This window comes from Aplidium turbinatum, chromosome 5 (genome assembly GCF_918807975.1).
Source record: "Aplidium turbinatum chromosome 5, kaAplTurb1.1, whole genome shotgun sequence".
Taxonomy (NCBI): domain Eukaryota; kingdom Metazoa; phylum Chordata; class Ascidiacea; order Aplousobranchia; family Polyclinidae; genus Aplidium; species Aplidium turbinatum.
In genome coordinates this window covers 36564087-36708265 of record NC_137476.1, presented here as the reverse complement: position 1 = coordinate 36708265, position 144179 = coordinate 36564087, and the positions used below count along the sequence as shown (strand labels likewise).

General features: G+C 37.0%; 7 protein-coding genes across 10 annotated transcripts; 1 reads left to right on the top strand and 6 right to left on the bottom strand.

Moving 5' to 3' along the window:
- Positions 1-3635: 3635 nt before the first annotated feature.
- LOC145770333 (contactin-associated protein-like 4) lies at positions 3636-19347 on the bottom strand. The gene is made up of 6 exons (XM_082581937.1): positions 19067-19347; positions 18312-18384; positions 16586-16717; positions 13590-13741; positions 8983-9121; positions 3636-4697 (listed from the first exon to the last, which is right to left on the bottom strand). Exons 1-6 carry the CDS (start codon positions 19298-19300, stop codon positions 4504-4506), a joined length of 924 nt encoding a protein of 307 aa, XP_082438063.1. The 5' UTR covers positions 19301-19347; the 3' UTR covers positions 3636-4503.
- A 7757-nt stretch (positions 19348-27104) lies between these two features.
- On the bottom strand, positions 27105-37306 carry LOC145770335 (contactin-associated protein-like 4). The gene is made up of 6 exons (XM_082581940.1): positions 37041-37306; positions 35588-35660; positions 34328-34465; positions 32335-32486; positions 29423-29561; positions 27105-27833 (listed from the first exon to the last, which is right to left on the bottom strand). The coding sequence occupies exons 1-6, from the start codon at positions 37254-37256 to the stop codon at positions 27634-27636; spliced, it is 918 nt and encodes a 305-aa protein (XP_082438066.1). The 5' UTR covers positions 37257-37306; the 3' UTR covers positions 27105-27633.
- A 5407-nt stretch (positions 37307-42713) lies between these two features.
- Positions 42714-47681, top strand: LOC145771335 (microfibril-associated glycoprotein 4-like). The gene is made up of 7 exons (XM_082583083.1): positions 42714-42964; positions 43377-43520; positions 44117-44256; positions 44627-44723; positions 45319-45415; positions 45614-45681; positions 47194-47681. Exons 1-7 carry the CDS (start codon positions 42814-42816, stop codon positions 47451-47453), a joined length of 957 nt encoding a protein of 318 aa, XP_082439209.1. The 5' UTR covers positions 42714-42813; the 3' UTR covers positions 47454-47681.
- Positions 47682-49887: 2206 nt separating this feature from the next.
- On the bottom strand, positions 49888-92678 carry LOC145770565 (parathyroid hormone 2 receptor-like). The gene is made up of 17 exons (XM_082582251.1): positions 92544-92678; positions 88954-89067; positions 66750-66864; positions 64944-65066; positions 62339-62472; positions 60944-61038; positions 56219-56393; positions 55596-55749; positions 55172-55232; positions 54888-54954; positions 54270-54367; positions 53831-53972; positions 53219-53260; positions 52950-53078; positions 52420-52548; positions 52107-52190; positions 49888-51919 (listed from the first exon to the last, which is right to left on the bottom strand). The coding sequence occupies exons 1-17, from the start codon at positions 92613-92615 to the stop codon at positions 51338-51340; spliced, it is 2316 nt and encodes a 771-aa protein (XP_082438377.1). The 5' UTR covers positions 92616-92678; the 3' UTR covers positions 49888-51337.
- A 7317-nt stretch (positions 92679-99995) lies between these two features.
- Positions 99996-117274, bottom strand: LOC145770544 (uncharacterized). The gene is made up of 21 exons (XM_082582222.1): positions 117150-117274; positions 116486-116672; positions 116153-116262; positions 115792-115899; positions 114819-114962; positions 114262-114502; positions 113576-113837; positions 113332-113460; positions 113012-113049; positions 112375-112476; positions 110828-110898; positions 110095-110240; positions 109652-109728; positions 107956-108096; positions 107401-107520; positions 106594-106722; positions 105938-106087; positions 104169-104325; positions 102992-103131; positions 101614-101760; positions 99996-101022 (listed from the first exon to the last, which is right to left on the bottom strand). The coding sequence occupies exons 1-21, from the start codon at positions 117162-117164 to the stop codon at positions 100841-100843; spliced, it is 2796 nt and encodes a 931-aa protein (XP_082438348.1). The 5' UTR covers positions 117165-117274; the 3' UTR covers positions 99996-100840.
- Positions 117275-124078: 6804 nt separating this feature from the next.
- LOC145770443 (pyridoxine/pyridoxamine 5'-phosphate oxidase-like) lies at positions 124079-126013 on the bottom strand. Its single transcript, XM_082582093.1, has one exon. It carries the CDS (start codon positions 125970-125972, stop codon positions 125262-125264), a length of 711 nt encoding a protein of 236 aa, XP_082438219.1. The 5' UTR covers positions 125973-126013; the 3' UTR covers positions 124079-125261.
- Positions 126014-129957: 3944 nt separating this feature from the next.
- On the bottom strand, positions 129958-140678 carry LOC145770406 (glycoprotein 3-alpha-L-fucosyltransferase A-like). Of its 4 annotated transcripts, XM_082582044.1 has the most exons (5): positions 140349-140384; positions 139887-139991; positions 134522-134632; positions 133650-133766; positions 129958-132683 (listed from the first exon to the last, which is right to left on the bottom strand). In XM_082582044.1, the coding sequence occupies exons 4-5, from the start codon at positions 133658-133660 to the stop codon at positions 131933-131935; spliced, it is 762 nt and encodes a 253-aa protein (XP_082438170.1). In that variant the 5' UTR covers positions 133661-133766; positions 134522-134632; positions 139887-139991; positions 140349-140384; the 3' UTR covers positions 129958-131932. The 4 variants fall into 4 exon arrangements, with proteins under 4 accessions (XP_082438170.1, XP_082438168.1, XP_082438169.1 ...); XM_082582042.1 differs by lacking the exon at positions 134522-134632 and having other exon boundaries at positions 140349-140678; XM_082582043.1 differs by lacking the exon at positions 134522-134632 and having other exon boundaries at positions 140366-140678.
- Positions 140679-144179: the final 3501 nt, after the last annotated feature.

Genomic DNA, 144179 nt, shown 5'->3' with positions numbered 1-144179 from the left:
TCGCAGGGAGCTATTAATTTGTTACCGGTACCTGGTTGAACAATTAACGTTATTTTATGATAATTCAACGTCGCTAGATGTCGAATTAATGTAAAACAAACGTAAATTCCTTATTGGGCATTGTTGTTACGCAATATAACCAATATAAGCCGCCGGGAAAATTAAATTGATATGTGCTGACTCGAACGTTGAATCAACCCAAAATTAACTTACTTTTATTCAACGTGAATCACCGTAACAGCGTGCGTATCGCGTTGTTCGCTTTATCGCTACTTTTGGTATTATTACATCACAACAAATCCAACAGTGCGGTCGTGATAGACTACTCTAGTATATTTTTCGCTTCTCGTTTTACATGTTTTGGTACAGTTTTTTTTCGTCATAAACGTTCACAGCAATTGCCGAGGCAATTTCAACTTTTGCCGTTTGGCCTTGGCAACGTTTTTGTAGGAGTTTGCAGTTACGAGTTAGGGCTGTAATAGTCAAAATATCGAACGATATTGAAATAAATATCGATATTGAAAAGATATCGTATCGTATCGAAAATTCGATATATCGCCCAACACTAGGGTGGATGCTGAGTGTTGTTGCATTGAATGCAGTTTGGTCACTTCTTTGCCATACAGAGAAAGAAAGGAAAAATAACTTTATTTGCCATTCAGAATCTATATTAGTTGAGTTTAGTTTGCTTTTATTTCTGACCATCACAACAACAAACAATATATCCCAAACATAGCAGAGGTTTAGAAAAAGGTAGAAGCCACAAAACGCAGACGTTATAACGAGCATGATGCAAAAGCAGGACAATCAGTTTAAAATATGGCACGTTCGCAACACATTTATTAGTTACACTGACACGCCTTTATTAGATTAACACATATAATATGGAATAATAGTTCACACTTTGGTGGCTGACTCGTTGGTCAGTAAGGTTTATCTGAGATCTGAATTTTACCTTGCTAGTGTGTAGGCCAGTGATTCTCAACCTTTTTTGGCCCATGGACCATATTTTTAAAAAAATATCCGATGGACCACTTTGTTATGTTGACGCCTCATGAACGCCACTAGTCGAAACTGTATTGCACATAATATAGGTAAGAAAACTGAAGGGTGTCTTCAATCTTAGTCCTTAATAAAATAATACGTAATTAACTAATTAAGCATCATCATCATCCGTTCAGTCGTTTACGACTCTCGGTCACTCTATACGTCATCTTTCTCCACATCTCTCGATCCCACGCAGCCTCCTTCAATTCATGCACTTCCATGCCACTGTCATTTACAATCGTGTCAAGCCATCTTGTTTTCGGGCGCCCCCTTCCTCTTCCTCCGCTCACCAAACCAAGCATGATGTCTTTTTTCATTGATTTGCTTCTCATTATGTGGCCAATTAAGCAAACCCTCTTAATTTGCAAACTTAACCTTAACTACTTGAATACACATAATTTTAATTTCAAATTTTATTCAAAACAAACACCATGCACATATTGTTTCAATAAAATGGTAATTTCTCAGTTTTGCTTTCTCGGCAACAGGAGCTTCTGACATTTTGTTAATTTGAAAGCACTGCAGAATACAGTCGCCTACTTAATTTAGCGTCTGAAAAAATATAACATGTGGCATTCATAAAATAATTTAATTCACATTCAGTGAAACAGCGAATAGCTCTACTCTCCCTAAAGAAACTTTGTACCATGAAGAAGCGCAATCTTCGTGCACCGACAACACCACAATTACAGCAACATATGATTTATTGATTAGGCCTGCCAGCACTTCACTTAAGCAACTGCTGAGCTTATGCTTATCTAGCACTTCCAGAAAAATTGAACAAAAATCACGAAGTAAACATGATTATTACATCACGCTGACATACAATCATCATACATGCTACATAATTTTCTTACATCTGTATGCAGTCCTTACATAATTTACTGTAGTAAAAGATACAATTTTGAAGAACGTTTTATAAAGGATTTATGGAACTCTCTGAGGACCAACAGAAATTCCTGGTGGACCACCAGTGGTCCACCTGGACCACGTTGAGAATCACTGGTGTAGACTACCAAAAATATAGCGGCACGTTGCTTGTTAGCATGCCTGCTCTTATACAGTCGTCGATGTGACGACAACACTTCTGGGCATGATAGTGGTGAGAAGTGATCAGGACACGATGATCTTCGCTATTGATTCGTTTATTGATTCATTCCAACAGGTTGACGTTGAGCGACAGAATCCAGGCAACAAGAGACCAAATGAAAAACATTGGAACGGCTGACAGTCCCACCACCAGAAATTAGCACAACACTCTGTCGTTCCACGTTGCCGAGTTGAATTCAAACATTAAGAGTTCTTCTTGAGTAAGTGAAAATGAGTATGAGACTGAGATAAAAGGGCACTACAGTGGGTTGCTGTAGTAGACCGCAAGTCGTGAATGTTGTATTCTTAGCTTTGCTGTTTCGAATACGTTTGCAATAGTTTTTGCACATGACTAGGGAACTGTGTTCCGAAAGCTAGTGTAATTTGATATTGCCAAAAAGAACCCGCAGCATCAGGCTATAACAGATCGTTTGAATCTACACTGTGAAGTAAACAACGATCATGCTGCTAAAAGCGAAATTCATTCAACTACATAGTTTTTAATATTTATACTGAGAACAGTTTTCTTTGTAACGACAACTTTTCCGTCCACAAAGCATGTTGCTTATTCTTGGGGTCAAATTGGCCTTGAACAGTTTGACGTAACATTGCCTGTCGAACATTTACTTCACAACATGATCGATGAGTGGTTGTTTTGGTCTTGTACTAATAAAGGGCTTGGGACTCCAAACAAGACAGCAACACAAGGAAATGTGCAGTAAAATATTCAGTTAAATGCTAGCGCTCTTGAAAAACGAGTAGTTTACTTTCAAAAAGATAATAATTTTCAAAAGAGAGATGCATCTGGAGTGGTAACAAACAAGTGCAAACGCATTTACGTTGCAATAATGTGGATTACTTCAAGATATATTTGCTGTTTTATTGCATCTTCAGGCCTCCTGAAAAAATTACAGGCCCCTTTCATTAATTACATTGTGATGATCTGGTGATTCATCATTTTGCTTTTGTTGGATTCAAATTGGCCTTGGACGATAACAATCGTCACTTGCATCTAGCTTTTAACGTGAATGCAAAAAGTCACTTCCGAAACGAAACTTAATTTTAATTGTACCAATGATGTCATATTGTCAGCTCGTTTAAACTGACTGTAAAACAGGTTTCTACCTCATGAATGCAAAATGTATATTACAAAAATCTACAATTTGCACTGGTGCAGTTAAAATTGCAACTACTTTTCCGCTGGGAAACTTATCGGGTTTACAAATTGTTCCGAATTCGTGGCAACCGTCAGAGTGTAACAATGAAGTGGTGGATCTTCAAAACAAAACCTGGCTTAAATAAATTAGCTTTCTTGAAACTAACAAGTTTACTGCAAAGTCACAGCCATCAGAAAGGGGCATCGTAAACCAGGACTTTTGCAGAGCCATAATATCTGTGTCAAAGGCCACAATATCACACAAGTTTTTTCACCAAAGAAAGTCCCTGTAATTTCAGCCTTCTTACATGAAAAAAAAATACCTCCACAAAATCAATTTCAATTTTATTGTTTTTAATACAAGACAAGCACATTTTTTACATAGCATATTTACAAACAGTCGGTCAAAACCCATCAAGTAACATCGTCTCCTATGTTTTACAAGCAATGTCTTCAATGTTTTAACAGCAATGAACCTGGCATAGGACATTACAAGTTACTGTAACTTATCTTTTTGAAAACGGGGAAGAGTTATCACAATTTTAATGCTGGTACCAACCGAAACAATACCAGCAATTTTAATGCTGGTATTGTTTTGGTTGCTTCACATTTATGTTTGTTCTGTAATACTCAAGTAATGTTTTAAATGAAACACAACACTTAGCTGAAAGTTCATGGTTAAACCATTTGAGAACAATCAAATATTTGCCAGTTTATGATTTTCTTTTTCAGCAGAAGCAAATCTGTGTCACGAACAGCAACGAATATTGGAATAAACAATAAAAATCAAGTATTTTCATTTGAAATATGTTTCAGCATACTGAAAATTTTGGTACAAATCAGTAAATTACTCTAAGGCTTTTTTATACTTTTCAGAAAGTTTCGTCAAAAGCAATGCTTGCAAAAAGTTATAAGATGGCACAAAACAAGCGATAGTCGATACAATGATATCATTAATCTGTAAATATTGTCGCCAAGCACATACAAAACAGAGCAACTTGTTTCATTGAAGTTCCTTTGTTTTGTATGACTGTGGTACAACAAAGCGAACTCTCTATTAAAGCTATTAGGCCTACAGTATTGTTGAGTAAAATACATAGTAATCGATGATTGAGTGAATAAAATGTGGAAAAAGCAATCAGTTTTTTATAATGTCAACAACAATAATCGATACATTCCCTTTAATCTGCATTTCATGCATTGCAACAAATCTAGTCTTGACTACGTCCACTGCATATCAATGGACCGAGTTTGTGCCAGGCTCTCTCATGACTGGCACCATTGTCTCCAAATTGCAATTCCGTCACTGGAAGCGAATCCTTATCCGTCAAATATCCTTCATCCGAAGTTTCAGGAGATTTGTTCTTGCCACAATTACATTTCAATCTGTTGTCCTCACAGGTACCTGCAGCGTATCAAATAATTTGTAAAGTCTATCGGGCTGACTCATGTTTCGTTCACGACTAAATCAAAACATGATTGGAGCAATAGAATAATGCATGACCAGCGAGTTAAAAGAAACATGCGCATCGCATTTACCGGCAGCAGTGGCCGAGTGGTTAGCGCGTTGGGCTCGCAGTCGAGAGCCTGCATGTTCGACTCCAGCCACCCTCACTTGCTGTTGCTTCTCTGGGCAAGAAACTTTACAATAATTGCCTCTACCCAATGATTACTATATATTTTTACACTCTTCGAGTAATGGGTAGTACAAAATTTAAGTCATAAGTAGAGTAGACAACCGGAAACAGACATTGCCGTCGGCTTCAGCATGGGTCAGGTATACGTCGGAAGGCGTACACCGATGCATAGCGCTCAAGTCCGCTTTCCCGCAATGCAGGATAAAGATATAAAAAACAAACAAACAATGCACAAACTACAGAAAATAATAATCAGTACCAAGTTGATTGAACATTCATGAAACCGCATATAATCAGTGTTGGGCGCGATAACTCATTTTTCAGTTAAACGATAACGATAATCGATAAACGAAAAATGCCTAAAGCGATAACGATAAACGATAAATCAAAAAAAAGTTAAGCGATAACGATAAACGATAAATTATCGCCGATAATGTCCGATAACGATAATTTTTTTTTCTTGATTAGCGCTGCCCCATCCCATGCAGCACGAACTGTTTTCATCAACATGACGAAAAATCGAACATAATATACTGTAGTGTAAAGGGACAAAACTTTTTGTTAGTTATGCATGAATAGAATCGCAACAGCGGCAGTAGGTATCGAATCTTCAACCTCTTGATCCAGAATCAAACCACTGAGGTAACCGCCGTACTCATAATTATACCTTCAGATACCAGTTGGATGCTTTTATCAATTGAGTTACACTGCCGCTTACGTGCAGTAGGCAAAATAAATAAATCAAATGAAAATACCATAAAAAATTCCAAACTTTGTATTTTGCTTTCTGCTTTAAAGGGCTGTTTACAGCAAAGTCAGCAATAATTTAAAAAATTCCAAAAAACGCAAAATGCTTGAAAATTTATCAGTAATCTTAAGCGTTATTGGTAGTAAAAATGTGCATAGGCCTACTGTGAAATCCATCAAGCTTGTCAAATTAGTCGTGTTTGTTTTAGAACAATAACATAATTATCGTAATTTACTGATAATTTCAGATAATTTTTTTTGTTTTCTTTGTGAACACCATCATTAAAGCAATCGCAGAACGCTGAGTTGTTGACATAAGAATTACAATATAGGCACTGTATTAGTGGGAATAAAAATAATTGATTGAGGTAGGCTATGTCGCATAGGTAAATGAAAAAGGTAATACTGTATTTAGCATAATTTTACCACGCAACTCGATGCGCCTATTGTCATGCAAAAACTACTACAAGATGCAAAAAATATGATGTCGGTCTGCATGTCAAATGCTTCAAGCAATATCATATTTCGCAATGACTTGTTTCAGTGATGTTGTGTTACTTTGCTAATTTTCATCTTCATATATTTTGAACTTTCATTTCAATAAAATGCTCGATGACAATATTGACATGACAAAACATGAACAAGACATTTCCCATTTATCACTTTGAGCGATAAGTAAAATGTTTGTTTTGTTTTTTTTGCTGCATAGCCGAGTGGTGAGAACACTGGAACGGAAATCGAAAGGGCGCCGGTTCGACACCACTCAAGAGCATGCGGCTGTGTCTGTGGCAGGACACTTGAAGGCATGCCTGAAGGTGGACACGAAGATTGGCTTCCTTGCCTTCTCGTCCCCTAAATCTAAATCTTCAACCACCGGGTGTAAGCCTGGATACGACAAACAAAAGTAAAATGTAATACTAATAACGCTTAAGCATTACGCACAAGAAACTTGTGAAATTTGATAACGGATTTGCCTAGCGTATTATATATAAGACGGCTTTTTTCTCAAAAAGTACAAACACAATTAGGACAAAAATAATTTGTGATATGTTTTTTAGGTCATAATTATGCAATATTTAAATTTTCCGAAATTTTTTTTAAGTACTTTCACTTTCGGCACAAATGGGTTAACTTTTTAAGTTAAATGGCACTTACGCATTTGATTATTATTTTTGGATTAAAGTTATATCACCAAGCTAGAAAAAAATCGATCTTACAGTCTATAACCGATCTTGTGTTGTTATTGTGTATGAATTTTGTCTTTTAAACTGAGTTTGTGACGTAACCGCACGTCTCAAGGCAAGTTCTTACAATTTTAGTTAATCTACTCATCTAAAGATTTAATGCGCTTAAAACAGTAAGTTTCATGTTTTGACGAGAGAGATTTTATTTTTTTACGACAATTACTAAAAACTAACACTTCCAACGAAAAAAGAAAACACAAGAATAAAATAGTTGATCGTGAGGTGGCGCGAAAGATCATGTTTCCGATGTAAAAGCGGCCTCGTATTGCGACACTTTCACAAACCACTTGCCAATTTCTTTCGCTTTGCTTCAAAGGAATCTGTACCGCCCGTGCGCTTACATTTTAATTGTAAAATTCACTCGCGATTGCCGATTGCAGCAAAACAACAAGAGACTTGTTGCATGCATTTCATTGCATTGCAATTTGCAACTCTAAAAATTATTGTGTTGTCAGGGCCGTCGCTGCAGGGGGGCGTGCCCCCTCCCCTGACAACGACCTGTGCACACACACTTCAGGCACTGAAGATGAACTGGTTTTAATTTTAGTATCATTAACTAGTTGGCTAGTAAAAATATTACTTTTCATGGTCTTTCCAGTTGTGTGTTGATCCAAAATAAAATTTATCGGCGATTAATTATCGGCGATAATCAAATATTGCCTTTGGCGATAACGATAAACGATAACTGAAAAAATAGTTAAGCGATAGCGATAAGCGATAAAAATTTATCGCCGATAATTATCGCCGATAAGTTATCGCCGATAATGCCCATCACTGCATATAATGAATGTCCTAAATAAATTGTATGTCCCAGTAGCCAACAAGTGCTTTCGTCACTGATACGACGAGTGGGTGTCAACAACAAGCTCTTGTGTTTCAACAATTCTTCACACAATTTCGATTATGACCTTTATTGTGCTCCTCTGGGTGGAAAAATTATTGCAATTGCAGGGTACTTCCCTTTACTGCAGTGGTTTTTAAACTGGGGGGCACGCCCTTTTTAAGGGGCGTGAAGATTCTCCAAAAAGGGCACAAACGTGTTAGGCTGTTTGACCAGTACCGCATGCTGCTGTAATGTACAAGTTGTGAACAGGAATGTTGGCAACACCTTACTCTGTGTCACGATTATTGGTGATGTGGTATTGTTTTTACTTTAATTTCTATCCCAGCCCTTGTTTTTGCGATTGTTGTTTAGTCCATTGTTTGTAAATAATGGATATTTGTGACGATTTTTGTTTGAAAGTAGCTTTTCTGCATTTACAAGTGTGATGACACAAGGTTGCAACAAACTTAACTGTAAATTTGACATGCGGTGTGCATTGTAATCAACTGAGACAAGAATTAAACTGCTAACGTCGAAAAAAAAGCAGCTAGGCTATTGATTTATACATCATGGACAATCAACTTTATTTCAAATTCCAAAACAATATGTAAACTTATGCCGTCTGGCTTTGATTTATACTTTAAATGAGAAAAGGAAAGCACAAAGTTTTACAAGTGACGTCAAGGGGGGCGCAGCTAAAAAAGTTTAAGATCCCCTGCTTTATTCAGTTGATGTTATTGGTATATTGTTGAAAATTGAAAGTAGGCTATTTTATGTAACAACCGAAGTAGGCCACTACCTAAGAAAGTATTATAATATAGCTACATCAAATGTAGTTTTTACTTTCTAAAACCCTCTACAACCTGTTTCACCCTAAAAGGGGCATCATCAGAAGATAAGGACATGTTGTTTTATTTGAATAAGAACCTTCTGATGATCCCCCTTTAAGGGTGAAACAGGCTGGAGGGGTTTCAGAAAGTAATAACTACATTTGATGAAATTTGCTCTGTTTGGCTTTTTGCTTGGCATTGAGCACTTTTAGTAATATTAATTGTTTAACATAGCTACATATATACAATTTACAGCGCTAGGTTAATGTATCTTATTTTCTGCATATAATTAAACAATATACGACTTAATTTATATGTAATATTAATTTGTGCATACAAACAATGGAACTCAAGACGAAATAATTTCATCATAATCATCAGAACATTTCCATTAATGAAACTATCTCACCAGTTTCTCCACATGCACAATAGCGGTCCCTACGTGACGTAGCTCCTCCCCAGTATATCTGTGCTGATCCATTACGTGACAACCAGGCAGCTTTTGTCGGGTAGTCGTTTAGGAACATGTATGATGCAACACATCGATACTGAAAGACAACCAATAAGTCAGGTTTTAATTTCTTTACTACAAATGCATTCAACAGGAAATTTAAATCCAATCCAAAAGGTAAATTGGATCCATCTTAAGGTAAATTTTAGGATGAAGGGGTTTAAAGTTTTCTCATTCTAAAGTTTAAGCCATGCAAATTTTTAAATTTGACAAAACGGCAATGAATCCAATTGTTATAATACACAAGTGGCCTGCTAGAAATTTATGGCCATAGTTGTTACATTCCACTGCCAATCTCAACAACGACATCTTGCCCTTAGAAGTGAATCCAATCAATCTAATAAAGTGAAGTGTGTGGTCACACGACATTTGTAGCACTATACATGTTAAGGACATACACACCATCATTATTTCATAAACTATGTTTTGTTACAAATTTGCAAGATTGACTCTCCCCTAGTTAAAACTGTTTCTATTTGCGTACCTTTCAGAAATGTCATACAGTGCTCACGTACCATCTGTACACATCACTTCAAACAACATAAAAAGCAAAACGGAAACTAATTATTATAGCCTATTAGGCTAATAATGTACATTAAGATGGATCGTTTTTTAACTTTTTTTCTTAATCGCTTATTAATAGTGCGGAAAAGTTGTGCACTGACATTGTAAGCACAACACAAAAAAAAATTAAAAATTTTAATATCTTGGGTTGCCCCAAAGAAGTTGAAATATTGGAAAAAGTGGAAAATTTCGAAAAATTTTATTTTTTGTTTTAATTTTTAATCGCTTATTAAGAGCGCGGAAAAGTTGTGCACTGACATTGTAAGCACAACGCAAAAATAAATTTCCAAAAAAATTAATATTTTGGGGTGCCCCAACAAAGTTTAAAATTCAAAAAAGAATTGCAAATTTTTAAAAATTCCATTTTTACACATTTGTAACTGCACTACCTCCCCCGAATCATTGTTAAGTACGCAGAAAATCAATATTTACAAGTAGAATTACAAGTAGGACTACATGTAGGATACGCAAACCTATTAAGAACATAATCTAAAATCTTGTTTTGTATTGAGACGTCGCGTGTCTGGAGCGCCGGATTTCAGTGCAAACGGGAGTTTCTCGTGCAAACAGTATACGGGGTATTCCCAGCTCACGCCCCTGTGATTCTTTGTCAATGAGCATTGATAAACGTATGTTTTCGCTGTGGCCAAAAAATCCATTTCTTTGAATAACAGGGTCGACAATGGCCTTTAGTTTATCCGACAGGTAGCGAGATTTGCTGATGGTTTGCCATAGCTGAACAGCACCGCTGATACAGAGTGGATTGTACTTTATTTCGAACCACATAGGAGCATATACCTTCATGACAAAGGTAGCCAACGTTTTTAAATTATCGGAGGGTTCTGTGGTCCCTATAATTATACAACCGCAGAATGCGATTCCCCGCAGATAGCCAGCGTGAGTGATTAAGCTTATACCTGGACTTCTTGCAGCGAGTGAACTGGAAATTTCTCCTGTACAAACGCAATGACAAATGTCCAGGAGGTATCTTTAGTCCGTGCTTAAATCGGTCACACCCATATGAGGAAAATTACTTGGTATTGATTCAAATCGTCGGATAGGCATTGTCACGGTTTCTTTCTATCTCTTACCAGGAAAGAGACTTGGAAAGGTTCAATAACGTAGTATGGGATATTACCGAAAGGCAGTCAATTAAATGTCGAATAGTTCTACTGGTGAAATGATAATGAAAATTCTTGAAGGACTTTAACGAACGGCTTCTCAAATAACTCTAATTTCGAACACAATTTATATCAGCACCAGTTCTCATCTACTTGTATTCAATTACTTCAGCTTTCAATCAACAATAATCTCTGCATCTATTACCCACTACCACAACAACAATCTACAACTCATAACACAACTCTCATAATCCAACTCATAATAATAATCATAATGCAAATTACAGCACTATTTATAGCAGGTTGTTTGGTCTAGTAACTTCGAGAAGGTTACGTAATGTTACACCATAAGAACTCATTGTTCTGTCCAGGGATATCTAGAGAAGGGGATACGAAGGCTCACAGCGATTGCCTTATTCTTATGACACTACCACGGCGGTAGTTTGTAGCGCGTTAAACAAGCGATTCTTCTCAAAATTGCAGAAAGTTTTATAGTGTAGCTGGTACAGTCAACTACAGAAGACAGTTAGTAAATGTTACATAGAGCATATTCACAGAATACTTGTTTGAAAAGACAGTTGAAAAGTTACCAGTAAGCTGTTTTTCTTAACAAAGCCTTTGCAGTAGGCCAGAATGTAAAGCAAGTATACGGGTAGTTGAATTAACAAGTAACCATGAGCATGCAATGAGTATCCAGGCCTGATGCTAATAGCGCAATGCAGGTTATTATAACAAGATTTATTAAACTACTATCGGTGCCAATTGTCATTTTACGGTAAACAGAGATTATTTACGATAAACAGAAGCCCTTCTATTGTCAGACGTATTCAAAGCCTTCATATCCCCTTTTTTAGATATCCCTGGTTCTGTCACGTTGCACTACACGTAAACAAGCAAGTTAAAGAAGCTTCTAGATCTGCACGTAGCAGTAGAAAGATCTGGAATTACGTCACATAATACAGATTTTCTAAATCGCACTATTAATAGGCGATTAAGAAAAAAAGTTAAAAAACGATCCACCCTAATGTACATCAATTAATGTGATATTTCCAAGTTTTGATGCAGATTTCCTGATTTCCTGCGCTGACCAAACCTGTACTTGACAGCATTGTGCTGTTTGCAATAATTTTGAAATCACACGCGGACCTATTTGAGTCGGAATTCTATAGTTTTGTAATTGAACAAAGAACCAGGCTATCTCGATAAGTCTCTGAAGATAACAAACGGGTGGCTCCTGTATAGACAACAGACAGACTCAACACAAAAACAGACTTACAGACATTTCCAAAAGCATCCAAAACTGTCAAACAAAATCTGTCAAGGAAAAAGTAACTAAAAAACGTTTGAGAAACTATAATTGAAGACATCACAATGGATTATAATACCTAACAGGATAATAAAGAAAGACTAAAGATAGATCAAAAACGTTCGAAAAACTTTAAAAATTAAAATCAATGTTAAGAAGTCAATGTTTAAATAACTGTCAATAAGTTGCAGTAAAACAATCAAGTTTGACCTGAGTTTACATCACGAATAAAGAATATGAATCAGACGCTCCTTGTTTTGTTTTTTGTTTTTGTAACAACTTTTATTTGTTCGTTTTTTTACAAATTTATTTTTTAATTAAAGGGACTTTTTTGAAGTTGCTTGTTTGTCTATTATTGTAGCAAACCTTTGAAAATGTTGCACAAATCGGTGCAAACAGATTATTGTTTTCACAACAAAGTTTTGCTGAATGGAAATGAACTGATTTTTATTTACTGTAATACAGCATTATATAGTGAGTAATGTTTTTATACATACTGTATACTAGCATTGTAAAAACAATATAAACAAAATTTTCACAAAAAATATGTTTTTTTCTAAATTTACACTATATGTAAGCAAATAATGATATAAATTTTTTTTTTTCTTTCGCGCGTAATATATTACAATAATAATATTATAATAATATTTTTAATATTATTAAATATATTATAATAATATTTCAATAGGATTCCAAAGAATAATATTTTCTTTCAGTTCCAGGTAACTGGATAATTTCCAAGTAAAATATCATTTTAAGATTTGTGGAATGAAATTGAACCGAATTGCTTGATTGAAATATTGAACGACAATCGATATTATATTGCAATTAGTATACTTGACCAGCCTCATTGGCGAAACACAGTGTCTACCGCTGTCAATTCTTGCTGCAATTGACTGCCGAGAAACATAACTTACATATTGGTTAATGCTTTAATAGCCTATGTCGAGATAGATATTTTTCTTTTTATTGAGATATGAGACCCATGTTCGGATCTTCTGGAGACTCATTCGCCTCACGCGCTGAGTCAAATTGTTGTGCTCACGTCTCGGCATAATTTCTTGTATTCACGCCTCGCTTTATTTTTTTTCTTGCACCTTTACCTGCGGGAAAGGCGCTTTCCCAAAGGAAAGGCAAAACTCTTCTGTTTTCTTTCAGTTCAGTGTGATGTTGGATGCCGTCTGAATGGTTGCAACTTGATCTCAGTTTAATAATTTGGTGTTCCATGTAAAACTCTAATTTCAATCTTAGTCTGGTGGCAAAATTGGAAGTAAATAATCGACAAGTTGGTGATAGCTTGAAGTCTTCCAGGCAAGATAGGGAAACTTATTTGACAAGCTCCCTCAACTCAGCAAGGGTCTTTCGAAGGGCTTGAGGGATGCTCCAATCCACACGAATAGATTTATGACAGTAAATATTTATAAAAATATTTCTCCTATTTTTTCAATGCCAGTTTTAAAGTTGAAGCTTTGATATGAAAAGAAATATCGCAGTTTCAATATCGAGCTACCAACCTTGATAAATTGTCTGCAACTCTGTGATTGTTCGATCAAAGCAATCACATGAGGTAATACGACGTCATATTTAATCTTCCGTTTGTAGCATCTTGCCTCTTCGCACTTGGCAACACTGATCTCATTCGTACTGTCGTGTGAGATGATGGTCTCTGAAATGTAAGAACGTCATATTATGGGAACGGTGTGGTTTCGTCACATAACAGCACTCGGTGTGTTTAAAGGCTTTATATTATTTCTATATATTTGTCAGGTCAAGAGCGAACATCAAATCCAGGCCTCACAGACAAAACAGATGGAAATTTCTGGTGAAATTTTTTTTTTGAGACACAGGTTTTTCATTTTGGATTAAACCGAAGTAAACAAAAATGCGATAATTTACTTTATTTCAGCTGCAGAAGCAAACACACGCTTGCGCTTGGGCAGAAAATGTAGATTTGTATTATTTTGCGATCACGATGGCTTTAAGGCTATTGGATTGTTGCATAAACTCAACTGAACTTTTTAGATCGAAGATTTTGCGAAAGTTATTTCATTTGATTTGAAGTTTTGGTTGAGAACAAAGTAAAGTTTATTCATGTTTTCACCAAATAGTTTTAGCCAGTGATAGCCAGCGGCTAAAATCAAGAAAACCATTTGTACGCGCTGCACAAGACCTTTTGGCAGCCTCTGGTGGAAGTCCTAGCAAACAGTGGTGCAACGCGGAGTAGGTGTGAACAATGGGCAAGCAGCACATCCCCACTTCGCCAATTATTCAGATCCCGGCCCGAGAAACAGCTGGGCCATGGCCTCTCTAGACTTGCCTCATCTAGGCGTAACCGTTTGCTCACTGATGTTGGACGCTATGGTGCAGATATGTTGCGCTGGGGCTTGGCAGAGAGTGTTGCTTGTGAGTGTGGTGAAATGCAGACGGCAGCCCACATTATCAAGTATTGCCTGCTATACAGACCACCTCATGGTATGGAAGGCCTAGTTTCTATCGATGACGACACCAGGCAGTGGCTAACCAACGGATGCCCTGACATATAGCGACAACACGAGAGAGAAGAAGCCAGTGATAGAGGTTTATTTTTTTTATCTTATTTTCAGAACTTTTTCAGGATCTTGTGAAAAGTAAATAAGCTGTTAAGATTATTGTGATAGTAACTATTTCATTTTCTGACGTATAATAGGGATAACATTTGATGCTATCAATCTGTTATGTGGGTATTTTAGACAATTGCTTGATTTAGAATTATGTATGGCTTCTTCTTCTTCTCTCGTTTGACTTGTAGTAGCTTAGATTGGCAATGCATCGTGCAGCCATGATACGGTAGTTGCAGTAGCGTATTTAGAGGGGAGGATAAGGGGCGATGGCCTCCCCCTAATGATCAAGTAAAAAAAATCATAAATTTTGCAAAAAAAGTTGTAACGCAAGACATAATTGCTTGGGTGATTCATCCTGCGCAACTGTGTCACAAGACCTAAGGGGCGATAATAGGCTTTTTTACCAACTTTTTGGCAAGACTTGCTCAGTTTTTGGCGAAGAAATCCGAATGCCGCGGAGAGCACCTAGACAACAACATTGACCTAACATTCCAGCTGAAACCGCGGAGATCTATTTCAAACAAACAGTTTTTCTTCCTTTTCTTGACAATTGCATGGCACAAATTCACGAGAGATCCAATGAGCACTGCTCGCTAGCTTTTAAAGTCAGCACATAATATATCTGCCTTCATTGATTCATGAAGATGAGGACTGCCCGATCGACAAGATTTTCGACTTCTACCATGCCTACCATGAAATGCTGGATGTTGAACCAAGCAATTGCTTTGCAGCTACTATTAAATTACTAAGAGCGAATTGGCTTGCAGTTTCTGTGGATAAAAGACATGCGACTTTTGTGGATGCGTGTCAAGCTGTTGAATAACTCGGCAATTATCCATAAATTACTTCGAATCTTTGCTACGCTTCCAGTTACAACTGCCTCCAATGAGCGATGTTTCCGTTCACTAAAGTTGCCTACCTGCAAAATTATTACCGCACGACCATGACCGAGCCACGTTTGGATGGTCTAGCTCAGATGTATTTAAACAAGGATATTATACTCGAGTATGATGCAGTCATTGATATATTTGCCAAGCGCAGCCATCGCATTAAACTGTAAATTGTCATTGCGAATCGCCGAGAATGTTCAAAAGGTAGGCTATTCGAGGTCGGAAGGACTAACTTATTGTTTATGTTCTGAAGTGTTTGATATCTTTTGTTGGTTCATTGATTGGAACAGTAACTTACTTCTACGGATTCGCTCTTGATTTTGGACCCCCTCCCCTCCTATCTGACGGCTTCAACTAACCCTCTTCCCCCATTCTGACGCATCATATGACATTTTGGTATAGCCTACTCCCCCTATTTAAACGATCAAACAAGTCTAATTTTTACCCAAGTAGAAAAAATTTGAAACAATTAACAACCATTTTCACCAAATTTGAGTTTTCCATGTACTACCGTTGAGACTACCCCTATTGGCCTCCAGCCGCTGAGTCAGCCGCTATGCGGCTGACTGACACAATGTCTTGGCCCCCCCCCTAACAAACTTTCTAAATACGCCACTGGGTAGTTGGGTCCAGTTGTCGAATACCAATGATTCCACTTGGGGGCCGTAAGATGGGGCATTCGTGGAGTATGTGTTGCATTGTTTGTTCTACCGCTCCGCAGACACATATCGGCGTATTATGCAACCCCCACCTAATCAGATTAGCTCCAGTGCAGCCAACTGATGACAACAAACCGACAAGTAGCAAAGAGAAAGCAAAGCTTATCTGAAGCAAACAACATGCAAATGGAGTTGCAGTCTCCGATTAATTCCGACCCCGATAAGCGCCCTTATTAGTGCGGACATCAACGAATGTCGTAAGGGAAGGAATAACCTTGCTGCAGCTCAATGTGGAAGGCTTTTCAAGAGCCAAGTCTACAGTTATAGATTATGTATGGCAATACGTTAGTTAGTATCTTACCCGTGGTTGTTCCAGCGAAATTGCAATGAACATAAAACTGCGTCGCGATTGAACCGTCAGGTGATATCAAGTAGACTCCTGATTGGTCAGCTGTTCCATTGATGTAGTCACATGACTTTGGTGGCAACGATGCTTTAACCATAAATTAAATATTAGCCTATTATAGTTGAGAAGGTTTATAGTGCTGAAAACATCAGTTGAATGTCTCCAGAGCCACTCTGTCTCGGTCTTATATTGAGCCACTCAGTCTACTACAGGAGATAACGTTTGTAGTACTGAAAACATCAGTTAAAGATAAGTTGAATTTGTAGATAATGAAGCGTGTTGATGGAGGTTTAAACTTTTGTAGCACAAATCAAGTAAACGGAAGAAGCATATTTGAAATACGTCTAACACAAACAATGATGTTTACTGTGGTACATAAACTATTCAGTTGCGTGTCTTTCAATGCAAATTTATTTTTATGCAAATTAGTTCAATTTTATACAAGCAAAAATTAAATTTTGATCAGCCAAGTTAGATTATATCTTTAATTTTTAATGAGGCTTATTTAAATAAAACAAATATTTTAATAGAACATATTTAATTAGATCATTAAAGTAAGATGAATTCTAAATCATATTTATTTAAACTTATTCAAACAGAGTATGAGAAGAAAAAATAAAAGAATTTCTTTTTCTCATACTCTGTTTGAATAAGTTCAAATAAATATGATTTAGAATTCATCTTACTTTAATGATCTAATTAAATTTTTAGCTACTGTATATCTAATTATTTATTTGTATCAGACAAGAATGCCCATATTCGAATCACAAAAGAAACAGCACAAAGAAAGTATAAAAATAAGAGGCATACAAACAGCAGCAACGCAAAAGCATTCAAAATGAAATCGCGAGCTCATTTCGATCATACAACCCACCAGTAAAATTCTTTCAGCCATGTCAACCATCAAGACTAGGTAACAGCATACATAGCAATATTGTAATGAAGACGGTAATTTGATTTACGATGGCAGTCAGACCTCACCAGTGAGGCAACAATAGAGTTAAACGACAATTCGCATCTTCCAACAAAAGAAAAAACATATTTCCGAAGTAGTGCATCAGATGTTACAATGTTAAACAAGACTTGATGTTCACGTACGCTATAGTGTTTAGGCAAATTGTGTATAATTCGAAATGCATTATTGAAGGCAACACGCAGGCGATTAATGTCACGTTGATGATAATTTTCCCACAGATGACATGCATACATTGGAGTACAATATGAACGGAATAGAACATTTTTGTTATCACTGGAGCACTTGTGAAAGTTTCATTTTGATTTGTTGGCAGAAAAGTAGATTGATCGCATTTGTCGATTTATATCCTTGTCGTCACACATTGCCGTATCAAGAAAATCACGCAAATATTTAACACTATCTACGAGTTTGATCGCACTTCCATTGAACCGTACAATTGGATTCAAATTTGTTAAATAATTTAAATTTAACTGATGCTACAACATTTATATTTGTAGCACACAAAAGTGAGTTACATAAAAACTGGCTGGTTTTTGGAAGCGTAAGCTACGTTAGATATTATAAGATACTTAATTTCAACTCTGAGCTATTTTCGTAGACCATTTACAACAAAGATTTACACTGCAGTTCTTGATTAATTGAAGTTAGGTAGTTTTGTTTTGAATATTGGTTATTGTCCTATTGGTTTTACAAATAATTATTTACATTTCAATTCGTGTAGTTCCTTTTCAAGTTTTCGTAATCTTTCACTGACATATTCTGGAGTTCCTTGTTCTCCCTGAAAGATTTCAATCATTAAATTAGAATGCACTTAGTCCGATCGAACAAAGGGTTGGAAGCGTGGCCGATTGGCAGTGGCTTCTACAAGATAAAGTCACCATCCTACACAGAAAGGTGACAGTGTTTTTGAGAAGACAACTATTTCTTGGTTAGTTTCAATCTTCATCTTCTGAAACATCCTAACGGATAATCCTGGCAGTTTAGCATAAGCTTACTTATAAGCCTATGCTAAACTGCCAGGAACATACGTGTTTTACATAGTTTAACGGGCTTTAAACCGCTGACGCATGCCAGGTTACTGAGATTGACAAAGTAAAGTTTCCGATTGTCAAAGTTTAATGATCTGTGAATTATTCCTTCCACGAAGCGACGCTGACCGGGAGATGTTCTTGAAATGCGTTATTCAAGCGCACACCTCGAGAGTCGAACTAGCTCGTCTTCATCTTTGGGCTGCTTCGTGTACAAAGTCGGATGCTGAACGAATTAAGCTATCGGACAGAATTACAGTATAACGACTTGAAGTAATGTATCAAGACATTAAAACTTATTAGTTTACAATATGACACAAAATTGAATTTCTAGCCTTTAACATGTAATCACTAAGCAAAAGGATGGATGCGACTAAAAAAGGAACAAAACTTTGTATTGTAATTAGCGCCTTACAAAAATTCAACACTTACCTTTTGTCCTTTCGCACCATGTAGTCCCTGTACGCCCTTCACACCAGTCTTACCCGGACGCCCCTGGACAATATTGCCATTGGAGTGGACAGGTGCTTGACCAACTGACCCATCGTTACCACCAGCATTGCAAATAAAGGTTGGTGGGCCGGCGTAAGAGTTGCCAGTTCCCGATGATTGACATTTCACATAAGCAAACCAGAGAGCAAATATCAACTTTAATGTCAACAACATTTTTAAAAAAATTCTTTATAAAAACTGCAAAACCACTTTCAAACCACGTGCACACTAGGGTGGCTCGTTTTTGAACTTTTTTTTTTAATTCTCTCTGGGTAGTGGGGAAATGGTGCCAATGAGTGAGAAAACAATCATGACAAAATTTGAGATTCGTAACAAATTGTCTTTAGCCTCCTCATGGGGCCCAAAAATCGAAAATTGGGGTCAAAAACGAAATGTTTTACAAAAATATTTTTAGTTTGGGTAGATAAAGTATTGTTTAGATATATCTACAGTAATTAACCTAAGAAAAAAAATTGGAGTCTTTTTTTTTTTATTTATTTTTTTTTTTTTTTTTTTTTTGCGCAATAAATTATTTTTCGCGATAAAAAATTTTAGCATTTTTGTTTGTGGTTACATAACTACAAACTTCGTCAGTGACGTAAATTCAAGTAAAAGACGTCACTTTTTTCTACCAAATTAACCCAATTTCATTAAAAAATCACACAACAGCTCAGGGCAGGTCTATGAAGAGAAATACAATGACGTTTCATAGCTGGCAAAATGTCTAACGCAATTATGTATTATGTAACCACCCACAAAAATGCGAAATTTTTAGCAAAATGGAAATTTTCAGAAGCTGTGAGGAAGCTGAAGGAATAGTTCAAATGACTCCAATTTTTTTTCTTAGGTTGATTAGAAATATCTAAACAATATTTTATCTACTCAAACTAAAAATATTTCGTTTTTGACCCCATTTTTCGAATTTTGGGCCCCATGAGGAGGCTGAAGACAATTTGTTACGAATCTCAAATTTTGTCATGAGCGTTTTCTCACTCATTGGCACCATTTCCCCACTACCCCAAGAGAATTTTAAAAAAAAGTTCAAAAACGAGCCACCCTAGTGCACACTTAAAATTATTTACTGATCACTTGAGCTTGATTATATCTCTGAAAACTGTTGATAAAACTGATAGTGAACAACGTTTTTTTTTTTTTTTTCATATCTTTATCCTGTATTGCGGGAAAGCGGACTTGAACGCTATGCATCGGTGTACGCCTTCCGACGTACACCTGACCCACGCTGCAGCCGACTGCAATGTCTGTTTCCGGTTGTCTACTCTACATATGCCTTAAATTTTGTACTACCCAATACTCGAAATCGATCACTGGGTAGAGGCAATTATCGGTTTCTTGCCCAGAGAAACAACAGCAAGTGCGGGTGGCTGGAGTCGAACATGTAGGCTCTCGACTGCGAGCCATTATTGAAATGGAGAAAAATATGCAATGTAAAGTTTTTTAGGGCAATGTTGGAAGCATACATACAGAATAATGCAAACTATTTGAAATTTCAAAGCTTATTCTACTAATGAAATTTCAAACTTCGATTATACTTGTACGCTTTTCTTTACAATACTTTGAATTTAGACACTTCGCAATTTGAACATTAATATTTTCAAAGAACGATCCGATGACACAAGATATCATGAAACTAGATTTCATGAGCTTTGCAATAAATTAATTATTCAAAGTCACAATCAATTAAAGATCAACAAATCATTAGAAAATCTAGACTTGTTACTTCACTCATGCAGAAGGATTGATGGAGTTTGGTTAGTCATTCGTGTAACTACTAATAACGTGCAAACCGCAAATGCTGTTTACGGAAAGACGGAAACCAATATACCATGGGTTACTTATATCATTGCTGCCACTGCCGGGGCCGACAGGTGGACATAATGCAGAACCAGTTTTCTTAAAGTTATCTTGAAACATTTTCAGTGCACAATGCTGGCGTGATTTGGCTAAACCTAATATCCGCCACTTTCAAGTTTTCTAGAATCTAGATTCTAGATAAACGATTTTTGTGTTTATAGCTGTAAAATTACCAAGGTAAAACACTCGAAGTTGACTTTTATAAGGCTGAAACGGACAACTAAACAAAATTTTTAAAAATGAAATTTGAGCCAGGTTTTTGTTTGTTTATTAAAACATTGCGTATATTTGGTTTTGCCAGATAATTAGTTATAAAAAATGTATTAGGTTTGTATGATAAAACCTAATATATATTTTCGATGTTGGCTTTCACTGCCTTATTGGCTTATTTAATGTTATGTTTTTGTATGGGAAAGCCTAATATAAGCTCGATGTTAACTTTGACCACACTGTGTTGATTTTGTAAGCCTAAATCAAACCTAATACGCAAGCCTCTGGATTTATCCCAGAACTGTGTATCATTTCGTCACTGTAATCTTTAGATAACTTTGCTGATATCACAGAAGCCTGCTAGGTTAAAGGCTGTTGCCGATTTAAAATCAGCTGCTGGTAGCCTACTTGATTACCATGCCTTCCTTTAAGGCTCCCGTACTACATTGGCTACACAGCATCTGGGACGGTTGATTAGAAATGACCAAACACACTGAGTAGCGTACTCCCGGGCCTCTGCTTTAAAATCTTAATAATCGTATGCAAGCTAAGCTGTTTAGCGTACCGTAAATTCAACTAAGCCATCAGTACACCATCAGGCTAGTAAAAATCAAACTGATCGGCAAGACGTAAATGATACGGCATTTAATGAAAAGAAAAGCTAGTGTATTCAGACGGACATTTTTAGGCTACATAATTAAGCTTGCCAAGTGCTTAACAACATTTTAGCCTATTCTACTTTATTGATCGCTTTTAATCCGCTTCCCACAGCCCAAAAGATGTAATGTGTGGTGAAGTAGCCTGCTGCAATGCTGCTGAAATTTTGCCTATCACGTGACGATATCCTGTTACGTGATTGGAGTTGATGAATAGGTTAGGTTTCAAAAAATTATTCTTGCACAGATTAGAATATGTTAGATTTTACACACCAATTATCTCGAAAACCATACTAGGGGAGAGTGGGGCTAGTTTGAACAGGGGCAAGTTTAAACACTGCTAATAGCTCCTCACCGAAAGTAAATATATCGAAGCTTTGTTGCGCTATCTATACTTGCATAGTTACCGAGTACCCGCAAAGATTTTAGTCGAAATAGATTGATAATGCAACTTTCCAGAAAGTAAAGACTGTTTTGGGGGTAAAAGTAAACTTTTTATTTTTTGCTTGTAGTGTTGTAACGCAGTCTGCAGTAAAGTTATTTAAAGGTTCCTTGTAGTTTTACAATACCTACTCACTGACTTTCAGATGACCTGTCACTTGAACTGATAGCTAGTTAGCTTGGTAGTGAAATTTAAATAAATGTCCACTGGATGCTATGGGGGCAAGTTTTAACGTGATGTTTAAACTTGCCCCATCAAATTTGATCGACATGCACTTCAAGAGTTTGAGTTTGCCCCGTCATTTTTTACTGATCGTGGGTATCCATCAACAGTGGATTCCAACAGCGCAACTGAAAATTCTAATGTGCCCGGACCCAGCGATGTTGCAGACGCTAATGCTAGCTCCACTAGTGTTTGTGAGGCCGGGAGTTCTCTGCAGACTGATGACTTTTCTCCCTTAAGGATAATGCTTATGCTAAAAGCTCCAACAAGGAAAAATGCAGGAAAAAGAAGAGCAGCAATCTTGACAGATACCCCGGAAAAATAAAAACTTGAAGAAGAGCTAAAAGGAAGAAAAAGAAAACCAACAAAACCATCGAAAAGAAGGCTGGAATATTTTACAAAGGAAACAACCAAACGTAGAGATGTGGTTCTGCCTGGTGTGCAACGAGCCGTATACGAACAGCCGTCCTGGTGAAGAGTGGGTAAGGGGTAATGGATGTCGTCAATGGGCACACCAAGACTGCACAGAAGACCTCCCAGACTATGTATGCCATAACTGCGCCTCAGATTCTGAGTGAAAACATGCGATGAGACACTTTGATATGAGACTGTAATTCGACTTGTGGCCGAACTTTCCTGATTTTCTGTTTGAGACTAAATAACGTGAAAAGTGTTCAAACTAGCACCACCCTCCCCTACATTGAAGCACAAATTTTTGTCAGGAAATGCATGAAGCATGGCCACATGAAGTTTTTAAAGGTAGAAAAATGCAAAAAAGTCATATTTGGCAAAGCAGCGGATATTAGGTTTACCAAAATCACGGCAGAATGATTATTTTCGGTAAGTATTGATACTTTTTATGCTACGTTTGCAAAGTTGCGAGTAAATTACGAACTTAGAGAATTGCTAAAAGAAATCTTTAAATATCAAAGAGCATATAAAAATACAAACTTAATTTAAACTGCTATTTTTTTTGCTTTGCTGTTTTCCGGTGATCACTCACTTTTCGTTTCATTGTCGTCATCTATTAATTATTTTTAATGTTTTAGTCAAGACAATTTTACCCGGTACTCAGTAGCGGATCTAGAAATAAAAATTAAGGGCACCGAGCTCCGTCCAAATAAACTTTTTAAAAAAGAATGAACAGTATAAAATTTGAGGCATTGGGAAATATGAAAATAGGCTGAGATCTGAGGGCTTGCTCCCAGAAAAATTGACAAATTTTTACCTTATTTTAGTCACCTTTTTACTCGGATAATGTTTTTTGTGTAAAACGCAGACTTTATTTGTATTTAAGTATAATTCAACAGATCACAGATAATCCATGTTTAGTGAAACACCAAAGGAAACACTGATCTCGCACAGCATGCCCACGTGTGTGAGACCATTGCTTTACACACAATGAAAATAAAAAGTCAACCAAACTTGACATAAAGGCTAAGACACAACCTGCCTTTACACAAGCAACACTATGTCATTAATAAGGTTCGCTAACTGTGCTTTGCAAGTTGCGACGCCCTGGTGCGTCGTTACAATTTTCCAAATGTGTCGCGCAATGATTTTCTTTCGTGTCTAAGTTCAATTGAAATGATAAAACGCTCACCGATATTATTTTATCCAGGCATTTTAACCCAACGGTACTCACTTTTTCTGCTGTGAAAATATCCAAACGTGAATAAAGCTCAGAAAAATATTGTAGCCTATCGTTTTTGTACATTGCACTATTTATTTTCTTATTAATACATTTTATTTTATATTGTCTAAAAGTATAACAAAATCCAGAAGTTAGTTTTAGCTTCAGTTTCAAATCAAGAAGGTTTTATTTGATTTAGTATAATTTTGATTCTTATTTTTGAATGAAACTAAGAACAGATCAAAGAGTAGCTGGACATGCAATTGTGAAACTGCATGCAATGAATTATCTACCAACTACATCAAGCAATGCAAAGGAATTTATTTTCACACGAGTCAGTTCAATCATAAACATCTAAAAATCGATTTCGATAAGCTAGCAGCTAGATCATCTTCAGTTAAACTTATTCAAATAGAAAATGTTTTTATTTGAATAAGTTTAACTGAAGATGATCTAGCTGCTAGCTTATCGAAATCGATTTTTAGATGTTTATGATTGAACTGACTCGTGTGAAAATAAATTCCTTTGCATTACAAGACATGTAACCGAGTCGTTCATATCAATTGTTGTTGTGGGTTTGAAACCTGTCAGAGGATATTTCATTTTCTTCACCAAGTAAGCAGTTATTACGTAACAAAGGAATTTATCCAGACAGCCACTTTATCTGATCCAGATTTTTGCAAGATCGGGTACGGATCTAACTAGATTAGACCTTTACTAGATCTGGGACAGATAAAGTGGTTGTCTGGGTAGTTCCTATAAAACTGCAAATATAATTTGAATAAAATAAGAAAGCTATTTTTTCAACTCGTAATTTTGTTTTAGACAGCGCTGTAATTTTCTGTTGTCCTGCTAAGTTACATGGTAGGCTACAGTAGTAACCCCAATGGGCTGCTGTTTATATTTGCGCTAGTTTGGCACTCACCTTGCTAAACTGTATGCGTTCGTAAATCGACCATGCTGCATTATATTCTGCAGCACTTACGCCACTAGTGTTCGCTTGTCATCACTAAGTTCTGTATGAAACGAAAGGTTTCGAATTGCTTCTTTGGGAAGCAAAATTTTTTGCTTTAGCTTTATTTCATTTCAAGAGAAAAATAATATTGCATTGCTTTAAGTTTGAACGAATAGGTTTATCTATAAATCAGGCTTATGAGTTTACAACTAAGATATTTCGATACATTTTGTTCAATTGCGGCACCAAAAACATGGCCGTGATCCTGACTTGTTTTCAAGTAAGTTATAATTTTTGTGAACAACAATCCCAGTGACAATAATTTCTCTATCGTTTTTTTTTTTAAAGTTATCACAACACAATTCTGTAGATGCGTCTGAAGGGAAAAAGTAGACCAAAGGGTCATAGGCTACGATAACAACCGAGAACTAAAAAAGGTAGTTAACTGTTTTTTTGTTTTTTTTAGCAGGATAAAAAAAAACTTTGAACTAACATAGTAAATTAAAAACAAAGACTCTATTAAGATCAAAAATGATTAACTTCAATAAATAAATATGGTTTTACTCATAAAATTAAGAATCTGAACCACTCCACTCCTTGTTGCTGCAACTCTTGTCAAAACCACACAGCGCAAGTTCATTAGCTGCAACCTAACAACATTGACAACAGCTGCAGCTCCCCCTTATCAAACACTAAAGCTAGCTTTCGGTGCACTGCATAAAGAAGATTGTTGTAATGGAATGTAGAATTGAGCAAAGTCTTTTCATCTTATTGACCTGACATGCAAGGTAAATGTGAATTTTGCACAAGGCTTAGTTGCCGATCCGAAACGTCAGTGGCCGACTGAACGATTTCTGCAAGTTGGTAAACTGAGCACAGTTAGCACTTCATTACACGGCGTCGACATTGTTTTTATTTTCCTTCAATGGCAAACCATCATAACATCTGTTATCTTGAAAGTGATTGATCGGGCCTTAAAATTTGTGCAGTGCATCCTGAGGTTAGACAAGCAAAAAGCCCACCATGAAGAAACTGCATAGTCTCATTTGGTAGAAAGACTTCGACAGCAAAATCCGTGATTATTTCGTTGATTCAACGACTGATGACAAAGTCTGTAGACGTTGAATCAATGTAAAAATGACAGATTTTTGCTGTCCAAGAAAAGTTTATATTTGCTAATCTTTTCTCTCGCTTTCATGATGGAGAAAGCTTAATTAAAATAAATTTAGATACAATAGACAGACAATCGATAACAACTTAATAACATTGAATTGCATAATTCAAAATTAATACAGAAATGAAATAGATACATAATTTCGAACGTTTTCGGCAAAACTTTCTGCCCTCTTCAGGAAAATATCTTAATTCATCTAAACAAAACAATTATTCGTGAAATGTTAATAATAAATGACTGAAATTCAATAAAACTGCACTGACCTGCGTACAAGCAACAACTGACGAACAAACACAAAAGGTGGTAGCAATCTGTCATAATTATGCGGGAGTGTGGTCATGAGACGAGATAGTGAGCGGACAACATAACATTTCACGAATAATTGTTTTGTTTAGATGAATTAAGATATTTTCCTGAAGAGGGCAGAAAGTTTTGCCGAAAACGTTCGAAATTATGTATCTATTTCATTTCTGTATTAATTTTGAATTATGCAATTCAATGTTATTAAGTTGTTATCGATTGTCTGTCTATGGTTTTTAAAAAGTACCTCTCTACCAAAGCTATACTATTTAGATACAAGGTACCTAAACGTGGTTTATGTTATCACTTATCACACAAGAATGTTCGCCTTTTTCATCTTTTTTTTAGTTTTTATTTATTACGTTTGATTCACGTGCTTTTTATACTCAATCAAATACTTTTTGAGTTGAAAAAATGGCAAACTTTCACTTTTATTACAGAATTTGTCTTCAGGATTATTATTGATGTAGCTGCTGTATATTGATGTAATCATTGATGTATTACGCTTGTAGTGTCCGGATGGGTGCTGTACTTTCATTGAAATAACTTTGCAAATCCAGAAGAAACTGATTTGAAACCAACTTTTAACTTGAATAGTTGCATACAGTGGTACCATATTCATCAAAAACATTGCCTAATTTAAGTTGCTGTAGATCTGCAGTATAGTCTTTGAATTTCTGATAAATTATCTTAGATCTAAAAACTCTTTTTTTTTCGTCCCTTTTCCGGTTGGAAAAGACGGAGGCTACTCCTCAAAGTCAGGCAAGGGTGACCGTATACAAGCCTGTTAGTGACCATTTCCAATAGCGGCCAAGTTCTCTGCGACAAAGTGTGTTATACGAAATGATGCGATTCTATGCCATTCTTTGCTGCACTCGGATGCCAAGCACAAACGCGTCAATTGTACAATGATAATACAACGTTTGTTTTAGATATTTGTTCATTCAAGTGCGAAAGTTTTACAATAACTTGACACAATATGTACAGTATATTTGTTACAAAGTAAAACACAATTAATCACTTTAAGTGTTTATCCGTGTCATTTAGCTTGATGGTCTTTTTCGTCCACTGCATATCAATGGACCGAGTGTGTGCCAGCCTTGTTCGCCTTTGTCTCCTGCATCTCCAAATTGCAATTCCGTCACTGGAAGCGAATCCTTATCCGTCAAATATCCTTCATCCGAAGTTTCAGGAGTAGAGTTCTTGTCACAATTGCATTTGTAACTGTTGTCCTCACAGGTATCTGCGTTTTGAAACAAATTTTCGAAAAAGTTTTCTTCGAATCATAGAAAGCAAATTCTGTACATCTTCAAATTATTTTCATGTCTAAGTGTAGCGACATAATCAACACGCTGTTGTGAAACAAAACGTTTAGTCTGCTAGAACGCAGCAGATAGAGATAGGTAGGTTGTAAAGCGTCAGAAAAATCAGCCCCCTACATGCATGCCATAACTTCTGATCATAAAATAACATGGAGCAATTATAAAAGTTGAAAGTGATTATCAAAGACGAATGTTTTCCGACAGTTGTTTCATCAATCAAAAGCCTCATGTGATGAATCGTAATGATGGCATCTCTTTTCCTGCTATCTACAAAAAACTATTGTAATGCTTGTCTGATGTATTTAAATTGTTTTCATGCTGATTGAAAACTGTGCAGTGTTGCGCATATAATTTCATTCTTCATGACTCATACGGTTCACTCTCTTCCCGTTCTTCCATTGTTTAAGTTTCTTGTGGATCAGTGGCGTAGCCAGAAAAAATTTTTTTGGGGGGGGCAAATATTTGATGAAATGATGAGAACGACAAAGTGTTTGATTAAGCCATCGCCACCTCATGTGCAGTGGCGTATCCTGGTGGGTTGAGCAAGGGAAGCAATAAAACTGGTGGGGGTTAGAGCGTGCCGAAGGCACGCGTATTCTAGGGGGGTCCGGGGGCATGCTTTCCCGGAAAAAATTTGCAAATTTACACTCAAATAATGGATTATAGCGCTTTCTGGAAAAACTTTTAGGGTAATATTTGTATGAAATTTATTAGCAGATAAACAGCTATTAACTTATTAAAGGTAGATCTTACACACGAACGGGCAAAAACTGCGGCTAAAATTAGAGAATAACTACACAAAAACCCAACAGAGTAAGCCATTCTATTGGCATATGCATTTCGCTCTAACTGCAGAGCATCATTAGTGCCTTATTCAAATAGAATCCATTTGAATAAGGCACTAATGATGCTCTACAGTTAGAGCGAAATGACTATGCCAATAGGGCTCTGCTGATTTTCCATGTATTTTTGTAATAAAGAATGTTATGGTTTTATTTATTGTCGCTTTACAACAGCTAAGGTCATTTAGCTGCAGGACTCATTTACAATAACGTTACTACGGACTCATCTTCACTGTGTTATGCAAGAAAGAACACAACCGGTACTATTTCTAAAGTCATTTGACTTATTTGTAAACATCTGAAATAAACATCATAAATGGGAAGGATGACTTGTAGCCTACATGTACACGCTGGCGTACGGGTACATGAGCATTGAGCAACTTCATAATGTGATACACGTGACGTGTAGCGTCATAATTACAACACGTCGAATTATCAAAGAAGCATTTGGCAAAAGCTGTTACATTTTAGAACAAAACAAATTCTCAAGACTCTGTGTCGGATATTTGCTGAATTGCTGCGTCTGGCTACCGCGTATTAAAGTTGGTAAAAATTGTTTATCAAATATTATACTAACTTATGACAAGCAGTCTGTTGGAAAATAAACTTATTTTTAGATTTTTACTTTGTCACCGCCCATAAACTTGTCCATATATAAATTATCTCACCAGTTTCTCCACATGCACAATAGCGGTCCCTACGTGACGTAGATCCTCCCCAGTATATCTGTGCTGATCCGTTGCGAGACAACCACGCAGCGTATGTTGGGTTGTATTGTTGAAACAACAGGGACGCATGACATCGATACTGAAAGAAAACGAAATGAAAGAAAGTAAGATGACCGATGTTAAACGATCAGCAACTATGTCTGAGAATCTAACTTTATCATGGTATATTTGCAAGGTTGGTTTAATGTTGACCTACACCAGGGGCGGGCAACATACGGCCCGCGGGCCGAACCCACCCTCGACGGGATTTTGAGCGGCCCGCAGACAGTTTCCAGTCTTTATATCAAAATGTGGCCCGAGGCCACATTCTGCCACAACCCCCATTACTTGCTTACTACGTTAAATAATAGTGAATGTTAGTTATTCTTTAGTTTTTTGATTTCGGTTTTTAGTCGTGACAAGCATGTTATGTTCCGTCATAAACGGGCCCTTCCCTCCTTTTGCTTTGTCTCTTGTAAGAATCTCCTTCAGTCTCCAGCCTTGCCTTAAGCCGAAAAAATAAATCAAACTGAAAGTTGGCTGATTAGTGTAATAACTAAATGGGGATCGTATACAACTAATACCGGTAGTGATTGTTGGTTGTTCTCTGGTTGTTGGTTTGTCTAGGTAGATAAATACGCGATTAATGCAGCGATTCATGAATCCGGCCGCCAAGTACTTCATTTTTCTATATCAGGCCCGCCGACTGGAGAAGTTGCCCGCTCCTGACCTACACATTACTGTGTTTTGTTAACATCGTCCCCTAAGACGATTTGCTGAAGGTTTTTGTCACAAAATCAAAATTTCCACAATCAATGCATAATAAATGTAAAAATATAGAAGAAAAATAACAGAACGAGGCAAATCAAAGTTTTGTATTAACGTCTTACCAACGTTGTGATTGACCTGCTTTAAAGAAGCGCGCGACACCTCCGGCACTGCAAGCAACCTTTCCCTTCAACTGCTTTACCAGAGCGTCGCAGTCTTATGTTTGAAATTGTGCTAGAACAGGGGTGGGCAAACTTTTTGTACTGAGGGCCACATATGAAAAAATGTTGCAGCCGGGGGGCCGCACACTCTTGTCACAAATAGGAAAATTTACCCGGTGTGTAAATAAACGCATATTCATATTAAACACAATTTTTGTATTTCACACTCAGTTACGTTTAAAGCTATGCAATCATCATCACAAAAGTTAATGAGACTTGTGCAACTGTTCACAGTTTTTCACAATCTTCTGGTTTGGTTGTGTCTTTTTAAATTGTACTCCTTGAAAACAGCCACGGACTCAAGCAAACTGCTTTATTCCCAATTTCGATAAAATAGTATTTAACAGTCCATTCCTTATTGAAAACACGACTTTCGTCTTCAATCTTTCGCTTCTTAACAGCACTCATTATTTTAACAGAGTAAAAATATAAATCTTTTATTTTTTAACAAAAATCCTGTCGAAGTAGAAAACATTAAACAGTGCGTCTCAAATAACAATGAAAAGCTATTTGGAGGAAAGTAGAAGTACTGGTAGGCAATGCTGCCACAGCAAATTTGGAAAAAACACAAGATTTAAGAAAAAAAAGCACAAGATTTGGATGCAAAAGCACAAGATTGCAAAATTGAACCTTTGCGACCCATTTTGTGCCAATTTGAAAAATAACATATGACTCTGAAATCAACAGTTGAGAGAAGATAATTGCTTACTAAATCACTGCTCTCTTTCAATTCGAGGTCTTTAATTTATATGACAAATCTTACAAAAAGCTACATAATATCGATCAGTTTTGTCTTCTTGTATCGAACTTTTAAAATCAGGATCATTCAACCATTGACGATTAAAAGGTTGTTTATACCACTTTTTTGTTTTGGGACTTGGTGAATGATTGTCATTATTTGATGCTGAATGCTGATGTACGGTACTCTTTTCGCTGCTCTTGTTATCTAGCAACACAACCTCTGAGTCAGGCGATGAGCACATATCGTACTCTCTTCAGATCAAATTTTTAGCTAATCTTGTCAGGCATGATAACTCAATGTGTAAAATTGGTCAATATGCCTAAGTACGGTACCAAAAACCTAGTTACCAAAACCTTTTAGTTCCAGTCCTTAATTCTCTACCAAACTCAAACCATGGTAGCAACAGTTAATTTGACTTTGATTAAAAAACACAAGATTTAGCCAAAAATTGATTGGAAAGCACAAGAGCACAAGATCTAAAGTAAAAACACAAGATCTTGTGCTAAAACACAACTCGTGGCACCACTGCTGGTAGGCCTACGGTAGCCGCTACCGTATTTGTATTTTATGATCAAACAATTGCATCAAACAATGCCTGAGAGCATGTTGCAATACATGCGCGACTAACGTGTGTGTGTTTACGCACTGAAAGTGAAGAGAAAAACACACTCGGAAATGGAATAATATTTTGTCATGTAACCTGTTTAATTAAAACAATAAGTGATGAGTAGTAGTTTCTGCAAGTGCCGGCGGGCCGCATAAAATGGTCTCGCGGGCCGCATGCGGCCCGCGGGCCGTAGTTCGCCCACCCCTGTGCTAGAAGTTTGTGCTGCCTGTAAGTCTACCATGTTACTTATTGTCATTAGCTTATCGTTACTACTATTGTTTTTGTATTTCAGTTACCGGTAATAAAAGCTTTAATTAGGCCTAAACAGTGTATCGCATGTTTAACTCTTGAGCAACATGTTCTGCTGCATGATTGTCTAGCACAGCGTGATATGATTAATTTCACAAGAAATAATTTGTAAATGTTTTTGCCGACTGATACAAGAACAATTTTTAATCTTAGCCTTCTCACTAAAGATCTCATCTATTCCTCTTGTTTAAAAAAAAATTAAAACATATTAGCTACAATTTCTTACTTTGATAAATTGTCGGCAACTCTGTGATTGTTCCATCAACGCAATTGCCTGCAATAATGTGACGTCATAATTGATCTTTCGTTTGTAACATCTTTGTTTTTCACACTTTGTGATGTTGATTTCCTTTGTGCTGTCATGAGAGATGTAAGTGTCTGTAATGCAAATACTGTGATCAACTATGATGCTGAATATTTGAAGAAAGAAACCTAACTCAGCAAGTGAAAGAAATCTAACTCAGCAAGTGAAAGAAACCTAACTCAGCAAGTGTAATTTTAAAATTGTTCTGACTATTTTGAAACAATTCGGATGGATGGAGGTAGTTGTGGCACAATACGTAGCATTGCAATCTAATAACGCAACTATATGTATTATGCACGTTAGCAATGCAGACTGCTAACTTGCCTTTGCATGCTTAGTGAAGATGAAGTATTTGCATTAAATTGCAGTTAACGTCATAGTGACGAATCGACAAGCTTGTTATGAAGTCAAACTACGTAATAAAAGCCAAGCTTGGCAATTATTCAACTTGGAATGTAGCTTAGCTCATTTCAAAACCGCAGTGAACCAAATTGGCAGAACTCAAGCTCTCTATGAAACACAATAAGGCAAAAAAAACAAAAACCTACAAATATTCCACATTGAACTTTTGCAAACCTCCTTGGGTGGTCGTTGGCAATTTACATTCACAATGAGCTAGTCTGTTATTCCTTATATGACGTCATTAACTTAAAGTTTATAGAGAAAGGGATTTCATTTCCCGACATTGAAGAATAAGCCACTTTGAGGCATCTATGCTTTTGATCAAATCATCTAATATCGTTCTTAACGTTTGCCTAAAAAAAACTACGAATGGATATTTTACAATTTAAGGCAGTGGTCCCTAACTTTTTCAGAGATTTCCGTAGTCTGGCGCCCATCGTGATATAAGGGCTGTACCAAAAATGATGAGTAATGCAGTGAAGTTGTATCGGATTATGACATAACCATATAAGCATCACATCAGATAAAGCGCATTAAACATCACATTACGAACATTCCATAAAAAATGCTTCTTATAGAATAGATTCTAGATCTATTAGCTAGATCTATGCAGTTACCATAAAGCTAGTAGGCCCATATACTGAGCACGAATATACAGTATATTGATCTAGCATAACTACTAAAGCAAGTTTGCAGTGAAGAAAATATCGTTACACTGTCTGAATATAGCGCCACCCATAGCGCTCCCTGAATACTTCCACCTCTCTAAAAAATCAATAGCGCCTCCTAGGGGGGAGTAGCACCCAGATTACGCACCATTTAGGGTATTTACAGCCAAGCGCAAAAATACTGTAATTAAACGCCTCAAGCATTATAACACCTTTCTAAAAGTGAATATTCAGGCAAAGTAGTTATGGTACGCCATTGGTGTGCAGTTGTAATATTATGTATGTTCGGAAGATAGCTGTTTCGGCATATTTTCGGTATATTTGGCGAATATTGATTGATTGAATCTTTGTCCTCGGACTGGAAAAGCTTCTTTGAGAGCTTAATCCTGGCAGTTTTACATACTTGTACCTTTGAAACATTGACGCAGGGCCGGTTACCAAGATTGACAGAGTGAAATTTTCCGATTGTTAAAATGTTGTTGCCGGGGAATTATTTCATCCATTAGATGCCGCGGAATGGAGAGCAATCTTTAACGTGCGTTGCTCAAGCGCCCAACCCGAGAGTCGAACCAGCGCTGCCTGAACTTGAAGCTTCTTTTTTTAAATTTTTTTATGAAAGTTGTTTTATTTTTTAATCGTATTGTTATAGGCTACGCTTGATAGTTACAGAAAGTGTAGAATTGCATCAATTTTAAGTAAAGCCTGTGAGGCTAAGATACTTATAGAATATGAGATAGGTTCTACTTAAATAAAGTTGATTGCGGTTAGGTAAGCTTCGTTCTACGAATAATAGGTTTAAGTAGCTTACAGAGTTAGATGAGGGCGCATCTTCTTTCACAGATTACCTGTAGTTGTTTCAGTGAAGTTGCAATAAACAAAAAACGGCGCCACACTTGAACTATCAGGTGATATCAAGTAGACTCCTGATTGGTCAGCTGTTCCATGGATATAGTCACATGACTTTGGAGGGTTGACCAAAGATGCTTTAATCAGAAATTAAATATTGCTATCAATTTGTTAGAGAGGAAGCTTTATATTACTATAAACAATTGCATTTAAATGCGAAGACATAGTGGTAAGCTAGATCTCGTATGGTATCTTTTTACATGCCTTTGTGACTATCGTGGTAAACGTTATGTCACGGTTCTATGTCTTACCAGGAAAGAGACTTGGGAAAGATTAATGACGTGGCTTATTGGAATATCAAACGTAAAACAGTCAAATAAATGGTCGAATAGTTCTACTTGTGAGAGGATAAATGAAAATTCTAAAAAGACTTTAACGATTGGTTCAGCACTTCCAACAAATAAGTTAATCAAAAATAACTATGAACAGCAATAGGTTCCAACACCTGCAACTCTTATAATCGACTTTCACGTACTTCACTCACAGCTTCTCGTACAACTCTAATCTCGATCACAACTTATAATAACACCAACTCTCAATTACTCGTATTCAATAATTTCAACTTCAATTCAATTCTCACTCCCAATAATAATTACGCCATTATTATTTTGTAGCCCATTTGTTTTGACCAGTAACTTCGAAAAAGTATGATGTTGTTACGTCATGAGAACTCATTGTCATATCAAGTTTTATTAACCCTAAACATCTTTGTGACGTCATAACAACCTACTGGCTGACAAATTGCTCGATGTCGGGGAACCTTCTAGTCTTGCACGTATGCAGATTCTTCTAGATTAGAAGTACAGTACATATAAGGATTTCGCAATCAAAGGTCACTACAGGACAGTAACTGATAACATCTCGTAAGAATTATACAATTAAAACAATACGCTTGGCAAAACACATATTGCAGCCTACCGTGTGAGCTATAGGCTACCTATTGATTGCAACAATGCATACGGCGTCTTTGGTCTGTGATTTTAATATGCTTTAAGCAGTTATGCTTATTAGGCTACGAACTCGAGATAAGTTATGCTTATCAAAAAGACACCTCAAAAAATTTCAAGAAAATTTTGACGCTTCAAACGTTTTAACAAAAATGGATGTTTTAACTTTTGTTCCTCATCGTATGAATCTATTAGTGCTGCATAGCTATAATATGGGCTATTGTAATATTGCGTTTGCAAATAATTATTTACTTTTAAATTCCTGTAGTTCCTGTTCAAGTTTTCGTAATCTTTCACTGACATCTTCTGGAGTTCCTTGTTCTCCCTGGAAATTTTTTAATCAGTAAATTATTTTGAGCCGAAATCATTTTGGTTTTACTGAAAGAGGGCGGTAGGGCGAATTTCTTGTATCGTTTGAGCCTCTGAAGCCACGGGTTTTACCAATTTAGATTATTTGGTGAATTTTATCACGATGAAGGGAAACTAATTTTTAATTTTTTTAATTTTTGTTTCACGAAACTTTTAATTTTTGCTTAAATTGAACAAATGTAAACAAAATGCATTAATTTTATGTTAATGACATTTTATGTTCAGCAGTTAATTAAATCAACACATTAATTAAATAATTTTTTACAGTGCGTTTAATATTATTTGCAGTAATGGTGGCTGTAGTCTGCGATTTGGATTATACGTCGGCTACATAACCGAGTGGTGAGAGTCATGGTTCGACGTTCCATAAGGCACTGGTTCGACACCGCTCAAGAGCATGTGGCTGTGTCTTTGGTAAAACAGTTAAAGGCATGCCATTGATTTGGGAGTGGTGTCCCTTTGATTACTCTCATAATTATGGATAATACTATAGGTAGTAATGTGCTTTTACGCAAGCAAATTTGTTGCTTGAGTATAATTATGTATATAATTAATTTGCAATTGTACTATTGCGCAATGCGCATAGCTCGCCGCTTCGGGAATTAGAGCACTTTGGCAAAATGGGTGAAAATACCCAAATGTGGTTCCTTGCGTACCACAAATGAAAAAATAACCACGCTGCATTACTTATATAGTAATAAGGCGTTTCTATCTAGTTTACGCTTTAATGCACTGAGGAGACCTTCAGGTCGAAACAGTGACGTCCTGTCTACAGTTATGTACTTTAGAATGGTATGCCTACCGTCCTTATTAAGGCTATGGCCTGCCGAACTGAAAGTTAAAAGCTCACGTTGACAAATCATCAATTAAATAATGTGACTTGCGTTCTTCTGGTAACCATACGCTACTGGGTAATCTCCTGGTGTTAAGGATAATACCTAGCTTTTATCACCGACGTTTCGTCAGTCAGCACAACTGACTTTATCAACTGGGCTGAAACAGGTAAACACAACCTGTTCAGTAACAAATGGCACAACACAAAAACTTACTGACGAAATGAATAAAGTAGCAAGAATCAAAGTAAAAAAAAAACGCAACAAGATTACCGCTCAGTTTAAATTGATAACGGAGTGAGTTGTGCGGACTGACGAAACGTCGGTAATAAACGCTAGGTATCATCCTTAACATCATCAGGAGGTAGCCTATAGTCACCAAAAGAACGCAAATCACTTTATTTATCAAATGCATGGTGAACAGTTTCACTCTGTTTTTAAATAATCAATTTTTAAGATTTACTGTATTCAATTATTTAGTTATGAGATATTTTATCACTTACTTTTTGTCCTTTAGTACCCTTCATTCCAGTCTTACCGGGACGTCCTTGGGCAATATTGCCATTGGAGTGGACAGGTGGTTGACCAACTGACCCATCGTTCCCACCAGCATTGCAAATAAAGGTTGGTGGACCGGTACAAGTGTTGCCAGTTCCAGATGATTGACTCATTACATGTACAACACAAAGTAAAAATAAAAAGTCCATTCTCAAGAACATTGCTTTCGTTTTTTGTCTTAGAAAAAATCTTTAAGTGTAAGTTACTTTAATGCATGTGTACCTAAACGTACATTGTTTTTTATATTGTTAAATGAGTACAAAAATGTGAACCATGTGTTCGAATGTAATTGTGTTCTGTATCAATGCGGCGATATAGCCTACAGCCGATTCTTCAGACGCAAACATTACCAAGAAAAATAAACTAATGCACAGAATTCTTACTGCAAGCCATATGACCAAAACAACAAAAAACTTCTCTTTACAAAACGCTGAAGGCTACGTTAAATCAAAGAAGAGATATTCATCTACAGACTGAGGAATTGTTAACTTTTAGGTCTCTAATCGGCTACATGTCATACCCACGTTCAAATAGCCACTATCTAAGGTTGTCATGATATTTGAGCAACGTTCCATCATGTGGTTATCTAGGCTGTGGAGTCCAACGTATATGTAAGACTCCGACGTGTTCGGAATTTAGTTTCACTTTAAGTTGTGAGCGAAACTGAAACGGCAACTGGAACAAACATTTATATTTTATTTTGAATTTGTAAAGCTCAATGCGGAGAACTATAAACAATATTTGAAAAGAAAATTGCAAACAAAAATTTTATTGTTTATCATTTTGCTTCAAGTCGGAATCGGAGCTGGCTTGTTTTTTACGACTCTGACTTCGGACAAACAAAGTCCTTTCGACTCCGACTCCACAGCACTGGCGTCATATTGTACTCAATGATCCTACAATTACTGTAGAAAGTGAAGAAAAATTTCCTTGCTTTTGTTGTCATCAAAGTTTTCTTTAAAAGAAACATAAAGTTTTTTTTTACTTCCTTATCAGTTGTAAAATAAGTAATTTAACCCTTCCTGCGCTGCAGCCTGCTGTGACATATGACCGTACACCAGTTTTGTTGGTGTGTTATTGTTAAGTCATAATAAGAGTTGCTGTACGCTATCAGCAATTTTGCTACGTAGACATTCAAAATTTCGAGGACAGATGATATTACTATTCATGTTACTTCCTGTCGGGAATTTTCACAGAGAATCATGGAATGAACAGCAGGGATTTCACCATGACATGTTGTGACAGGTGGAATCAAATGTTAGCGAGTCACGTTGCAAACGCTTAAACACAATGACCTTTCCATGCATCCGGGAATGAAGCGAAGAGAGTTAACAATGAAGAAAACTAAATTAGTAATTTTGATAAAAACTACTTTCTACACGATGCCCTAATTTAGATCTTAAGATGTCCGATAATATTCTATCAAACCCAGTATGTATCTAAAGAAAATTTGAAAGAGGCCATTTAGGGTTTTAAAAACTGAAAAATTGCAAGAAAAAATTAATAGCAGATAAGTTGATATTCGAAAAACCAAATGTTTTAGCAAGGGGGTCTGAGGATGGCATCTAGAAAATTTTTGCAACGTTTACCTTGGTTTAGTCAGTTTTTGTGTATTTTTCCGCCCAATAATGATTTCGTGTTCATAACGTTCACTTTGTGTTTGGTCACATGTCACATTCATCAAATGCAAAATTAGACCTCTCGAGAATTTAAAGTTACAAGATCTGGTTTAAAATCAAAGGTAAGTTCGAAATATTTTTACATGACCACATAAGGATTTCCATAATCTAATTGTTTAACAATTTTTGCATAGTTTGTGTTGCATAGTCGTCTAGTGAAATGTCGGAAGGCACCCTCAATGTGTTTCCACCTCCCCCTATGCCATTGCAGTGTTCTTCAAACCTTTTTTTAATTTCATGCCTGCTGCTCCGCCATACACCTCTGTGCATTGTGATTGATTAGATCCACCTACGTATTTGTTGATTTGGTATATTAGTCATATTTCTGACAAATCATTAATGTCGAATGATTAGTTCATGCCTCAACAACAGAAATGATGCTTGCAAATCTTGTCATACACATCTACAATTTTTGGTAAACCTCTCCAACCAGGAAAATCTGTCATTTTTACATTGATTCAACGTCTGTAGCCGTTGAATCAATGTACAGTAAAAGTGACGGATTTTTCTGTCTGGGTCTATGTACCTCTTACTGCTCATGCTGGACCCATGTAGTGCATTCCACAGTCCAACAGATACTCTAGTTGAAGAGCGCCGTCTTGTGGCGTACAAGGTACATTTGAATTGACACTGGAATCAAGTAATACAATTGTTTACCAGTCGAAAAGCAATATGTTCAGTTTAAAGTATTGCATTTATTATTTTCTTAGTTTTTGAAAACCACATAAAACTTGTATTCTTTAATCTACTGCTGAAGAAGTCAAGTGTGTCCAATGCCATCGATTAGGACGAAATACAGGGGGGAGAGTAAGCGGACGAGCAAATTTGGCAAAAGATTTTTTTGTTTTGTTTTTGAAAAAAGGCACGTGATCAAATTGCGTCAAGTATGTTCTTCTTTGTCACACAATTTCTAACCAATTCATTTCGCGTTGACCGTTTAGCCTTCACACCTTCTGTTATCTGTTACTTGTTGAGTTGTAATGCATCGACTTTTTGTTCTTATGTCTGGTGCTTAGTTGAGGAACCGGTTGCAGTCTCAGCATAAAAACAATTTAATTACTAACTCTCTTTGTCTTGAAAATTTACTTCTTCTTTTTTATGACCAAAGCCTAATGTTGAGTCAAAAAATCTACAATTTTTGTAATTACTTTGTGTGATTCTCGAGAAAATAGCGATAAATCCGGTTTTGTTGTTTAGATTTGTACGCTTGAAAAACAACAATGTAAGCTCTTCATCAAAGCGCAGCCAATTATTGTGTTGTTACAAATTAGTTTTAAATGAAAAGTTGTGAAAAGACACTTTTTATTGCACGTAATTGTAATCAGTTGGAGTTGTGTTTGATTGATTGATTGATTGAATCTTTATCCTCGGACTGGGAAAGCTTCTTGCAGAGCTTAATCCTGGCAGTTTTGCATACTTGTAAAGAGGCTTTGGATTACTGACGCAGGCCCGGTTACCGAGATTGATAGAGTGAAGTTTCCGATTGTTGAAGTCTTGTCGTTTCAACACATTTGCAAATGCGTTGTTGTAAACTTTCTTGAAGTTGGATTTATTAAAAAATACAAAAAAATAGCCGAAGTCCATCCACAGCAAAATTAGATAATCAGTCTGAGCAGTTGTTTTTTTTGCAGATTTTTAACTATAGTTCACTTTTAATTAATTTCACACAGCTGTGAAGAGTTTTTTTGTTGTATTAGCGCTAAGATATATTTCTTGGAAAGCAAAAAGTAAGATTTTAATGATGCAAACACACTTACGGGCTAAATGTCAAACCACGAGGTAAAGTACAAGTTTAGCATTAGAAGAGGATGAGGTAAGTTGAACCGGCGGGTAAGTTGAACCAGACATCCCCAGTGCAAACTAAGAAATATTTAGTAGTCTTTAAGCCACCCAACGTTTACCACAAAAATATTAGTGGAACGCGCCAAGATAAAAGTTTGAGGTTTCAGCAGCAAAGGCGGCAGTGATGGAAGTGTGTTGTGTAGCTTGAAAAGTAAAATGTTGAGTTGAGAAGTTAAATGCTCATTGTAACTGTGACTATGACTGTTAAATGCTCATTATGACCATTGTGTTGTGACTTTGAAACAAGAGGAAGGTTACTGTATCTGTGGTATTTGAAGTTTATCTGACTCTTTAGCTCAGCTTGCAAAAGTGATACAAACGCAAAGTCTGTATACCCAGTTTCAAATGAAACCACACTTTGTATAAATAAATGCAATAGTTTACTGAGGGCCAATAACACGAAACAATTTGACGGTTATATCTCAATAGGCTTACATGAGGTTTTATTACAGGGAAACCAATGCACGCAGTTTAATTTGAAAAACTCGGACCATTAAATCAAATATGTTCTTAAAGCTTGGTTCATGAGCCCAAATACCTGGTGCACGGTTAAAAAGCCTACACCAGGCCTGCATGGCGTACAAGCCGAGGACCGCATGCAGCCATGAGATGATTCATGTTTTTCATACCAACTCGTGTGTTTGACGCTTAGGGGAGAAAACAAAAAATACTAACATAAACCAAACTAATTTTTGTTTCTTGCTTCGATGTTAAATAAATACGGTGGTTGCATTGTATCACCTCACTTTCCATTTTGATTTGTAATAATAATAATGGCATTTATTTAGCGACACATTTACAGCGAAAACTATGTTTCTTGGTCACTCTACATGACGGTGGTGATAAAATCACGCTTTCAGTCACAATGTTAAGAGATATAAAATGTTTTCAATCAATAGTTTTATTTTTTGTCATTAACGCGTCCGGGAAGAAAAAGATATAATACAATTTGGGTAGAGAGGTAACTCTTTTAAACCATAAACAGACATAACTAAGCAACAACACTACATTTAACATTATAAAAACAAAAAACAACAAGCAAACGTTTTCGGCTAGTCATATAGCCCTTTTCAAGCCTATAAGAAAAATACATTATTGAAAGAAATGCTAAAGAATCATATAGTATCACAGCAAAAATATGGTCAAATCTAAACATTTGAGAAACTGCCTCGCTCACACATTTTCAGTTATCATTTTGTGTGAGCGAGGCAGTTTCTCAAATGTTTAGATTTGACCATATTTTTGCTGTGATACTATATGATTCTTTAGCATTTCTTTCAATAATGTATTTTTCTTATAGGCTTGAAAAGGGCTATATGACTAGCCGAAAACGTTCGCTTGTTGTTTTTTGTTTTTATAATGTTAAATGTAGTGTTGTTGCTTAGTTATGTCTGTTTATGGTTTAAAAAGATATGAACTACAAAATTCGATATAGACCTACCAGCACGTTAACAAACGGGAAAAGGTGGCAAAACCTTAAAAGGTTTAAAACGTGCCTGAATGAAAAAGCACGCAGTAGGCTATATGTCAGTAGTTAGTACGGCCACAAAACCCAAAAAACAAATAGCAAAAAAATAAAACTAAAACAGAGAGAAGCACACTTGTAGTAATCAAGCAATTGTTATCTCTTGTCATTGGTTAGAAACGTTTTACTGCCGACTTCTACAGACAGACATGAGATATAGTGCTTTCCTTTGACGGCACCTTTCAAAACGGGGTGTTTCGTTTTTTTCTTATCTTCACGATATATCTTATTTGACGGTCTAATCATATAAATGTGATGACAACTTGGACATGAACCGGCGAAAAATAGTTTCCTGTTACCCTGCAAGTTTGAAATGTGCACTTGTACCAACCTTGTTTAAATGTCGTGCATTATTTGTTGATTGTTGCTGCACTTTCAGATTAATTAAGAAGTGAAACAGCAACATATTGAATCATTCATTCAATTATAGCAACGCTGATGATGAAAACTGTTTAGTTTACCAAACGTTTGTCAAACAAGAACTTATTTTTTGCATTTCCGGTTTTGTAATTTTAATTGAAGTTGACCAAACATTTCCGAGAAGTTCAACCACTTCCCTTCAAAACGAATATTTTTCATTGATCATAGGTTACTGCTTTTGCGTTTGAAAAAACACTTCAAATACATCGAGCTGTGGAAGAGTATTGAAAAATAATTAAGTGAAGCTGAAGTATGAGAGAATTTGCTTATAGAACGCTATTCATGTTGCTGGTATTGGCAAGATTCAGCAATCCTGCTGTATTTCTTTGCGGTGACAACGATGTACAACTGATGATATCCAGAATAGAACAAAAAGTGGATGCAATGACACAACACTGCACAGGTATTACAAAAAAATAAAATATTTTGTCCTTGTAAACACTTTATAATAGTAACGAAATTGTAATAATGTTGCAAAAGTTATTTTTATCTTCTTCGGTATGTGTTTTAGCATTTGGGGACACGTGATAACTAGCCCATACTTCTAATGCTTCTAATACTTTTAATGCTATTCTACAAAATTATATGTAGCCTACATTTGATGTAAATCATCAATCTTCACTTCTTGAGGTTTTCTTAGTGGTCGTCATTTTGTTTTCCTCTCGATAAGATCCAAGGTGCTGGATTTCCGATCTCTGGCATCCGTAGAATACTTTTTTCCAAATGAAATAAATAAATGATAATTTCAGTTTGTGTTGGTGACTGTGATAAATCATTAGTCAGCTGATGGAAAGCATATTCTTTTGCTTCGTTAGGTTCAAGTTTCGTGGCTTCAAATAATTTCGGAAACCCTGCAGGACCCATTATACCTCCTTTCGTCAGCGGCCCACCCACAAATTTTCCTGTTGGACCCCCATCAGTTGGTCCTCCTGCCTGGCTTCCTTGGGTTCCGTCCGGAGGTAAGGATGGCTATTTGCCAATGACATCAATTATCCAAGCTTTGAAATTAACCAAAACTACTCAAAATAGTAACCTTCATTGTCTAACACTTCAGCTTATTCCATCATTCTCGACAATACTTTCACGTTATCATAACTCTTTTTATGGGAGCAGTGCAACGCAGTGAGCATAGCTACAGTGATCCGTTGCCACTGAAGCAACCCGCTTACTTTTGACGGAATTTAATAATTTGAAATAAATTTTAGAGTTAAAAGCTTTTGAAAACAATGATATTTATACACAGTGCTTAGACTACTTACTACAACAGATAGGTAGATTGTTAATAACACAGCAGCAGCGTAGTTGTATCATATCCAATGTACAATGGACTTCACGTTTAACTTTATGTGGAAAACTGAAAATCTAAAACAGCGGAAAGGATTTTTCATTACCAGTGACACTCTATGATTAGCAATGTAGCCTGTCTACCTATTATACTGTAGTGAGATAGATGATTAGCTTTGTAGCCTTCTTTACTGTTATCATTGTAAACATTATTATGCTCGCATGACGGAAACCGGCCAGAAACGGGAGCTGTGATCTATATTTTCTCCAGGCATTCCAACGGGCAGCAATGACGATTGCGATGACGTATACCACGCGGGGAACAGGGTCGATGGAGCCTACAACATACTTATCCATGGGAGGGTTGTGCAGGTTTATTGCGAGTTTCAGAAGAATGGTTATAATTGGCTTGTAAGTTGCCAATTATTCTAAATAGCCTACAGTGCAATTATGAAATTATTGACAAACGGATTTTAATCTTGCCATCGGAAAACAAATTTTTTTAGAATTTATTAACTTCTTCAATTTCCTGTTTTTCGACTTTCCAAAACATTTCCGAATCACGACATACCGATAAAAATTCTCCGCTTTCCCAGGTCACAAAATAGTATGGTAGAACAAAACCCTAGGTGGTATAGGTGAAAATAATGGTCTGCTGCATAACATCTACGTGGCAGTCACAAAATTGATCTACCTTTTAATTATTTCAAGGAGAAGCAAATGAGATAAAACTTTGTTTTGTAAAATGAGTGTAATTTTAACCATAATTGTTTTATTTTAGATTTTCCAACGACGGGACACAGGCATTGTAGATTTCTATAGAACGTGGCGGGAATATCAACAAGGTTTTGGCCATAAAAATGCAGAATTTTGGCTTGGTGAGCATTCCATGTGTTGCTTGCTTCTAAATTAGTTTTCTCAGAGGTTTTGCATTGTACTCCCAGTTGCTTGCGTGCACCGTATTACATGAACACTTCCCAACCAGTAAGATTAGTGCTTTTTACCTTGATTCAAAATCTGCAGACGTTGCAGCAATCCAAAAAGAACCAATTTTGCTTGCTTGGTTATATCTGCTCGCTTACAACCCTTTAAGACTTTGTCATCTTTTCCGTTCATTGACGTGATGGCATATCGCAGGTTGTAGCTAGTACTAACTTTTTCGTTTCGGACACCAAATATGGTTGGAAGGTTACATATAATCGTTAGCGCCCTGAGCCATATAGTAAAGCAACTATAACGTACTAATTTAGTCGAATCTAAATTATTGACTAATGTCGCAACGACCCTGGTTCGACTCCAGACCCTATGACAGAGTCCAAATAATAAATTATTATAGAAAACATGATATTTTTGTGTTTGGACTCTGTCGCACATTTACCTTGAATAAGTAATATGATAGCTTGACGTTATTAATGATGAAGCACGTTATGAAATAAGGCATTTATGATGTGACTGATTGATTTCTTGATTCAGGTTTGAGTGACTTGAATCATTTAACGTCTCTTAGATCCACTCGTTTACGAGTAGACATAGAGGATTTCAACGGGAACAAGGCTTATGCAGAATACAGGTATCCCATGCGGACATAAAGTCAGTCGTCATTCTATCATTTTGACTGTCATTGATATTTAGAAAATGTGCCCTGCATAGCAGCAAATTGTATGTCATTGAAGCAAAATGAAGTTAAACTACCACAATTTATTGCTTTGTTTTCAAGCTTTCAGTTCTTTTCAAACACGATCACTTTATTTCATGTTTTATTTTTCAGCACATTTTATGTTGGTGATGCAACAACAAACTACAGACTCACCGTGACTGGCTACACAGGAACAGCAGGTGAATTGGCCATCCAGCAAACTTCTGTGATGTAATAGGGGTTTTGTATCTTTGCAACTGCAGCATGATAGGCTAAGATTACGTCATTAAAATTGTAGACATTTATTGAACCTGAATATCTAAATTTCATTTTACAAAGTGGTGACAAGACCTTTTGAAAACAGCTGAGATTATATAATTTAACATTTCTTGTGTGGATGACAAGGTGACGTAAGAGTGAACCACCAACCCGTGTTCACTGCTAAGTAGTTTCCACTGTTAGCTTCAAGATTCACTGAACAAACAAATCGGCAGGTGAAAGATAAAATTGTCCGCCCCAATCAGTGGCGTAGCCAGAAAAAAAATTTGGAGGGGGCCAAATATTTAATGAATTGAAGAGAACAACAAAGTGTTTAAGCCATCGCCATTTGATGTACAGTGGCGTATCCTGGAGGGTTGACCAAGGGAATTAGCAATGAAAGTGGTGGGGGTTAGAGCGTGCCGAAGGCACGCGTATTCTAGGGGGATCCGGGGGCATGCCCTCCCGGAAAAATTTTGAAAAATTACACTCAAATAATGGATTATAGCGCTTTCTGGAAACACTTTTAGGGTAATATTTGTATGAAGTTTATTAGCAGATAAACAGCTATTAACTTATTAAAGGTAGCTCTTACACACGAACGGGCAAAAACTGCCGCTAAAATTAGAGAACACCAACAACTCAGCTACACATAAACTCAATAACTACACAAAAATCCAATGCAGTAAGCCATTCTGAAATTGCTTCCACATATTAGTTCAAAGAAACGTAAATCGCGTAAACTTTGCGCGATTTACGATTTTCAAAATTTATTGGTGTCTTTCTGTGTGTCTAAAACAAGTCCTGGGGGGTGTTGATAGCCAGATGTCTTGGAAAACGTTATAAATTTCTACAAATTTTATTACATTTTGAACAAAGGGCCCAACTTTGGAATCCAAACTTGGAAAATTTGGGGGGGCCATGGCCCCTTTCGCCCCCCCCCCCCTTGGCTACGCCTATGGCCCCAATAGCTCACTTGGTTAGCGTGTGACTTCTGGAACGAAGAAGCTTCAAGATCAAGCGGCGCTGGCTCGACTCTCAGAGTGTGCGCTTGAGCAACGCACGTTAAGGACTGCTCTCCATGCAGCAGTATCTAATGGATGGAATAGTTCCCTGGCAACAACACTTCAACAATCGGAAACTTCACTCTGTCAATCTCGGTGACCGGGCCTGCGTCAGTGATTCAAAGCATCTACAAGTATGCAAAACTGCCAGGATTAAGCTCTCAAAGAAGCTTTTCCAGTCCGAGGATAAAGATTCAATCAAAACTGATTCAAGGCAAAAACTTTAAGCGCTTTGTGCCCAACAATCTTTATTCTGAATGCAGTCGAGTGACGATGTGGCTTGAACACAAGCATACCGCATGATTTCTTGGGAGTACTTCGACAACAACAATAATAGTCATATGAGCAAAATGCTTTTTTGCAGTTTCTTATAAGATTGATCTTTCGCAGGCGATGCTCTCATGCATGGTCATAGGAACAATTCCTTCACCACCAAAGATCAGGATAATGACAAATGGGCTGGAGGCAACTGTGCTGTTGAGAAGAAAGGAGCGTGGTGGTACGACTCGTGCCATCACTCTAACTTGAATGGACTCTACATCAAAGGTGGTGTCATCAATGCTCAAGGCATTAATTGGTATTACTGGAAGTTCAGTTATTATTCGATGAAGAAATGTGTGATGAAACTCAGACCAAATGTTATCATTTGAATGCAGTGCACTATATACACTCACTCACAATCAACTTTCAAAACTGTTAATCTTGAATGAATTATTGTCCTGTTGACCATGCGATAGTTCACATTATGTAGCAACAATGTGTCGCTGGTCGATGGTATTTCCTTAGTTTTATAACCTTACATGCCAAAACGTTTGAACGTTCACTGATTATTTACTTTTGTAGCGATGATTTTAATCTTCATCTGATGAGTGTGAAAATAAAACCAAAAGCAGAAGAATTATTTTTTCATTGGCGCATTTTGCGCACAACGGCAATGCGCATCTTCATAACAAATTAAGTTCAAAATTAAGTTTGGAAAGTCACCGCAGGAATATAAATGATCACAAGAAAAGTTAAGTCCAAACACGTTTAGAGTTGTAAAGCAAAGGATGCAAGATTACATACGAGATATGGGGATTAAATAAACTTTTCAAGCAATTTGATGTGAGCCGATATGAAGGAAATCAATTGGAGACAAATCAAATTACAACGACGCTTTTTAAGGGCTTGTCCAGGTTGATTCTAACACAAAAATTTCTTGCTTATTCCACCGGTGATAGTCGGTTATGTCAACATGCGAATACAAAGTAGCCTAGTGCTAGGTGGTGTTTTAACTAATATTGCATCATGGAGAAGCAAAAACATTGTCGATAGTCTCTGTAGTAGAACAGCAAGCAGTTTTAACACACTTTTCATTGATTGATTTTACTTTATGGCGCAAGTAATTCTTGTAAACTTGAGGCGATCAAGTTAATTTAATATTAACATACAGTTACACAACGTCATTCTAACTAACATAAACCAAGCAATAGCCTGACACTTTAGCTACAAGGCAAATATACCAGCTCAGTGGCCAAATGGTTTCACATTCGGCTTCGTAGCCTACAGGTAGATCTGAGATCGATTCCAGGTCGGGTCAAACCGAAGACTTTGAAAACGGTACCGATTGTGTTTTTCCTTGTATACCCCAGTGAGAATAAGTCGGGTAATAATTTATGTGACGATATCGTAAACCTGACATAAAATTAAAATAGAGTCCTGTCGCTAAAAGATCTTAGCTGTTGTATAGCAATAAATGAAACTATAAAATTGTTATTACAAGGAAAATATAGTGGAACTCGCCTAAAGTGGCCATCAGAAAAGTGCCACTACATAGTAGAATTTTACGGTTAAAAGTACAAAGAAAACCAACTGATCTCAACTTGATCAAATTGTGAGCGACAGGAATTTTTTGCCTTTTCGGATACGCACATCAACTATAAATGTGTGAGCCTACAGTGAAAAAGTGTTTGAACAGCCAGCAGCTTTCAGGAAGTACCTTGGCGTTGTGATCCAATGTCAGATTGCAAGATCACCAGCAAAGACAAACGTACAGTAAAACTTGAAAGGACAAACCAACCAATCTTATCCACCTTTCGGCATGCCAAGTGTTCTCCAACTTCTCCCACAGACACAACCAGGTACTCTTGAGCGGTGTCGAACCGGCTTCGTTTCGATGTTCGTACGAAGACCGCGTCATACGAGTGTTGCCCGGAGGTTCTCACTATTCGGCTACGCAGTTGACGTCTCACAAGTGACTGAGTCAGGCCAGAGTATCATCCAGAAAATCAGATTTTAAGATGATTTATTTGAGAAGAGCGCTGAAGTTGCGAGTGAATGGTCGCAGAAAACAAAGAACCCCCAAAAAAATGGAACAGGCAAGACAGGTCGATGTGGAGACAGGGTGTGAAGGCGGTCGCGGCACGTAAAGGCGGTAGAGATCCGGCCACCTCGGACTTTCTATAATCAAAAATGGATTACCTACTACTAGGCCTACATAGTAAACTAATATACATAATATATTACATCATAACACATTGTAAATGTAAAGCGGCCAAAAGAGGATTACGAATGACGTAATTTTTCTAATGCGTCAATTTCTTTGTTGTTTATAAAATCTTACAAAATAGTTCGGAAGTGTTGAACAGCGTTACCACCATCGAACATGTTAAAATATCTTCGAAGATGATCATTGACCAATGTAGAAGCGTAACAATTCGATACTCAATTATCAGCAGAGTATCTATGTTAATTTAAAAAGAAGAATGCTTTTAGATATTTGACAATGTCAAAGAAATTACGGGAATGAAAACTATGCCAGAAGTTTTAATGAAAGCAAAAGACATAACAGACAAAATGGAGGGAGTTTATATGGGAGATCACAACTGATGAAACATGATCAATCTGGAGAAGATTTGATTTCGTCGCTGAAAACTGATCACTCAAGTGGGTATTGGTGATTCTTCTTATATTCCATTGATGGAAATGTTTTCGATTTACCCCTGGCCGCCCATGGCACTACTTTTGGAATGATACTGATCGGATCTTGTTGTCTTTCATGACAGAGTATAACTCTATTTAGCTCTGGACACATGGCAACACTGGCAGCTTATAACAAAAACTTTATTTTTGTTTCAAACAAATGAGAATGGAATGAAATTCAATTCAATAAAAGCAATTTATGTTGCTCAAAAATGTTGCGATATTGAACAAGCAAAATAAATGGGTTACAATGCGCAAAGTGAAGAAATTAGGTAACAACAAGGAAAAAAGTAAGAACTCAAATAGGCGTACTGTATACAGGTTTGAGACACACTGATACCAGGTGATCAAAACCATTTAAAAGACACAATACCGATGTAAATGGCAATAAAAAATGTGTTAGACTTCTGCGAATGATTGTATGCGCACCACATCAAAAGATTTTAACGAAACAGGTGGAAAGCGTATTGACAAACACAGAAAACTTGAAAATAAAATTAGTCTGAACTCCGCAGGAGACAGTCACAAATGGCAAATGAGCAACGCTGCGTTGACAAACGAACAAGTTTTGAAGAGAATTTGGACTACTGAAAATCTAGATTTAAGAATTGCTTGTGTCGTAATCAATATACTGTATAAGTGTATAAAGAGCCCAACTTGTAAATACTAAACTCATGTTTAGTGGTCAAAGCATCATACCGTGTAAAATCTTACTTTGTTAGCAAATTGATTTTATCAGACAAACAAAAGGGAGAAAGAAGAGAGAGTGAAAAACTTACGGATATACTAGAGATGAGGGGTACCATAGACCAACTTCCAAAGGCGAATGGACCAAGTTGGTGCGGGCTTGTGCTGAGGAGAATTTTTTTTCAGTAAGGCATTGAATTTGAAGATCATCATCATCATCTAAACTCGGTTTTGTCTCCAGTAGTGGAAACAGAGACGTCAAATAATGCCGGACTGAAGGAGAAGATGAAGTGGACAAAATGAGATTGAAAAAGTAGGAGCAATAATCGGTGAATTGAAAGAGTCGGCTATTCATACTAGAGGAAACAAAACTAAAAGTATATGATGATAATATGAACCTTAGCAGTAGATGTTCAGTTACAGTTTGCAATACTGTAACCTTCATTGCCTCAAAATAAAAGTTGCGACTCAAGTAGTTCTTAAAACTCAACACTTTATGTGAAAACGTAAATTTAGCAGTGGCGCACGGTAACCATTTTTGGGTGTTCATTTTTTTCAGCAAGGTTCAACACGCACTACGCTTGCAGTTTGCTTAATAACTGTTAAGATCATATCAAAATAAACTGATGTGATAAGATATAAAAAGTCACTGTGCAAATCAAAAGAGTGTTAAAACTTTCTAAAAGATCTGAACACCCAAAACATGGTCACGGTACGCCACTGAAGTGTAGATATTACAATATTGGTCGTAACATGGTTTTACGCTTTTTCTTTAGTGGTAAACAGAAAACGCTGAAATTGCACAAAATATAAATCTGCATGTGTGGACAAAAGTAATTGAAGATTTCGTCTCTTATGATGACGCAAAAGTAGCGCACCAGTGATGTCATACTCCACTTTCTTTGACAACAGACAAAAATGTTACATTTTTTGGATCTTTGGAAATGTCGCTTTTGCTCGACGTAGTGACGTCACCACAATTGTTTTTAAGAAAAAAGCCTTCTCCGTCGCTACTATGTCTGACGTCATCGCTGGCGACGCCCTCGCTGTCTCCCAAGTAGTCCGAGTTGGATGTTGATTGATTTCTCTCTCTACTTTGGAGGCTTGCGTAAAATGTGCTGGCGGAAGAGATGCCAGAATCTTTCGACTCTGCTCTTCGCGATCTTTGTTTTCGTTTCTTTCGTAACAAAGCCGTTTCTTCGCTGCCAATCACATCATCTAACTCCTTTGTCATGTGACAATCACTGTCGTCTGGTGTATCAAGGACGCCTTCTTCTGCTTCTTTGTTGATAAGATTGAAGCTTTTAGCTGGACAAGCTATTTGCTTTTCTACGGCGCTCTCAAATGCTTCCTCCAGATCCCTGTCTTCATCTATAGGAAGGATCACATCACTACCTTGTGGTAAAGTAGAACTTTGTGTCCGGATGAATGGAGGACGTTTATTTATTATGGGAGAATCCTCCTTTGTCTGCAACACAATTTAAAAAACAGTAATGAATTGAAATAACCATCGTGAAGCATCGTGAAGCAAACTGGGTCTTTTTTAAGTCGACATTGATTCAACATTTGAACCAATACCAAAAAGAACATTTTTTTAACTGGGAGACGCAACAGCTTATTCCTCACATTCCACATCTACAAAATGTTTACTTCACCTGCACATCAGAGGTCTTGTTGTGAGGATTGCTTGCTTGATTCGAAAAGGACGTTTCAGCTTCACTTTTGTTTTGCGAGGAAATCTTGAAAAAATAAAATAAATCAAAATTAAAAAGAATTTGAATGTACATAACAAAATTCCAAGTGTTGCCAAACTTAGACTATCGCGTTATGATGTCTAACCATAGACACCCACATTGAAGTTTGAGAAAATACAATTTGGAATTCATATAAGTACTACTGGTTATATTCAAATAATAGGTTAACTAGGCGTATTGTTAAATGACATCCAATACTTCCAACTTCACTTACGTCTCCTTTATGGAATCCTGGGAATACTTTACTTTCCACAGAGTGGTTGTTCGCAACCAGGAGTGAAGTGCCATTTGTCTTTGAGGTTCCATTACGGTTGCTGCTCTGACCACCAATGGACAATCTTGCCTGATAGAACAATATAGTAAACTCCATTAAAGCATGCAAGTTGAACAATATAGTTAAACAATGGCAATTATAGATAAACAATGGGGGACCAATTGATAAAACTAGGGATGGTAGATAAAACACTTCACCGCAAGATAGAGGGTGGCCTGGGCGAGGCTGATTCTCTCAGTTGGTAAATTAGTTTTTTTTTTTTTAATTGTTAAGTTGTAAATAAAAAATATCAACTTTAATCAAAACAAAACCATGTAGTTTCTTATTTCAGTTTTGCCATAAGTACTCTGTTGTATCTGGATTAAATCTACGCGTCGGAAAAAAAAAATATTTGTTTGCTGCACATTTCTTTTTCAGCTTTATCCAAAGTTTTAAATTGGAAAATTTTCTCTAACTGCTGAACCCCCAACCTGCTGCGACATTGAGCTGTTGAAACTGGTCAGGAGCGTCACTGATGAGCGACTTCGCTCTCGTCTGTCCTTTTGTATTTCAAATGTCAGCTGGAATCTTTCCCAGGCTTTCTTAAACTCTGCTTGCACCTGAACAAATTATTATAGAATACAATGAACAATACCGCCAAACAAAAAAACAAATTGTGATGGTATAACTGCTAAAGCATCAAAGATTGTTAATAAAAAAACTAGATGAACATAAGGAACAATACGCAACAGTTTCTTACCTCGCCATTGCAGAAGCAGTATATGATCGCAACAAAGAAGCCCTGAAAATATTTACAAAGATCAAATTACTAACACCGTATAATAGCGATTATATATTTGGTCAGATAGTCAAGTCAGTTCTATGATGGAATATAGGAAAATATTACGCTCATTCACATTTGTGTGTCATAATCGTTTTTTTAGGAAAAAGAAAAAATGCCATCAGTAGCCTTCTAACAGATAGGAGTACTCAGCCGTATGTTGGTAAATATACAGCTCGCAATAATCTTTTTTATATTGATTTAACATTTGTAGATATTCCATCAATGTAGAAAGGACGGGTTGCACTATTTTGATAAAAGGCATGTAACGTGTTGTAGCAGAAAGGAAGTTCTTCCTGACTCCCTATAGCTTCCACATTGAATTTTGCAACACATGGTGGATAACGTTTCCAAAATCAATGTTAGATGCAAAACCAAAACAGTTCTCTCAATGAAACGCATGAAAAAATGTTGAAGGCAAGTGTTATAATGGCTAGATAACATTATCAAACATATTGCTGGAGTAACTTCAAGCCGACATAATACATTGATACAACAAAACAATCTTTAAATAATTAATATGATCCCTACCTGGAAAGAATTAAAGAAAAGGTCAAAGTACATTCGGATGTCCCACCAAACTCCAGAGTTGATATAATCTGGCATTCCAATAAAGATGATGGCATGTACGCCAAACATGGGAATAAGGACTAATGTGGATTTCGCCAGTTTCCTAAAAAAATCGAACCGATCAAATTAATATTTTTCAAGGAATAAATCTTTGAATATCTGCAGATCACAAGATTTTGTTACTTTTTAATTAATTTACATTTTTCATGCGTCCCGATATTATTTTCATCTTTTGTGTCAATGTTTCCTTTTGAATACAATACTTTTACTTCAACTTATTTTAATAGGTTTCCGTTTTTTCTTACACTTTGTTAAGGACTTTCTGATGACCCCAGTAAGGATAAAACATACTCTATCTAGAGGTTTTAGAAAATAGTAACTGAATTTGGCGTCATCTCACTTGTATTGTCTTCTGTTATCAGTTCTTCCAATGAATCCACGTTCTCTCATTTTATACCACAAGACACGAATGATATTGAGGAAAAGCAGAAAATTAATCTGAACATGAAATACATGAATTCTTGCTTAGTTTTGGCTACCCCAAAATTTAATTGAACCACAAGATGGAAGCCTTCGGTTGAGAGAATAAAACGTCATATAACAGTTTTGTCAGATGCTTTTTTAGGATTAAACTATCAGTAAAAATGTTGATTTCAATTCTCAAAATTAGATTAAAGCTTGCTTCTTAAATTTAACCTGCAGGTTCTGCAAATCCACACAAAATTAAATCAAAGAGATTTTTCACCACTTCTTATTGAAACAATTCTTCTGAATTTTTGGTGGTAACTGGTAAGTTTTTTTCAGCTGTATTGCATTAACAAAACTTCTAACCTGACAAAAAAATTTAAGGTTTAGCAAATATTTCATCGTTTTCATAGAACAATCATCGAACAAATCCATGAAATAATTGTTCTTATCTGTTTTACGACATGAAATGGTGGAAAATAAGCATTTAAATGAATCTAAGCGCTTGAAACAATTACGTAATACTGTATATCCATTACATGATAGCTCTTACCACGTTTGCCACTACAATGGGCCCGTTGTAAATCCACTTATACTCCGACACAGCAATATCCCAGCAACTAGAAATAAAATAGTTCATCATGATCATCTTGCAAAAACTCTTCTTTCCTTGTAAGCAATGACATACTTTGAATTGAGCTTGAAACACGTAAAAGTACAGTAACTAAAACGTTGAAACTTTCTTTACAAAATGTTGATTACATCAAAAGAATTACTGCATTGTGAATTGTGATAATATACATGGGACAATAACAGAGCTGTACCACATGAACTCACGCGGTGTTGTTCCTCAGGATTCGAACAACGGCCCACGGGACAACGAAAAGAACTGGAACGCCTGTAATAAGTTGGTAAACAATCAAATATAGCGTTCTTTGTTATTTCATAATCTAATAACAATCTCTCCTGGTAGGCTATGGCAAACTTTAAGATTTTTAAAATGAACAAGTTTTAAAAAAAAGCCACAGAAAACAAAAATAACGTTTTTTACAGAAAAATTGATAAGAGAAATTTTTGCATACAAATTGGAAACCATATCAAAATAGCCATATAAACGGAGCACTCGGGGCAGTCCCACTATTAGTAGTCTTATTAAAAACAATCCAAATAAGCTTGCTTTGCGTGTTACATGAGCAATTCATATTTATTGTTATCTTCACAAAACCTACAAAGATCCTGTCATGCAGCGATTCACACTCACCCCAGCCTGTCACAGTAAATCTGAAAAGATACTTCTTGTCAGAGAAGAATGCGACGAATATCAAACTGTGAAGATAAAGAGCTTCGACCAAGATCCAGTAATAGTTTGTCGCGACAAAGTAGTGGAACAATGTCATTACTAACTTGCAACCGACCTGAAATACATGGAAGTTTAATCGTTTACAAAACTTGACAGGAGAGTCCATGGATGTAATTTTGAACACGGGCATGCATTACTTAAGGGACCGGTAACATTTTAAAGGGGCCCGGGAGTTTGAAGGAACCGCCACATATTCCTTGGATATAGTGAGACTTTCCAAGGATCTCATTGGTACCAGGCCAAAATTATTCTCTCAGCGGCCCTGCATGCGGGTATCTTATAATCTTCAATAGAAAAGGTCTAAAAGTTATAACTTACTGCCAATTTCAAGATGCAAATAATTAGCTTGACCTCAGTGGCAAAAGACAGCTATAGACTATAGAGTCATAAACAATAGCGATGATAGTGCTGATAACTACGACTGGTCATGGTTCTACTTATTAATTATTCAATTATTGCAACAAAAAGTATATATTGTTGATCATTGTGATGCAATGTACTACAGTGACGTCACAGTCACTCACATTACTGGCTTCATCTCTCTGCATGTCTTCAGGTTGAAATTTTCCTTGACTGTGCACATCCAGTATCCCAGCTCCGTGGTAGAGGACACGATCTTTGACAAAAATTACAAGAGCTCGGAGAATGAAAGAAGCAAAAAGATGCATGTGGATGAAGTTCCGGGTGCAATGAAGTCGCCTGCAATCAAGAATGCTTGATTGGTCACTTGGATCCAGATTTATTCATTTTAAGAGAAAAGTTTTAAATCTTTATTTCTTAGCTTTAATTTTGTGCTTATGAACAAAACAACTACATTAAACAAAACCATGATTCACTACAAAACAATTAACCCTTTATCCTGTGACGTATTTTGGCCAGTTGACTTGCGGACGGGGGGGTCGGTTCGACACTATCATTTTGAGCTCGTGTAACTCAAAAACTACGCAAGATAGATCAATCAAATTTTCACATGGTGTAGATAATTTATCTGACAACATAACATCGAAACTCTTTTGCAATTTGTTCAACAGCGCAACTTGAAAAATCAGATAATTTGATGGTTGGTCATATTTTTTTATTTGACTTGAGAAATTGCTTCTTAATTAACTTATAATTGAGTGTGACGGATTAATTCTATTGTGTAGATTTTAATCTCTTACGCGGAGACGTCGTCCACGCTTCAATGAAATCGTAATTGGCGTCCGACTCGCGTTTGCTTGTTGTTTTGCCGGAGGCATTGCAAAAAAAATTTGCTTTGTTTCAACATTTGCAGAGAATGAGACATAATCACCGCAAAAAACTATTTCAAGTTCTTTTTGAGCCACATGTTTATAGTCTACACTTTTTCAAACGTACTGTCATTACTTGATATTGGAACTAAATCAAGCAAATTTTTTTTCACATTCACACTGTCGAATTTGGTTATGTATGATCAAGAAACACTTTGCATTTCACAGCACATCTCAGGAAGCTATTTATTCGTTTTTAACATTATTTCAACGTCTAAAGAGGTTGAATCGATGTAAAAAGTGTCTGATTTGCTGTCTGGGTAGCGATTGAATACAGAAAAGTAAGGTAGCCTAATGGTGTCACGTGGTATTTGAACAACAACCTATCCAAAGGTAGTGACTTCCTTCGATAGGAGCTTGTTCCATTTTAGGCCATCATGCACTCCAAAAACAAAGAGCGTCTAAAACTCCTGACTGATAAACTATGTCACGATGCATTCCAAAGTGATATGTTTCAATACTTACCAACAATGATCACTTTGAATGAAACAATTTTGCAAACAGCTGTGACAAAATGTAGTGATAATAATCGTTTAGTCAAATCGTGTTGGTAGGTTATAGAAGAGGTCGTTTGCCAAATGGAACTCCCGTTCTGCGTAACAAACTCAAAGTCGTGACATAACGATACAAAAAATAGAAAAAAAATCTTTTTCAGGCCGAGTGCTATTGTCGTAAAACAACAAAAAATCACTAAAGTGTTGACTTTTTCCTTGGGCAAAATTGAAGGTTGTTGATATTTTAAAAATGCACGTTTGTGTCAAAATGATTGAAGTGTTTTTTTTTCATGTTGTTAACTAGATTTGCAAAATAACGTTTTCTACATTTTTTGTCTATTTTGTTGGACATGCATTTTGTGTCAAGTTATTTATTACGCATGAGAAGATTTCTTTCTGTTCAAATTTTGAAATAGCATTTTAGATGCAGTTTGCGGTTGATGGCGTTACTGCAAAAGCCATCTTTTGTAATTGACACACATCCAAAAACAAAAGACGCATAAGCTACTGCTGGCTGATAGACCACGTCACAATACATCATAATGATGTTTTTCCGAACCGAAGACCCAGAAAACCAATTTCGTCGTATATTAGTTTAGACGTCTGCAGACGTTGAACCAATGACAAAAAGTGATTTGCTGATTTGAAACAAAGTGATTGCTGTTTCCAATGAGCAAACATTTTGATAAAAAGTAATCAAGTTTTGGCTACAGCTTTCTGGTCCATTTAGGCTACTCTGGTCAATCGACTCACGTTGCAAATAACTTGTTTTGTGTAAGGTCTTGCTTGTGAAAAAATCGAAGTAAAAACACAAAAATGAAGTAAGCTATATTTACAAAGTGTTATATTCTTGAATGAACCATAGTTTTTAAAAAAAATAGTTTGAACAGGTTTCATCTGATAAAAACTATAATTGATATCATCGCGAAGGATCAAATAGCTGCGAAAATCACTTCAAGCAATTCTTTGGGGTGATTTTCATTATGCAAACCAAGGTGAACTTCAATACACATATTTTTATGCCAAACGATAAAAATCGTTCTTTCTTTTTTTCAAGGATAAGGAAAACGATCCGTATAAAATATAATTCAATTCAACATATTTTCCTTATTTTGTCAGATATGCATTTTGTGTAACAATGCTTTAGAAAAATTGCTGAGTATGGTATAGCGTTTGAGATGCAGTCAGAGAATACAACTGTATGGTTGATGGCGTTATTACAAAAGCCAATCTTTTGTCACGGAAATGTATTCGAAAACAAAAAGGCACAAAAGTGCTGACTGATAGATTACGTTACAATACGTTACTAAAACGAGGCATTGATTTCATATTCTTTCAACCCAACAAACAACTTTGCTCCAAATGACACAAACGTCCAAATTTATGGAGAAAAAGATATAGGCCGACACCGTTTTGTGAAAATAAGTTTTTGTAGACCAACATTTGAATGAAAAGTTTGAAATTATTGAGTTGGTCCTAATAGTGTTTCTGCTGAGATATATCAAAACTTTTCAATCCTCGTATAAAAAAATAATTTTGTAATCTCTCAAGCAACTGCAAAATTACCATTTAGGTAAAGATTCAGTGATGATACAATATGCACAATGCTTGTCAAAGCACAATAATTTAGCTGCGTGTGTTTTTCCACAAAAGCCAAGCAGTTTAGATAGTCTGTGTCAAGTTCTTTTCAGTATCCTTCAATCTCTCGTTTTCATAAAACATTTTCACAACATCCATAAATATTCATGTGAATATAAGTGTACACTGTACAGGTACATGCAAAAGTTTATTGGCGGGTCAAGAACGCACTCCTTGCTTTCCGACAAGAAATCAAGAAACTTACCACATCAGTATGTTTGTTTTATAAACAGAGTTTTGTCAAGAACTTTCCTACTGCTTTTTGTTAGAAGTTAGAAACAAAAATGTATTCGCCATAGAAAACAACGTAAAATTACATTTTTTTCAGCATAGCTTATCGGATGCTCTCTGATAATTTCAAAGCAACTTAGATGTAATTAAAAGATTAATCAAAGCAACTCAAAACTCGAGTTTGCAAACAAAAGGCGGAATCATTACGGTTGAATGCTTTACAACAAAACCAAATCATGAGATATCTGCGTCGCAGTTCCACGCACGTCGGCGCTCAGTAATCCTATTAATCCGTATAATTTGAAAACAAAAGGGCTAGCTAAAATATCAGAGTATGTTATGAAAATCATGCTATATCTCTAAAACTATAGACAATAGCAACGTCATTTGAAGCGGAATAAATACTTGAATAATTTTTAGGAAAAGTCAAGAAATTTCAAAGCTGTGGATCGCGTAGTTCTTTAATGATATTGCTTTGAAAAGTACCAAGTCCCAACCGACCCCCCCCCCACAGGAAATAGGGTTAAACATAAACTTCAGTGAATAAAAAAAACAAAAACAAAAACTTCCACATTTAATTTCTTTTCGCTAGGGGGAGTGAGAGCACCATGATCGGAAAAAAAAAAAAAAAAAACAGATGCAAAGTTCTTGAATTCTTTTTTTTAGATTACTCATTGATTGAAAGGTAAATGCCAAGTCTTCAATATGGAGACACAATGTCTTGAGCTATTACAATCAATCAATAAAACGTTTCAATCAGAAGGAAAGAAACAACAGTGCGATTAAAAGAAACACAAATCATCAATGTTAAAATAATGTAAAGTTTGATGTTAAATCTACAAGAATTATTTCAAATTGCATGTGACTATTTTAAAACCAATAAAAGAAATTGAAGGCTCGGCAAACCAAAGCAGCAGAACGAACAGTTTGTGAAAGATGCTTTCACAAATAATTTTTGAAAATCTTATAGCGACCGGGTCTGCATTGGCAAGGTATCTAAACCTAAAGGTATATTGTTCGGTGCTCAATGCACTTCATCACGTTGTAAAATCATTTATTGTGAAGATACAAGGAGAACTTTACTTTCCTTGATAAATTCGTACCAGTTTTGTACACGTACAAATCAAGATAACAATCATATTGGAAACAATTTGTCTTGCACCAACTTAGCAAGGGTTAATTTTATATAAAGTTTAAGAAAAGGTTCACTAAGTGATGCTGTTGAGCTTGTATATGTCAGTCCCGAAGTAAAAAGATCACTTTTGTGCAAAAGACACGTGACGATCATAGAAGTTACGCATGAGCAACTTCAATGTAAGACATTTTCCAATCATTCTCGTTTCGGCGTTCAAAATCCTTTTTTCAGTTTCAAACGTCTTGACATAACAATATATGAAACTATTGTCTTCAACCTCCTTAACTAACAGGAGATATTATTCATTAATATTCAACGAAATCAAATTATGTCTCCTAGTTACGGCCGATTGTAAAGAAGGAAATATACTTTTGATGTGTATTTGTTATGATTTTCTAGCGGTACTGGTTGTTAGTCCTCACAGAAATACAAGAGAGTTGGAAAGAAATAGAGCAAACTTACTTGAAGTAGGCGAGAATGGCCATCGCTATAATCAACGCCGCCAGCGAGGAAGAATAACCAACGGTGTACAGCGCTATCAATCTTGTTGTCTTTGGCTGAAATTGTTGAATATACGTCATAAACTTAGTTGGAAAGACATCATTTATTAAACAAAGTGTGGCTCAACGCTGTTGTGACTCAAACCTGCATGCTCACATTAAATGTGTTAAAGGTTATTGGATATTCCAATGTCAACAACTCATGGACAAAGGCTGCAATACTGTATGTTTATTAAATATTTGTTTGCACTCAGACAAATGAGACGAAACATCACTATGACACATTCCAACTGCCCAGCGGTAAATACCCGAGCAAGCACAACTCGTTCTTTGACATGGAACAAGTTTGTAAACATTACATCAATTTTAAAAGGATGGATTTTTCTGGTGGGGTCACAATCTGATAGGAGCTGGCATGTTGCCATAGGTTTTCAGATATATTTTGTTATAGGTATTGAAACAAAGATTCATCTTCAGCAATTGTTTCATCTCAAGGGCAGAAAAAAATGCTGTAAAGCTACACTGTTCATATTTGTTTTGCAACAGTACATACAATTATATATTATGCATATTATATTATGCTAAATGCCGTGTGGTTGCTTGGTTTCATCTGTTTATGTATATACAATTGGTCATTGATTGGTTGAATTTCGTAGTCTATGTATTGTATACCGTAATTAATATACTCTCTGCTTATTCACTATAAAGACAACCAACAATCATGTTCAGCTGAAACGTGCTTGAGATGAGCATGCATGAACATTACTACCTTCCAATAATAATAAATGAAATCGCACAGTAAACATATTTTGTGTAACTAAAACAAAATGATAAAGAAAACATATCAAAACTGGTTACTAGTTGACTAAAAACAACAGAGTGTTTTACCATGTTCTGATCATCGGATGATCATTATCAGAACTTCTGATGATCCTATTGACGTGAAACAGGCTGTTCAGGTTTTTAGTGAACTAGTAGCTAATTCTGATGTGATTCGCTCTGCTTGGTTTTTTGCTTGGCATTGAGCACTTTTTGTAGAATTTATAAGATTTATTGTTTTAAAAAAAATGTATATTGAGACAATATAAATTTCTCGGCCGTGTAATAATAATAAGAAAGCAAAAATTGGAGCATCTCTTTATAACTGGTAAATTTTTTGGAAAGCGAGCCCCTGGCAGACAAAAACAAACTCATCTGAAACAATTTAACGACAAGGCAGAAACAATCATTCATTCAACATATCAGAGCTCTAGTACTTGGTCTGATTATTCGTTGAGGCCGTCGGTGCTTGGTTCAGGCAAAGTAATTGAAGAAGAAGAATGTCATCGTTTGGGGGACATAAAGTATTAAAACTTACATCTCCGTTTTTGATGGCTTCAACAATATCTTCTTCGTATGGATACCTGCAACCACTGTAGTCCGCCCATATCTGGGTGCTGTTCTTAACCGTAGCCCAAGTTCCATCTTTGTTGCAAAAACGAAGGGCTTTTCCTAATAGGTCAAGTAAAAGGGAAGCTAAATTAAAACCAGCAAGGATCAAAGTAATATGTTGAACTTATAAGTTTGCCATGGAACACGTTTTACTTCAAAATAAGTTTTGACGTTGCAAACAAGATTTTTTCAACTGGCTGCAATAAAATAAAGTTGCCCCCCCTCCCCCGGAAACACCACATATTTGCTTTCCTTATGGACATCAACAAATCATTGGGTGTTGACTGTTTTGTCTGAATCAACCAACTGGACGTGACAAATAAGACGAACATTTGTTTATGAGCCTAAAGAGGCATTTCAGCTTTATGAGACTACTTTGCATTGTTTTTGGTTAAGCGCCTAATCTCAAGCAATTGTGAGTTGCACTCAGCATTATAAAATAGTAACAAAAAAATTCCCGTGCAACTGTTTATCTTATAACAATATGTGTCTGAGATGTATTGTTATAACAACATGTGAAAGTAGCCTACAGTGTTTGTTGGTTCAAGTTCAAAACTCAGTGTGGAGATTCTGGCACGATACGGATTGTGTGTGGAATGGAATGTGCAATCAACAAACAGTGCTTAGCCTTTTGAATAAGATACAATGCAACGTTTGCAGATCTTGAATTAACGGAAAAAGACTAAAACAGTTATATCAATCTCGTGACTGTTCCGCTTTCATCTGTTAAACCATGGCCAAACCCGAAGTAAACTTTCCTTTTAAGCTGTCCTGCTTCAAAATAGTAAAAAACGACTAGCCAGGGAATAAGACTTTTTTACATTGGCCCAACGTCCGCAAACGTTGCGCAAGTGTTAAATAAGGTTGGTTTGCCGGCTGGCCGGTGAATTGCCAGACTGTAAACATCATCAGTCAGTCAGTCCATTCCACTATGCAAGAAGGGAATAGCGCGTTTTCCAAAAAGCAATGAAATTGTTTGTCATCAAACATCGCTCATACGCCATCATCATCATCATCATCATCCATTCGGGCGTACCAGAACACCATGAATTTAGTTTGTTTAAACAACCCTGTCCCTCATCCAAATGTTTATATTGACTAACAATCAGAAATTTACAATCACAATTTAAACTTCTAAACAAAGTGATATGAAGCATGTCATACAACACTAATGAATGATCATGCCACTTAATAGCATTCCATAGTACAACGAATCACAATGACACGACGGGGGCCGGGCGAACGCCGAACATGCGGAAATCTTGCGTATGCCAAACTGTCGGTCTTTGAATTGGTGGCCGATCACACCATACCTCTTGGGTGTGGATGGTTAACTCACTCAACTATGACAATGATTAAGACAAACCGTTTCTATGAAGGAAAGTAATAGACGAAGAACAAAAAGTTGCCAAGACGTTTTGTTGTTCTTTGGTATTTCACCAACACACCAGTGTTGCCGCTTGAAATTTTCCTCCAATAATTCTACAAGGTTTTGAACTTAGGTCCCTCGGTCAAAATGTGGTCGCCACTACGCCCCGAACTAATACTGAATGACACACATGACGTGAGCAGATACCATGACAACACTGTACGCTCTCAAGCGAATCTTACGTCTTTGCCAGTAAATATCTCCTCAAGGACCTCAGTTTGATTGAGCAAAATCCAATCACGAAAACAATTAGAATAACCATTCAAAGAGGTGTTGGAAGCACCATGCAAGGGCTGCCAGATACCAAACTCGGTGCAATGCCGTGAGATATCCTCTGTCCGTTAACAACCAAAGAAACATACTTAAAATCAAGTTTTCTAAGTGCCAAACAATGAATTGGTAGTTGAATGTCTTAAGGGGGCTTGAAAGGGACAACATCAAGTTTTATGTAACAAGAAAAGGAACAATAGAATTAGTTACTACTTTATTTTATGAAGAATTGATTGGTGTTTTTTTGTTTTTTTTTGGTGTGATATTTTTTTTTTTGGTGTGATATTGGTGTGATACAACTTGAAAGTTGCGAGAAGAATGTTGCTTATAGCTCGAAGCTGCAGACTTTGGTATTGTGATCGGAAACTACCCAACAGAAAGTGTAATGTAGTTTTTTTTTAGGCAAACAAATTTTCTATTTTGGTCGCTTTTTGATATCCGATTAATTTCCTTTGTTCTTCCGAAGTTTCAACATAGGAGATTTTTATGGTAGGCTATGCGTAACTATATTCATAACCACAGTATAGTCGACGAGTTATTGATTATAACAGACATGACACAATGCTATAATCCGTAATAGCTCAGTTAAATTGTTAAATGGTAAACATTCTTGTAGGGTGTAGCAGAGTTAAACTAAGCTGATGTTTGAAACTTAAAATGACAAAAGACCATATAAGCAACAATTGTACAAAATATAATATACAGCTTTGGTAGAAAGACACTTTTTTGTATACCACAGACAGATAATTGCTAGTAAGTTGATGGGATTGAATAACATAATTCATAAACAATACATAATATACACATACAGTCTGAAAATGGTATTACGAACCAGTGTGGTCAAAATCTACGATGTACTCTGGACAGTTGATGACGACGTTTTCGCCTGGGGCACTGTGGGGCCAACAGGCAAGATTATCCCACTCGCCTTTGCAATACGTCTCATAGTAATTACCTAAAAAAACAAAATTCCTGGTTACGTCAATGCAGCATGACCGCAATCACAACACTGTCAAACTAGCTGGCCTGAAACTTAAAAAAATAGGATTTTTTACGTTTTTGTGACTACTTGATATGATAAGTATTAATCTGCTGATTTTATCACACATTGAAGATCATGAAACCGCATCGCAAACGCGTTTCGTTCACACCTATATCTGAACGGAACTGTAGAAGGTGGAGAAAGAAAACAAAGCATTGAAGCTTTGATCTGCATGACAACAAAATAATATACAGTATATTTCTTGATGGTGTGCACAATCAGCTTGAACACTTTATTACCAGGCATAAATTTTAACAGATTTTAAACTAAAAGGAAAAAAAAGTTGCCAAACGGTGTGTGCAAACCTACAGCACTCTCCGATCGCTCATCAGCTTGAAGACCTTCCAAACAAATTGACAGCACCCAACATTGTGTGCAATTTTTCCTGTATCGGTTGTAAACACATTCCATTGGGAAGGGACTCGAAATCCAACGCACTGACGGCTAACTGGAGCGTAAGCGTTTTGTTCATGAGTAAAAAATGTTAATGGGAGAAACTCTAACGAACCCAACTGAACCCTCGTATAGTTTTCTTCCGTAAAGGACCATTTGCACTACGCCAAACTAAAACGGCGGCTCCTTCAATTCATTTATTTTACTTCATCGCGATCGTGCAAACCCAAGCCCAGTAATTTTACAGAACAAGCAAAAAAAGATGTTTTTGTTTAGTCTAACAGGAAATGTTATCGTCAAATGTAGGCTTACCCGGTACACCGTTCTTTGTAGCCAAACTAAGTTAAATCAATTCGTCAAAAGGAAACTAAGTTTGTAGGAAATGTTCTAACTGTATTGTAATTAGGTTTGAAAAGCAGCATAAATAAAAAAAATTATTGAGATTATTCAATATTATGAAAAGAAATGTTTTAGAACAAATTGAAGTGGTAAAAAACTATCAAGTGAAAAAGTTGTGTTTTTCTTAAGCTTTAACAAAAGATCATAAACAGACATAACTCAGCAACAACACTACATTTAACATTATAAAAACAAAAAACAAAAAGCGAACGTTTTCGGCTAGTCATATAGCCCTTTTCAAGCCTATAAGAAAATACATTATTAAAAGAAATGCTAAAGAATCATATAGTATCACAGCAAAAATATGGTCAAAGCTAAACATTTGAGAAACTGCCTCGCTCACACAAAATGATAACTGAAAATTACACAGCACAACGGGTCAAGTATTTCAGAGGTAAAATTAATTGATTGTTCAGATCAAGGACTCAGGCTCTGAACAATCAATTAATTTTACCTCTGAAATACTTGACCCGTTGTGCTGTGTAATTTTCAGTTATCATTTTGTGTGAGCGAGGCAGTTTCTCAAATGTTTAGCTTTGACCATATTTTTGCTGTGATACTATATGATTCTTTAGCATTTCTTTTAATAATGTATTTTCTTATAGGCTTGAAAAGGGCTATATGACTAGCCGAAAACGTTCGCTTTTTGTTTTTTGTTTTTATAATGTTAAATGTAGTGTTGTTGCTGAGTTATGTCTGTTTATGGTTTAAAAGAGTTACCTCTCTACCCAAATTGTATTAACAAAAGATGCTTTTGAAGCAATTTACATATTATTGTGATGCTTATTATGTGCAAAAACTTACCATCCTCATCCTTTGGAGGGAGGTCATGAATAAGATGCTGCGAGCAAGTCTTTTTTGTCTCCTGCAGCGTCTTCATCATCTCTTGTATCGTTGTGATGCCGTCATCCACCATGGCCTATTGCGTAATAATCGTTGTGTATAAAAAAATAATCAACTCACAAATTGAATTTCATTACTTTCTAGATTCTAGAAGTTACGACCTGAAACTGATTGGAAAATTTTTGAATCACGTCAAGCAAGCAATGACATTTGTTAAAGATATCTCACACTGTTCAAAAGCCTTGAGGATTTCTTCGAATACAGGAAGTTATTCTAAAAACTACCTATTAATCCGATTCGTCTGCGAGCAAACAAGCCACAAGCTTAAAACACTGATCTGAAAAATCCTAGTCAACTTAAAACCACTTAGCAAATTGGTCTTTACACTTATTAGCCCTATAAGCAGTGTCTGAAAAGCAACATTGGCAAAAACGGTCAGAGAAAGGGTGCTTGTCTTTAGCCCGGACAATTCAAAGTCAACAACTAAAAAGAGACCAAAAAATCTAGCTTCAATACTAATACCAAAGTAACCTCGAAGAAGGGGGATAGCTAAAAGATAGCGTCTCAAAAATATCTCAAAGCCTATATTTACCAATTTAAAGTGTGACACATCAGACACGTTAAAAGCTTAACAGACATCAAAGATGGTGCGATATGGAAACCATCAACATGAAACTCTTTTGATATTTCACTTTTGCCCTTATAACTTACACGTGATGTGAAATGAATGGCTTTAAAACCTGAGCTAACCAATAACAGCATGTATTATCATACAACGTCTCAAGATGATGCATCGATGTAAAACATATTTTTGTTAGTTATTATTGAGTCCTGACCAAACTGGACAAGAGTATAGTTGTGCATATTTCATTTCTTGATGTGAAATATTTATTATTTCTTACGTATTTAATATTAGTCAAAACAATTATTCCTAGCAGTTTCGTATACTTGTGGAGACTTTTGACGCAAGTCCGGTTACCGAGATTGACGGAGTGAAGTTTCCGATAGTTACAATGTTGTTGCTGGGGAATTGTTTCATTTATTAGGTGCTGCTGAATGGAAAGCAGTTCTGAAATGCGTTGCTCAAGCGCACACCCCGAGAGTCAAACCAACGCCTCATGATCTTGGGTCGAGCACGTAACTGCTGAGCTAATGGGGTGGACAACTGGTGCTCAATATCTGTACAGTGCATTATTATAACAAAATCAGATACAAAATATCTTTAAAAAATCTAAAACAGTAAACTTCAGCCAAAAAAACAAGAATAACAAACTTGTACAACTTTTACTTTATATTATTAACGTCTCTTTGTGCTGTTTTCAGTTTATATTGTGAGCTACAAGCCTACAACGCTTGACGTTCCACTGAGGACAAGAACAACACAGAACAAACCGAGCTTGAGACTGGAAGAGTAAAGAAGCTAGAAGTGGTTGTCTCATCGTCACAAAAAAGTCTGAAAAATTTTAGCGATGACAGCAGTTTACACAGACAAAGAGAAAACAAATCAATTTGTGGCGTTGTCTGAATGTTTCACTACGTTGTAACAATGCAACAGGAATCACAATCATTGTTGACAAAACTTGTTCAGGAAGTCACTGCCAGTGTATGGCCACTCACAACAGTATTCTAATAGCATTGGATACACCAAAATCTAACTGCCACTTTTTTGAATCTTGATTCAGTCTCCGATAAGCTTTCCAACCTTTTCATGATGTTCATAAAACATGGGGAGTTTTGTTGAACCATCAAAATTAAACACGCTCAATTAATTCAATACCACATTAAATAAAATTCATTGCATGGATTCAACCACAGATGTGAAGACATTTCATGACATCAATTGGTTGCAACAGGTTGATAGCTGATGCTTCATGTCAGATTAATGACAACTTATACTTTCATCAAATCTATATACTTTCTCGACTAAAAGTTTCTTCGAATAAAAGCTTGTTGTATTTGTTTTATCAGTGAAACGTTTATATCCTTACAATTCAATAATTCCATTCTCTGATCGGATGTTCAAGTTGGACTGATGTATTTTCGCACAAAAGTTGGTGGCTTGTCGACATGACAAGCAAAGTGGAAAATCACTAGTTTTTTTACATTATCTGCAGACGTTGCATCAAAAAAACTGATTTACTGTCTGAGAAAGTGATGTTTTTAAATAGCCCTGTCGCTACAAACAACCATACGTTTTACTAACCATACTTTTAGAAACTATAGTTACTATACTTTTTAGTTTGGAAAAACGCTTTTTGTCGGAAGGTGTAAATTAAAGCTGTCTAAGTGCGACTGTGTCTGGCGGCTGCTTCCTCACAATTGTTGACAAGTTTGACAAAACGCCGCTGGCTTTCATCCAAACCTTTTTTCTGGCAGTGAAGTGGCAGTGAAGTCATCGCCATCTTTTTCGACAGCGTTCCCGATCGTAGCGCCGTAGTGGGCCTCAAACTGTTTTAAAGTCAATTTAGTGCAGTTGTTTTTATTTCTGACCATTACACCAAAAACAATACACGTCATTGCGTCAACATAGCCAAGGTCGAGAAAAAAGTAGAAGCGACAAAGCGCTCACGTTAAAACGTGCTTGTGACCAAAGTAAGTTGTTAAGTTGAAAGGATTTGGTATGGTCGCAACACCTTCAGAAAAAGTTAAAATAAAAAGGGAAATAAAAAAAAATTTAAGAAAATAATTATTCCAAGCTTCCTACATTCGCTTAACCTCAGTATTGTTAACAGAAAAGTGAAGTTTCTACAGATAAATCTAATCACTTATGTCTTGATAAGAGCTTGCTGCCAGCATTATATTGCCATTCAAAGCCAGCCACCTCGTGTGAATCTAATCATCAACAAATGTTCACAAAACCAAAGACCGAAGCCGTTTGATAACTTCACCAACTAAATACAACGTTGCCTACAAACCTGTATCTTGTCTGGCTACAATTGAATCGTTTTCTAACAATGCTTTTAGTATACTGAATTTATGATATGAATAAGCGTAAAAACACTGCATTTTCAGCTATTTTGATGAACGAAAATTAACATGAACTGTGTCTAATTTCGCCAATTGTTGTGCTAATGGTACGCCAAAATTTGTTATTGTAATTTTACCGCTATATCTCATATTGGACCTTCAAAAATGCAAGACACAAAGTGGTTAAGTACAGTACAGTAGGTTTGGGGGTGAAAGATTCTCGGAATCATTGCTATATGTAGCAACAAGCAGACACACAGTTATTCAATAAGTTATCAAGTTATTGTTTACAAACCGACCGTAGAATAACCTACTTTTTGTAAAAATCACCCCATCACAGTAAGAAATTGTGAAAAAAATTTATGGTCAGTGGCTGCACAATCCTGTCGTGACAGGGTTTGAACAGTTCAGTGGTAAACAGGTGCCTGCGCACTTCAGCTTAGTGGATCCTCTGCGTCATTATTTTGATGAGTTTGCACAGTGTGTCATATTAAAAAGTAGTTTCTGGCAAGAAACCAAAAATCAAATTAACCTGTCATCAAAACAACATCACACAATGTCTTCTCTACGTCAATTCATCATTTTTTGAGAAGAGTTCAGGAAACCGTCGAAGTATCAAATTTCTTGAGGAAAACAGAGATAATTTTACTGGAATTCGGGCTGTGGAGACAACACATTATTGCAGGCGAAGTGGGTGCAACCGGTGTGCCACTTCAATTGTTCTTGTCTCAACTGTCTGATCTAACAATGTCAAACTAACGTCACAATGCAAAAATTATTCTATCACAATTTCAAGGCCCATTTAATGGCATCCTTGCATGACGCCCAGCTTGGCATGAAAAGTCTTTTTGGTCCAAAAAATGAGTTTCTGTCATTCTTCAATCACAAAAAGACAGCTGCATCTGTAAGATATTATTAAAAAAACTTTAAAAAAACTTGATCCCCAATTCACAAGAATACGAATTTTATTGATGTCTTAGCAAATTGGTCCATCATGCTTTTGTCCTTGCAGCAGTGGATCGAGCTAGTCTGACCAGACGTTCCACCACTACCTGCATTTTGAAACGATCACAAATAAAGAACTTGTGACCAACCACCATGAACCCAGCTAGTGACACCAGAAAATGTACCAATCAAGTACCTGGTTTCTTTATTACTTTCTTGTTTGTTAGTCTTGTTTCAATTTCAGGTCGATCAATGACATAAAGTTTGAAAACAACACAGATAGTCTTCTATCTTGTGCAGTGGTGAATGTAAGCCGAAGAAATTACACGTTATGCATGTCACATGCAGCATGTGATACTAACACGTGGAAGGGATAAAAAACTTTTTCCGATGAGAAGTGGGAAATAACTAAACCCTTCCACCAGCATTATCAGACAAGGCTCATCCCATGTACAGAACGTTTGCTGTGACTAGATAGCCTGCCACGGAAGAGCAAGCGATGGAGGAAGTGTATAAAATTCTGTCGGCCCTAATAGCTCAGTTGGTTAGTGTGTGACTTCGTGAACGAAGAAGCTTTAAGATGAAGCGGCGCTGGTTCGACTCTTGATGTGAGCGCTTGAGCAACGCATTCTAGGGACTGTTATCCATTCAGCGGCACCTCATTGATGGAATAATTCCCACTTCACCAATCGGAAACTTTACTCTGTCCATCTCGGTAACCGGCCCTGCGTCAAAAGCCTCTTCAAGTATACGAAACTACCAACCTATCAAAGCTTTGATAAAGGATAAAGATTCAAAACCAACCAAATACAACTGCACATGAAATCTTTCCTCAAACAAAAGTTGCCGTTTTATTGCATCCTAACCAATAAGAAACTTGGAGATAATAATGACAAGAATAAGAAATTTGCGCTTTCATACAACGCTGTACCCATCGCAGATAAGCACTCTGGGTTTTAAAAAGCAGACTGTGTCAGCGTAGCCGAGTAGATTATCCTTAATACATTCTCTTGCTGAGTGCTAAGCAGGAATCTCATACATCATTCAAAACCCGCGTCATTTAACATTGATTCAACGTCTGCAGACGGATTTTGCTGTCTAGGATAAGATTCAATGCCATAATGATGATGATCATGGTATAAACAGCGAATAAATGCAGTGGAGCAGTTTCATTTAATTTTAAAAATTTGCAAAAGTTTTCCAAAAAGTGCAATAGCTGTCTTTGAAACCATGATACTTCAAAAGAGCTTTAATTATTAATATTTGTCTTTAGAACTGATTCCGTTGTGTTTCATTTCAGTCAAATGTAATCTGAAGCGATATTAAACCCGTTTAAAGATTCAAAGTATAAATAGGAAGTATGTAAGCCTAATCGGCTTGGATGTGACTAAGATAAGCCGAGTGCGACTATTTATTGATACAAATCAAACACGAGATACTTCACACCGATCAACAGCTGACATTGGAGCTTATCAACAAGCATCTGTTTCATCTAAACAACCTGGCTGATAAAACTGGTTTATTTTTTACATTTGCTCAACGTCTACAGACTTAGATTCAATGTAGAAAGCATCCATTTTGTTAGATAAGAAATCGCTGACTGTAGTTCATATACATTAAACGTTCAAAAACGTTGTGGTGACGAAAAAAGTCATAAAGCTTTGTTACTTTACCAAAAAAAGATTTGCAAGGCTAGGATGATAACAACCAGATCACTAAACTGAGAATGGCTTCTTCACGTGTGAATGTAGTGCTGAGGAATAGACCACATCATCAACGATTGCATCAGCTTCAAGCCATCTAATGGAGTGAAAGGTCTGCGTGTTTTGGATGATGAAAAAAACGACTGGCTGCTCTCTAGTAGCCTTTCAACTTAGTCCATGAATATCGTGAATCTGGGATGGTAAAAGGATAGACCCTCAGCTCCAGAGGCTCACATGATGACGACGACGACTATACTACAATGAAGAAATCTACTACTTGCAACTTGAACTGAAGTTGATATTAGAACATCTGAACAACAACAGGATCTGAAGCTGATATTGGAACACCACAGAGTGTAGTAAGCTACAAAAAGCTTCAGCTGCGCAACCATTGTACACCGTACATTAGCCTGGTTATCCTACGACCACCATTGCACAACCATTGTAGCCTACATACAAAGCCATGTTGCCTACTTATTTTTGACTATCGTGTATTAGTTACATCACAATGCTTGTTCCTGCTCTGACATCTACCCCAAGACTGCTTCGTTCCAACGATAGAAAGATATAACCTTACAACCCTTGCCCTGTAGAATATTTGAGGGAAAACATTATTCACAATGTTTACACAGACAGCAGGATAATCTCCAATCTCCAACAGAAAGCTGCTTGTTTACTTCTAATAACGTAAACAACTTCATACATTTACAAAAAGCTTTGTCTACTCATCGAGTGGTCAGAAAACAAAAACTAGTGCTTTTGTGAAGCTTAGTAAAAGAGCATTCATTCTTGCCTCAGTCAACCGCCATTGAGATACATTTTCTACTGTACTTTGTCTCTGATTGTCTTTGTGGAGCAGCTGCAGTGTTAATCCCATAAATTATAAAGTAACAGTATAAGTTTGTATATACGTTGTTTTATCACATCACAGACGTTTTACGCGCCATAACAATTCGCATCCTCAGAGCGAACAATTTGAAGTATACGTTATAAATTTGAAGTATCCTTAAAATTACAAACATAACAACTATTGTTAGAAAATAAAATAACTCCCATAAACAACCAAACTCTCCACCATCGAGAATAGCTATTCAAACGCGTATTGGAACGTTTTAAAATCTAATTTGGGTAATCTCATTTTCTAAAGCTCTGCCACTCATCAAACTAATCCTCTCTCTATTTATGTAATTGAAAACGTTTTTAAGATGCATTTTTAAACGTCGGGTTTATGTTGCAGAGACGCAAACTTTAAGACGAAACAATGTTGCTTCATATATCATTCCTTGACTTACAATAAGCCACCATGATATTTTCAACCTGACTTGGCGCAACCGCTTTTGGAAACTGTGAATTCGATTTGTCTTCAAAGAACAGTTTTTCAACAACGCATTTACAAACCGGTCCAAGATGGTTTTTGTGAAAATTTTTACGTCATATAAACGTTACTTTACAATTTGAAAGCATAAATGCAACAACCTACCCACTATTAGAAAAGTTCACGATCTCAAAGTATTTTACAAAATGTTATATTTCGCTTCTTTCGGAAACAATCAATTGCAACAATCTTGCATCTCCGAATAGAAACACTTGACAGCCGTCTTGTTATGATCGATACAACGTCTGATGATGTTGTATCAACCACAAGGAGGTTGCTTTCCTACGGTGCGTCATGTGACTCCATCGTGACGTCAAGACATGCAACAGTCTCACGAGTTGAGTCCGAGAATAGAGGAAAGTTTTCTTGATAAGTGAAAGGCTTTTCCATCATAATGATACAACTTCTTTTTGCGGCCGTAAAATGAGGAAAGATGAAACAGAAACATATCCTCAACGATTGCCCTACTTTCCATCCACCAAATACAGTAAGGACTAAAATTCAATTCAATTTTTATTTTTTGTCTTTCAGGGTGCAAAGAAGCTGCGTTGTGGAAATAAAATATAGACACAAACCAATAAAATGAGAAGGTGGCACCACCGTGACGCCTTAAGACATGCAAGAGAAGACCGAGATGTATGGATCGATTAATATAATCAGGCGCGCCACCAAACTGATTTCCAGTAGATTCTTGGTGTAGCACAAGTATGAGCAAACAATCGGACAAGAGCTTATGAGGCCGAAGTCGTAAAACTCAAACATCAGACGAAAGAATAACAAAGTTAGAAGGAAATACACAGCAAATAGAAACAAACCGAAACCGTGGGCTAGCAATTGTTGTCAGAGGAGAAATATTTGCATTTTATATGCAGACCTTCAAGATTTTCAAGAAATTCGCATCAAGAAAACTAATTATGTGTAGACACTGGACATGATCGGGTAACCTCAACTGCTCTATTACGCCAACTAGCGACTGAATAATTCTTAAAATGTCGCCACTGTAAAAGATTATTTTTGCAAGCAAGCAAAAAATAATGGAAAAGCAAATGAAAAAAACGGCAAAAAGAGAAACACTTTTAGATTGCCACGGCCACGCTGCTAATAATCTAGATGCACTGTGGAATACGTAATTTATGGAATATTTCGCTAAACGGTTTGCTGTCTGCGGTCTAACAAGGAAGTTAGACAAATAAAATATTAAAAATAAAATTATTAATGTCTATTGCAGAAGTAATTCCTAGATGAAATTTAATTTAAAATCTTTAAAACAAAACTTTCACTGCACAAACCGCAAAGACACCAGCTGATGCAAATTGGTCAACAGGAAGCTCAAAATACACTTAACATTATCATATACTGAGTGCTGATGATTATGATGATGATGATGATGATGAGAGCAGTGCGGGCAAAAAATCTGTTCGTTGCAACTACTTAAAGCCAAACCACTGGCTTTATTACAAGACAAATTGTAAGAGAGGGGAAATAATATAAGAATAATAATCTGTTTTGCGCCCATTTCAACGACATGCAGGACACTGCAGTTACAGAAGCAATACAACAAGTAGTTGGAAGCAGCAAGGGGACATGTGGTCATTTGTTCCGATTATTTGTTCCCATGCTAAAATAAGGGAGGCAGCGGACCCGAAGACTACGTTCCTTGATGTTGTATCGCATCTGTGATTGCAGTCTACTGTGTGTTGTCGCAATGGGAGCAAATAAAATGTTATCATTATGATTATTATTATTATTATTTGGACATGATGTTGAGTATCATTTCGAAACGCAGCTGCGGCATCGAAGCACTTTTTGAATTTGCGACAAAACTTGCAAAACTTTCTTTTTGATTAGTCTATCTTTCCAGAAGTGCTTAAAAAGTTGTAAGTTTGTAACAAATGTTGTAGACATCGAAGTAGAGACAGGACACATTCCTAATGAACATGGTACCAGACTGGGCATAGTACAATGATCCAAAAACATTCAATTTCAATGTATGTGAAATTATTGCAGTAAAGCTTTGTCCGTAAATTACTTGAAAGCAGCGTCATAAAACTATGTGATATTGTTCTTATTAGAATTAAACAAGTGTCTGTTTCACATATTTACAAGCGCAGTTCCTTGAAGCCAGAATCTGTTCTAGAAAGCTTTTAAGACATGTACAAAGGTCGTTCGCGTTCAGATGCTACAATTCTCGATAGGGTTTCAAAGGACAAGAGCTCATCAATGTGTGTCCCTTTGGAACAACTATAGTTTTGGTAGAACCAGAAGAAATGTCTGAGTAACAAGAATGTAATGCTTTTACTGCAGGCACAGCAATGTGTTAATTTTAATAAGAACTTTAACTAAATGTTTTTCGAGTCAGGAGTTGTTTCGATATAAATATGATGTCAAATGTTTGGAAGCCTTTAAAGCACCATTGGAACATAATTTTATATTCAAGTCATGTGTCAATCACTGTCGAGTTTCTCAAGATCTGGTTAATAAGTCTTTGCAAATTATGAACCAAAATGAAAGTGGTAACGAGATGGTGCACTTTACTTCAACAGGTGCAAAGGAGGTGCGCAGTGGAAGGCTTTAGGTTGGTCCTTATCAGGTTGTTGTACAGCAAAACCAACTTGAAACGTAGCAAGAATATACAAAGGTATGTCTGATGTTGATGAACTCAGCATATGTTTGTAAGAGCAAGAATAAAAATGCTGAAATTGCTGTCATCAATGGTTTCTGTTTTGAAGCAATATTTGAGTGATATCTACGACGTTCACAAATACATTTGAGACTTAGTCCACGTACTCCGCTTACTACAACTTCAACCGCACAGCTTTGCCGAAAAAAAAAACACACATTTTTAACCTTGTGGAGTGATCTCAACAGAAATTGACTTTACTTTAGTTGTTAAACTTTACTTGTTAAACTGTTAAACTTTAGTTGATTGAACAGATTATGTGGAGCTACAGTAAAAGCGTTTGACTTCCCAGTGTTTGTGCATGCAAATACTGTAATGCTTCTGCAAATCTTCCACGAGATTCTTCAAACTTGCTTGGCTAAGCAAAGAGCTAAACAATCAACTACTAGCTGGGTGATTGACGCCGCAGATCTGCTCGAGAATTAAGATGCACTAGAGATCAGTCCTATAATTACAGAGTGAGCTAAGCTATCGACTTGACTTGTTTCTAAACCTTCGATGGTACCAACATTATCAGGATTTTTGCGGCTTTGTAACAAAATAAACTTTTTTTTTCATGTGAATTACATGGCCTGCTCAGTCCAAATATAGCGGTGCATTATCATAACTTCAACAGTGGTGCCACCCACGTCTTTAGAATAACAAAACACATACAAAAAAATGTTAATGAATATTTAGTTTCATAACATAAGTGAGAATCTACCAAGTTTTCGATCTAAAATGAAAATCAATGCTCGAGTTATATTATTTTGAAGCAGGTTTAGATTGAAATTTAGATGTTTGACATTTTACTGCCCCATCGCCATTCCTTATACAGTTTGCGTACATCAATCCACATTGTCATCAAGCTATAAAAGCTTGTTGCTTGCAAGAAATGCTTTCCTCTGTGGCAACCTAGATTTCATGAAGGCAAACCATGGGCGACGATATCATAGACAAATCGACTCCAAACGCTTCCAGCTAAAGAGCTTTTACAGTTTCAAGCCCAGCTCTACCACTTCATTTTGCTTTCAAACGTATTTAAAGACAATTATTTGTTGCATGGAAATTCTGGGTTCAATGAAACCGAAAACGCCCGAAAGTAGTAGATAGAAGATAACGAACAATGACGTCCAAGCTGAACAAAAACTTTTGATCAACTCAACAGTGTGTCCCAGACATTAAATCAATGTAAAAAACGACTGATTTGCTGTCTGGGCGCTTGTAGGCAGTGGAGGGAGCAAATGGAGGCAATTGCCTCCCCTAAAACACAGAAAAGTATCTTCATTCACGGTGTATTTTCAAGTTTGGATTAATGTAGGCCTACACATCATTGTGTTCTGGCTGAAATTGTCCCTCCCGAACGCTACTTGCTGGATCCGCCGTTGCTTGTAGGCCCACTGCACTGTGCATCGTACATGCAACAAAACAATGTTCTTTTGCGTATAAACTTGTGCAATGCTAAACCATCAATTAAAGAAAGTTTCGAGGCTTACGTGTCCACTTCAGCTTAGTCTGATGCGGTTGATTAAAGTGACAACTACGAACGATGCGAGTGGTCAAAATGGCCGCTAATAAGTCGCAAGGTATGCCAGACCTCCTCGCAAGTTATACTTATGACCTTCTGCAAACTATGAATGTCCTCAAACTGATTGTTATGATGAGCTTAAAAAACATAATACAAATTTTTTTAAGTAATATTACGTTTTGCCCTAATCATTTGGTTACTGAAGGTGCTAATGGTGGTTACTGAGCATAACTAAACCCACATAGCCTACAAAGCAACAACTGAATTTTCCAAACAAAATGAAATTCTGGCAGCAACGTCCCAAATAGCAAAATTCGTCACTTTTACATCGATTCAACGTCTGGTTGAATCAATGTTGAATCAACAATTCAACGTCAGTCGTTGAATCAATGTAAAAATAGTCTGATCCAACCAAAAACCTACGTAATATCCAAAGACCACCAAGGCATTCCTAGCGGAAACAAGAACTTTATATTTCGGAATTGACCTCAAAAATAAAGTAACCTAGGCAGGAAATCAACCATAAATCAATGTTACGACAATTTTACGACAAACAGCGCGGACTGTGTGCGCGCATAGTTGTAGTAATTTACTATCAATCTAAATTTTTAAAGTCTATTTTAAAGTGACTGACGTCAGAGGAGGGACCTGTCTCAGTAATGGAATCACAAATAGACTTTCCTATCGCAGTTTTCATACTCTGTGACATCAAAATTATGTAACAATACAAGAGCCTTGTTGATGAAGAAAATTGATGAAGCAGGTATTCAATCATCACCAGCATTTTTCACGCTTGAGTGAATTTCTTATTCAAACTCGAGTTGGCTTCAAAGAGGTGAAGAATTCTGAGCAAACAAATCTCATTTTTCACGTTCAAAAACAAATTTGTACATTTTTTCGCCCTTGCTAAAAATACACACAAGCATGATGAAATAGCCACACAGCCAAACCCGTCATTTTTACGCTGATTCAACATCTGCAGACATTGAGTCAATGTACAAATGGAGAATTTTGTTTGGGAGCAATCTATTGGCATCATCAATCTCCCAAAACACTTCTGGCCTGTAATTACACAGGCAGGTGCTGATGATGTGAAAGTTTTGCTTGGAAGATCTCAAACTTTCATGTCTCCAAAACGAAACTTCCGACCAACAAAATCCGTTTTTATTTACACTGATGTTACTTCAGAATTGAAGATCTTGAATTAACGTAAAAAGGACAAGTTTTGCTGTCAGAGGTTACGTGCAACATGTATGAGGTTAGGAATTAAAAGCTTTTTGTATTGGAACTCGGCATAGGCGCCTGAACCATGAAACCATAATTTGATAAGTCACTATCGAAATCTTGAACTCTGCCAGTGTTTGAAAAGTCAAAATATTATGCAGTTTTTCTAAACAGGAAAGTTATTTTGCAAACCTGATAATCTTATGGTTTATTTGATGTATTTGAACGAAGCAGAGATAACACGCCAATAGGCAACATTTAAAAAGATTTCAAACATGTACAAACGGTTGTGTATAATCCGGCATACAGTAATTTGTAATGTGAGAAGAAACCTTTTACTTCAAAATCAAAAATGCTATCAGTTTCATGAAACAGGGCATCGCAGTGTATGTTTTGATAAATTTTAAGGAAATCTAACATAAATCATTCTAAACGTCATAAGAAAATTGTCTTTGCCTTTTTGTTTGACTGATTTGTGCGTGTTCACCCATATTTATTGACTTCTGCAATGAATTACGGTTTGATGGCACTGGACCCAGATAACCCTCCTCACTCTTTATTGAATAGCTTAGTTAAGTCAATCGATACTAAAGTAATCGATCAAAGTTGAAAAACAAAATGGAAACCTCCTTGGCTGACTAAATCTGTTTCAACGGAATGCGATAGATCCATTCGGAATGCGATAGATCCACTGAAGGTTTATACAAGACGATGATTTATCGTTTGACAAAAAACACATTTGAAATAGACTTGTTAAATATAAATAGATTGATTAAGTAAAGACCAATACCAACCAAAAGACCAATTTGAAATCTAACTAAGAGTAACAAACCACCTCAGAAACTTTGCGACCGCGACATAAAATTTTGTGTGTTCAGATTTACAAAAACAGAACCACGGTTACTTCCCCGGTAGCTTTGTGTTTCTTTCCCGCAACGTCGCATGTTTGTCCACTGTACAACTTTGAAACAACTTAGAAACAACAGTCATTTAATGAAGAAATGATAAAGGCTTAACCATGATCCAACCTAGACACAAATCAATCGCTTTTTACATTGCTTCAACGTCTGCAGACGACAGACAGACTAGTTTGCTGTCTGGAAACATACAAAAATGGTCACCAAAATCATCTCAGACCCTTTCCTTCTTGTGATGCCATATAAATTATAATACCCATTAATTATACACCTGACCTCGGTGTTTTGCTGAAAACATGTGAATAATGGGCCCATGGGAATCTAATCTGTTTCGTATTACCATGCTTATTACAACCTATTCAAAGACAACATTCTATTGAATCAATTCCACTTTTTCCGCTCACTGGTCAACAGGTTCGTCTTCTGGTAAGATTCCAATTGTGGGACACATAGTGACAAAACAGCGTCTCTGAAAAGTTCTTGCTTTAGCAGCAACAAAGAACAAAATGCTAAACACAGAATAAGACTGTTCCCCAGTCATCTGATGAGAGAATATCGCTTTGCATGATAATCAGTTTTGCTGACTTACGAAACGTCGGGAAAAAAGCTGTTTAATATTTTGTGATGTAGTCTAACCTGCAGTCGCCAAAAGAACGCAAGAAATTATTTTAAAATGAAATATTGTGAACCGATTCCATCTTCTTCTTCGTTTGAACCTTGTTCTTCGCCACTTCAAGGGTCGAGGGGCTCTGCCTTTTACCACCCTTGGGAAGAACAGTCACCTTCACGCGGTCCCCCTGTAAGTAGCATTATGAATATGCGAAACGAAGACTGCCAAAACCGAACCTCGACCGGAGGCAACTTTTGAAAAGGTACCATAAAAAAATCCCCTTTGAGCAACAAAGGAAAACGTATATACTAGGTCAGTTTAGTCGTTGGTTCGCCATCGGCTGGCTTGGCGCATTGGGTTAGGGCGGTGGTAGTGTCATTACATTGACGTGGGTTTGATTCCCACCACTGCTGTTGCTCTTTTTCTTCTGTAATACTAAACAAAGCTGAAAGGGGATTTTATGATGGTACCTTTTCAAAAGTTGCGACCCGGAGCGCTCAACCGATTCCATCTTCACAGACAAGAACAAAAGAAGTTCGTTGTGAGAGATCACTGTAGGTAACGTCTGATTGTTCATAGAACAGTTTTTGACCAACTTCGGTCGAGGTGACATTTCGCGCCAATAGCTGTGGAGGAAGACATGAGAGCAATTGTCTTCGTTTGGACCATGTTGCAACATAATTTTTTAAATTGAATAACGTCTGTAGAGATTGAACTAATACTAAAAAGGACTGATTTGCTGCCTGGGAAAGTAATTGCAACATCCGACGACATTATACGACAAAATAATAACGTAGAATCAATGTAAAAACAACAAATTGCCAGGTGTTTGAATTGGATCGTGTTGGAATATTTCGCAAGGTTCTGCAGTGCAGTGTGATGTCACAATTGAAATGAGTCATGCGCCAGCAATTGTTCGCTGCCGGGGAAACGCTATCCATGGGAGAAAACCTCCCAGGAACCCAACCAGACAATCAGAACAATCAATTTTCGTAAAAAATGACCCCTCATTAGGACTTGTCTTTGTGCGCATGCGCATAGCATAGATCAAGCCTCATTTAGTTAATCAGTTAACTCAGAGAGCAGAAATCTGTGTTTTTGTTTACTGAGAAATGAAGCGTCTGAGTCTGGTTCATTTTTACCCAGGTCAAAGCAAGTTGGTATCTTCCATTACAAAGCATCCACTGAAAGTTGCAATGACATGGTTCAGAAGGTAACCATGAAGCTTGTTCGACATTATTGAGTCCAGTGGAAACAAAACAGTTTTCTCACAAAAACTAATAACTCAAAATGAAGCCAAGACAAAAGGAACATTCTGTCAAAGCAAAATTAAAATAGTTTTCTAAAAAATTTTGTAAAAATATTTTTAAATTCTCATAAACCTAAGTTCTTCAAAAAGATTGTGCAAAAGCCATTTACTTGTGATATGCTTTCTGCGTTCAGAGATCTCTTGAGTTTCAAGTTGACGAAAAAAAATAAGAAAATACTTTTGCTTCACACAGTCTCATCGGGTTCAACAACCTAACCACTAGTTATCAATCACACCGAATCAAAACATTTCATATTGACAAGATGCTTTTCAACAAAATCTCTTTTCATGCTCAAGTTTCTTTCAACCAATTCCAAACTTTCTATATTTAGATTATCAATCGTTAGAAGATTTAGGAGTGTGAAGTATCGATGCGGCTCGTGCGGTTGGAGTGAAAACAATACTTTGCTTTTTCCGTTGATGTAACATTACAAAACATTAAGCTGTTGTATAAGGATTTGTATTTTGTTAGCTGGAAGCCAACCCAGCAAAGGATTGTTATTGTAGCTAGTAGGTTCAGAAAGCTTTTTTACACACCAGGTGTCTCATGGGGAGAGGCAAATGAGGCGAAACTTTGTTTTTAAAAGTTTTGTTTTTATTTTCTTAAGGATCAAAACTTTTAGTCTGCCATTCCATTGTTCAACAATTTAGTTTCAAGAAAACAAAACGAATACAGCTAACATCACACTCAGAAAAATATTTCACTTTATTATACGAGCAAAAGTAAAATCACTTCCAGCCACAGACGAAATGTGATATGTTAGCATGTAGTGTACCAGCATACACGAGAACAGTCAAACTTTGTAGCTTTGACTGGTGAACAGCCTCATTCAATTTTTAGCATTAAAACTCGTGTTTAAAATGTTGTGAAGCTTTTAGACAATAAGTGATTGTTTGCAGCTTAACACAGTCGACAAATTCCAAACCACAAAAGCATCTTCCATGTGACTGTGAGTAAGGATAAGTCTTCGTGAAAACTATTGCAAGGATTGGTCGCAGAGGAGCACTGATGAGCGGGGTTAAATGCAACACTACCACAATGCACGTTGTTTACACGTAATTGCGTCGTATCTTCTCTACGTTTACTGTAAAGCATTCATACATTGCGCAAAAAAAGTTGTTGGTGAAATATGTAAGGTCAATGGAAAACCAGGGTTCACTGGGACGACGATAATTAAAAAACTTCAAATATTTCTGTGTACATGTTGACTTAGAACATCATTAAGGAAGTGTTGGGCTGCCACTTTGCTGCTAAACAAAAGTTGACACTTGATCAGCCCACTTGATAAAGTCAGTCGTACTGAATAAGAATCGTTGAAAATAAAACTGGTTGCCATTTTCAACATCTTGTGGTAGCCTAGTTTGTAGCCACCAGATGAAAGCAGGAAATAAATTCCATAAGCGATCTGTTCTGTATTTTTTGTGATGGCGAATGTTGACGCAAGGAAAACGCTAAATTATCATGATACAAACAAACACGCTCAAACCACGATGAAATGTCATGACTATTGGAATGCTTCACTCCTGTTGCTTATCGATCTACCGTTCAATCGTGCAAATGGGTATTCACTAAACAAATTTCCTGTACTTACAAATTAGAATCGTTCCACACTGCACGAACCGATATGCAACAATCCGTGTCTTTGAACAAACGTTCATCTGAATTTATTGCACTCAATTCTTGCTACACTCGGCCGCAAAACACATGGTTGGTGTTTTATTGCTTGTGGTTACAAAACATGCTCACTGGATCATTGGACTGTGATTGATTTCATGTGGGAATATTATTAATCTTCAAGATTTGTTCTATCAATTTTAACCAATATTGGAATGCACAGTGCATTCTTGTGTGACACACTATATGATTGATTATTGAATAATATCGACCATTGTTGGGTTGGCTGATTCTTGTTGTCTACCCCAGAAGCTTATTTTAATAAAAATTTCTGCACTGATCAAGACATGTGCTCGAATTTATCGCACAACCTTCTCAAGGATCAAAACGATTTAGAGCAGATATGAAAATACGTTTTCATTTGTTTTTCAAATTGCTGCATGAAAACAAACCCGTCCCTGACGTTTCTGTAATGTCTACAGATGTTGAATCTATAACATCAACCACTTATTTAGTTTTGGCACAAGAGCCAAGGCTGGGGTTTTTACAAGTGTTATCATTCCCTTGCTTGTAAAATTAATATTTCTTTACATTGTTTTAACGTCTTTAAGACGTTGAATACATACAACCAAGTCTAGCAATCTCACTAGCTGTGTGGAGTGCAACACAAACAAACACACAAAGCGTTGCCCTTTATGAGATTTCTCAAGTGAGTGCAAAAAATAAAAATCCAACCAACAAAAGACACAACACTTCTTGCGCTGGTGTGGACATGATGGAAACAGGGGCGTAGATAAAAAAAGGGCTGAACTAAGGGAGACATCTGCTCCCGGGGACTGAATTAGAAGGTGGTAAACAAATTGATTTAAATTTTAACTTTTCCTCTACCACATTATGCTTAATGGATTATAGATTTCATTCTTGTCGTTGTCATCCATTGTCATTCTCGCCATACACAGCACAATTTGGAAACTTAATAATATCCATGGTGCAAAACTGTGGTCTGTGTGGTAAAGAGTACGATACCGTTCACATTACTTTCGAGATCGTAAATATTCTTAGAAGGCATTTTTCACTGGCAATACTCTCATAACATCATCGAAAAAGCAGGTAAGTTTATTTCAAATCACTAAATGATTAAATTTGTGGTAAATCCACTTGCAACCATATCGGATTGACCTGAGAGTATTCTTCAAGTTTGTAATTTGACAACAGCAAATGAAAAAAAATTAAACCCTTGTTTTCCCCCTTGTAAAATCATTCCGAATTCGCCTATACGCATGAATCAACCGTTTGATAACACCAGCAAAACTGTATTACAATAAAATGACTAATACTGAAAAACAAGTGTTGTTTGACAAAATCAATGAAGGCTAATCACAAAAAGAACTGAGACAATATTAAAACGAGAAGACTTCGATCGCAACTCAAATGGATCAACCGGTAATTTGCAGACTCATTTTTATGATGATTTATTACATTCGGAATGACGTCATTATGTTTAACGGGTTATTCAAGTTATCCAAGATGGCAAAATTTTGATGATCAATTTTAAAATTGAGTTTGAATAAACAAAAATAGTTTGAACAATTTTAACCCATAGTTTGCGTTTTAAAAGTTTATTTATAAGTCTATCTATATTTTGTCATTATTGTGACCTGCTGTTGGACAGCAAATATGTCAATACCTTACAAAACAAACTACTTGGAATAAACATTTTTTACGGCATGAAAAAGTTGCTTTCACATGACAAGGGTGGTTCCAGAGAAAATGTTTGATCATGGCAAACAATTCCATGAGCAACAACCACAACTTGGGTAACCGTACCCAGACAGCAAATCAACCGTTTTTTACATTGATTCAACGCTTGCAGACAATTCAATCGTGTCTGATTGACGAAACGTCGGAATAAAAGCAGATGATCAACAAACATCTTGGATAGTTCAGCTTAGTTTGCACCAGTACAACGTATCATGTTATTTACCGATAACACTTGTTGTCTTGATTTAGTATTCTTTCGAATCAACTTTCATAAAATAAAGTTCGGTTTACACTAAAATGGGAGTTAAAATGAGTTTCGATTTGGCATTTGACGGAACTAAAGTGGGATTAGGATAAAATAAACCGATTTTCTTTCGCTCACCTACCAAGTTCACCACACCTCGTCAAATCAAAGTCAAGTTTATTATAAAAAAAATACAAAACATTGCTTTTCACGCATGATTGCATATAGACAGAGACTTACTTTTCAAAGGAAAAGCTAAAAACGTGGGTTTAGGGAAAAGGGTTAACGGGATTAACCCTGGTAAGTCAACGCTGTCAATAAACTGTGAATGACCGGGTGCAAGCGTTTAGGTGTGGCTTGCATCACAGAAATCACTAAAAACAACATAACAACGCAAGTGGTAAGCTTGCCGTGACGAACGACGCACGCTTTGGATTATAAACCCAAGAAAACAAAATTTTCATGTTTCAAACGTCATTTTTTTTAAATCGGCCTTAGATTTAGTTAAAAAGAAACTTGAAGCGTCTAAATTGAAGGTTAGACCCAACAATTGTCGAAAAAACGTTGTCAAAATCAAACCGAGTGTGAACATACAGCAACAGCTGCATGCTTTGATATATTTTATTGCAAATCGACACCTTTGAATGGCCATACAAATCACTAAAATAGCACCTTTCTAACCTTGGAATTACAACTGTTCAACTGCAGCCTGGAATTATCGTCAAAAAGAATTAGAATCCCATAGAAATACCTCCTTGCAACGTCAATCAAACATGGCAAGTAAAAGTCTTAAAACAAACCACAACAAAAGCATGAAATAGAAGCTAGCCGCCAAGATGATAATAACAACGTTCTGCAGATAAACTCTTACGGATTACTTTGGTTTTAACGCCAAGCCACATTCTTTCGAAACTTACTAAATATGACAAATTGAAGATAAATGAGAATTGAAGTAAATGGAGGTAAGAGATAGAATTGGTAATGGGGATACAAAAAAATGGGTAAAAATGAGTAGTAGGGACAGTAACTCTCACGGACATTGTAGTGCATTGAATTGTTTCGTAGAATAAGGAAGATAGCACCGCCCTATTAACCCCACCTGCCAGTGAAAGGGTGGAGTATTTTGCGGATACTTGAAATGACTTAAAAATTACTGATTTTATAAGATGTTATCATTTTTATTGAAACAGATATTTTCAGCAACTACTTCGTGCATCTTTGATTGATTTCCATTATGAAATATAACAAACCAACTCTTTTTGTGTTGTGTTGTTGTCACTGCTTGCAGGTGACTTCTTATTAGAATTCTATATTGCTGTGAGTGAAAACACAAAAGTGCTTTGCAAATCACCGGAGTTGTAAGAAATTAGATTTTGAAAAGACATGTGAAAGAATGAAAATTAAGTTGTTTCCCGTTTTGTAAAACATACAAATAGCAATGTGGTTTTTGTGGCAGAATGACTGCAATGTATCCGTTTCCGCTAAGAATTTTTAACAAAATTAGATACAATAGTTTGTTCTTTCACAACTTTTACGTTGTCACAACATTGTGTGACATTGAAAGATGTTTGCAACCACTGTACTCGTTTCTATCTTCTACGCATGAGTGCGCAACAAATGAAAACGGGACACGCATCGTTGGACATCACTGGAAGAGCGGTTTTGTTTGAGTATCAAACAAAATCACGAGAAAATAATTTGAAACAGGTAAAACAGTTAAAGTTTTACTAAACTTAAATAAGTCTATCGTAAAAATGTATAGATTGTGATAAAAAGGTTTTTTAATTTCAAAAGTTCTCATAATAGTGTTCAGAGTTTCCCAACTCATTCTGCAACATTAGATCATGATCAAGAGTCACTCAACTATAATGACTTCAGTTTAAAACTAATTGCGACTACTGCATTACAAACTATATGATGTTATTGCAAAAGTTACAGCACAACCAGTGCATTTTGAAACCACATTTGCTAAAATTTGACACGTCAGCAAACCGCACACACTGTACTTGTGAGCTAACAATCGCCTCTACTACGACATCAGTCACAAACATAAAAATTTGTTTGAAAGTTTTGTAGTTGATCAAAACGAAATATCATAAATTTAACAAAATCACAGTGAATTTCAGTAATACTTTTTGTTTAAAGAATTCTGAGTTTGTAACATTCCATAAAAAATACTTGGGATGGCGTGTGCAAAGATTAAAGGATGAAATGCTGAAAACCACGAAAGGGGCTCAACGCAAAAACGCTTTAAAGTTCAAGCTTAGCTCTTGAGAAGCTTACGCAAATATTCTGACAACGTTATTGGTCTAAAACATTTTACCTCCAAAATGGAGCTATTGAAATTCCACCAAACAACGAGAAAAAGTAGTGATTTGGGGTTAATGGATACGCGGACAGTATTACATGTTTTATGTACCTGCTGTTTCATTTTCAATTTTCATGCGTTGCAAAGCAAAAATACTTTAAAATGTCCACTTGCTTTAAAATTTAAAAGTAACTGAAAAAAAACTCTTCTGGAGAAGCAACCACGACTACAAACATCTTCAACACAACAAAGCACTTTAAAAGCAATTGCAAAAGAGGTTGAAGTGGTGCTGGAAGAAGAACAGCACTTTGCATTATTTCAGCCACCAATAACGTTCAATTGCAAAAGCATACAAAAAAATTGTGACAATCAAAAGTAGGCCATAAAGCCATCGACTATATGTGCTTAACTTGAACAAGCTGCACCAAGCAACACTAAAGACTTGATTAACTTTCTACACATTGGTAGTTGCAGAACTTACTTGATTTTGTATTTATACTTAAAATTAACTTAATTCTGTCTGTCTAAAATGTTATTAATGATTCACGATTACTGGACAACAACTTCAGTAAATTGGAAATCTCAAATGATGTGAAGTGATATGCATCAAATACTTAATGATATTATAACTTTCAGTAATAAATGCTATCAATGCTACAAAAACTGCTCAATGCCAAGCAAAAAGCCAAGCAGAGGGAAATACATCAAAATTAGTTACAAGTTCACTAAAAACGTTAATCGGCTTTTTGTGAACTAGTAACCAATTTTGATGTAACGATAACTTTCTATATTTTGATAACAAATGTCAACAATATGACGTTCAAGTGAAAGATGAGAATTTATTTCATATGTTTAAGAAAAAAAAGAAAAAAAATACATTTATCACCTCCAACTAAACATCAAAATACATAACCTTTTTGAAGATGACAATGAATCGTTTTATCAACATTGTGAAGCATTGTATTTCATCATAATGGACAATTTGAATTATGACACTTACCTGCGGTACCACCAAGACCAGGATGAAGAAAGCAGGAATCAAACTACAAATGATGACGCAAACGATGTAGAAGTCGGCGCTTTGAGATGCCCTCACCAGTTTACTGAGGCCTCCCTGGAGGAGAAAAGTAAATTAGTCAAATAACTTCCTTTGTTCTACTATTCCATTGATTCATTGATTGGTTGAATCTTTATCCTCGGACTGAGAAAGCTTCTTTGAGAGCTTAATCCTGGTAGTTTCGCATACTTGTAGAGGCTTTGAATCACTGACGCAGGCCCGGTCACCGAGATTGGCAGAGTGAAGTTTCTGCTTATTGTTGATTTGTTGTCGTTTGTGAATTATTACCTCCATTAAGTGTGAAAGGCTGTCCTTGAAATGCGTTGCTCAAACGCACACCCCAAGAGTCGAACCAGCTTCTCTTGATTCTACGTTTCTGTAGTAATCAAGTTAAAAGCTTAAAACCAATTGAGCTATCTGGGCAAATATTAAATAAACCCCGCTCAAAAGTAGGTCTTAAGTAGGCATTAATTATTGAGATCTCTTGAAGCAGAAACAGTCTAGAGAAAGAGTAGGCTGATGTGTGGGTTCGTAAAAAATAATCTCCTACAAAATTAATTCTCCGAAGTGGCTTTAACAATGTATGAATAATTAAACTAGTTTAGAATTTTGCTCATGTAACCAGACATAACACAGCTTTCAAAAACGTACGAAGTGTGATTCTAACTCAGACCTTTGTGATAAAGAACAATAAACAATAAAAGAAATAAAAATGTTTTTTTTTAAATCTCGAAGAGTAGTATGGGATATTGATGACGTAACAGTTTTACTATTTCTTTTTAAGTTGAAGCATTTATAAAAACTAAAAAAGCAATGTTTTATTTCCATATGATGGAAGTTTTGAAAGTTAGATTTGATTTTTGATCAGATAAATTTAGCTCGTGAGTGGTCATGTTGAGATATGGACATAGGCATTTATGAACAGTTAAAATACCAGAGAAACAAATTATTAATAGTTCAAGTACATTCAGTATGAAAGGAACATGACACCTCCGGAATCAAGATCCACAACAGACAGGAAGCAGCGAAAGACTACAAGTGCCAACGCGTCAGCTGCTTCCGGTGTTTTTAACAATATTTGTTTGGTTAATTTAGTTAGTTTTCTCTATGGTTCAACAAATCAAACTCTTTACCAAAGCTTTAATTTAGTTACTTAAAATTTTTTTAAATTTACTTTGAATTATACTTATGACAATGCAACTGAATCAAACGAAGCTGCTTAAGTCATTGTCTGATAAAGGAACGGGAGGTGTATTTATGACTTTATAATCGCTTCTTTTGTTTGGTTACCAAACTCGACTGAATTGCTACACAACACATAAAAGCGAGACAGTGTCGAAAATTATGCTTCAGACCACCAAGGTCTGTCGCTGCAATGCTTATTGTTCCACACATCGATTAGCGGGACTCCTGTCAAATTGGTTTGTTTTGAGTGAAAAATGTTTTAATTTTGAATTTAATTTTCTCAACAATTTGTGCCCATCAAAGACACTTGTATTGAACTGTTTCGCAGAAATTTCAACAAAATAATCCTTAAAATAAATTTATAAAAATCTTACCAGCAAACGTCAGTTTTTTATATATTTATTTATATATTAATTCTTGTTTGGGCAACGTTTGAAAAGTAAAGGGCATTTTTGTTACTTTTGTAAGCAAATGCAGTTGAAATGCATTGTAACACTTTGATGTCAGTTAACTCATGTAAAAAATATTCAAATCTTCACACTGCAATTAAACAGTTATAAGAAACAACCTTCTGATATTTACAAGTTAGTGAAGGGTATACTACGTGTATACAATTAGAATATCAATATACAAAAGCATATTCACTGCATATGTTGAAACTTAAACATTCAAAACAATGAATTTTTGATTACGGAGATTAATTTAATCTCATTTTATATATTTTAGCATAAAATTCTGGTGCTAAAAGCAAATGTATAAAACTTGCCTAAGCTCTAAAAATATTCTAAGACATGCCGCACAATCAATGGATAAAAATTAAGTTTTCTATAATATTGTTCTAGAAAATGGATTTATTGATGAATGTTATGAAACCGCTTTAAATAGGCTTATTCAAATAGATAGAACTCAACTGAGTTTATCATTAATAAACTTGTGCTTTGGCGACGTAAGCGTAAATTAATAATTTCTTGGCAAAGAATTGTGTTGTTTAATTTATTGCACAATAAACAGCTGCTTTGGCAGCAAACAAATTCGAAGCGCAGACCGCATGAAGTTAGTTTCAAAATTGCAATAGTGAAAAAAATAAAGTTATAGGAAACGAAAAACTCTCATAAAAATTTGTTTGTTGATATCCTCAAATAAAGTTAAAGCAGAACAGGGTTGCCAGCAATTGAAAGAAAACCATGGGCGTTCATCTAAAACGAAAATAACGATCTTGTAATGAAAATTGATCAGCAATATCAGTCAAAACCGCTTTTGTCTTATAAAGATCCGCATTATTCTCGGCTTTATAATTACAACTATGAAAGCCACGTGTTGCGCTATGCTTCGAACACATCTAGGAGGTTAATTGTTAAATATGACATAGACAATGGTAATCAGTGGATACTTGTAACATTAAAGTTGTGTTTGATAACGTTATTTCAACGTATTCGTGTCTAAGTTCGAAAATTTCAAGTGCAACGCTGTTTGTCGAAATATTTTACAACAAAATTGCCCTGACGTCACAAACAAGCCATGATCCATCAAAAATTGATGAAGATTTTTTTGTTCTAATTATTTTCAAAATTCAAAAAAAAATGAAGAAAACAGAAAGTTAGAAAAAAACTATTAAAAAACCCATTAATGCATGAATTATTTATTAATATTTTAAAAAAAGGTTAAGTTAAAGGCATTGACAAAATTTAGACGAAATATCATTGGCTATGTATGGAAGATGCAAAAGTAAGTTGTGACAAAACTACAAAAGCATTTGCAATAACTTTTCACTTTTCAAACCTTTCCTTCAATTGTATTTTAAATTTATTTTTATTTTTTTCAAAATCAAATTTGCACTGAAGTCTTGTAACAAATTCTACTTTGTCCAACCTATCCACCCCAGAAAATAAATTAGTCTTTTTTATATTGATTCAACGTCTGCAGACGTGAAATTGAAGTCAAAGAACACTTTTGCAACTTGAATGCATCACCTAAGGTCGAACATACCAACTGCGGATCGTGTGAGAGGTGGATTAAATAAATCGTTTGATTAGTTATTCGAAAATCTGTTTATGCAAAGTTTATCCGTGGATTAGTAATCAGCGGATTATGCTTAGTAAATAAAATTAATATTAGAGGAAATAATTGTCTTAATCCGTCGATTTATTTAATCGTTGGATAATCCACTGCTGACAGATAGGCTACAGCCCTTAATGTAGTTACAATGACACCTGACTTGATTGAGCAAACAAGGAATGCATTGATCATTGTTTGGCAGCGGAAAACAAGGCTAATTATACATTAAATTAACCACATTAATTGTTGAATTGATGTTATGCAATATTGTAAAGATATAGATTAAAACTTACTTTCCATGACAATTTCTTGTTGGTATCAGCACTGGCATTTGTGGCTGAAATTTCCGGTTTTAAACTTGACATCTCTAATTTGTAGCAATGCAGCAGTCGACAAACCGTAAGAAATTTTTTAATTGCATTTAACTTACGCTCACCAATCCTAAACAAAGAGATAAAACGGATAAATATTTAATAAGTAGAACAGAAAATTTGTTCGTAAAACCCACGTCATCGTTGTGTGACGTCACTGAATTTGTGTAGCAGTGCAAACGTCACTGTGTGGTGCGAGACCTTACAATTGGTGTCTCTGTTTAGCCTTGCAAACATCATTCAACTTCGTGCCCTGCGATCTCTGTTTCAAGTAAACAATAAAAATGAAAATACAGTGGTTTTATACTAATAACATAATTTAATTATGTTAAATTTGCTGCAAGTTGTCTAAGTTTTGCATAATACGTGTCAGTCAATTCATTTCATCACAAGCTAGGGACAGTACATTACGGGACGCGCAACTGCGTTGTCACGCCAACATTGGAAGGGTCAATTACCAATTTGATATTTTTTACCCTTTACTGCTGGCTTGATTTCAACAAAAAACCTTAAATTACTTCAAAATCAATTTTATTCCTCTTAGTCTTATAGTATAATCCACAAAAAGTACATTATTTTGTAAATCAGAAAAAAACATAACCCTTCTAGTTTTGCGGATAAGTCAAAAGCGGATGCAGTTTTGTATCCCTATGATCTAAAATCCTTAATCCTAAACAAGCAGTCTCAGCATTTTTTGTGAGCACAAACTTTGGTGGCTGAATAATAATTACAAAACGTTTTGTTCCTCAAGGCTGCAAAATATGACTTTACTTGCAGAAAAGGTTAAACATTGTATTTCCTCCGCAACGCCAATAAAATGTTTTAAACAAATGAGCACGTGAAACGCCAAACAAACTTTAATCTTTGAAACTTTATGCTGGCGTCAAGGCAAAAAGTTAATTAACACAAGTTTACAATAGACAACAAGAAACTACCATTACGTCAGATCGAAGCATGGCAGGAATAGATGGATTGGTTAAATAAAACTTAGCCATCAACTGTGAAAAGAAAAACGACGAAGCTTTTCTTTTAGAAGTTGAACTCTGAAAAACGTCTCAAATTTCTTCAAATTTCAAAGCACACGAGAAAGCTCTGTCTTGCTGCAAAGGCTGATGTTCGATAAACACTTGACGAATGGACAGAGATAATTACCAGGCACACAACTTGTTGAGGAATTTCTAAATACGGCAACTCCTGAAGGACACAGCTCGGCCAATCGAAAAACAAGTCTTTTGGGATTGAACAACAAAGTGGATAGCTTAGTGCTTCACAACGCAATAAAAAGGCCAGCTTTGTTGCATCACAAAGAAAAACACTTTTGAAAAGTCAACATATAATTAAATCTGAAACATTAAAACGGCAGTGTTAATTTTTTGCAACATTTGTAAATACATAGTATACTTTATAAAATAGTGAAATAGGTTGCAGAAATGTTTCAAGTATACCGATGTCAAAAGCAAAGGATTAAAGCGTTTTATTACGCAAATACGAAGAACGTGGAAATACAATTTGATCCACAACACAAACCTGGCTGATCACAGAAACACCACGGACACTGATATCCAATGACCACGCTGGTTCTAAAGACCTTGAATCAGTGTAAAAAATATGTTTTTTCAACGGAAGACGTCCTGAAGTGCAAACGAGGTCTCACATTTGAAGCAAATTGTGATGAGGTTTCCAGGAAAGTGCGATGAATGATTCTCAATACACTTCTTACAACACACAGCAATAACTTTAACAAGACTGGCTTAAAAACGCATTGATACTGAGCTTCGTTGCCAACAAAACAGCGATGCCAGCCAGGCAATCTACGACCATCAAGCTTGTAAAGCTGACACATGTTTAAAAACTTGTTGCCTACAAAAATTTACATTGACACAATGTGAAAGCGACGTTTTTGAAACGTTAAAGTGTTTGTCTGTGATTCATAAACGTCGTTTGGGAATTTTTAAAAAGTGGATATTTTCCTAAGACTGATATATAGAACACACCTCATAGAATCATCATTAAAACACGTTCATTCGACATAATTAGCAATCAACAAGCCCATCACATAAGAACACAAAAAGTTTTATGTTTAATTAACTTTGTTTGGTGGAAAATTAAAACCAAAATAGCGACATTTCCGAAAATGATTTTAAAATTGAAGCAGTCCCAGGAGACAGTTTAGAACTTGGGCAGAATATGAAAAGCACTTCAGAAGGCGTCGCACAGATTCTCTGGACAACATTACAAACCGCTGTAAAACAAACACAAAATTCGCCATGAAAATCCATTCGAAGTCCAATGTACTGTATATTGACTTTTGGAGCAAACAAGAATGTTTTAAAACTGGACCATTGGTTCTCCACGCCGGACTAAAAGAATGATTCGATCAAGATTTTCCTTTATTGTTTATTTTCAAGTGAATTCCAAAGACTTTGGAAAAGCAGTGATTTTCACTTTAAACTTGAATATATCACTTTCCGGTATCTCACCACATCCTCCTATCCAGCAGTAATCCCAGACAGCAAAATCTGTCATTTTTACAAGACGTTGAATCAATGTAAAAATGACGAATTTTGTTGCTGGGAACTTACCTCTATATCGCGTGACTTACCTCTATACTGTGCATCAAAGCTAAAATGTTACTGGCCGTGTTGAAATTGTACATTGACTTTGTTCACATTGATTCACGTCTGCCGACGTTGGAATAATCAACACAACTATAGATTCAGGAATAACACTCAAGTAATTAAGAAGACAATGTCGGCCAGCCACCCACAACTGCTTGTCGCCATAAACTATTCCAACAACGCGTGTTTGCATTGAATATATTTTTGACATGCAAGATGTCAAGAAGATATAAATACACAGCATTCCAAACGTATTTAGATAACCGAGAGAGTATGTTGAAAGCGGAAAAAAATTAATATAATTCATCGTACCTTAAATCAACAATGCCAAGATATTATATGTAAACTGGGGAAGAGTTCCAGTAAACGTTTAATTAATTCTGAAATTTTCTTTCATGCTAGTATAGCATACAAACAGTAATAATTACCTATGTGGATACATAGGTGAAGCACAGCAACTTGTATTCATTATCATCATTGACAATGAAATAATTTGTAATTGCTATCACCCAGCATAGAAGCTGTGTTTACCAGTTAATCTGTAACCTACTGCCTTGTGGGGTCATGGCAAAACTATATTTATAACTTGTAGCAAAAAAAACTTTATTCATTCACAAACGTTTAACATATATTATTGTGGTAGGCTACTAATGCTACGTAGCAATCGTAGCATGCATGTTCATTTGAGTAAAATACACGCAACTACGGAGTCTTCTGACGTTGGTGTTACCAAGCAGACATAGGCGAGGAATTGGTCATCCAAACCCTACACCCTCTTTGTACAAGCCATCAATGGGATTATCTCACTTACTAACCAGCATAAGCCTATTTGTGAAGTGACTGACACGTGCCTGACAAATTTACTGTTTGTAACATCGTTTATACGTCTATTGATGCGGAGTTTCATGTAAAATTAAGTGCAGGCTGCCCTACTCTACAGTACAACCAGCCTAACAACCATCTGGCAATTATTTTACTTCAAGGCTTTCACATTCAAAGGCCACTGTCCACTGCTCACTTTCTGCCGCGAATAGTAAGCTGCGATTCTGAGCGCTAACTTATAAACGCACTTAGCGTTTCGCAAATAGAAGCAGTGCTCGGTGAAGAGAGGCAGACTGCGGCACTCGAGCGGACGAGATGTGACAAAAGTTTATGTTGTTTGCCTAAGTCAAAATTGGTTATTTTACGTTGAATCAATGCATCTTTGCGTTGTTTAAATTACTTTGTTTGGAATAATTTGTGCTGAGAAAGGTTTTTAAATGGCTGAAAGGCTACAGAGACACATTTTGTTTGAAATGGACTCATCGGCTCATTAACCGCAATGAGTTGAAAATTAAAAGTCGAGTGTTTCAACAAGATGGCCCTTTTTTAATAAACTTTACTTCAACAACAAATTGTGCAAATAAACAAACTATCCAGGATTTGTCGTATCCGTTAAAATTTAATTAAAAATAAACATATTTGTTATATATTTACAAAAATATTACAACTTGGGGTAAGTTAATATTTAATGAATATGAAATTTCAGCATTTTTATTCCAACAATCAGTTCTATTTGAAAGGAACCTTCTTGTTACTCCACTAAGAGTGAAAATGTTAAAGATTTGAAGGGAGTAGCAACTCTGTTTGTTTGCTGTAACTTTGAGTGGTATTGTGTCTACAGAAGGTTTAATAAGCTTAATGTTAAATGCCGTATGGTTGTTACGTTTTATTTGCCTATAGTTCAAGGAAACCACCTCTTTACCAAAATTGTAATATCTTTATTTTACACATTCCTAACCAAACACAAGTTAGATTGTTGAAAGTTAAGAACTTCTTGAAGCCTCCTCTTCAAATAACAAACCTGCTTTCAGCTTCTTTCATCTTTTAGCATTGGTTAAAATTCTAAAACTTACAAACTTCGACAGTTTCATCAATATTAAAAGTCCATTCAGTATCATCTCATTTACCAAAACTTCAAACTAATGTTAAAACAATGCAACAACAACGTAAGACGTTAAGCAATGTAGAAGTAACATTATTTGCTATTTCCATCCGTTTCACTGCACGTCGTAAATGTGTAATAAGCATACTCAGTACTAGGGTGCAACGAGCACCCCGTCGACTGAAATCAAAACTCCCATTTGTGCCGGCCGCTCAACTTCTGATCAACGAAACTGATCAACTAGACGTCTCTGCGACTAATTGTGCAGGCCAAAAATAGAATGTTATATGAAAGTCAATTTGTTCATCCCAGACGCCGACACACGCACCATCGGCCTGACATTACAAACACAGGCATGGGTTCGCCTCAACCGTCTTCGTACGGGCGTCGGACTTTTCCGCTCAACCATACTTCAATGGGGAATGGCCTCTTCCTTGTCCTGTGAATGTGATGCCGAGGAACACACGGCAAACCACACCATCAACATCCTCGTTTGCACCATCTTCAAGCCATCTAATGGAGTGGAAGATGCGTGTCTTGGATGATGAAACCAAAGACTACCTGCTCTCTAGTAGTCTTCCAGTGTAGTCCGGGAACATCGTGAATCTGGGGTGGTGAAAGGATATACCCTCGACCCTAGAGGTTCACACGACGAATAAGTGCTAGATCAACCAATCAACTACACTTTCAATCCTAGGCTGAGGGCAAAAAGCTTAAAAGATGAAGCACAGGCTTAGCCTACATACGCAATTATCCAACAACGGTTGGTGGTTAAATCATGAGAAAGTGCCCCCAAAAAAATTGTAAATTACAGAATAAAATGCTAGTTTCTCTGGATATCAAATATTTAACTTGATTTTGTGACTGAAATGTGATGCGATGAGTTGACATAGGTTATGCGACCAAGTTTATATAGATAAAAAATATTTAAAAAATTGAATATGCTACATCATTTCATAAAATGTAAGAAATAAGACAGTTTGCACATCCAGCAGTGTTGCCAGAGGGTCCGCTAGACTTGAACCCAAGAAGATGGAGCCCAGAATCTTCACAGAGAGAAACAATCTGAAAAAACGACTCATATTTTCCTTTTCAGAGATAACTGTTTTTATGGAAAACTACCACTCATCCCAAACTGTACCTTCCATTTCTTGTCATTCCATAATTTAGATCTCGTTCAAATTTGGAATCGGTTCTAGGGGACCTGTTATTCTGAAATGGACACCCCTACTAGCCTAGACGACAATGTTGATTTTTGTGCTTGTCTAAACCGCTCCAGGTTTCGGAATCAGACTGAAAACGTGGTTGAACATCGGTAAGGGAACGCTGGATCAGATGATTTGTAAAATGATTTTGTTGTTTGTGCTATAAAAAGGATGTCCGCATCTCAGGAACCCCTATTTCCCCCTTGTTTACAATTTTCGCCTCCCCCTGCTTGAGGACGTCTTTTATGGAATACGTCTAACCGTGGGATATATAAGTTATATTTTTATGAGAGATATTTTGATTGGGGGATGGGCCTCTTGTTGGTACAGAACCCAAATTGTTCCCTTAAAGGTTCTGTGTAAAATATTGAGACTTGTGAAATCCTTTCAAACAATTTAAGTCGGTTGGCATGGTAACCCTGTCAAGTAAAAATACATTTTGGCTTTTTTTTCCTGCTATGAGAAGAAAGTAGCTGTGGCAAATGTTTCTTTGAAGATTAGAGAATATCTGCAGAATATTAATCGTGTTTTTATTTGCGCCCATTGCGATAATTAACATACAGTAGGCTAGGCTACACTGCGATCACAGATGCGGTACAACAGACTACAGGAAGCAGCAAAGTGACATATAATAGTCTTCGAGTCAGCTGCTCCCCTTATTTTGGCTTGCCATTAAGTGTCTTTGCCGAGACACAGCCGCTTGCTCTTGAGCGGTATCGAACTCACGTCCTTTCGAACGTCGAGCAGATGTTCTTACCACTCGGCTGAGGGACAGCCCACAAGATAATTTCAGAGCTACAAGAAAGTTGAACCTGAACCGTGTTTTATCCTTTCTTTATTGAAAACTGATGCGTAACTTGAAGACTAGCAGCGTGAAGTATTTGCTATGTAAACCAACCACACGTTGGAAGAACCGTTGAGCTCTCCTCAGCATGCAGGGTTGCCAGGGTCAGGAAAGTTGCCAAATTTTGAAAACGAACAGTACGGTAGGCTAGTTTCAAATACTGTACGGTATTGAAATTAAGAGAGCGAGAAGGTTCTGCCATTTTTCTTGGTGTTTTCCTATTACTTCCTGAAGCACTGGCTTACATTTTTGAACAACTTCCTTGGAAGCGTGGAAAAATTGCTTCAAAAAAAAAATTGTTTTTAAGTTTTTTTCTACGTCGAAATATTATTCCTTTTGAACTGCAGCTCTGTTCCGCCGCTAAGTGTTCACTGTTCATACTTTCACCTTTGCAGCGCGACTGAACACGACAATCTCATCCTCCGACTGAAAACGCTCAAACCCGACACTGATGCTAATTTGCACACGATTTGAACTGTTGGAGCAGGCTGACTTTCTGAGTGTTATCTGTAAATTATTTTATTATCCCGCTGCCATAGTTGAACATGGCTACCGACAGTGCGCATGTTCTTTTGATTTTCAGTATACAACCGTTTGAACTTCACAAAGTGACGGATTAATTCAACATTTCCTGTCTTAAATTAAACGCTACCACCACGGCGCGAGAGACCAAAGACTGGCGTCGTGTTACTTAATAAATCACCACAAACCATAAATAACCCTGAAAATGAATGTGGAGGTATCCGACATCGCCTCGTTACCAACATAGCACAGGAGTTTGTCACTCAACGTTTGAATGCGTTGAAAAGACGTAAATTTAATTAAAAGTAAATTTCCGGTTATTAGACCATTCCAGCCAAACAAGTAATAAATCTTGAATATCCTGAGAGCCGAAGAACGATTAAAAATTGAATGTCAATCACCAGTCGCGAAGAAGAACTTGACTGCCTCTGCACAAACGTAAGTCGCTTGTTGTGCTGGCCACTGCAGCATGGTGCTGCCATGGCGAGGAACATAAGAACAAACAACTAAATGTCTTCGAAACTGACGGCTGCTTTAAAGGCCAAGTTATTTGTGGATAGGATTAATACAATTGACTTACAGGAAACTTGAAAACATCTATTTGAAGAAAACAAGTACCAGACGAAGCAAGAACACTATCTTTGTGTGGTCATTTTGACACTAAATATAGCATTGTCACAGCTAGTTGGCCAATTCTTAGACAACTCAAACGAAAAAGCCAATACTGGTTCCACAGAGAGACCGGCAGCAAAACATATCACACAGCAATGCGGCTTATGCGATGCTAAGACAATCCGGCACCAACCATCAGCCTGGGTTGACCACAACGTAAGACGAATACTATTTACACGATGCCGCTCTAAACACCTTCTTACGGAAATACATAAAGAATGACGCCCCCACTCGATGGCTCACTAACCTCAGTGGTTAGCCATGATACATTATTTGTGTTAGGGTTGATGCTCTTAGGGTGTCAGCACACGTCACAATCGTGTGGATGACATCACAGGCGGCCAACCTCGTGAAGACGACAGTGATAGCTGGGGGTGCGCCATGGACGCGACGACGGAAACACATCAAAGCGCCAAAGACGACGCCGCAAGCTTCTAGCTGGCTACGTCATCACTGTCCGACTCTGCTTGATATGACGTCATCAAGACGCTTCTGTTGACGTGTACGTGTCTCAGAAGTGGACATCCGGGATACATCTCGGGTCGTGACCTCATGCGCACGTTGGTGTCGTTCAAATATAGTGACGTCAGGTGGGGAAGTACCAGGTGACGCAATCCTGAAATGACATCAAGAACAAAATGAAGATTAATTTAACAAAACTAACAAATTGTAGAGAAAAACCGGAATTGAAACAAAGACACATTGGTCCCATTGGGGTAACGAGCCCAGAAAGTTGTAAGGGGTGGTTTATAAATGCATTGGTTTTAGAATTGCTCAAACTTAAGTAAAACAGCAGGCTGCATCGGGGAAGTAAACAGAGTAGCGGAAGAACATGACTCGTGAAACAGCTAACCTTCGTCTCGGACGCGGCACATGATGATGATGAAACTTAAGCTCTACAATTCATAATTGAGAGCAGTGTTGCCAAATACTGACTCTGGTTCACTTACAAAAGTTCAAGGGTGCGCAGGATCGGTAATCTATTGAAAGGATTCGTAGCATCGAAAAGGTTGGGGAGCCCCTTGTTTATCAACAACGACTTAAAATACATTCTCAACTACGCTCTCATCTACCCAGACAGCAAAATCCGTCCTTTTTGCATTGATTCAACGTTTGCAGACGTTGAATCAATGTAAAAATGGCAAATTTTGCTATCTGGGTAGCTGCCCCCAAAACGAATTGAGGGGATCTATGGCTTCCAACCGACCTGAATCTGAAACCTTTGTGTTCCTCAAGTTGAGAGTCACCAATCTAGTAGCGTCATTGTTAATCACCTGACGTCGTATCAACGTATTATCTACGTTGGTTAGTTGCAGTGAGAGAACTGTTAATGCACTTGGGTGGTTGGGCATACCTGCAAAGATGCTCAAATGTTGGTTTGTGTCGTTGAAGCATCACAAAGCTCGAGGGTTCGAAAACAGAACAAATCAGAGAATAAAACAAATTGCAATTAATTAATTCTTTCATTTTTCTTTCCATGTAGTTCAAATAGTTTTTGTGACGACGCCACGCTGCCAATGCTACAACATTCACTGTTTCATCACATTAATTATTTTGTGGTTTAATACAAATTATAATACAAATTGCAACACAATTAACTGTTTGTTCTTGTGCTTTTTAGGTTTATATGTTTGTGATAAAACTAAGTGAACTAAAACCGAAAAAGTTCTGATACTCAGCATAAGTGGGTGACGTAGACTGCAAGAAAGTATCATGCAATGAAGTAGAGGAGGAAGTCAAGAAATTCAACAAACAGGCAAATCCCGACAAAACGCGACGGTCAACAATAAACTTCATCATCTAATTCTAATCATTCATTGATCACAAAGAAGCGTTCAAGTATAACTTATTGTAACGCACTCGTTGAACCTCTGCAAAGGAAGTAATCAGACAGGACATTGCTACAAGCGAACCTTGGAACGTAGAACTACAGTTAAAATAACGTTTCATCAACATATGGCAAAGTAAGCTTAAGCCCTGAGGGAGTACGTCTATCAATCTTGTTAATAAGATTAACGAACTATTGTGGCCTTGATTATTAATGATGATAGTTACAAAGCATGGTTTACCTTGTAAAGCCACCTCGCAAGACTGACAGCTGCTGGATATTTAACAAATTTTATGAGAATGTCTATCGATCTTGATAATCCTGCAATCACATTGCTAACATGCGCATTGCGCATGGGCTATATGTAAGGCTACAAGTGACGAAGGCCTGGCAAGTACACCAAGCTGCAAGTCACACAGTACCAGCCACCTGGCAAATGACGTGACACCGAACCGAAAATCCAATGCCTTTGATATGGCGTTCCAGGTTGTAACACGTAGCAGCGTCACTTCAAATACAGTTCACACAAGGGGACAAACCCAGAAAGCAGCCTTGGGGGGGGGGGGCGATTAAAAAAAAAAACACAGCGATTTGAAGGTCTGCATTAACGTGACCTTCAAAATACACCGTGAACAAAGTTACATGTTTTGGGTGGGGTAATGGCTCCCACTTGCCCCCCACCCTGTAGATTACACATAAATTTACATTTGAAAATGCAAATCAAATCTTGTCCAGAACTTGGTTCGGTTGAGGTTACCTGCGAACATTTCGATCACTCCGCGGCTTGTGATTGGCGTTTTGTTCAGTACAAGTTCATTCAACCGTGTCAATAACGGGGTCAATGACCTCAACCCTTGGTCAGTTATGTTTGTGTTGGTGAGGTCAAGCAACTTGAGTCTGGAGAAAAGAGTAATGGAAATTACGTCACAAACTTTTTTTTACATTGATTCAACGTTTGCAGACAACAACCCAATGTAAAAACGACAGATTTGCTGACCGGGTTATGACCTCGCAATTTACAAGAGATGCCAACCATAACATTGTTTAAGTTTCCCGCAATATATTTGTATAACCGCAAAATGGCGGACGAATCGAGCTGTTCCGCCGCTGTGAGCAGTTGCGGCAGTGTGCTCAACTGCTCATTGCAACTAGCTCGCCTGGTATGCTGAACAGCCAGGAAGGTCATAACCTGCCTAACACTAATACATGCTTTCTTCTGTGTTCAACATTCAAATTATAAGTTGAATTTCGCTTTTAGCGAGTCTCCTACAAGTCAGCAGTTGTGAACTGAGCAAGTGACAACTGTGCTAGCAACATTTCAGCAAGTGGCTGAATTTGGTAAATGATGAAACTGAGCAAGTAACAACTGAGCAAGCCAAAACTTGACAAGTCACAAGTCAGTAAAGTGAGTTTAACAGGCGATGACCATGCAAGTCTGATGTAAACACGTAAATCTCATTTGCTGACTTGCCAGTAGATGAAATATACTTGCTGAGTTGAAGCACTTGCTGAATTATCGCATGCTGATTGCTGAGTGGTCCGACGACCGCTTTAAGATGGTTATTTACTTCACAAATGTAGATACAAACAACCTGTTTTTAGCCTGACATGTGCTATGACTATGAGTGCTATTCGTCATAGTACATGACTTGGAAACTGCTAGTGCAAATCGTTACTACTGTAGCGAACTCCAGCATCAGGCTAAACCGTGTGGTTTGTGTCTACAGTTGTGATTCAAATCATAATTTATTGACAACATTCGGGAAGATCTCGTACCGGTCGACCCTCAGGACTGGGTGGCATGGAGAAACGCCATTAGACAATGTAGACATGCGTTGGCGTCCAACCTCGCAATACGTTAAATCGTAGATAGATTGAATGACTTTAGAAAATTGCAACTAAAGATCAACGTATCTACGGAAGCAGTTTCTAACCTCCCCATCGCAGCAACGTGACGTAACGCCACGTCACCAACGGAGCGATGATGTGACAAATCCAAAGAGGTTAAAGGGAACGTCTCCAAACAGGACATGCCAACGCTGGTGAGGGAATGGCGGTAGCTGAAGTCGAGCTTGTGCAATATTTTGAAACCTAAAATAAATTTTTTGAACAGTTTGAGAAAAAGTTTTCTCTACCTATAAAAACGTTGTATGGTAGTTTTATCAACTATTCTGTAAACTCTTGGTTTCATATTATCTGAATTTTCTCAACTAGCTACTCTCCAAGGCGTAGATGATCAATCAGAGTTGACTCTGTCAAGGTAACAATCATGGATGGTTCTGTAACCGGTGGTGAAATTTTCTAAAATGACTGGAACTTTTGATAACAATTTTTATTTCTTTTCGAATTAACGTGTACTTTAAAAGGTCGTCGCTAATTAATTAGATACGCTACTATACTACATTGTATTATAATCACTGAAATCATATTGAATTGATATTAATAACAATACCGTCTATTAATTTTCATTGCTTGACTAATAAGTACTGTAAATTAGTATACTTCGGTAGATGTTCATTGTGATGGCTGTTTTGCTTTGAACATTAAGTTTGTTTTAACAAAAAACACCTTAAGCGAGTAATGTCGGTCTGGAATTACATGTGGGAAGTGATTTTCTGATGTCTCTGGATTTATTAATATTCAATTGAACACTGAGAATATGTCCTTATAATCTTTGTAATGTATTGTATTGAGTTTAAATTTAACCGTCGTTATTGCGTACATAAACGTAGTTGCACTGATGAGAATTCAATATTCGAAAACGCGTTCTGCAACACTGTTTTTTGCACTCTGCAATGCCTGATGCAGATTTTCCTGTAAATTTCCATCACGCATTGCAGTGGGGATCTGATCATAAAATTTTTTGAACAGTTTGAGAAAAAGTTTTCTCTACCTATAAAAACGTTGTATGGTAGTTTTATCAACTAAAATAAAGAAGATGGGGATTTCAAAACAAAAAGGTCAACACCAACTGACAAAAACAGAATCGTAGATCTTTTATATTACAAAATACATATATTATACAATTAAAGAATAGATTGTTCATTTATGACAATAATAATAACAATGTTAGTTTTTATATAGCGCTGTATCCATCGCAGAATGCGTTGCTCCTCAGCGCTTTACAAAGCAGACAGTGTCAAATAACAGTTAAAGCTAATCGAAATAGTTTAAACTAAATCTTCACCGAAAAATTATGTAACTTTTTAAACCATAAACACTAAACAGACATAACTCAGCAACAACACTACATTTAACATTATAAAAGCAAGAAAACAATAAGCGAACGTTTTCGGCTAGACATACAGCCCTTTTCAAGCTCATACGAAAAATATTTTAAAAGAAATATTTCTATAAAATATTTCTTAATAGGCCTAATGTCTAATTTCTATAATGATATTTCTTTTTATATAATATATTATATTTATAGAATATTTATTTTAAAATGTTTTTCTTATAGGCTTGAAAAGAGCTGTATGACTAGCCGAAAACGTTCGCTTATTGTTTTTTTATAATGTTAAATGTAGTGTAATTGCTGAGTTATGTCTGTTTATGGTTTAAAAGTGATGTGCACGAAACAAAAGATAACCTATACACATCATAGAACCATGAACTAGATGTAGATGAGACAATCGCGCGTTAAATGAACTAATTTTGCATCAATGAAGCAATGGTGGCATATGACGGTTATTTTAATACTGACCTTTTAACTGTTGCATGACGTAATCGCCTACGTCATCATCTGAACCAGACGAATCAGAGCGCGACAACGTCATATGTGTGACGTTTAATGACGTAAGACTGTCTTTTAGCAAGCCGAGGTATTGTGGTTGGCTGTAGCGTAGGCAGCAACCTAGAAGACGTAAGCAGTGACAATGCTGTTCAGGTAAGCCTGCAAATCAGGCATTTCCAACATTGGTTCAACGTCTACAAGCGATGTTAAATACGCTTGATTCTCGTAGTTGGTCACGTGATACGGGTAATAATAGCGAATATTTGAAAGTGAAACAAGCAACAAGTTAAACCATTGTGCCTGAGTGCGCAATTGTCTGAGCGGTCGGGTTGTAAGCGCAGACGCACAGAGACATTGCACCATTCCCTTGACTTGATTCCTTTGCAGAGTGCCAAGCATGAATAACACTCGGTACGACTTTTTGAAGGTATTTAGTTTGACCCGACATGGTATCGAACCCAGATCTACCAATTCATATTCCGACAAGTCTAACCACTAAGTCACCACCGAGGCGGTGAGTATGAAACCAAGTTGATACAAACGCTCCATCAATCGTTCAGCACCGCAAGGTGATCACAACTTTAGCGTCACAAAACGTAATTATGAGCAAGAAACACTGACGTCACCTGACAAGCTAAGGTGCTGAAGGTTCGGAGCTACAATGACCAGTTGCTCAAGTTTCTTCACCTTAGTTCTGTCAATGTACAACGCTTGCAAGGCTGGCATGTCATGGATCAGCGATGCTTCCGATACACCTGGACAAACATACAACATGAACAATGCAGACTGTGGTCCACTTGGCACTGATGAGTTTATTCAACTGGCAACACTTTCCAAACAATTCAGTTTGTTTTTATTTTTCACCATCACAACGAAAACAAGATATGCCAAACATAGAAGAGGTCTAGAAAAGGGTAGAAGCGACAAAACGCTGATGTTATAACGTGCATGATACCAAAGCAGGACTGTCAGTTTAAAATACGGCACAGTCACAACATCTTATTAGAATTAAAAAAAAAAACGAAGAGAGAAAAAGGGGAAAGTGAATTTTTTGTAACAATTATGAACAAACATAAAAAGCGTCGGTCATGGCGTCCGCGCAACGCGACGACTGTTGCAAGAGTTAACTAATCTGATGGCCAGAATTACTGTTGATCAGAGGTTTTGAATCTTATTTACATCTCGTCTACTTTCAAAACTTCATTTACAACCACCGGCTATTTCAGACAAACGCACCATCTAACCGATAGTAACAAGTTTGTAATTTTAAAAGGTGAATTTTGGCTGCATTATTTTGATCTGTTATAATAATAACCTGTATGTTTAATCTGTTAAACTCTTACATTAACCCTCGGATGCGTGTCAATGGTTAAAGACCTGATCAAAACGCATTGCGGCTGGAACTTTACTTCAATGAATGCAACCAACACTACCTGGCAGGTTCTTGAGGCTGAGAGACACAAGCCGCCCTCCACAACACTGTAAGTATCCAGACAAACCAGCATCCGTTACATGAGTGTCATCTAGTGACAGATAGCTCACTTCATGGCAATCTAAACACACGTTAAGATATCAGTGGCTGTGGTTGTTTTGATTCAAATTGACAAGTAGTTTCTGCACTTGGTCAGCTCAAATAATGATCACGATATGTGTGTGTATAAAGTTTCGTCAGCCAACATAACATTCTTCATCATTAATCACAAAAGTCTTTCAGCAACACAAAACTTGGAAATTGAGTTTTCGAAATTGCGTCAGACTTCTTGTCATCCGCAACTAACGGATGAAGTTGATGTTTATTTTGTTGCGAGTATAAATAACACACATTCATAAAGCAAAGTCAAATAAAACAAACGATCACGTAGAATGTGTGGATACTGCAACGGGGGCTGCAAAGTGACCTGGAAAGTCTTCAAGTTAAGCAGCCATCCTTAACAACATTATCAGACATGATTTTCTGATGGAAAACTTCGAACCAAACCTGAACTTACCTTTCAAATAAGTTAAAATATTATTTGTCAACTGGTCACATCCGGAAACGTCTAGATACTGAAGTCGCTGTAGCGATTCCAGCACGGTCATTCCCTTGTCAGTAAGCAAAGAACAAAATCGTAAACTTAAAACGCGAAGTCCTGAAAAAAATTAGAACAAAAATTTTCAGCTCTGGGCCAACAGCTGATAACATGAACAATGAAAGTAATCTCTAAATTAAGCAAGGTAAAGCTAGAGGAATCGTTTCTGATATAAACCTAAATCCTCACTCCTCTCTGGCTATGCCACGTTTATTACAATAAAATATTTAATTGTGAAGAAGAGAGCGTTCTTCCTTGCCATCAGCACAAGGCTGAGCACTCACTAGTACAGCGAGCAATTGCGATTCGCTAACCATAACGGTGTAGCTTCGACGCTAGCCATTCAGATCGTCTAATTTTCATAATTTGATGTTCGTTACTTGTTCACACTGAAGAAAGCCTCTTCAATAGGCAGAGGTACGTGACATTAGAAGGTACCTAGTTTGATTCTAACCGAAGACACATGGTTGCATCCTGATACGAAGACAGATCGAACTACGGTGCTATGTTTCCCTGCCATACCGTCTCCTTGAGCTTAATCTTCAACCACCAGACAAATATAGTTTGGATATGGCAAAAAAAAATTAATTAAAAATAATAAGGCAAACCGGGGCGTGTTGTCACAGGTTTGGGGTTTTTCGATTTGTGCTTTTGCTATATACAATGCAAGTGATTTGGTTATATCATTCGTACACTGTCCGCTTACACTTCCTTTTGCCACTAGTTAAACTTTTTAACCGCAAAAGGATTTCAAAAAAATCAAATTTTTGTAAAAAAAAAAAACTCATGTTCAGCGTGTTGTCACAAAACATGGGATTGGGGCGTGTTGTCACAAGATTGCAACTGTTCTTTTGCACGTTTGCAGTAACTTAAAACCTGCTAACCAGTGCCGCATCAAGTCCATGTGGGGCTCCCGCCCAAATTCTAGTAAAAAGGGCCCTCTTAAAATTGTGTTAATAATATTTATGAAATGGTTTGAAATCCTAAAATGTACTTTTTAGCACTTTGGTTTACGTTTTCACTAAAGTTAATAGAAAAATCCGTAAATTAAACAAGGCTTGTGTTGATAGGGGTGAAGTCCCCAGTTTTTGAAATTGTTTGGAATGTTTCAATGAAATTTATTAATATTCTTGTATTAAACTTTACGTCGGGGCGTGTTGTCACAGCTGTGACAACTCGCCCCGACGTATGCAGTCAGACAAAAGTTTTAATGGTGGCTAGAAAAGGCACGCTATTAACTTCTAAAGTGTCAGCTAAACTCCTAACATAACAAGCTATAAAACTGATTGCATACTTGCGGTCAGACTGCTCTTACGAAAGCGTCACACAATTTTGAAAAGTTAGTGAAATTTACATCGATGACCAAATTTTTGATAATAATTTAATTTGAGCTAAACCTGCTGTCTTTTCTTGACTTTGCTAACCTCAAAATGAAGATGACTTTTAACGAAGCACGTGCTACAAATATAGACTCGAAGCAGTCAGTGCAAGTACAAAAAAAATTGCTGTGACAACACGCCCCGGTTTGCCTTATACTGTATGTAAACGTCATTAAGTCCATGAACAATTGAACATAGAAAGATTGATTCAAACCTTGCGACAACAAATGATTCACCTTTGAAGACCTTGCACGTGTTGACAAGGTGGTTGGTGGCGTACGAGTAGTAGTCGAGCTTCAGCTTCACTAGGGGGCTGGACAAGAAGATTAGTGTCAATATTGGAAACTTATTGGCTGCACACTTGTTAAGGGGCACTATATCTAATCAAAAAATAAAGAGCCCAAAATGTAGATACTAAACTCATGTTCAGCAAACGATTTGGAAAATTCATTTTTTGATTAGGTTGACCAGGCGTTCTAGCCGTTTTGCTTCTATATCTCTTTGTAAGAAATCGATACAGAAAAGTATCTGACCGTAGACATCTCGTGAAATCCCCATAGTGAAAGCTTCAGTCAGTAAGGCTTTAAATCCTGTACATACGGTTTCAGTTACTTAGTTGTTCATTTAACTTAAAATTACTAGATTTGTGAGCCACTTAGACACCACTGCCAGGAGTTACCAAGATCTGAGCAACATGACGGTATTTGGATCCAGTCTCTTCCTCTCAATCAACTCCTTCAGCAATCTGTCTGCCATAGAAAAAGGGAGAACACCCACTGTAGAGAGCTTGTTCTTCCCAATAGAGTCTATCCTTTGGAGCAGTACCTGCCCACAACAAGAATCTAAGTAGTTGGCACGATTGCTGAAACCACAATTAAATAAAGGAAACTATAGGATTGATATATCGAGGAATGTCTTAACATTAGAACAACCAATCCTATCCTATAACATCATTATGTTGTGGTCTCATGGCTTATAGTGGATGGGATTCATTAAAAGGAAGCCGCAGCTAGCAAAACCACAAAAACAACCAGTTTGAAGCAATCAATTATAAATAAAGCAACGGATCAACAACGTAAGGCTACGGCAAAGAGAACAGCAAATGTTAATTGTATTGCAGTAGATGTTCGGCGCATATGTTCAACGACAGCTGTGAATAGATCCCTCGCAACCAGCAACAACAATATGAAAAGTTTTTTAAACGCTGTTCACTTTGAATTCGAGAGCAAAGTAACCTTGAATACCACAAAATTAAACATTACAGAAAATACTTTTAAATTGTCTGCAACAGAATAATCTTCAGATTTCATTTTGCGTATCAAATTTAGGCAAATTATCTGCGCAAACGTTGTTCCAGAAACGAAATTCGGTGATCACTTTCCTGTGATTATGACAACATAATGGGAACTCACATGTAAACTTCTTGTGAAGAGGGATGGGACTGCTTGTTCCAGATGGGATCTCGAAGGAACCTCAGAAAGTCCTATAAACGAACCAACATTAATCGCTCCTTCAAAAAGTTTATGTTAGGTTGTTTAATGTTTATATTTCTGACCATCACAGCGAAAATAATAGAAATCAACGCGATAAAAGTCTGGAGAGGGGTGACCAAACGTAAATGCTAACACATGCTTAAAACTGAAGTAAAGTAACAAGTGAACAGCTTGGCAAGACCTTCGCAAACCCATGCTCCGGCATTTCTAACAAGTCCAGCGCATACATACAGACAGTCTGCATGTATACTGTATGATACAATATACTATGAAACGCCAATCGTTTAATTCTCCGGTTACTATTCAACATCAATTACAATATGACGTCTTACGTCTTCATCATGTAGTGCAGGGGTGGGCAAACTTTTTCTCTCGAGGGCCGCATTCAGAATCTGAATTTGTTCGAGGGCCGCAGTATAGTATAATTAAGATTATAAACCAAAACATAAAATCTAAACTAGTTAAAACACAAGCTTTTATTTATTTTTAAAGTGACGAAAGAAAGGGAGATTTTATGTACAGTAGGCCTACATGTGTTACACAAAAGATATAAAAAATGTTTGTCTCAATTATTTATTTGAATACAATCCACATCAAGATAACACTTTGCCAGACGCACTTTGAGCGAATTAAACAGAATACATCTGTGAGCGAATTAACATAATCATAAAAACTGTCACAATCGCCGCTTTTCTCTCTACCAACACCAAGAGTCTTGACCTTGATTGATCCAAGACTAAAACGACAAATAAAGTCTCATGATGCGACACAGGCCGAAGTCAGAAATTTCGATTGTGACGTAGGCCCCATCGGCTGTTTAGCAATGGCTGCTTTGACACTAATAATAGCCATGCATTCATGCAAGATCACAATGTGGCTGGGGAAACAAACTACTACAATGCGACAAAAAGACTATCGGCTAATTTATCTTTATCAAGATGAAATATATGAAGAAAAAGTTTAATCAAGTCATTGTAGTAATTAAAATTTTCAAGCAATTTTAAGATTATTTTTTTATATAATTGCTTCAGGCTTTAGCGGGCCGTACAGAAAGTTATTGCGAGCCGCATGCGCCCGCGGGCCGTAGTTTGCCCACCTCTGATGTAGTGCGTCACATGCAGTACCATTGACAGGGGTGTTCAGGGGGTACTTTTGGGAGTTTGAAGGAACTACCGCGTATTCTTTAGATATAGTGTCCTTTTTAGAAGTATCTTGATTTTGGGCCTGGGATCGCATCGGTACCGGGCCCAGATTATCCTCTCAACGGCCCTGGTCGCATGGTATTCGGGATGTACCTGGACTACTTTGAGTTGTAACCATGACAAATTTGTCATCATGAATACTGGACATGGTAGCTAAGCCTGAGCATTCTAGTGTTGAGCTAAAACATGCATTTGAATCCTGAATTAATCACTTGAGTATCTTTTAGTTAGAGTACAGTTTCAGCGACAAGTCCGAGCACTTACTTCCAGCGTGTTCCAGCCGCTGCTCCAGCGCGTGAATGGCCAGTTCCCGTCTGACCTGAGCGTCATCGTGTACATATTCAGCATCGTGTTCATCTTCAGCATCTAAACAACAAACCGAAATAAGTAGGTTACGACACAAACTGAGTGATGATCACTTTACAATGTGCTGCTTGTACATTATAAGATAGGACACATAAGTATTCAGAAATACCATCTAATTGCAAAATTACAGGTATTTATAAAATAATTAAAAGTTTAAATTATAACGTACATTCCCTTTGAAAATTTGAAAAGGCAACCTACTCCAGGCGGCAACGCAAACAACCTTGCAAGTTGAATGCGAACTCCACCATACTGCTTTTGTAAAGCAAGGTGGGCTTGACAAGAGAGGACGCGTTACATACTGTAGATTGATGTGGACGCAGGGTGTGAAGGCGATTGCGGTACTTGGAGGTGAATCCGGCCACCCTCAGTAACGGGGATATCACCGGATTAAAACTGCACTACCACTACACTACCAAGTTTTAAAAGCTCAGAAGTAAATTGAATGTCATATTTAGTTGATTTAACGCAGCATAACGTTAAATCAACGTAACATGACGGAGTTAACGACGTGCTGATAACCTGCCACATTCACCATTGGCTTCCTGCGGCTCTCCCATGACGGGGCTTCCCCTGAATAACAAGACTTTTGGTTGAAAATATTCTGATTAATGAACAACAAAGAAGGCTAAGCCATCAAATTTCGCTACAACTAAATCATTTATGTATCGTATACCTCTAGGGGGTTTTATAATTTTCTTGGTACAAGGGACGGGAATCCATTTAAGAACACAGTTAAAGTTAAGGTCATGCCTGAAAGATTGAACATCTAAACATATATATAAACGTGATTAACAGTCACTGATTTGAGTTTTAAACTGTTCCAAGAAGACCACGCATCAATCAATCACTCACTCGTCGTCTTCCTCATCACCGAGTAGTCTCCCGGACCCCCACATATGATGACTAACTGAGGATAATACTTCTCGTACATTTTCTTCCTCCTCGTGATTGTCTTCCGAAGATGAAACTTCATGAAGACTTCTGAAACATGAACCAACTATTCAGGAAAGATTGTACGAGTTCATTCATTTCCTTGATTCAGATAAAAACAAACAATCCTTCCACAAGCAACTGCTCAACGAAAATTCGGACTCACTCTTCTTCAGCGACAACATCCGAAGAGTTTTGGATTGCACCAGATGGATCGTCCTCATAACCAAGCCTGTGCCCTCCTGCTGATGGCCAATGGTGGGATGAAGAGGATGAATGAGGAAGCACAGGAGGGAGCCAAGAGTATCGCTGCCCAGGAGGAGCATGTGCAAGAGCCTCCTGGACTTGAGGTAATGAAGGAAGATGAGAATTGACGTCATCAGCGGGATTACTCATCGGCTCGGTGATACTTACGTCATCATGTGCGTCTAAGCAATTCAACACGTCATAATAGCCAATCGGAGTGGGTCATTAACAATTTAACATCTACACCGGGAATGATAAATTGAACAGAGCAACAAGCCAACAACCTTCAATAAGTAAAAAGTTGTTTATGATTTTACAAATCAACATACAAGTCAAACATATTTGATTCACATTAACAAAATAACGGACCAGCAATTGATCACCACATTAACAACTAGTATCTACAGCAGTTGAACACATTACAACCTGTTTTGCAGAAGATTGGAGAGCTAAAAAATGTAACACTCTTGTTATTTTGGTTGAATAAACAAATTGAAATCAATGCATTGCATAAGCTAAGCAATAAGCACATATGCAAAAGCTTCATCTTTACGTTTTAAAAAGATTTCAATAAAATCATCAACTCTTGTAGCTATACAAAAGTACCTGTGGGAGAGTGCACGATCGGAACTACCCTGGCCACCAGGCTGCAGCTCGGACACAGTCCAAGCTCCTCCAAGGAAGAGGAGCCATCAGATGCAAGCTCCAAGCGTGGAAAAGGTTGCAAAAGAACGACTTGATGCTGGGAATCGGTAGAAATCGCATCCTTCAGAAAGTCAATAATATCTCGCACTTTTTGATCAGACGAGAACTTACGGCGAACGGGAGAGCTGTTTGGAAGCCGAATCTGAACAGAAATAAATTAAAACGAGTATGAGCATCTGGACTTTAAAGCGTATGATATGTATGCAAATAGAGGGTTGATGGAATAAATATTCGGTATAAATAAAATTATATAAATGGACAGTGGACAAACTGGACATACAATAATTATAAACCTCGTTACAAATCCATTAAGTGAAAAGTGAAAGTATTTCCATGACAAACGCAAAATCTTCCATGAGAGCATCAATCAAATCATGACGTCAGCGACCACAGGTCAAAAACGTTGTTGAAGCCTCGCATAGCAAGTAGAAGCATGGAGTATGAATCTACAAGACAACCTGTACAAAGCATGAGGAGGATGTTGCAGAGGTCGCATCCCGGACTTGTGGAGAAGGATGCTTGTCTTCCGTTTTAAGTGTCTCCTTCCCTTTGCGTTGTGCCTTCCGGTCACATTCAATCTCTTTCAATACGTTTTCCCTCAACTAGGAAAGGTAACAAACATGTTTATTGTTTACTGTTTAGTGATGTTTCTCGGCAGTCAAGTGGAGAAAAAAGTGATAACGATAGCCGCGTGTTTTGCCTTTGAGACTGGGCTCATCAGTATCGCACCACGAATTTATGCCACAGAGCTCTCGATTAATTCTTTCCTAGGTAGAAAGAAAACAATCAAGCCAGCTGTTGCCAAGGGCCTACACAGTACACATGTTAATGTTGTTACATCCTTAGAGCAACATGTATAATATAATACCGGAGTTAAGAAGTCACATCATTGTATGTCACAGAACAAAATTCTCAATACGAGGCTAAACCGATGACTTGCCCCCAACGCAAAGTTGTGAATGAAATGAATAATTGAATATTGGTTATGAGGAGAAAGGTAGGTAAACAACTGCTGGTGAAAGAGCCGATATTTAAACCATCAAGTTGCTTTGCATCGCACCTAATCATGTGAAGTCACAAGCTTGTTTACTTATTGCAGTCGTGAGGCAATGCCAGGTACACACAATGCTTAAAACAGAACAAAGACATATCCATCAAAATACAACATCACCGACAAACATACAACACTTAGACAGCACAACATCGAAATATTGAGCTCGACTAAAGCACACCATGATAAATGTATATTTGTGCAGCCATCCAATGGCTAGTTCTGGATTATGTTATGGCATCTTCAGTTAATCCAAAACAACATTAAAAAGCAATCTTTGTTATGTTATGGGAGGCAAGATTAAAGGCAGCATGACCCAAAAGATAATGCAAGAACCTTTAAGTTTGGATAATTCAAAACTGCTCAAAAACAAATCGTACCTTCATCTTGTTAATTTTATCTTTTCTGACTTCTTCTTCCAGTTTTCGACGTTTCTTGTCTTGTATTTTATACCGATCACCTCGTGAGGCTGCGTACCTGCTAAGCGCCTGTATAACAAAGGACATAAAGTTTCATAAAAAATAACAGAGCACTGACTATATTCTCATTGTGTTAAATTAAGTGCATCACATGATTAATTAATTGAATTATATATATATATCTTCAATCACAGCACTGAAAAAAAAGTGCAACATCACTTTAATTCTCACTTTCTCTACTGTTCAATATGCACAGCTAAAATATATATAAGTGGCTATATGGCACCAATAAGTTGTTTGGCTGCAGATATATAATTCTTACCACCCGTGAAGTGTCTTCAGATTTCATTACATCTGGTGAAGGTTCAGGATTTTTGGTGACACCACTAGAATCAGTTTGATTCGTTGCCCCATTAGAACCATGTGGTATTTCTAAAATAGTGAAAGTATAAATAAATCATTCAACTGCAATGAAAACAAGCTCAATTCATTGCAAAAAGTTATGAAACTAAGTTCCTCAGCATAGGAATAAGCAAGACCTCGCCTTTCTTAGGTCAAAACATTTGACACAAATGTCTTGCATCAAACATTTCTCACAGAAATCTAAAATTTTTCTAACTTTAAACAACAATTTACATTAAGGTCCATTTCTCACCAACACTTGAGGATACATCCTGGTTCTTATATAATACTAGATGACCAGATGAAGATGGCTTGGGTTTGCCGGAGAGTATCCAATCAACAGCATCACTCAGGCATAGCTTCCCCATATTAATTGCCTCTTGGCAATCACTCTGATCGAAGCCCATAGCCATCAAATGAACAAGCAGATCATCAATCGTCTGAAATATCAAAGAATGTTTCAGGAATGCAAACACACTAAGCTTTTTATGAGTTGAATTTCGTTATTATTTTGAAAGAACTGTAGGCTACAGAAGGATTTATGTTTCTGAAACAAACTTATATATAGTATATATAATACCGTAACCGTATATCCTTTTAGCCATAGATCTTGATAACACTTAAACGTAATAAAAATGGGCCAAGTATTGGCATATTATACCGTACCACCCAAAGATTTTTTAATTTATTTAAAAAAACAAAACAATACTGTTCTGTGAGAGTGACCTGATAAACTACAAAGCCACTGTGCTATGTAATGCACTGCACACGAACTATTATACTCAGAATCAAGTATTAACCTCCATGTGATTTCAATAATTTAGGACTGGAGTTGGTGACAACAAAAGGTCTTCTACAGCCTTCTAATATTGTGAAGCTTTGAGAGCATCTATTGACTAAGTTGAATAATTGCATACCTCAGAGGTGTCCATTGGATGTCGGAAGAGCTTTAAATCAGTGGAAGCAGAATTTAAACAAATACGGTAGGCTGTGAAATATCAACCAATCCAATTAGTTACCAAAAATTTCTTGTTGCTATCCTGGAGATACCGTACATAACAAAGATATGTCACATTTAACGTCACTAAAACCAAACATTATCATAACACACGGTAAGGTAAGTAGATAGCTTAACACTAATGCAAGGAATGCCGTACAAATTGCAGCAACTATCATACTGTACCATAGAATATGGTATGTTGCAGCAGCTGAGGTAGTTATTCTTGAGTTCATTCAATATTTATATGCAATTATTTGACTTGAATTAATTCTTGCAGTTGCTCTAAAATGCTTTTCTCGTGTTTCAAACGGCAAAATTGGCCTTTTCATGTTTACAAATGGTCTAACTGTACAGTCGGCAGCAATGGCCGAGTGGTTAGCGCGTTGGGCTCACAGTCGAGAGCCTGCATGTTCGACTCCAGCCACCGCACTTGCTGTTGTTTCTCTGGGCAAGAAACTTTATGATAATTGCCTCTACCCAGTGATCGATTTCGAGTAATGAGTAGTACCAAATTTAAGTCATAAGTAGAGTAGACAACCGAAAACAGACATTGCCGTCGGCTGCAGCGTGGGTCAGGTGTACGTCGGAAGGCCTACACCGATGCATAGCGCTCATGTCCGCTTTCCCGCAATGCAGGATAAAGATATAACAAACAAACAAACCATACTCATAGGTCTTCACTTCACTTGATGGTGAAATAACGGTAGTCCTTCTTCAGATGAAAATGCTTAAATCCTTAAACAAAAAAAAATGCTCATCTTTTGAGTTGCTGGTATAAATCGTATTTTCAAGCAGAAAAAGACCTCACACAAGCGGATTTTTCCAGTGCTACAGGAGAGCATGACCATGCATGAACTACCAATTTTTCTTCCAAATCAAGTTTTCCCCAAGGGCAACACTCAATTAATTCGTGCATGGGTGTTGCTATCTAAAAATAATGAAACAGAACAAATTAAAAGTAACAGATTTTGTTTTTTAAAACAATGAAAACTATTAATACTACAAAAAGTGCTCAATGCCAAGCAAAAAGGCAAAGCAGAGCGAATTAAATCAAATATAGTTATTACTATTTGAAGCCTTTACAAATTGTTTTACCTAACGGATCATCAGAAGGTCTTATTCAAATAGAAATATTTTCAAATTATTTCTTTTTGAATAAGACCTTCTGATGATCCGTTAGGTGAAACAATTTGTAAAGGCTTCAGATAGTAATAACTATATTTGATTTTGTTTTTTATAAATTTTTTGTATGTTTTGTATTTGTGTTTATTGAAGTTTTTTGTTTTTTCAATGCAGAATGACGCCCTTGTTATTTATTCATTTGCATCAGGTGCATATGCAATACGGTAACAGCTTTTTTTTTCTTTGTGAAAACCAGGGAGTCGAACCGAACCCGAACCGGATTTTTGTAAACCGGTTTTGGTGCGATTTTGTCTGAACCTTAACCGGAACTGAACCGAAATTTTGAGTTAGCTTAAACCCTAACCGAACCCGAACCGGTTGAAAAAAGCGGTTCACTTCAGCATTACGTCATTGTTCGCATTGTGGTAAGTGAAGCTGTACGTAGCATGTTGTTATCTTGGAGGCCACATTGTACTGATGAATTATAGCCTATTCCGTAACACACGATCCACTATCATCGATGCTTTGGAGAGGAATTTTTTGAGGTAAACAACTTCTGTTCTGTGACATCATAGACAATATAGTTTGATTGTAACTTGTGCAACAAACAACAAAGGCAAGTTAATTGAGCAAAGCAGTGTTGAGATCAGTGTTGCCAACCTTGCGGTTTTCACGCCCAATTTGGCTAGTTAGTAGTTGGGCAATAGTAGCTAGGCCTAGGCCTAATTTTATCGGACCCGAACCGGAACTTATAAAACCGGTTTTAAGTTTCTTCGAACCTGAACCGGAACTGAACCAAATTTTGAAACAATCTTTGAACCAGAACCGGACCCGAACCGGAAAAATCAAACGGTTCGACTCCCTGGTGAAAACGCTTTCATAAACGAAGAATTTTCAAGATCAAACGGAGCTGGATCGACTTTTCCAGCTGTGTGCTTGACCAACGCATTGTCAGAACAGCTCTCCATTCAGCGACAACGAGTGGATGGAAAAATTTACGAGCAACAATCGGAAACTTCACCCTGTCAATCTCGTTAGGTCCAACAGTGCTGGCGTCATCAGTAGGCTATTGGTTCAAATAACTTCTACAAGTAGGCTAGCGTCAGTTATGCGAAATTGACAGGCTTCAGCTCTAAAAAAGTTTTCTCGGTCCGAACAAAAATATTACCACAACCAATGTGTCAATCACTACAAAACCTGCGTTCTTCTTTGCTGAAAAGAAACTCTGCATAGCCTAGGCTATTTTGAAAGAATATAGGCTAGCCTATTATAGGTTGTAGGCTAGCCTACCAACAAAGTAGGGTAGGCCTGAAGGTAAGAGTGGTCCCAAACCCTACTCAGTTACTGAGCTTTGAGAAAAGAGAAGAAAAAATTCTTATATCATACTAAGCCTGCGCCACTAACGAGAGTAGAATGGCCGCTTCCTTTTTCTCGACCACTTTTCCTTGGGCAACACTAAAAGGCGGAAATGCGGAACGCAGAAATAAGCTGGGTGTGAAATGGCGTATTGTCCGCAGAAGTAGCGATTTAATGCCGATGTAGAAAACGCGCAAATACGATCTTGGCGTCCATATTGTTTAACATAGCGATAACTTCATCATGAAAGAATGAAATGTGGCAACATGGAAAAAGGCGGAAATGCGATTTTTAACAATAACTCAATACCGAACCTACTTTTATGTTGAAATATCATTGAAAGATATTGTTTAGAAGCAATTGTGAGGTCATTAAATACTTTGGCTGTTTTAATTCCACAGTTATTGGAGTAAATTTTGAAAATTAAAAGGAATTTATTTAAACAGGAAAAAGGCGGAAATGTGATTTTTAACAACAACTCACCACCGAACCTACTTTTATGTTGAAATATCATTGAAAGATATTGTTTAGAAGCAATTGTGAAATCATTAAATACTTTGACTGTTTTAATTCCACAGTTATTGGAGTAAATTTCGAAATTTAATGGAATTTATTGAAATAGGAAAAAGGCGGAAATGCGATTTTTAGCCACAACTCAATAGGCTAGAGAACATTTTCTTATGTTGAAATATCATTGAAAGATATTATTTAGAAGCAATTGTGAGATCATTAAATACTATGACTGTTTTAATTCTAAAGTTATTTCGGCTTGTTTCCGCATTTCCGCCTTTTAGTGTTGCCCCTTTTCCTTCAGCAACTAATTAGCCTAGTTAAGCCCACTCAATTTCTGTAACATTGTTACGGTAGGCTACATCCTGGGCAGATATGGTGAGCGATGTTCATCAGCAACCTGCTGACACCTGATGTCGAACCAAATTTGCATTATTAATTATCGGAAAGTCAACTCCTAGTCTGCCACGCTATCAGACAATACAGGAAATAATTTTTGTAGGTTAAAACCGTTAAATCCTTGGTGACGGCGAAACAAAGGAAAGCCCTTTATGAATATTAATCATGGAAGAATTTTTGAGAAGTTTCGGAGCATTTTCCAATGTCTGTTTTGCAATAGGCTACTACTAGAGTAGGCCTACTAGACATTCAAAGTCACATCCAACACTCATCTGAATACATCGCCCTATTGAAAAGCAAAGCCAATATTCGGAAAAAGACAGAAGACGACAAAAGCCCGCGCATTACAGCCTACTTTGACAAGGACACAAGTAGCCTAGACTAATGCTAGGCTAGGCCAACTACTTTTGTGGCAGGAAGAACTCGAATAATGTTTTTAGGCTACACTGAGAATATTTAAAGTCATTTGTGAAATCGCTGTTAAAATTAATAGAGTAGGCTAGGCTAACAGCCTACTGTAAATAGGCTACTGTAAAATCTTCCTTGAAATAATCCTATCTAAGTATTACATACACCAAACATAGCCTACTAATATTTCTTTGCCCAGCAATGATAGGCCAATGTGTGTAGATTTATTAGCAAAATAGTAAGGTTGTAGGTACTCCTGCTGGCTTTCTTGTTCTTGTGTTTATTGTCCAAAGAAGTTCTACAAAGTCTGCAGAAGTTTTTCCATTCTCTTCGACCAATCGCCATCTTTCGGTGAAGCGGTGGCCATGTGCTCCAACCAGTTGTTTTTTTTTTGTTTTTTTTATATTAATGTCTTGGACTGGATCGTCATGCCATTATCTGTTTGTCCGCAATTTTTTCTACGTGCCGGTACGGTAATATGCCGAATTGGATTTTTTTTTACTTTTATTTTGGTTTAACGTGTAAAACATACGGTAACCCAAATTTCTCATATTTCTGTGACATGCCACTACTACATCCCAGCTAGCGATGCCTGTCATTTTTGCATTAATTCAACGTTTGCTAACGTTGGATCGGTGTGGAGGTGACGAGTTTAGCTGACTGGGTCTAAAATTATCGCTTTATCAACGCAACTCTGTAACAAAGCACGCTTGATATCTTCAAGACATAACTTTCCTGGGTATAATTGGATTTCCACAAGATGATGATTTTGTTTATGCTAGTTTGTTTTATTTGTTTTTGTCATTGTTTTCATGTCGTCAAGTTATGGCCTACGTATCTATTTTGTGATTCGTGCAAGGCATGGTGCGTTGCGCTTGAAATGGCTTTGCCCGTGGTAGGATTTCTTTGTGGGGTTTTCTTTGCCTGCCTTGCTCTTATTTGCTATGAGCTAAACGCATCAAGACGTGTCCCCTCACGACCACCAGCACTCTTGATAACGCACCATGGCCGATCTTCATAGCAACTGTCCATACAAATCTTAAATATATCAGCTAAAGCTATGTGGGCTAAGAAAGCTATAGCCTAAATTTATGTTTTCTATTTTATTTTTTCGGAACATTTTATTTTTTTTATTTTCCCTTTACATCTTAAATTTTTCTGAAGGTGTTGCGACCGTGCCAAATTTTTTTCAACTCAATAACTTACTTTGGTCCGAGCACGTTTTAACGTTCGCGTTTTGTCGCTTCTACCTTTTTCTCGACCTTTGCTATGTTGACATGTATTGTTTTTGATATGATGGTCAGAAATAAAAACAACTTAACTGAACTGTAAAACTACCAGTGAAAGAATCTTTTCTACTCATAAAGCTTACAAAACCTTTTACTGTCGATGATGAAACTATTTTTGTGAAAATAAGTTTAAATAACAATTCGCTATATGTTTAATAGGTTGCCAAATGACATATCAGTGCTTGCAATTATCACAAGGATTTCTTTGCCTACTTGTTTCAATGCTTATCCCCATGGGCCATGCTGAGCAAACGCATCAAGAGTGTTCCCCTCAAGTCCATCAGCACTTTTGACAGATATTCACAGAATTACGGGGTGACTAACTACTATAAGATACGTTATCTGACAAGTGGTAAGTAAAACCATGGGCTATATCCAAGGGGGGTGATCACCCCCTACTCGTTGAAGTGGGGGGTGAGCAATGCAAAATCACCCCCCCCCCCCCCCACTCATTTGGCTTTGAAAAGGTTTTGTGATATTTATTGATCGAATTTTGAAAAAAAAAAAATTCGGCTGTCATCACTTTTTTGATTTGGAAACCTTGAACTATTTTTTTTTTTTTTCTTGAACTACGAGACAGGCATTTACACCGTGGAGTTTTAACTTAGTTAAATGCTTACCCAAAACTGCCATTTCCGAAACATAGTTTGTGGAACCATTTGGAAACCCTGTGCACGTTCATGATCAATGAAGCTGATGCTACAATGGGGGGTCTGGGGGGCGTAGCCACCCAGAAGTTGAAATGACAATGATAATTTTAACTCACTGTCCAAAATCACCCCCCTCCCCCGAATTCTAAAAGTGGATAAAGCCCTTGAGTAAAACACTGCCACAATTTTTAAAATATTTCTTTGACATTTTTGAAGCGGTAGAGTTCTAAAGCACTTAAGTTATTTTGTACAGGTTTAACTGTTAGGTTAGTTTAGGGTTAGTTTTAAAAAAGCAATTAAGCTTTGGGTAACAACTGCTTTAAAAATATCAAAAAAGAAGTAGGCTATTTTTTAACTATAAAATATATCTATTATAAAATAAAAAAGTTATAAAATATTCGTCCACCCCGTTAGTTCAGTGGTTACTCGTCCGGCTCAAGATCACGCGGTGCTGGTTCGACTCGCGGGTGTACGCTTGAGCAACGCATTTCAGGACTGCTCTCCATTCAGCGGCACCTAGTGAATGGAATAATTCCCCACTCCCCAGCAACAACACTTCAACAATCGGAAACATCACTCTGCCAATCTCGGTAACCGGCTCTACGTCAAGAGCCTCTGTTATACAAGCATGCGAAACTACCAGGAATAGCCTAACCGATTAAGGCTTTGTCAGTCTGGGGATAAAGATTTAAAACCAACCAATCTGCCAGTAGCCTACTTTACCCTCCACTTGTCAGATAGCGTAGCCAAGTTGGTCATTCCGTAATTTTCTGAATCCCTGACTTTTGATAACACACCAAGGTCGATCGACTGAGCAACTGTCTATTCTTTCTCTTGTTTTCACCTTATTTTTTAACCATGTAAGTTTTGAAAAATTTAATTGCTTCTTATGTTCTCTTCGTTTTTTTTTTAACTCTATTAAGGTGTTGCGAATGTGCAATATTTTAAACTGATTGTCCTGTTTCGATATCAAACACGTTCTTGCATCCGCGTTTTGTCGCTTCTACCTTTTTCTAGACATCTGCTATGTTTGGCATATGTTGTTTTTTGTCAAAAATAAAATCAAACTGAACTGGATGATTTGCTTCTAGCCTACAGATATTCGATTTCTGGTAAGCCAATATAATTTTATTGCAAATGTAAAATTATCATGAGTAGAATACAGTAACCCATACAAGTCAGTAAACCTTGCCTCTTTGTTTGTAACAACAAACGACAAAAAAGACAAATTCACTTGCTGGGAATGCGATATTGTAAGCATTTACAAGTAGCCTAGTTAATTTAGTGGTTTGACCAACAATCTGTCGGGGTCCTCTGTCTGTGGGCCAGTTATGTAGCACGCAGGTCAGCGATAGGCCTGAACGTTTGATGCAAAATTTTGCAGCTTAAAGCAGAATGTGCGGTTTGTATGTGAACAGGGCTACCTGTAGCTACTTGTTATTTTTATTTTGCAAGTGGACTTATTGGTACAGCAACGTATCCCAGGGAATGTGTATCGGCAAATAGACAATAAGTAAGCATAAGCAATAACCTCATTGTTTTTCAGTGATCAAGCAGAACATGTTTTACAATAGGCCAGGGCGTGGAATATAGATTGCTTTTCATCATCGTTGTTCTTTGTAGGCTACAATCATGGCTACACAATGTACAGTACATTGCAGGGGTGTCATAGAGTGATCATATTTTTGGTGCTGATGTTATTAGCAAGTTTCCAATCCATGGGCTAACTTGGTCTATATCCAGACAGCAAAATGTCATTTTTACATTGATTCAAAGTCTATAAAGGCGTAGGTTAACCTGCACGATGGCTTCTCCATGTCTAATGAAGCAATGTTATCATAAAATGAAGTGTTATTGTACAAAACAACAAATTAGAAGCATGCTGTAACAAACAAATACCAAAAATTAGTTGATTGAAGTTGTAGCAATGCAAAAATACCGATTACAAGATAACAATAACAATGATAGATGGAAGATCCCAATAACAACACAAATTCATAAAGTTTGCAAACGGAACTTTGAACATGCAAACAAACATTCACCCAGCCAGAAAATCGATCCCTTTTTCATTGATTTTTTTCTGCAGATATTGAGTCAATGAAAACAAGAAGCGTTTACTTGGTTGGAAAAGTATGTTGAAGCATAACGCATTGCATAATAACCTATTAAAACTGTTTGTAACAATCTCGACATAATCATTTCGACTTGATTCAATCGACTGGAACTCAGCATCATACCAACAGATGAAGAAACAAAATTTAAAATTTCTTTCTTGATTATGAAAAAAAAAAAAATTCAGCGAGCTAAACGAGTACAGTCCCAATTTTCTTTAGTGGCTTCTTTCTTAAACACGATTCGGTCGGTAGGTTGCGCTGTATGCACTTGAAGAAATTCGTAGGATGTTGGGACAATCCTGTATGTGCGGACTGTATCTGGCTGAGGAATCACTTCCAGATTGGCAAATTTTGCTGTTAAAGATTCAATGTCTTTGATAAAGTCTTTTCTGTTTTCCAAAGGCGTCCCTACATCAAACGATGAGTGCTCTTCTATTTGACTGAAGCGAGGCCACCGGTGATACGTGGCACCGTCGTCATTGGTAACTTCCACTGGTCCTGTTATGCGGATCGATCTATCAAGTTTAGACCAATAGAAAGAAACCGCAACCTTTGGATTTTCATCCAGGTCTTTGACTTTATTCGATTTGACGTTTGTTGCAAAATAAAACCCTTTATCGTCCACGTTGCCAAGAGCAACAGGGCGCACACTCGGAACACCTTCACAGCTGGATGTTGCTAGAAACATTATGAAAGGGTCTTGAACACCTTTTTGGAAAGCTTGCTGAAACCATTGTTGGAATAATCCCAAAGGGTTGTTTTTGTAATCTTCCAGCTTTGATTCACTTAACAAGCAATCTTCAGAAGGGTCTGTGGCAATTTTACTCGCATCAGGTCTCGGAGGATTTTCACCGTTTCCCGAAGGAGATTTTTTCAAAGGATCATTTCCCATCGGTTACGTCACAATTATAACGTGTAAACTATCAAGTCTAAAAGGTGGAAACTGGAAAAATATAAATTGCGACAAATTCCATGACTACAGTTGCAGAAGATAGATTATACTAGCTAGCAAAAGTGGTAGCCTACATTTTATATTGATGCAACGTCTACAGACGGTTGAGTCAATGAACCATCAAAGCAAGATTGATAGACTTGCTGCTTTATCAATTTGGGCCTAATTTTTTTAAACTTAAAGGACAAAAAATTTAATTGTTACTTATTTGAGCCGACAACAGAATGATGCTCATGGACATTTTAAATTTACATAAATTACTACAAATGTAGGCTACCATGAAAAGTTTTTGGTTAAAACAAAATAATTTGAATTTTGTTTCAACAGCTGCATCGCTAAAATAGTGTAGGCTAATGGTTTTATTTATTTTTGCTCTACAACTGCTGCGGTCTTTTCGCGACTGAGCTCATTTTTAATTTTGTATCAGGTTTCGATGTTATCACATTATTTCCCGACTTGTCCTCACTGCTTTATGCAAAATAGAACACAATCGGTACCGCTGTTAAAATCTTCGGTTTGACCCGATTAAGAATCGATCTCAGACCTACCGGCACTAGAGCCGAAGGCGAAACCCTTTAGCCACAACAGGATGCTGAATCGCTAGCAAACTATGAAACCGGGCCTTGTTGATTGCTTTGGTTTAAAATACATTGAAAACACGAGTTTACTGGCTGGCATTAAAATTCACTCTCGTGTGCTGCAAATGGCTGCATTAGGCGCCACTCTTTCGGGATCTGGAAATAAATTGTAGCCAGTGCGTTTTTTCTGCTCTTACTCTTTCCATAGGCTACACACCTCAAGCTACCATAGGCAGATCCAGCAAGTAGATTTAAATGGGGCGGAGGGGACGATTTTAACAAAAAAAAAAATGGTCAACAACATTAATCCAACATTGCAAACACGCCACAAATACAGTTATATAGTGTTTTATAGAGACGATTGCCTCCCCCCCCCCTGCTAGTTGTAGCCTACTCCTAGCTAGTGCTAACGAAGCAACCTTTCTTTTCTTTTTACAAAAATCTTAATTTAACATGGTCCTTTTTCTTGTCGCCTACCTTTGGCGCGATGCAGTTAAAAATTTGCTGGTCTCAATCTTTCAAAAATTTTGAGGCAAGTCTATATCCCACTTAGCAAAATCCTCCATCCTAACATTGAGTTGATTGGAACCTATAGCCTAGCCTGCAGCTGGTGAATTTCGAAGTAGGCTACGGAGTTTGAAGCCTGGGCGCTGATGAAACGTGAGCACAACATGAAGCACTCACGTATAAGCAACCTGCCCACATCGGTGCGTGATAGTGCATAGCTCAAATCAGTGGTTCCAAATCTGTCAGTGACAATAATTCGACGAAAGATTGCTAAAAGTAGCTCTATTCTAGGAAGCAGAACCACATCAAATTGGTTACGGATCGATGACCACGATCACCAAACGTGACTGCTATTGCCTCTGCGAACAATATTTCTGGTGGCTTGAAAAACGTAGAAGAGTAGTTTTAAAAAATTTAAAAACTAATTTAATAAATCTGCGTATGATCATGTTCTACAGTCCTATGTGTCACAATGGCGCAATGAAAAAAGTCATAAAATGTGTAATTATCGTGGCAAAAAGAATTTAAAAACTGAGATAACTGAAATTCCTCAAATGTTGATAGCCTAAACCTACATCAATAATTCTGTTTGTTATTGCTTTATTACAACAGGTCCAATGCAGGTTTCTATCTTTCGTTTTCATCCCATGGTGTCATTAAAACATTGGAATATTATTAAAAACCCTTTCTTTTGGGGGGGGGGCGAAATAAAATTTGCGTGGGTGATTGCTTCACCAAGTCTCACCCCGTGGCTACGTCTCCGCTAACCGCTACATCACTTGCACGCCAACTCAAAGCAGGCTATTAGGCCTATACTACAGCAATTTAACTTGGCAATCGAGGTTCAAGAAAACGATTCATTTTATTCGTTTTTCTAACACCATCTATTTATACAGGATATTAACTGCTCTCAACAGTCAACAATTACCAATTTCATACAAAAAACGTAATCCTATGATGATTCTTTATATTATTTTTGTAAAATTTTATTTTAATTATTTGTTACACATATTATTTTTGTATTATTCTTGTAGCAAAAATACAACTGTCAAAGGCTGCAACAATTGGGAGATGTTGCCTGAATTGCTGCCTCATAAGCAAGAAGAATATTATATTTTTTGCCAATACTAATGCCAATTTTTATATAGTTTGTTCAATAGAAAACTCATAGAATTGGGAAGGCAATAAGAACGAATACTAGGTGGACTCCAGATTCCCTAAATCGCCATGGACAGGAAGTAACGCTTCGCAAACAGTTTGAACAGCTTCAATCTTTTTTCACGCATTGTGAGGTCACAATTCCTAAAAGCATGCAGTTGCGAGTTTCACCAGTGACGCTTGCGCACATTCATGTCGGCAGCGGTGGCCGAGTGGTTAGCGCGTTGAGCTCGCAGTCGAGAGCCTGCATGTTCGACTCCAGCCACCCGCACTTGCTGTTGTTTCTTTGGGCAAGAAACTTTACGATAATTGCCTCTACCCAGTGATCGATTTCGAGTAATGGGTAGTACCAAATTTAAGTCATAAGTAGAGTAGACAACCGGAAACAGACATTGCAGTCGGCTGCAGCGTGGGTCAGGTGTACGTCGGAAGGCGTACACCGATGCATAGCGCTCAAGTCCGCTTTCCCGCAATGCAGGATAAAGATAATAAAAAAAAAACAAATGTTTGTGTTGTTGAAGGGTCGTTCAATCATTATGACGCCTCACGTGTTCTTGGGGGAGTCATTGACAAAAAGCATTATCATGACCGTTATAGGCTACTGCCTACTGACATAACAAAAATGATGTTTGAACACATTCTTAATGATCTCACACACTGATAAGTTTTATAAAAACAGGAAGATATAACCTAAACAAAAACAATACACCCCTTGGCAGAGAGGCGAGAAGAACCACCCCATAGAAAACTGGGTCTTTGACGAATATAGTTTTTGCCAAAAACACAATTTAGATTAGATCAAGATTATGAGCATAAAGAGCATCACATCACATCTTGCGCCCCCCGGGTGGAATCGTTGGTGTTCGCAAACTGGACCCAGCTGCCGTGTCGTGGCTGCACGATGAGGCATTGCCAATCTAAGCTACTAGAAGTCAAACGAGAGAAGATCTGATAGAAACCCGAGACGCCACTGTCCAAGACCAGTCGGCAAACAAATCCTTTTTACATTAATTCACCGTTTGCAATTGCGAAATAAGATAGCCTACTGCACTGCTGTCTGGATGCATTTTTACTGCATGAAATAGTAACTCGATCGGTTATAGCAACCTGGTAAACTACATTGTTCAAAATGAAAATACCCTTCGTGTGCTGTTGCTGCAAAATCATGGCTAGAAATAAACTCTGAACACGAAATAATGCTGTTTTATATTGTGGTAAGTGTAACTTGCATATCCACTTTCTGACACACTGGTGACTAACGTAACCAACTGCAAATGCTGAATGATGTTTCTTAATATGCTTTGTAGATTGAGGCTGGCCTTGGGCAATTATATTCCACTACCGGCGTGCGACCGGCCACAAATGTCTGCATTTCAGACTACACAGCGTTGTAAGACTTCAGACAAAACCAACAGTTGCCACCCAATTTCCTGTTGTCGATAACAAACCATCGTGACGTAACTGCATCTTTTCTTTCTGCGTCATGACTGGGCAAAATAAAGTTTGTAAAAAAATGCTGCAAAAAACGTCGGCTGCAGCAACGTTAGTTTCGCGTCAATGAACACAAAACTAACTTTGGCAGAGTGGATGAGCAAAGGAGTTTACAAATTGAAGCGTCCTCACTTCAGTTCAATTTATTTTTCTTTGTCAGAAAAGAATGCAAAAGAAACCATATTGTGGAAATGAAATACAGCAACAAAATCAATAATAGGAAAAGGTGGCAAAATAATAATGGAAAGTTCTAATTCTATGGTATATGCATTTATCAAACGCGAACACACAGGGCTGTGATTGGCTGACTTCTCTACTGGAAAAGTTCCTGAATTTTCAGTAGGCTAATCCGCTTTTAAATTTAGCTACTTCTTATCACAACGTCATCGACGTTACAAAATGTGGTAGAGCATACAGCAATCAACAGCTTTTTACCTTTATAACAACAGAAAGACATCTTCCACTATTTATGATAGAGAAACCTAATCAAATAATGGCAGTGTTTGTTTATACTCGCTCTGTAATTGCTTTCTTTTTAGAGACTGCTTCTTTCAATTTGTTTCACGTCGAAACTCTGATTATTTTGCTTCAAGCCTAGTAGTTACATACAAATCGGTAGCGTTTGTAAAAACTTTGGCTTGACTCGTTCTGGGATCGAATCCAAACCACCTGTACCAGAGCCGAATACTCTGCCACTGCGGTGGTTTAAAAGTGCCGGTAATCTAATCTGATAGATATTTGCTTTAAATATGATAATCCTACTTTCATTGCACATGGTAAGTTCCTAGTAGGCTAAAGCTAAATAGCTAATATACATGAAGTTATACTTTGTCTATTGAGATACAACACTCGAAAGTGAGAACATTTAGTTTTGAAAAGACCTGTCTTTTGTTTAATTGGATTTTGTCGTTGAATTGTCTTCTAATGTAGCCAGAGAAGTAAACACTGATTGAACTGAAGCCAAAGTACAGTATCAAGTTTCCAACATGTAAATGAGTTAAGTTGCGTTGAATCAACATCTGCAGTGGTAAAACAAACGTAAAGTTGTTTATTTTATTCTTAATAGGGTGAAGACCAACCAAGCTGCTTAAGACAAAACGCACGAAAAACGCCACGCAACAAAAACGTATGGAAAACGCACGTAGTCTAAACCCACCCTTAACGTGCTGCAGACGTTGAATCAATATTAAAATGACGGCTTTTGCTGTCTGGTAAGAAAGGTACTTGTGGTAACCTAAAATTTAATACAAACACAAAAATGCGGTGAACAATTTCCCATTGAATCTATTTATTCAATAGTTTCACAGAAAATAAACAGCGATTTATTTGTTTGCTTTGGCGCCAAAGAACAGACATTTCATGCTTTCATAATGAATAAAATTTCAAGATTTAGTTTTTATAGTGAACCTTCCAAGTACAATAGTACATGATAAGATGGAAATATGGAAGTGGGTTCAATTTTTTCCGGGTCATTTAGAAGGTCTGTTTGATTCTGTGCTCCACTGACATGTTGGTTCAAATAATATATAATCATTAATCAGTTCCAAAACTTTTAACACCGAGCTGCAATGAGTGTTGTTATTGCGAGGTGAACGGCTATCACGTCTTTTCGCAAGATTTCCCTTTCTGAGAGCCCACTTTTCCAGACAATAAAACTCATCATTTTTACATCGTTGCAATATCTTCGAATTTTGAAAGTATAACTCCAAGCCGCTGGCACGATTTAAAGTTGTTTATCCAACACAAAGAACCACATTTTCTCGCAAAGAAAACAAATAAAAAAAAAGACATGGATTGATGTAAACAATGTTGCTTCAGCTATTTTCAGCTTCTAAACTTTCATTAAGAGTTAAGACGTAATTCTTGCAAGGCTCCGGTGCTTTACCTCACATTCTACGCGCGCAAGCAGCTGTTTGTTTGGTTCAAAAGTAAAGCCGTTCACCTCCGTGGTTGGTAGTGGGTGCATATGTTGGCAGGTGACACTGCATTGCCTTTCTTCGGAGATGCACTCATTGTTTATTTTTATGTTTTGGCTCAGATTCAGACAAATCTAGATTGCGTAAAGCCTGAACCAGGTTTGTAATTAGCAAAGAAAGAAAGTGCATGGCAATGCGCAGTTGGTCTGCATCCCTACACGAGCATTTTCCGAATAGGCCAATAAACACATCAATACGAATACAGGCAGGACTGAGACTCCGTACCATAGAACCACCTTCGCACGGACTTTACTTCCCGAGACCTGGCATTGCCGAGCATAGGAACGAAGTGTTTCAACTGGTCATAGTTGGGATTATAGATGTTGTCCGTGTTGATACCATGCAGGATCCTGCATAGCTGGCACCATTGAGTGGCTCGTCCGTGCATAGGCATGTCCTCCACACTTAAGGTACGCCATCGGAAGTATTCCTTGTAAGCTTCATCGTTGTTTCCAACAAACTTCAAATAATCCACGAGCTGCTTCGTAGTGTTGAAGCCCTCAGCAAAAACAAACGATCCTGGTGGCAGTATTGCGTCATAATCGGAACGTTTCGCGCCCCAAACAACAGGAACCGAACCAAACCGCAATGCGTTTCGAAATACTTTTTCGGTAATGTAATCCCGACAGTGGTAACTGTTTTCGAAAGCTAAATAAAACTTGTAAAACCTTGAGATATTTGCATGTACGCTCTGTGTGTGGTTGCCAGACCCGCAGGCGCCTTTCTCTTCGATTGGAAGGCCTGCTTCAATGAGCTTCTTGACAAACTTCAACCGGTCAACTGCTCCAAGTGTAAACCCACAGTTAGATATCAACGAGAGGGCAAGGTGAGTTTTATTAGCCACAAGTTGGTCAATCTCTTTCTCAACGCGATCAGATTTTTTCAAATATTTCAACACATCTGCGGCAGTGCCGAATGGAACGTACACATCTGAATCTCGCCTGCAACACAAAATGCAGCTACCCAAGTGTCCGTCATAACCAACACAAGCCAGCCCTGTTTTTATTTCCACTTTGACAACTGACAGGACTTAAACATATCACTTCTGGTCAGGGTTGGAAGTAACGACTAGTTGTCACTATTCGATAGTGTTATTCGTTGCCTTCTGAATATCGAATGTTTATACCCATTTCTTTTAATAATAAATATCGAATGCGCGTTATTCACTGCTTTTTTATGCAAGCAACAAAATCATTATTCGTTTTTCACTAATCGATATTTAGGAGAACTGCTGAATCATTTTTTGTTGTTCACTTACTTCGTCGTCAAAACGAATTTACGAGATTTAGTTTTCGGATTACTATCCGACCTAGTTCCCTTCCGGTTTTCGTACTTTAATTGATTAAGGAAAATTTTGTGGCAACACAGTTCAGAAATACCATGCCAGTGAGAGTCTGTGACAGTGTTGCCAACCTTGCGGTTTTCCGGCAAGTTTGGGCTTGTTTTTTTTTTAAGTTTGCGTATTTTTTTGAGTTTGCCGGTTGCTTGTTTTTTGGCCAGACAATTTTTAGTAATTGCTATTCATTGCTTTTTTTTAGTATCGATAGCGGAAAGTCGTTGCATTTTTGGACACTATCGAATAGTGAAATAGTCATTGCTTTTTGACTAACGACTTCTAACCCTGCTTCTGGTTCAAACTTACAGGCTGCAGTAAGATGAACAATCGTAAAATAAAAAAGAATTATCTTGCAATAGATGTAAATCCACTAAGTAAGAAAACGAAGAGTCTGTTTGGTTTATGTATAATAGCGTTTCGTGTTTCTCGACGATGTATATTCCCAGAGCAAACATGCTGTGTTTTAATCCATCTGACGGCAAAGACCTTCTTCCTAGATTAGTCCGTTCACATTAAGTCATTTCAGACATCGCAAAAACAAGCATTTGGCCTACAACTCAAATGCACTCACCGGTTCGTCATAGTAAGATTAAAAATGTTATCGAACTCCTTCAGTTTTTTTCGATAAGCAATCCTTACTGTTGATGGAGTCTCTTGGCACCACCAAACGTACAATTGATCCCTTCTTCTGTAAATCCATATGCGGAGTTAGGCTAATGTAAAAGATAAACATTAAACAAGCTATAGATTATTTGGCCTTACTTTCCACAAGAACCAACTTGGTGTTGTTTACACTTTACAGTCAGCTATAACCTACATGTTATGCAATGCAATACAACCAATTGGTGCCAACTAGCACATAATCATGTAAATTGGCATGAAAAGGGGAAGGCTTACGCTCTGCAGTGGGCTCTCACACTCACACAGGCTGAAAATGATGATGATAACCTACATAAAGCAACAGGGCTTTGTGCTGGGCTGGGTTCTGTGAGATAGCTCAAGCAATATCATTCATTCATTCATTTTATTTTTCGTCATTAACGCGTCCGGGACGAAAAAGATACTAACTACAAAAACCGATATAGACCTACCAGCACGTTAATGAACGGGAAAAGGTGGCAAAACCTTGAAAGGTTTAAAACGTGCCTGAATGAAAAATTATGTAGTAGGCTATATATCAGTAGTTAGCACGGCCACAAAACCCAAAAAACAAATAAAAAAAATAAAACAAAAACAGATAAAAATAAACCCTTCCATACTCTGCAAAGTAGCACCAGTTTATTTTCAAAGTTCGTTTATGAAAATATTGCATAACTTTGTCAATGTTCGTTGCTGCTGAAACACATATTTTATCACATTACCAACGTTTCAGCCTAACCATGTTTATTTTGCGACAATATAGGCTACAGTAGCTTACACTATGTAGGCACAAATTTTTCGCACCTCGATTATGGAAATAAATTTTCGGTAGACACTGTTTCAAAATCTTCTAACTAGTGCAACAGATCGATCTAGGACTAGTCTAAAATGTTTCGTAAGTCCATTGCCCTGCTTCTAAAGCACAATGTTAATTGCACAATCTACAGTACAAAGTAGGCCACATTATTTATGACCTACACTACAGTAAGATGCTGGTAAAGTTGGTTACCATGCACCAATGTCTCAATTTTATCAATTACTCTCAAAAATCTGGACTACTACTCATAGGCGCCGATTCGGGGGGGCGGCGCCCCTCCTGTGAATTTAGCTCGGGGTGGCTGCCCCGCCGCAAATTATTAAAAAAAAATCCTAAATCAAATGTTTCTAAGTTCAGATTTGCGTTAGTTTGACCTTCATTGCGGATCGATCTCATTTAAAAGATCTACTTGTTGCAACAAGAGCGCTGCTCCTAAGATAACAAAAGAAACAGAAGTACGGTAGCTGATAAACGCCAGCATGGTGCCGTTGAAGCATATAGTAACAATGATTGAAAAACTTTTTTCTTGATTTCTTCCGCTTTTTTTTTTCTTGGGAGTGTCAATAACGAGGTGCAGTTTGCTCAGTTTAGTATCTACGCGTATTATGAGCTAAAGTTCAAAGTGACCAGCATATAATTCGAAGTAGCCTACAGGCCTCGAAATTCGTTTTTGTTGACGGCGGACAAAGGTGTCCGGTCTGAGCAGCTATCTCAGCGGACAAATTAAGTCTCACGGCGGACACACCAGCTTTAGCGTCGATCGCCATGCTTAATCACTTTATCTTGATAATAACTCTTCGCCATTTCAGAACTCTAACTACGGTTTTAGAAGGCTTTTTAAAAAATCAGTAAAGTCACTCTGAAAGGCTTTCATCAGATCAACGACTTGCGCTTGAAGAGTCAAATCGCCGTGTAGCTGGTCAATACGTCACATAACTGATTAACTTCCACCGAACGAGTTCGTGTTGCTTATTGCGTCACAATGCTCTGGGCAGGAGTCGGAAAATTTCTACACCAACGCTATTTTCTGCTGTGCAAAGTTTTACAGGCTTTTTTCTTTAAGTTTATTTTTGCGTGTCATGTGAGCGAAAGTGAATTTTCCTTGGGTCTTTTCTTTCTTACTGTAATACCAAAACTTAACAAGTTTTGTTGCATCTTGCTGTTATAGCCTACTCGTATAATCTAACTTACTAACCAACCTTGCCGTATCATTATTACTCGGAGATCAAAGCCAGACATTGTGACGTAAAACGTGAACTAAATTGCGCGTGATTAGTGTAGAAGTACCTGCACTTCTATCGATTCTTAGCGAAGAATTCACCTTTGTTACGCTGATTCAATGTCATCAATCGTTGAAGCAACGTAAGAATCGAAAGTTTTCCTCCTTGAATGGAAGCTAAGGGATACAGGATTCACATTTTCTAGATGCGCGCTAGAATGCGCTGGAAAATATATTATTGCAACAATTGTTCGAATGTTCGTGCTATGCAATGACGATTTGTATCGCTAGTTCCTGTGCTATTTCTCGGCGGACAAATATGACCGATCTAGATGTTACTTCCCGCGGACATCACATGCTGTGACGGCGGACATGTCCGCCGTGAATTTCGAGGCCTGAGCCTACATTATAAAGCTTGGCGATATACAATGGCAGATAGACGCAAACAAACATCAATGCTGACAAACAAACATCAGTATTTTGAATGTAAGCAATCAGTCGGCTAGAAAGTTTGCCCCCCGGCAATTTTCAAAACCCGGCGCCTATGCTACTACTAACTACCACTGCAGTAAATTTCAACTTCCACAATAGGAGGCATTTTGTCTCATCTAACCAACGGCAAGTAATGAACACCAACTGTAAAATGGAAGACCACAGATTTTGTGGCTTTGTCATTGACCTTAAATAGAAAAAAGTAAATTAATTAATAATCAGGCCATTTTGAGCAACTGAATTGCAATAAATGTTGCAATTGATCTCAAACTATGTAGACTGCAAAAATCTAATTTTAACTCATTAATTGCTTAATACATTTTACTACTCATTTATTTTTGCTAAACACACAGAAAAGCAGAAAAACTTCATTTTTATAGGCTAAGGATATACAGTACCGTATCAAGACTAATGGAGTTTAACTGCTATATTAGGGTGCACCATTTGCCCCCGACCTTTAGCAAAAAGCCTGAACTTTTTTTTGCTTATGAGGTTATCTTAGAAAACAACTTTTGCAAAGTTTCATTTTGATTGGACAAAGTTTAACCCCCCCACCCGGCCATTTTCTAAGGGGACTAACGGCATTTTCTTCACATTATCGCCACTAGATGGAGCTGCTTACAAGATGCAACTGCATATTTACTTTGGAAACATACCCCTCTTCATTCTGCATAACCAAAAAAAAAAATTATCTGACTTGGTCAATGGGAAGCAGAAATATGGGCAGTTTTGTACTCTCCCCTAGCGCAATACTGCCTCTAGTGGCCAACACATAACAACAATTATCTCCTTAAATGTTTATCCAATTGAATCAAAACTGGTGTCTAACCCCCCATTTTCAAGGGTGGTGAGTTCATTTTTGCTGTTAATTTTAAAGATTCTAGCCACTAGGTGGCAGAAAACATGCTTTTCATAAGTTTAAGCTAACGTAACCGCTTGGACTTGACTTCAAATATGCAAAGTTTCAACAAATGCACCTCATTGAGATGTATATCATTGAGAACAAACAAAGAAAGAACAGTGCAACATCTAATGTAATTGTGATAGATATTGTACAGCAATAACCTTACACGAATTTCACATCATAAAGGTCACATAGGTAATGAAACAGTAAACTCGCAATTAGATTGTCAGATACCATGACGCTGAATCTATTTTCCTATTTCTTTGGTTTGGTAATTTTTTTCGGGAATTCTCTACTACTTGTAAAATGTTTTGGTATCGTTCTTCCTTGAGAGTAGTCGCATGAAAATCCTGGACCAGTTTGACTCCTCGCTCTGCTGTGTCATTAACCACACTGATGTTATTCATATTGTTTTTGCAATTTTGTAAGTCTCATTGTCATCTCAGTTTTCGAAAGGTTCACTTAAAAATGCTGAGTCACTATACAAATTGAACCATCAAAGAGTCCTGAAATTACTATTTTCCAAAGGTTTAAGAAATGTTTCTCTGCTATTCCAGTAGCAGACAAAAACTTTGACTTTTTTGATATTTCACATGAGTTAGGTGAAAAAAGAGAAGAAATTGTTGAAATATGTAACAGACTTCTTGAACACCCATTTAGTAGAGGAGAGTACAATGAGTTGGTTCTATTAACTCTTCTTTACCTTGGTGATGATAACACAAAAAAAACTTTCAAATCATTCAACTTGCACAAAGCGCAGTGGATGTCTAAGCTCTTATACGCTATAAAGCTGGACTTATTGGGATCCAAAATATGTGATAATATGAAAGGTAAGTGACCTTCAACTAAGAAATTGTGCATTTTTGCTTAGCTAGGTCATATTCACCATGCTGAAGAGACCCAAAAGGTCAAAACAGCACTGTTCAGTGTCCATGGTTAATTAAGAAATTGTTTAATTAGATAAACAACACCAAACGAACATTAAATCAGCACAGACAAGAAATTGTAACAACCTTACCTTTTATGCAAATTTATCTGTGTATTAGACTAACATTTGATACCATACTGCAAGCATATTCTTATGAATAAATGATGTTATTGTTCAGGAAAAATCTTTGGAAGAGGTCAATTGTTGAAACTTTGCCGCTTTGTGAAATTTGTTGTATTTTGTTATATCCCGTGGTGGCTAACTGCTCCTGAACCTTCAACTGCTCCAAAAAATGACCAACTGTTCATTCACTCCTTCCTTAATTATCATGCAATTGATGGTGCCATTGCGGTGTAGCTCTGAAAAGTTTTGGAAAACATATGTGGTATCTGACAGAAGAGCTTGTACCGTTGGCTTTTTTCAGTCAGAGTGTGAAAACTTCAACTAAAGAACTGATGGCACAAAAATGATCTTAGTTAAAAATGACGGTGTGTGCACAAAAAGGTTTGACTCTGGATTTGGAAAACCTTGTTTCCCTGAACTCCCAGCAGACACATCCAGGGATCTCCAGGACTATATTGGAGAAGACTCTTGGTCATTTTTTAAAATCTTGAAAATTGACTCAGCATTTTTAAGTGAACCTATCGAAAGCTGGGATGACAATGAGACTTACAAAATTGCAATAACACAATATGAATAACATCAGTGTGGTTAATGACACAGCAGAGCGAGGAGTCAAACTGGTCCAGGATTTTCATGCGACTGCTCTCAAGGAAGGACGATACCAAAACATTTTACAAATAGTAGAGAATTCCCGAAAAAAATTACCAAACCAAAGAAATAAGAAAATAGATTCAGCGTCATGGTATGATATCTGACAATCTAATTGCGAGTTTACTGTTTCATTACCTATGTGACCTTTATGGTGTGAAATTCGTGTAAGGTTATTGCTGTACAATATCTATCACCATTACAATAGATGTTGCACTGTTCTTTCTTTGTTTGTTTTCAATGATATACATCTCAATGAGTTGCATTTGTTGAAACTTTGCATATTTGAAGTCAAGTCCAAGCGGTTACGTTAGCTTAAACTTATGAAAAGCATGTTTTCTGTCACCTAGTGGCTAGAATCTTTAAAACTAGCAGCAAAAATGAACTCACCACCCTTGAAAATGGGGGGTTAGACACCAGTTTCGATTCAATTGGATGAACAGTTAAGGAGATAATTGTTGTTATGTGTTGGCCACTAGAGGCAGTATTGCGCTAGGGGAGAGTACAAAACTGCCCATATTTCTGCTTCCCATTGGGCAAGTCAGATAATTTTTTTTTTGGTTATGCAGAATGAAGAGGGGTATGTTTCCAAAGTAAATATGCAGTTGCATCTTGTAAGCAGCTCCATCTAGTGGCGATAATGTGAAGAAAATGCCGTTAGTCCCCTTAGAAAATGGCCGGGTGGGGGGGTTAAACTTTGTCCAATCAAAATGAAACTTAGCAAAAGTTGTTTTCTAAGATAACCTCATAAGCAAAAAAAAGTTCAGGCTTTTTGCTAAAGGTCGGGGCAAATGGTGCACCCTATGCTATATATATAAAAAAAACTGTATGTTTCACTGTAGATTTGCTTTTTGAGACTATGGTATATAATTGTTCTTGTGACTGTTGCTGAGTAATTAACAATTTCAGTCATGAAGACTGAAGAGGCATTTATCACTGTATGGGCCTACTGAAGACGAAACACAAATAACTTAATAGAAGTAACTTAGGTAATATGGTTTAGTTTGGAACTATCAAAGTTAAGGCAATATCACTAACTTTACTTTTATCAAAAGTGACGTTACAAGATCCACATTTTTCATGATCAATTAGGACATGATCAACATCACCAAATTTCGCTTCCCACACTAGAATGTTAAAAGTCTGCAGTAAAAGATAAACAATAATTGCACAGAAACATAAACAATATATATATATATAGGTTAATCAGTCGATTGATCTGCTCTGATATTAAGAAAAAACTGTCAGCTAATGAGGTTCTTAATTTTGAAACTAAATGTAAAGTTAAGTTTCTGCTTTGAGTAGAGCTGTTCCAAACAGAAGCACCTGTATTTCAAATTTTCAAAACATTTTGATTCATAACAAAACTCTGCTATTAGTTCAATTTCTGGAAATGCAAGACAAATGTCTATGAAAAAGTAGGCTAGATAATACAACAGAAACCTTAGGTTATATCCCAAGAAATACCAAGTAGTATTATATACAAAGAGAATTTCTAACCTTTTTCTTGTAATCACCTGGTTCTGTGCTTTATTCAATGCCAACTTTAAATTTTGGTTCAATGTTGTTGCATTGTTCCAATCAATCTCATTTTCTATCTTACGATTGCCTGTTGAAACTAAACCAGTTTGAATTGCCTCATTGTTTGTCTGTTTAGAACTTCACGTGTCATGAAAAATTTGCTCTCCAATAATTTATAGAAGTTTTGGTTCCCAAAGAAATTGTACGGAAAAGTAACAATAATTACTCCGACAAGTATTCCTAAAGCGATGGCAATGTATTTAATCCAGACAAACATCGATTGCATTTTTTTTTAAATATTTTTATATGCATGTTTATCATCTGAATATGATGTGAAAAATCACACAATAAATATAGTTGTTAATATTTAGACATCCTTACTTCACCTTTATAGACACACAAGGCAATCAATCCTACTGCTAAATAAGTTACGCAGTTTTATAAATCACATAGACTCATAGAGGATACTGATGAAATACTTATATAAGCCTACAGAGCATATTTAGCCTCAGCCTTCAGTTCAGTAACAAGTTCAGGCATTGACTGTCGTCCGCTCGGGTGTTGCCAAACGCCGCAAAATGAAATTTTGTGCTTTGCAAATTTATATCATCAAAAATCGGCTTCAAGAGTTCTTCTGTTTAGCTTAAGGTGATCTGTAAAAATTGCTTTTCATGCCTTTGAAAGTGTTTTTCTTCCAAGTTGATTGCCATTTCTGAATACACGAGACCATATTTCAAGCATTCTTGCAAAGCGTGATAGTGTTGCCAGTCTCTCGCATTATTTTAGGGTAAAACAACTCTCTTCATTTCTTTACAAGGAAGTTATATTCAGATAAAACCGTTGTGACACATAAAAAATGTTTTATCACTATGTTAGTGAACCAGTGAGCACTTTTGTGACACGAATATAATGGAGGCCAACAAAAATTCTTCAACAGAGGTCAAATACATCTTTCAGAATTATTAATAGGCTAGTACACGAGCTTGTGAATTTTCTTGACTGTCTGTTTCAAATACCAACCAACACCTCACTTCCATTTTGAGCATTGTAGCAGACGTGGCGTGGTGTATTTTGAGACGCCCGCTCACTTAAAGACATTTGCACGACGATTACTGTGCATTTCTAAGATTATGTTTTTTAAACACTGTTTCATTGATTCATATTTTAAACCTTTTGGTTTTGTCATCTTTTCCTTTTGTTGGTGTAAAATTCGTGTGTTTATTTTATCGTTGTCTACATGTTCGCGCGAGCAACGAAAAATAAAATTGAATTGAATTAATGTAGTCACATACCATGGTTGCAGCTGCTTTAGAGCCTTAGTTTGATTGGAAGTGTCGCTTAAAGCGTTCTAAGCACGATACACAGATAGTAATAGGGTAGATACACACGCGAAAAGAATGCAAAAACTACGTCTTATATAGGAAATATGAGAAGGCAATCAAACACTGTAGTCTTATGAAGGCAATCAAGCAATGAAATGTTATCATACAGGTTATGAAAAGAGGCAAAAACGCCGCGAGAACCGCAAGAAAGAACTGGTTTGGTTAGTTGAATCTTTATCATCGGGCTGACAATTAACCAGCTCAGTGGCCGAGTGGTTTGGCCTTCAGCTCTGGTGATGGTAGATCTGAAATCGATTCCAGGTCGGGTCAAACCGAAGACTTTAAAAACGGTACCGACTGTGTTCTTTCTTGTGTAACGCAGTGAGACTGTGCAGTGGTGTAGCCAGGAAGAAATTTTTGGGGGGCGGCCAAATATTTGATGAATTGAAGAGAACGACAAAGTGTTTAATTTGAGCCATCGCCACCTGATGTGCGGTGGTGTATCCTGGTGGGTTGAGCAAGGAAAGCAATAAAGCTGGTGGGGGTTAGAGCGTGCCGAAGGCACGCGTATTCTAGGGGGGTCCGGGGGCATGCTCCCCCGGAAAATTTTTGCAAAATTACACTCAAATAATGGATTAATAGCGCTTTCTGAAAACACTTTTAAGGTAATATTTGTATGAAATTTATTAGCAGATAAACAGCTATTAACTTATTAAAGGTAGAAACTTACACACGAACGGGCAAAAACTTGTTAACTTACACACGAACGGGCAAAAACTGCGGCTAAAATTAGAGAACACCAAAAACTCAGCTACACAAAAACTCAATAATAACTACAAAAAACCCAACAGAGTAAGCCATTCTGAAATTGCTTTTACAAATTAGTTAAAAGAAACGTAAATCGCGTAAATTTTGCGCGATTTACGATTTGCAAAATTTATTGGTGTCTTTCTGTGTGTCTAAAACAAGTCCTTGGGGGTGTTAATAGCCAGATGTCTTGGAAAACGTTATAAATTTCTACAAATTTTATTATATTTTCAACAAAGGAATCAACTTTGGAATCTAAACTTGGAAAATTTGGGGGGGCCATGGCCCCTTTCGCCCCCCCTGGCTACGCCTATGAGACTGTGTAATGTGATAACATCGTAAAACCAGATATAAAATTAAAAATGAGCCCTGTCGCTAAAAGACCTTAGCTGTTGTAGAGCGACAATGAATAAAACCATTATTATCGGGCTGACAAAGCCTTGATAGTTTATTCCTGGTATTGTTTGTTTGTTCTTCATATCTTTATCCTGCATTGCGGGAAAGCGGACTTGAGCGCTATGCATCGGTGTACGCCTTCCGACGTAGCCAAGAAAAAAATACACCTGACCCACGCTGCAGCCGACTGCAATGTCTGTTTCAGTTGTCTACTCTACTTATGACTTAAATTTGGTACTACCCATTACTCGAAATCGATCACTGGGTAGAGGCAATTATCGTAAAGTTTCTTGCCCAGAGAAACAACAGCAAGTGCGGGTGGCTGGAATCGAACATGCAAGGTCTCGACTGCGAGCCCAACGCGCTAACCACTCGGCCACTGCTGCCGACTGGTATTTTCGCATAGCCTACTTGTAGAGGCTCTTGACGCAGGGTCGGTTACCAAGATTGTCAGAGTGAAGTTTTACGATTGTTGATGTGTTGTTGCCGGGGAATTATTCCATTCACTAGGTTCCGCTGAATGGAGAGCAGTCCTGAAATGCGTTGCTCGAGAGCCGAACCAGCGCCACGTGATCTTGAGCCTGGCGCGTATCCACTGAGCTAAAGCTAATGTAGGGTTCTGTCTAACACCATTAATCAGCCTGTTATTCTAATGGAATGAGTAGGCCATATTTCAATTTAAAGGTAATTTTTCGTTGCGGTGCTTTTACTTTCACACTGATTAATGGTTATGCTTGCACGGTACTATTTTCAAAAAAGATAAAATAATTTATTTGGTTTCCCTAATCATGTGGCAAAACCCAAATAAATGGAAGCTATTTTCTTATAGGGAAAGTCCCTTCGAAGTGAATCTTCATTGTTGTTGCAATTTGCGAGGTCGCTCATGTCCTGCTATTTTTCTGGATGGCTAGTTTTTTTGTTTGGTTTTGTTTCCACTATAGGTCGCGGGAAATTTGTTGGAGTTGCGGTTTGTGGTCTAGTTGTTTCGTTTCATTTTGAACCGACTTTCATAGAATAAATATCATTTTTGTTTCATTAGTGATAATAATTTCTCTTTGTACAAATTTGAGCTCCTTTTGTGCTCGTTTTATCACTTGTAATGATTGGGCTACTTATGGGATATTGTACAGTAGGCTTTTTATTTTTTATGGTACCCGAATTGTTCTAAAAGGCTGCACTTGCACATTGCTACTTTTCATTAGTTGGCAAGGTTCAGGTTTGATTGTCTGTTGTATTGCATCTGTGATCGCAGTGGACAGTAGGCCCATAGGCGCCGACTTTCATT

Excerpts from the sequence above, each read along its gene's own strand:
- LOC145770443 (XM_082582093.1), bottom strand. The coding sequence starts at position 125,972 with ATGGGAAATGATCCTTTGAAAAAATCTCCTTCGGGAAACGGTGAAAAT.
- LOC145770406 (XM_082582042.1), bottom strand. The coding sequence starts at position 139,930 with ATGAAAAATGTGGATCTTGTAACGTCACTTTTGATAAAAGTAAA. Across the intron at positions 133,767-139,886 it reads TCACTTTTGATAAAAGTAAA|AAGAAGGGATCAATTGTACG; the intron begins GTTAGTGATATT and ends ATGGATTTACAG. Across the intron at positions 132,684-133,649 it reads AATCTTACTATGACGAACCG|GCGAGATTCAGATGTGTACG; the intron begins GTGAGTGCATTT and ends TTTGTGTTGCAG.
- LOC145771335 (XM_082583083.1), top strand. The coding sequence starts at position 42,814 with ATGAGAGAATTTGCTTATAGAACGCTATTCATGTTGCTGGTATTGGCA. Across the intron at positions 44,724-45,318 it reads AAATGCAGAATTTTGGCTTG|GTTTGAGTGACTTGAATCAT; the intron begins GTGAGCATTCCA and ends TTCTTGATTCAG. Across the intron at positions 45,682-47,193 it reads TGGCTACACAGGAACAGCAG|GCGATGCTCTCATGCATGGT; the intron begins GTGAATTGGCCA and ends GATCTTTCGCAG.
- LOC145770335 (XM_082581940.1), bottom strand. The coding sequence starts at position 37,256 with ATGTTCTTGAGAATGGACTTTTTATTTTTACTTTGTGTTGTACATGTA. Across the intron at positions 35,661-37,040 it reads AGGGTACTAAAGGACAAAAA|GGAGAACAAGGAACTCCAGA; the intron begins GTAAGTGATAAA and ends AAAAATTTCCAG. Across the intron at positions 32,487-34,327 it reads CTTCACTGAAACAACTACAG|ACACTTACATCTCTCATGAC; the intron begins GTAATCTGTGAA and ends TTTGCATTACAG.
- LOC145770544 (XM_082582222.1), bottom strand. Across the intron at positions 114,963-115,791 it reads ATAAAATTAACAAGATGAAG|TTGAGGGAAAACGTATTGAA; the intron begins GTACGATTTGTT and ends TACCTTTCCTAG. Across the intron at positions 112,477-113,011 it reads AGAGCCGCAGGAAGCCAATG|ATGCTGAAGATGAACACGAT; the intron begins GTGAATGTGGCA and ends TTTGTTGTTTAG.
- LOC145770333 (XM_082581937.1), bottom strand. The coding sequence starts at position 19,300 with ATGTTGTTGACATTAAAGTTGATATTTGCTCTCTGGTTTGCTTATGTG. Across the intron at positions 18,385-19,066 it reads ATGGTGCGAAAGGACAAAAG|GGAGAACAAGGAACTCCAGA; the intron begins GTAAGTGTTGAA and ends GAAATCTTTCAG. Across the intron at positions 16,718-18,311 it reads GGAACTACACGAATTGAAAT|CATCGTTGCCACCAAAGTCA; the intron begins GTAAATAATTAT and ends TTATGGTTAAAG.
- LOC145770565 (XM_082582251.1), bottom strand. The coding sequence starts at position 92,615 with ATGTCAAGTTTAAAACCGGAAATTTCAGCCACAAATGCCAGTGCTGAT. Across the intron at positions 54,368-54,887 it reads CCATTGTAGTGGCAAACGTG|ATTAATTTTCTGCTTTTCCT; the intron begins GTAAGAGCTATC and ends TTTCATGTTCAG. Across the intron at positions 52,191-52,419 it reads CAGGATTCCATAAAGGAGAC|ATTTCCTCGCAAAACAAAAG; the intron begins GTAAGTGAAGTT and ends TATTTTTTCAAG.